The 101,869-nt window shown below is 35.6% G+C and overlaps 2 protein-coding genes across 9 annotated transcripts; one reads left to right on the forward strand and one right to left on the reverse strand.

The window, feature by feature from the left end:
• Positions 1–1,260: 1,260 nt before the first annotated feature.
• RNF146 (ring finger protein 146) lies at positions 1,261–20,830 on the forward strand. 5 transcript variants are annotated; one of them, XM_045544318.1, is made up of 4 exons: positions 1,342–1,429; positions 2,660–2,774; positions 15,339–15,448; positions 19,071–20,830. In XM_045544318.1, coding segments are annotated over exons 3-4 (1,083 nt in total). In that variant the 5' UTR covers positions 1,342–1,429; positions 2,660–2,774; positions 15,339–15,446; the 3' UTR covers positions 20,152–20,830. The 5 variants fall into 5 exon arrangements, with proteins under 5 accessions (XP_045400275.1, XP_045400274.1, XP_045400273.1 ...); XM_045544320.1 differs by lacking the exon at positions 1,342–1,429 and adding an exon at positions 2,346–2,432; XM_045544319.1 differs by lacking the exon at positions 2,660–2,774 and having other exon boundaries at positions 1,261–1,598.
• A 5,187-nt stretch (positions 20,831–26,017) lies between these two features.
• Positions 26,018–64,057, reverse strand: ECHDC1 (ethylmalonyl-CoA decarboxylase 1). Of its 4 annotated transcripts, none has more exons than XM_045544324.1 (6): positions 63,960–64,057; positions 52,708–52,929; positions 48,935–49,077; positions 41,524–41,576; positions 39,911–39,991; positions 26,018–26,550 (listed from the first exon to the last, which is right to left on the reverse strand). In XM_045544324.1, the coding sequence occupies exons 2-6, from the start codon at positions 52,925–52,927 to the stop codon at positions 26,142–26,144; spliced, it is 906 nt and encodes a 301-aa protein (XP_045400280.1). In that variant the 5' UTR covers positions 52,928–52,929; positions 63,960–64,057; the 3' UTR covers positions 26,018–26,141. The 4 variants fall into 4 exon arrangements, with proteins under 4 accessions (XP_045400280.1, XP_045400282.1, XP_045400278.1 ...); XM_045544326.1 differs by having other exon boundaries at positions 64,008–64,030; XM_045544322.1 differs by lacking the exon at positions 63,960–64,057 and adding an exon at positions 63,585–63,878.
• Between the last annotated feature and the right edge of the window lie 37,812 nt (positions 64,058–101,869).

The following is a 101,869-nucleotide window of genomic DNA, read 5'->3' on the forward strand; positions in this document are numbered from 1 at the left end:
TATCTATTTTCTAATTGATGAAAATTAGGAAAATGAAGAATTGGACTAGGTGATCTCTTATAGTCTCTGCTTGGATTCAAATCACAGCTGTGTGTCTGTTTCTATAAAATGGGAATAACAATAGTGCCTACCTCATAGATTATGAGGATTAAATTAATATATATGTGTAAAACACTGAGAACAATGCCTGACACATTGTTAGTTAATATTAGTATTATCTCTTCAAGCTGGAATTTTTACGCATCGGATTTTTGCTATTATCTGTTCATGGGTTGGGTAGAAGGGTAAAACCGGGTTGCTAATAAAAGTAGGGAACTAAGGTTAAAGCAAAGCATGTTTACATTTATAGAAGTTATACGAAAAATCGTATTGCTTACATGAGTCAACATCACTGAACTAGATAGCACCTTTCTAGAGATTGGTTTATGTATTGATATATATGAATAAGAACCCGAAATACATTGAATTCAGGGAATACTACAAAACGTACACATTTCTACACATACAAGGACACTGAAAACTTCCAATCTCGAATGAAATAGTCAATGAAATCTCAAAATGCAACACCATTGCAAATCAGAATACTGTCATAGTGTTGAAATACATACTCTTTCCAAGATAAAAGGCATGCTCTTTCACCCTCTTCATTTTACTATAAATTAAGAACACTTAGTTCTGAAAAAGGCAATGCACATGCTAAAATGAAATTGAAGAATGCTAGAGTTTTGATGTTTAAAAACACACGCTTGCAATTAATCCCTTTGTTTAATTTTAGATTCTTATGCCGATTTCTTCCGCTAGCTTCTCATGCACTATTCCGTTCAAAAGGAAAATAATATCCATTTCTTTTCCATTAAATTTTTCAGCCATTCAGAAGGTGAATAAATTGGAACGTCCCAGTGTACTCTTCCTCCCTTGCCCCCCTTTTTTCATAAAAGAGAACACACAGTACTTTTGCTAAGGGGATCTTCAAACTGAAACTCAGCTAGGCACCCAAGCGCTTCTTTTCGGTTTCAGAGCTGGATTTTTGAGCATTACTACCTAATGGTCCTACACGCTTCTTTCTCCACTCCAAATCTCTTTCTGGCGGACTTGCATCAGCGCCTCTAGCGCCTAATGTAAATACAATAAAATACAAAGCAGTTAAAAGGACCCAGGCAGCGAAATCGCTGGTCCCCGGCAAATCGCAGGCACGCAGCGCCGCGACTCAAGGGCAGAGCGAAAAGAAAGAAATGCGGCGCGGAGCCGCCGGAGCCGCCGGAGCCGCCGGAGCCCGCTCGCGCGTGCGCGGAGCCGCTTCCGCCCCGCGCGGCCCCGCCCCCGAGACGCGCCGGGCGATCACGTGACGGCCGCGCGCGTTCCCGGCCGCTGCGGGCTCCGAGGCCGAAGAGAAAAAGACAGCGAGGTGGCCGCGGCTGTGGCCGGAGAGGTGGGAGTCGGGGCGAAGCCCTCGCGGGGGGCAGGGTGAAAGCCGGCCACTCCGGTATCCTAACTCGGGGAGAGGAGGCCCAGATGGCCGTGTCACCTCCAGCCGCGACGCGTTCCGGGTCGGCCCTGCGCTCGGGGCCTGAAAGGGGCGGCGGCGGGGTCAGGGGCCGGTACGTAGCTGGACGCCCTTGGGCTGGCGCGGCTCCGGTTGTCCGCGCGGAGGCGGGATGGGACAGCTCGGCCCTTTCCGCCACCCCCGCCTGGGCTGCTGTCGCAGGCAAGAAGACTGTGACGACCTCTGCGTTTCCCGCGGGTGCCGCAGCCCTGCCCTGGGCGCTGGCCGGAGCTGGGCTCGGTTGGGGTGCGAGAGGCGGAGCAGCGGCCATTACTGCGCAGCCTCTTCCGCCGGGGCCGCGTCGCCGCCTTTGGCTGCAGGCGGGTTCCTCTCCTTCCCCTCGGCGGTCGTGTCAGGCCTGTGCCCGGGGACCTTCTGGCCTCCAGGTTTAGGGGTGGCGGTGACTTGGGGAGTAACCTGCTCCCTGTTTTCCGTTAGAGTCAAACACTTTGGGCCTTGGGTCAGATCGAACCTAAGACGTACAGTTTGCATCTTGTCGTTTGCCGGAGTGTCTTTGGTTGCTTCTTTCTCTTCTCTCTTTCCTTCTGGTCTGTGTCAGGGTCTTGCCTCCTACCAAGTAGAGCAAGCCCTTCACCTTGTCTGGGTGAAACCCAGTGCTGCATATTCCTGCTTGTTTTGACGGCTGTTGAAGCGGCGGAACAGTTAGCTCTCTTGGAACATCCGTTGAGCCTCCCCAACCTCTGTGCGCCCTAAAAGCCCAGGCTGTTGCTTTGTTCTGGCTGCTGGGTGCGGAGTTCTCTTCTTACCCTCCATCCCGTCGGAAGGAGTGCGGGTCTTCCATTGTTGCCGCTGTTTATTTTCTGAAGGCTCCTAGGGAAAAGCTGTAAAACTGTTTGAGAGCGTGGCGATGGAATCGTTCTCTCCATAGGTAAAATCTGCAGGACTGTAAGTTTGCACACACGTTCTGGCAACTGGATTTTTTTTCTTGTGATTCATTTTGGTGTATGTTTTGATTTAAGTGCCATTTTAGTGAGCATTTATTTCTCAAGTTTTGAACATTTTGTTTTTTTAAATATTTTTGTAATACTGAAACTAGAACTGAGATGAGAAGAAAGCCAAGAGATGATAGAAAACGCTTTGTTCTTTGTATTTCAGGTACTGGGCTTATCGTCCGCCCCCCATTTATACTTTTCAAATGGGATGTGAACTTATAACGTTGGCATTGAAAGCGGTATATAATCACAGAATTTGGAAGACCTAGGACATTTTGGTAAATGGATCTATGTTTAGACTTTGAAAAGACGTGGCATATAAGGACACATGAATAACATGATCCACACAAATAACAGGCTTGTGATGTTGGCTTTGCTGTTTTTTTGACTAGCAAATATTTTGTGTGTTGAGTGTCTGGGTGCTCTAAAAACACATGAAAATAGGTCAAGGAAATCTCATTTTAAAGTGAAAGCCAGATGAGTGAATGCCACTCTAAAAATAGAATTTTGGATGTGTTTGTTTTGGCCTTGTATATCTTAAAGTGGAGGACGTTGTTAAGCCCAGCTTTTGATTGAGAATTTATGTCTCAAATGGGCGAACGTAGGTTGTGGGCAGAATGAAAATACATTTGAAGGTTTTTGTTAGTAGCTAGTTGTTCAGAACTGGGTGGAATTATAGTCATCAGGAAAACTTTCTCCAAATAGCCTGTCATTAGCACGGAGAAGAAAAAAAGAAATAACTTTTTTTTAGGAGACATGTCAACTGGTACAGTGTTTTGTTCCACCTACTTGAATTGTCAGAAGAAAGGAGCAGACTTTTTTTTTTCGTAAGGATCCAAAAATGATATCTTGACTTAGAAGGAAAAAAAAGTATTAATCTTTTCTTTTCACATTGCTCTGTTTAAAGAATATTATTTTATGTATTAGCTAGCTAGTAGTATGAAGTGCCTGACAACACTGTAAGTTAGGAATTTTAATGCTTATTTTTCTCCAGTCTTAGTATTAGAAGGTGCTAAGCTTTTTCCATTCTCTTGCCTGATTGCCTGTGCCTGAGGAATCTAAATTTATGAAAAAACAGGCTGGATTAGGAACAATCTTTGTTGGTATGGAAACCAGTTTATTAACACTTGGCTACAGCCACCTTACTTATGGACTCTTTAATTTTCATGGCCTATTACCTTTTGGGTTAATTAAAACCGAAAATGTTGTTAAATTAATGTTAATTAAAGCATTTAGAGCTTAGAATTACAGAATTATAGAGTAAGGTGAGATGACAAAGACGTGGGAGTTATGACTTGACTAAGGTCACACAGATAATTAGCAAGAGAGACTCTTGTTTATGAAATGGTTGTTGCCCATGAAACTTCTAAGTTTGGTATCATTAAAAGACAGTATTAGTTCATATTTAAAACTCATGGGGTTTATTTAAATAAAATGCAAAGCCTACATTTTGAAAAATTTTTTAGAGGACATTTAAAGGTTTAATGCTTAAGTATGAAGATTGTAAGGGCAGTAAGTAAATTGCTGTACAGTAATTGTTTTTTAAGGGAAGCGATATGGAATAAGGGAAGTAATTCTTTAAAATATAGTAGAATATTGAACCTCATTTAGTTGAAATGAATTTTGACTGAGACTTGTTTCCAAGTATAACCTGTGCTTTTTGTAAGCTGATTTTTAACAGGGGATGATGAGGGCTAAAAATGGAAACATTAGGACAAAAAGTTACATCTATCAATTTGGGACTCTTTCTTAAGAAATATTAAGATGTATCTGATAAATGCTAAATCACACCTGTTCTCTCTACTCCTTTTCTGGTCTTTATCTTTTTTTTGTTGTTTTAAGTTGTACACCAAAAGTTGGAATGTTTGAAGTATTTTTTTTCTGTCACTGAGAGAGAGCTTTTATATAGAACATTTTCTGTTTTGTGTATTTTTAATAAAGGGTAAAAACTATTAAACAGCTGTTAATTGGGAAAAAAACAGGAAATCTTCAAATATTTACAATTGGACATTTATGTTTTGATTTTTATGTATATGTATTTTATATTGATGTTACATACACATCTTTTTCTTTGATTAAAGATAACCATTTATTTGAATCTGAAAAAAAGTTGACTCTTTTGAGCTTGTGACTGACTTGAAAAGTGGAAGCATGAATTTGTTGAGTGGTCACAAATTATAAATAGTACAATATTACTTCACTTTTAGTTAGATTTATTTTGTACTTACTTGGTTGAGTGAGTAAAGCCTTACATTCACTGATAATCTCTAAACTCCTTCATATATTTTTACATTTCACTTGTCATTTTTTTTTAATCTCCAGAATTGTTAAGGAGCAAAGTATCTTATTTAGTTTCAAATCTATTCTCTTTTTATGTTATCTTATTGATAGAATATCATACTGAGTTTAGTGTATAATCTAGAAGTCATTTATTGTAGCAGGGATTATGTATGTTTGAATTATTTATGTTTGCCAAATTTATTCTGGCCTGTACTTAAAATTACACTGCTTTATGTTAAATTTTCCTTTTGGTTAAAATAAAAGCATCCCTTCTCGCCTCACTTTTTGGAAACCTTTGGTTTCAAGTCATATAGACGTTTTCTTAGGTCTTCACATTACTGTTCCGAGTATTACATGTGTGCTCTATTTTGTGCCCAATTGACATAATAGTTGACACTTCAACAGCTCAGGTTTGAACTGTGTGGGTCCATTATACAAGGATTTTTTTTCTGCACATGCCACCCCTGAGACAAGACCAGCCCCTCCTCTTCTTCCTCCTCCTCAGCCTTCTCAACGTGAAGACCATGAGGATGAAGACATTTATGATGATCATTTCCACTTAATGAACAGTAAATATATCTTCTCTTCCTTATGTTTTTCATAATAACATTTTCTTTTTTCTAGCTTACTTTATTGTAAGAGTATAGTGTATAATATGTGTAACATACAAAATGTATGTTAATCAACTGTTTATGTTATATATCTATCAGTAAGGCTTCCAGTCAACAGTAGGCTATCAGTAATAAAGTTTTGGGGTAGTCAGATGTTATACATGAATTTTCAACTGTGCAGGAAATGGGCACTGCTAACCTCCCAACTTTGTCCAAGGATCACCTGTGTAATTCTCAGACGTTATGGTTGATGGGTCAGCTTGACAAAACTGGGCACATCTAAACCTGTAATTTTTTATTACAATAGAATATGCAATTTTCTTTTTTATATATATTGAGTAAAGGTCTGGGTATATTGACATGGTGTTGATTTTCCCTATTCAACAATAACTTATCAGTTTTGTGTTAAAAAAAAGATGAATATGCAAGACATTCTAGACCTGCGTTGTTCAGTGGAGTGGCCACTAGTCACATGGAGCTATTGAGCACTTGATATGTTGCCAGTTTCAATTGAATTGTGGTATAAGAGTAAAATACACACTGAATTTCAAACAGTATACACACAATAATGTAAAATTTCACATTATTTATGTTGAATACACATTGAAGTGGTAATATTATAGATACATTGGGTTAAACAAAATATATTATTGAAATTAATTTTACCTTTATTATTCTGAATGTGGTTAATAGAAAATTTGAAATATGTGGCTTCAATCATATTTCTGTTAGATAATGCTTTTCTAGACCTTTTGCCTCAGAGATAATACATTGTAGAAAGGATTTTTTAAAGATATACTTGAGTTTGAATCCCATTTTCCAATGTTCATACCTTTGTGACTTTGGTAAGTTATTTAACTTTCTGAGCTTGAGTTTTCTCATTTGTAAACTGGGAAATTTCACAGCGTTGTTTTGAGGATTCAGTGATATAAGGGGTTTGATAGTGCTTCACTAACTTTAATATACAAATGAATCACTTGGAGATCTGATTCTGTAGATCTAGGGTAGAGCTTCAGATTTTCATTTGTGAGGAACTCCCAGGTAATGCTGATACTGCTGGTTAGGGACCACAATTTGCATAGGTAGGACCTAGATTCCTATCTAAGTTCTAGTCCATTTTCCTTCCCCAACCTTTATTATCTATTTAGTCTCTGCTTTGAAAATTATCCATGGAATATAGAAATTGAAAAAGTCACCATAGCTTGTAAGATTTACTAAAACTGTATGAGTTGTGCCCTCCTAGGGATACTGCAGTATTCCTGTTTACACCTTTAAAGTTTTTTGTCTGCTTTTAGCTGGAGTTACTTTTTTGGTAGGGTGGTATTGCTAAATCTTGATCTAGAAGAGCCAAATTATGTTTTTTTTACAAATGTATTTTTGAGATAATACATAATTAAAAGTGAAATAATTTTAAGAATGTTCTAAGATAATAGGATAGTACAGTGGACCCTTGAACAATGCATGGAGTTAGGGGTGCCAACCCCCTGCACAGTAGAAAATCCGAGTGTAAATGTTATTTGTTTGTTTGTCTTTTACTTAGAGAAAGGATCTCACCCTGTCATCACCCAGGCTGGAATGCAGTGGCTCAATCATAGCTCACCGTAATCTTAAACTCCTGGAGTTCAGTCTGATCTAAGGTGGGAGGTTTCTCCCACCTAATCCTCCCACCTTAGTCTCCTGAGGAGCTGAGTATATGGGACTATAGGCCAACACCACCATGCCTGGCTAATTTTTCTTGTTTTTTGTAGAGATGGTCCACTATGTTGCCCAGGCTGGTCTTGAACTTTTGGCCTCAGGTGATCCTCTGGCCTGGGCCTCCCAAGGTGATGGGATTACAGGCATGAGCCCTGCCAGAGTATAAATTTTGACTCCCTTGGAGCTTAACTACTGATAGCCTACTCTTGACCAGAAGTCTTACCAATATATAGTCAATTAACCCAGATTAGGTATGTTATATGTGTTATGTGCTTAAAATAAAGTAAGCTAGATAAAATATTAAGAAAATCATAAGAAAAAATACATTTACAGTACTGTATTTATCAGTCCCACAGTACTGTATTTATCAGTCCCGTAAATTTACATCATTTGTTTATAAGATGAATCATCTGAAATGGTAGGTAACTGCAGCTGTAGACCTCAGTGTATGGTACATATCAAGCAATTCAACTTTTTCTTGAAATGTCATAACTTTTCTCTGCTTTTGGGGAGCACTTCCAGCATCACTAGTGGCACTTCATATAGGTCCCATGGTGTTATCCAAGGTTTACACTAAACATGATGAAAAAATACTGAAGAACCTTGAGAGATCACTTTTTACTGGGATACATAATTTACTGGAGAGATGATTAGTGTCACATGGCATTTTAAGCAGAAACTCACTTTAGCTCACCGCAGTAGCAACAGGACATGGCTATGAAATTACAGTAGTACAGGATGTACTATAGTTAATTTTATGCAGTTATGATTTAATACTGCATCTTTACATTTGTTTACATTTCTCTCAACTGCTAATGGGACCCTATGCAGCCTGTGTTTGCATAAATTTTAACTTTTTATAGCTTGGTATATTTTATGGCAGTAATAGACCAATGTCTTCATATATTTTATGCGTTCATGGCTTAACTTTTTCTTATTTATTTATTTTTTGGATAATTCTAGGCTACACAGTTTGTGAGTTTTTCAAATCTCCAAAAAAATTTTCAATATACTTATTGAAAAAAGTTTACATATGTAGGATAGACCTGCACAGTTCCAAGCTATGTTCAAGGATCAGCTGTACGAGATTATTTTATTGTTAAAGATCTTTGGAAGAAGAAATGAAATCATGAAAATTTTGAAAATTAGAGGAAGGCATTCCTAAGAAAGTCCTAGAAATTACCTTAGACCAGAAAAATTGAAGAAATATCAGGCTAAAATAAATATTGTTTTGTTATTTTTTAAAAATGGCATTAATTAATATAAGGAAAGGTCATACTGGAATGTGAATATGGTCATTGATACAACCTTTGTTTACTGCTAAACATAGCTAGACGAGAGGGGTGTGATGAGGGTGAGGGTGCTCTTTGTATAAATGTTCATGTTGAAGAAAAGTATCTTTGTTCATGGATGCTTGGCTGTTATTTGAGTACTACTGACTAAATAGGTCCCTGTTCCATGGTTTATGTGTGCTTTTTTTTTTAATCTGTTAAGGGATTTTTCAAGGTATTATGCTATTTTATTGATAAATTACTTGAATTCAGTTATTAGTCTTCAAGTAAGGGAAGCAAAATGAGAAAACTGCATCCCCTTGGATTAACTAGAATTTTTTTTTTGCCACTTTTTTCTCCTAGCATATATGTAACGAAACTTTTACTTCAATATTTGTGGCTGTAGCTTTGACTGTGCGAAATAGCAGTTCACAACTTATTTGGGTGCCCAAATAGGGTTTTTTTTAAAAGAGGGTTTTTGTGCATTATTTTGAAGCTACTTTGCTTCAGCTAACTTAGATTCCTAAAGCATCAACTTTTGTTTCAGAGATAAAATATTTATGGATAAGACCTGAATAAAGTAAGGGAATAGAGGGGAAGAGATGAGGTATGTTAAAGAGAGAATATGTAAATAAATGTAACAGAGGAGGAGGATTAGAAATAAGAACAAGTATTTCCGTGTGTTTCATATAAAACAGCACCTTCTATACATCTGAATTACTAAATAAAGTATAAGCTGATCAACCAAGATTTTAGAAGAAATGTAATTAAATCTTTCTGATTAGAGGTTTTAACATTAAATCAAATATGTCCTGGGAGTAAGAGATTAAAATGATGGATTGATATGTCTTAAAATACTTGTAAGCTAGTGAATAAAATTCTTATAAGCTAGTGACCAGTAGCAACATCTAGCAGGAGTTTGTGGACCTAAAAACCCCATCTTAGAATTGTGGGTAAAGTAAGAGTAAATTGACTGGAATGGTGGTCCAGAAACCTTTGTGATAATAAAAGGGTAGAGCGTCTCTATATTTTCCAAACTGGAACATGTTAAGAAACAAAGGGGCAGACTGGACAGATTCTGGGCTGTCTTACATGGTCATCCTAGTGAAGAATCTTAACTTTTATTGTGGAAAGAGCTTTGTAAATCTGCTCTGGCTGTCTAGAAACGCATTTTGGTTTATGCTTGGATTTTTATCTGCATTCTGGAAAATTTGTTGCCACTGAACAATAGTTGGGTAAATGATGTGCTTACCAAAAGATACAAAGATGGCTTGAATCTTAAATTTGTAAATATAAGAACTCCTTTAGATTTTAAATTTTTAAAAAAGGATTAGAATTTAAATATCATTATATAGCTTGTAGCTTCCAGCTGGATGCCTTGTTTATGATTAAAACTCAAATGTTGTGTTATATGAGTAAATAAATTTAAGCCTTTGATATTCTGTTTCTCTCAATGGTTACTTTGGAAAGTTAATTTTTCAGTTATCCAACAAACACCAGTTCAAATCAACAGAAATTAATTGGCACTTTACTAGCCATTTGGAGATGTAAAAAGGGTTCCTATCTTCAGAGGGCTCATGTTTAATAGAAGAGTCAGACTTCACAAACAAATGATGTCAGTGCATGTGATAAGTTTAGTAATAGAAAAAAGTACAAAATATAGAGAAAGAAACAATTAACTTTTGGAGTTACTCAGAGAAAATGGTAGGGATGACCATTCCTGTGTGATACATTGAAGAACAAATAGACATTCATAATCTGTAAAAGAGAATAGGCTATACCAGACAGGATACAAAGGGAGGTTTGGAGGACTATGAGTAATTTCATATAACTGGAGTATTAATCTGTAAGGGTAGTTGTCAGGGATAAATAAGCCTAGAGAGTTATTTACAGTTCAGATTTTTATGGGTTTTGAATGTTGTCTTGAGGTGCCTGGTCTTTATTGTATAGGCTGGGGAGCCAATATTGGGCTTTAGAGATGGAAAGAACATGGTCCATTTTGCCTTTAAACATATCACTCAAGCTTAGTGAATGGATTTGAGGGTGATACTAAAGCAAGATAGTCAGTTAGGCTCAATAGTAGTGCAGGTGAGAGATGATATTGGTCTAAACTAGGGCACCATTAATGGGTAGAGAGTACAGGATATCCCAAAGGAATTAGGGATACAAGTTGACAGAATTTGGTGTGGTTTTTTGGTGGGGTATGGGGAGGAGGGTGGGCAGTGAGAAAAGATTTTCTCTTTTTCTCCATTAACACTAAGTTGTTCAAGCCTTGAAGCTGAGATGTCATACTTACTGCAAGAATCATGCCCAAATGGGGTTTTGTAGAGTGTGTGTTTAGATGAGAGACAAAGATACAAGGCAGCCAAGGGTTCTGTTAAGAAAGAAGTTAAAGTGATTAGCTTCTCGATTGGTCAGGAAGGGAAATGAGATCAGGCACTGGATAAAAAGAAAAGGAAATGGTTAAGAGACTGGAGGTCCCCATGAAATTAAAGAGCAGGTGTGGGAATGAGGGAGTGAGCTAGAAGGACCAGAGCTTGTGATCTGAGAGTGAGATTTAGATTTCATGGAAGCAGCAGTTTTAGGTGACAGTTCTAAATGTGGCCATGATATTTTGTTCCTGGAGAGATGAACTTCATTGAATTTAGGATTTTAGGAATTGAAAATTGAGGACAGTGTTTCTCAGATTGTATGTGATGGATTACTGCATCAGTATCACCTGGGGTGAGATTCCTGGGCTTAATTCTACTGTGGCCTAGAATCTCTAGGGGTGAGAACCTGAGAATGTGTATTTTTAACAAGCAGCTTCAGGGATTCTGATGAACAGACATTGGGGCAAGTTTGGGAACCTCTGAGATAGATGTTAGATGGTTCACTCTCAAGGATATTTAAATACGCTCATAGTGATGTCAGGAGTTAGGGTGAAGAGAATGAACAGTAGTGAAAAGATGAAGGCAATATAAAGGTTGAGTGAGAAGAGCTGTAGGGGATTGTGGAGTATGTTGTGGCCAATAGTAGAGATTACAAAGAATAAGTAATGATATTAGAACAGTAGAATGTCCCCTCTGTCTTGCAGATAGGAAGTGTATGGGTGTGTGGTTTCTGTGTTGAGTAGGCTGCAGGAAGGAAATGAATGAAGTCTTCTGTGACACCATTAAAGTAGTAGGAACCTAGAGGATAAAATGAAAAGGTTGGGAGGAAAGTCAGAAGAGGAGTCCATGTCATCTGAAGTCAGAGCTCTTAAAAAGCCAGGTTACTTAGAATCCTTCTTTAGTCAGTTATTGTTGAAAGTTCTCTGGTTTTGAAACAGATTATTATTCTGTTAAACATTTGGTGGGATAAGTCAGCTTGTATTTAGAGGCCACGTATGTCATTAAAAATATTTATCTTTAAACACTAGACTCTTAGATACCTTAGGGAGAAAGATGCCTACACTGTCAGAGGCACATGGAACTGAAAGAAGATTCAAGTCTCTCCTATCTTGTCTTTACTGTGAGGTCTGTCATCTCTTTAGTTATCATGTATGCTTGATTCCAAGTAAGTTCTGTGTAATATGGGGTGCCTCCTGGAGTGGGCATGGCAAAGTAGGAGGAGGAAATACTAAATGAGAAGAAAGAAGATTAATGACTGAAATGGTATTTTGGATGGTGCTTGATAAAATATAAGTAACATAAAATTTACCATTTTAATCATTTTTAAGTGTACTATACATTGTGATTAATTTTATTTACAATGTTGTACAACCATCACCACCATAGGTTATTAAATAGGAAGTGTCCACTTTTGAATCAAAATTTATTATACTCAAAACAAGAAGCAGTACAGTTAATCAAAGTATGTACTTAAACTATTGACACAATTTTGCCATCTTAATGGTAGCTTGTGTATGTCAGCAGCAAGAAGCCTGGAGAGCAAGTGATGATGAAATTGTGAAAGGCGTTTTCCATAGCTTGTTGAGAACTGAATATTTTTCCTTACAAGAAGGGGTCCAACACCTGGAAGAAGTGGTAGTCATTGGTGCAAGGTCTGGTGAACATGCTGGATGACAGAGAGTTTCCAAGTCCAGCCTCTGTAGTTTGAGCAGTGTTGCTTGTGTGAAATGTGCTTGAGCATTGTCTTGCAAGAGGATTTGCGTGTTTATGTTGACCAGTCGTGGCTGCTTAATCACAAGCATCCTCATCATTTCATCTGATTGGTTGAGGTAGACGTGCTGTAATTGATTGACCCGGTTTCATGAAGCTGTAGTGGAGAATATCAGCACTGGACCGCTAAACAGACACCATTAGCTTTTTTTGATGACTGTTCAGTTTTGGACTGTGTTTTGGCACTTCATCTTTATCCGACCATTGTGCCGAAAGCTTGCGATTGTCAAAAAGAATCCATTTCTCATCACACGTAATAATATGGTTTAGGGATGGTTCACCTTTATGTTGTGACAGCAAAGAAAGGCAAGCTTTGAGACAATTTCTCTTCTGATGCTCATTTAATTCATGCAGTACCCATCTATCCAGCTTCTTTACCTTGCCCATTTGTTTCCAATGGTCCAATATTGTTGGAATAGTAACACCAGACCTTGCTGCTAATTCATATGTAGGTTGAGGTGGATTTGCTTCCACTACAGCTTTCAGCTCGTCATCCACCTGGTCTCAGGTCGCACAAGTGGCTCATTTTCAAGATTCAAATCACCACAATGGAACTTCTCAAACCATCTGTGTAGTGTGTGTTCATTAGCCACATGCTTTCCAAACAGTTTGTTGATATTTTGATCTGTCTGCACAGCATTGGTTCCATGACAGAACTCATGTTTGAAAATAACATGAATTTTTGACTTATCTGTGATTTTCACAAAAATTACTCTAAAAAAAATTTGAAAGATGATCACAAGGCAAACCACGTGTTTGAAAGAATGAGGATGTACCTTCATGGTAAAAATACAACAAGAAATGTCAGAGATATCAATTGTCAAACGTAGTACTTAAGGAAATTGGACATTTCATACTTAATAACCTAATATTTCCACAACTTTTTCATCATTAGAAACTCTGTACCCATTAGGCAATAACACCCCATTTTCTTTTCCCAGCCCCTGATAACCTCTCATACTTTATGTTTCTGTGAATTCACCTTTTCTTGGTATTTCATCTAAGTAGAATCATACAGCACTTGTCTCTTTGTCTCTTTATGTCTGGCTTCTTTCACTTAGTGTACTGTTTTCATGGTTCATCCATGTTGTAGCACATACCAGAATTCATTCCTTGTTATTTCTGAATAACATGATGTTGTATTTATATACATTTTGTTTATCCATCTGTTGACTTGTGTCCACCTTTTGACTAATATTTCAGCAGTGAACATTGGTGTTTGAGTATCTGTTGAGTCCCTGTTTTCAATTCTATTAGTATATACCTAGGAATGGAACTGCTGGGTTATATGGTAATTATATGTTTAACTTTTGGGGGAACCACCAAATTGTTAACCACAGCAACTACACTATTTTACATCCTCACCAGCAGTGTTTGAGGGCCCAATTTCTCTGCATCCTTCTAACACTTTTTCTCTTTTTAAAAAAAATTATAGCCCTCCTAATAGATATATCTTTAGCACAGCATCTTTTTGTGTGCGTATTGGCCATTTATATATCTTCTTTGGAGAAATGTTTATTCGGGTTCTTTGCTCACTTTTTAATTGGGTTGTCTTTTTCTTGTTGAGTTGTACGAGTTCTTTATATGTACTGGATATTAAACCCTTACCAGATACATGATTTGCACACATTTTTTCCCATTCTGTAGGTTTTCTTTTTACTTTCTGGAAAATTGCTTTTGTTGCACAAAAGTTTTTAATTTTGATAAAGTCCAGTTTCCATTTGTTTTGTTTCTTGTGCTTTTGATGTCATATCTAGGAACCCATTGCCAAATCCAAGGTCATGAAGATTTGCCCCTGTGTTTTCTTCTGAAAGTTTTATGGTTTTACTTCTTACATTTAGGTCATTGATGATCTATTTTGAGTTAACGTTTTTTATATATGGTGTAAGGTAGAGGTCTGACTTTGTTCTTTTACATGTGGAAATCCAACTGTTTTAGCATTTGTTGGAGACTGATGTTTCCGCATTTAATGGACTTGACACCCTTTTTAAAACTCAGTTGGCTGTAGATATATGGGTTTATTTCTGGAGTCTCAACTTTATACCATTGGCGTATTTGTCTGTCATAATGCCATTACTACACTGTCTTGATTACTATAGCTTTTTAGTAAGTTTTGACATTGGGAAGTGTGAGTTCTTCAACTTTTTTCTTCTTTTTCAATATTGTTTGAGTTATTTGGCCCTTTGCAATTCCATAAGAATTTGAGGATTGGTGTTTCTATTTCTGTAAAAAAGGTTGTTGGAATTTTGATAGGAATTATATTGAATCTGTAGATCACTTTGGGTATTATTGTCATCTTAACATGTTAAGTCTTCCAATCCATGAACACCAGTTGTCTTTCTGTTTACTTAGCTCTGCTTTAGTTTCTTTCAGTAATGTTTTATAGTTTTCAGCATACAAGTCTTTCACCTCCTTGGTTAAGTTGATTCCCAGCTCTTTTATTCCTTTACATATGATTATAAATGGAATCGTTTTCTTGATTTCCTTTTTGGATTGTTAACTCTTAGTGTATCAAAACACAACTGATTTTTTTTGTGTGTTGAATTTATAACCTGCAACTCTGCTGAATTTATTATTAATAGCTTTTTTGAGATTTTTTTGTATAGAGACAGATAGTTTTACTTCTTCCTTACCGATTTGTAAACCTTTTATTTCTTTTTCCAGTCTAATCGCTCTGTTAGAACTTACAGTAGTGGTGAAAGCAGACACCTTTGTCTTGATTTTGTTGTCACTTCTAAGATAAAATTCGCCACTGAATTTTGTTAAAGGATTGAACATAATTGACTAATTCAGTTTATCTTACTTTGTAGAGAAGTTGATGTTGGAATTTTTTTCTTTTGCAGCAGTAAGAATGAACCAGCAGTGGAAGAGAAAATACTGCAAGCTGGCTGTCTGCTGGTGAAGAAGATGCTTTATTTTTGTGGCAGGCATCTGTGGGATCTGTAATAGAAATGTAAGTGTAGCACTATGGTTTTTCCAAAGCTTCAGTAAATTAAGTGCACTGGTATAAAATATGATAAATCAAGTATCTGTCATATTTAGTTTTATTTATACAAAATAAACATTTTCTGTTGACTTACAGATACTTTATTGAGTTAACAATTTCATTCACGTTAAATTTTTGTTAATGTAGATTTCCAAAAGTCTTCTTGAAGGGAAAAATCTCTGTAAGAAGTGAAACTGAAGACTGAGGAATTTACTTATAGAAAGCTAAAAAACTGGCGTAATCTTTAGGTCCTCTAGATTCTACCTTTTCTTTACATAGTAATTTACTTAAATAACCAAGCTAGGTAGATAGTATATCAGCTTTTATAAATAAGAGAGACTTCTGGGTTATAAAAACACTAGTTACTAAAAACTTACTGTCACTAAAATAAAGGACTTTCTTTATACTATAATTGAATTTTAAAAATTTAGTATGTCATTGCTTTTTATTCATATTTTTATTCATATTATCCTCAGTTTTACTAGTTGTGCTTTCCTGTCATTTAGTCTTTGTGTAATAATGCTTTAAACAGTTACACTACCTTGAACTTGCCCATATTGAACTTCATTCTATTATTGATGCAACATTTTCCCACAGTGAACATCATATTTCTATTTTCCAAAATAATTTGAACACTATGCAATTCGATGTCACTTATGAGAAATGCAGTGAATATTATACTGACTTATAAAGTCTCAGTGATTATAGTGTTTAAATTATTGGACCAAAGAATCACCCTGATAGATACTATTTTACATTTTCCCAGTTAGACATTAAACTTTTACTATCTACTTTTCCAATATGATACTCTGATTATATATTCCCATTAAAAGTATAACTGTATCATTCTTCTTCAGTGTTGAGAATTTGATTTAAAAAAAGATAACAGTAAGGATTTTTCTTTAAAATTGGGACAAATACATAGTATCTTTTATTCAATACCATCCATTTATTTATCTACATTTTTTTTAAATCTTATAGGTCAGATAGTCTAGGTGCTAGTAAGTGAGACACATTCGTAATTAACAAACAGCAAGACAGATGCTGTATTGATGTAACAATAAAACGCTGTTGGAACTGAGAGGACGAAGTGATTAATTCCATCTGATGGAATGAAGTGAACAGAAGAACTTTTAGCTTAGCCTTAAAAAATGAGTAGAATTTTAACAATTGAAGAAAACTAGGAAATATTTTTCACGCCAAGGGAATGAGGAGGGGAAGGTTATGGTTGCCTAGACACCAAGGCATTTTACAAGAGCCAGAGAATAATCCTATGTGGGAAAGTAGGGTGGGAGAAAGAGACTTCAAATTAAGTAAAGAGAATGAACGTTTATTTAGTACTTATGATATTATAATAACCAGTAAGGCTTACTGGTTGTTCTACTTGGATTATTGAATTTAATCACAAAATCAAATTTTATGTCAATGTTTAAGCTTGATATATCCAATTTGACAAATCTTGTCTTTTTTTCTCCCTCCTCTTCAGGACAGTTTTGATATTCATACCATTTTCTCCTTTCATCTTATGTGATTGTAACATTTATGGAGCTTTAGCAATTACAAAACATTTTTTTGCCATTTTTACCTGAACTTTGTAAACTCTGATTTGCAGATAAGGAAATTTAGATTAAGGGTTTAATGGAGTACATAAGAGCATGTAATTAATAAGAGGGCCCGAAACTCAGGTTTTTAGATTTCTTGTCCAACATTAGTTTTACTGTGTAACAGCTGCAGTAAGGCAAATTATCCTTTTTCCCTTGGCTCACTGCAGCTTTTCATTATGTAATTCTTCAGTGTGCTTCTACAAGGCTGATCTATAAGTGCACTGACAGAATTTTTTTACATTCCCAAGGTATGTACAAGTATATGCTTAATAAAAAGTTTTTATCAGTCAGATGGTCTAACTTCAAACTATTTAAAATAAAACTCAAATATGTATTATGTAATATCATGATGTACTGATGTTATTGTTTGAGAAAACACGTTCATTTTCTTGAGCGTTCTCTCTCTGCCAGGTCCTCTATGAAAATACAGAGATAAGTCAAAAATGACCTGTTCCCTGCCTTTGTAAAAGCACATTAACAGATTGACATCAACAAAATAATCACATAAATAAGTGTAACATTGCAATTCTAATAAGGAATGAGGAGCACATGATAATAAGTTAATAGCGTGATTTGATGTAGTCATGGTAGTAGTTTGCACATTGGGGGGCATGTGGAAGGCAGGAGGCAAGGAGGAAGTGTAACATACAGAGAAAAGCTATTATTGGAGCAGGCAGCCTGTGTGGCTAGAAGCTTGATCAAGGGGAAGTTTGATGTGCAATGAGGCTGGCATGGGAAGTAGGGTCCAGACCATGCAGGGTGTATAGATCCTGTTAGAGATTTTGGTTTTTATCCTAAAATCAACTTTTTAAGCAAGGGGTGTGGCTGACTATTTAAAAGGCATATGTAGTAATTTAATAAACAATGTTTGCTTAGTGGCTAGGGAAGGGTAGAGATGGATAGATGGACTCAGGAGATATTTAGGAGATAAAATTGATACTACTAGCTGATGTTTTGGATGGGGAGAGGTATGAGAACAGCTATTTCCAGTCTGGATTTCTAGATAGTGGTGTCACAGGGTCAGAGGTGGGTGGGTGGGAGGGTTAGGGAGCAACTAAGAAGGAAGCAGATCATGAGTTCAGTTTTTGTTATGTTCAAGACATCCTAGAAAAGATTTAAAATAGGCAATTTAGAAATAGGTCCATGACTGAAAAGAGAGGTCTGGGCTAGTTATACTAATTTGTATGTCACTTATTATATAGATAATATTGAAGCCATGAGAATAGATGAGATCATGTTGAAAGAGTATAGTGAAAAGAGCATATGGTTTAGGAAAATAGAAAAAGGCAACAGTAACAAAAAAGCCATAGAAGAGAGTTTTTTACACGATGGAAATGGTCAAGTATGACAGAAATGCCTGGTTGAACCAGTATTTTTAGTATACAGCAAAGATAGGGAACTTCTAGGATTTCAGCTTTAGTCTTAATTTCAGATGTTCTACTTGTCAAATACCAAAAGTATATTAATATATGGTAATATTTCTAAAATTACCATAGTAATATCCTAAAAGGCTGTAAAAATTGTTGCCTTCTTTAATTATAATCTGAATTATTTTTAGCTATTTTTTGTTTCCCAAACTACTTTCCAGACTGATTGTAAAGTCAGTCGAGAATGGATTGTACATTTTTAAATCTTTGTATTTAGTTCTGTCTTACAAATTCTATGTCTGAGTAGAGATGGTATATTTATTTAAAATCTATACCTTGGTTTTTTTGTTTTTGGCTTTTCTGCTTAACATTTGTGTGCTTCGTTGTCCCCTGCAAGTAAAAACTGATGACATACAAACACAGATGAAAAAGATTTCTACACACACACAGAAAGTTTTTTCCTCTGCTTTGATCTTTGGCTCCCTATGGTTTAGGGTGTGGCTTGCATTTAAAGCATATAATAGGTGTTTAATAAGTGTTTTCGGAATTGTTTAATAAGATATTAGAAGGATTAAAACATGATTTTAATATGATATATATTTTTTCTTATTTTCTTAGGATGGCTGGCTGTGGTGAAATTGATCACTCAATAAACATGCTTCCTACGAACAGGAAAGCAAATGAGTCCTGTTCTAATACTACACCTTCTTTAACCGTCCCTGAATGTGCCATTTGTTTGCAAACATGTGTTCACCCAGTCAGTCTGCCCTGTAAGCATGTTTTCTGCTATCTGTGTGTAAAGGGAGCTTCCTGGCTTGGAAAGCGATGTGCCCTTTGTCGACAAGAAATTCCTGAGGATTTTCTTGACAAGCCAACCTTGCTGTCACCAGAAGAACTCAAGGCAGCAAGTAGAGGAAATGGTGAATATGCATGGTATTATGAAGGAAGAAATGGGTGGTGGCAGTATGATGAGCGCACTAGTAGAGAGCTGGAAGATGCTTTTTCCAAAGGTAAAAAGAACACTGAAATGTTAATTGCTGGGTTTCTGTATGTTGCCGATCTTGAAAATATGGTTCAATATAGGAGAAATGAACATGGACGTCGCAGGAAGATTAAGCGAGATATAATAGATATACCAAAGAAGGGAGTAGCTGGACTTAGGCTAGACTGTGATGCTAATACTGTAAACCTAGCAAGAGAGAGCTCTGCTGATGGAGCGGACAGTATATCAGCACAGAGTGGAGCTTCTGTTCAGCCTCTAGTGTCTTCTTCTGTAAGGCCTCTAACGTCAGTAGACGGTCAGTTAACAAGCCCTGCAACCCCATCCCCTGATGCAAGCACTTCTCTGGAAGACTCTTTTGCTCATTTACAACTCAGTGGAGACAACATAGCTGAAAGGAGTCATAGGGGGGAAGGAGAAGAAGATCACGAATCACCATCTTCAGGCAGGGTACTGGCACCAGACACTTCCATTGAAGAAACCGAATCAGATGCCAGTAGTGATAGTGAGGATGTATCTGCGGTTGTTGCACAGCACTCCTTGACCCAACAGAGACTTCTGATTCCTAATGCAAATCAGACAGTACCTGATCGATCAGATCGATCAGGAACTGATCGATCAGTAGCAGGGGGTGGAACAGTGAGTGTCAGTGTCAGATCCAGAAGGCCTGATGGACAGTGCACAGTAACTGAAGTTTAAATAAAGTCTTCACCTCCATGCTTAATGTTGAAAGGGTTATCTGTAAATTTCCGCCCACATAACATTATACTCATCCCTAGTAGTGCATTTTGGGAATTGGGGTGGGAAGGGGTATGGGAAGGATAGACCTGTAATTAAAATGTCTAACATGTCTCTGTTGAGAGAAATTTATTTAATGTAAGGAATTTGTGTGTTAATAGTGAGAGCCATTTAGTAATAACCCAGTTTTCTTGAGGTCTTTTTACTTTATAGGTTTTTTTTTTGTTAATTTCTTTAGTTCTTTTGGCCAATGTGTGTGTATTATCTGTGCATTAATGGTCCTCATCTGACTTTTGCATTGTGTCTTATTTTTCTGCATGGATTGGTATAAAACCATTACTAAAATTTGGCGACTATGAGATGTTTGATATCATGAGCAGGAAGCTTAATTTAATGTGAGGATAGATGTGAATCTGGGATTTTAAAATAGATGAATAACAACTATTTTATAGTAAAGTTATTGAAATGGAAATGTAAAGAAAACAGCTAATAACTTATGTTTCAGAATCTTTGTAACACACTTCATGGCGTTCCCATAGGCTTTGCTGTCTAGTCTTTAGAGTCTGAGGTTTCTCTTTATCCACATTTTTCTTTTTGATTACAAAATTTATAATTTAATAAATACTAGAGTTTATCAAAATTAATTTGTCTCTTGTTTGAGTTGGAAGGGGATGGAAACATTTTGACATTTGTGGTCAAGGGTCTTTAAAAAAGTGGTGGTTTGAATTGGTTATATTCAGCTTAAATACTCACCTGCCCAGAAAAGTTTGATTTCTTCATAGAGAATATTTAAGCAGAATTTATAGGTAGTGTGTATGGAATAAATATGCACGGAAATAAACCTAAAGCCTGTGGTACTTAAATTTCTCAAATAGCTGATACCATTTTTATATTTTCCTTACCAATCTTCATTAGTGGTCTAACACTCTGGATTAAATGGCAGACATAAACAGTATTAGCAGACACAAACTTATTTTACACAAAATGCTGTAGACCATATAATCCACTTTTATTGTACAGTTTTTATACCTATGGCAAGGTAGGAAGTATTGAATTGACATGGTAATCTAGAATTTGTCTCTGAAAAAAAGTAATGTGAGGCCAGGCGCGGTGGCTCACGCCCGTAATCCTAGCACTCTGGGAGGCTGAGGCAGGAGGATCACTCAAGGTCAGGAGTTCGAGATCAGCCTGAGCGAGACCCTGTCTCTACTAAAAATAGAAATTATATGGACAGCTAAAAATATATAGAAAAAATTAGCCAGGCATGGTGGCACATGCCTGTAGTCCCAGCTACTCGGGAGGCTGAGGCAGTAGGATTGCTTGAACCCAGGAGTTTGAGGTTGCTGTGAGCTACGCTGACGCCATGGCACTCTAGCCTGGGCAACAGACTCTGTCTGAAAAAAAAAAAAGTAATGTGAGTTTGTCTTGCTATATTTTCCTAACTCAAAATAGTAGGATTATACTGATAAAGCATAATGCAAGTTATTTTTACTATGATACTCAAATGTGAATTGAATGTTTTAATAGCAAATAAAAACTGTCACTACGTTGAAATTTATCTTTTATCTCTTGTGATAGGTCAGAATTAGGACTTAACTGACTTACATGGTTTTTTAAAAGTATTACTGGGATGATCATAAAAGTTTTGAGTTGTGCATTTTTCTTAACGTTTACTTATTTCAAAACATTAATGGGGTATAAATATTTTTGTCACATGGATAGCTTTTGTAATGCTTGAGTCAGGGCCGTAAGTGTGCCCATCACCCGAATAGTGTTCAATGTACCCATTAGGTAGGTTTTTGCCCCTCTCCCCCCACTTGATAGCCAATGACTTTTCTCTCTGTGCACATGTATGCCCATCAGTTCCAATTTATTAGAGAGTACATATGTTTGTTTTCCCATTCTTCGGATACTTCAGCTTACATTTGCTTTTAAAGGATAGCTAGTTATAAAAGGTTAGCTGTTTATCAGGAAAAAAATAGAAATCTGATATAAAATGCAAATTTATGTTGCAGGATGCTTCATGAGTCCTTTTGAGTAGTTTCAATTTTAAAACTACATTAACAGTAGTAGTTATTACTAGTTTGGAAATTCCAGGTCACACAAATGGCTGGCCAATTTGTAGAATCAGTTGACTTTTTACATCATGTCTATTACTGTTTAGTAGATAATTTAAGATTGAAAATTAATTATCAAAAGATCAAATAAAGCTCCAAATTTGTAGAGTGTAGTGAGGTGCTTTCTGTTTCCAAGAAGGACAAAACAAAAATTTTATGAAAAATAACCCCAGGAAGAGGTTTTCTGTAGAAGCTTTCCCTTTTAAACAGTGACCTTTGGTTATAAGCTAAATACTATTACAGAAATATAGGCATTGATAGCAACAATTTTTAAGACAAAAGTTGCATATTTTAGCCAAATGTTCCAGATTACTTGGTAAATACCCAAGTGAGTATTTGGTTAAAAAAAAAAAAAACCTAGGCCAATGAGTTCAGATATTAAAAATATAATTTAATACAAATTTTTGTAGTACAAGTCTACTAATGAGAGAAACAGCATTCTTTGGAGGGAACATTTAACTTATTACAGTTCCCTATCATCAAATTTTCTGTTCATCTCTGCTGATCTGTAATGAGATTTTGCATTATATTACATATTTCATCTTTGAAAATTCTTCTTACACAGGTACTGCTAAATACTGCAGTTCATGAGCATATGATTTTAATTGAGCATATTCATTGCTTGAAAGGAATTTACAGAATTTTATTAGGTTCTTCTCTTGATATTTGCCTTTTAGCACATCATTACATTGCAGATTAATCATTTCCAATTGAAATTTAGGTGAAAACAACAACTCAATTGCATAGACAAATGTATTTTGAAATACAGAAATTTCTTGCATCTTGGTCTAAAATGTGCTCCTGAAACTAAGCTCAGAAAATTTACCCACTATTTGTGTGAGAATGGAGATCTCACTTGTTTTAATTTCTGACAGCGCAGGAAGTGTATAAAGCTTCTTAATATTATTTGTGGTTCAAACCTTAGCTGTCATTAAAATGACTTTCCCACAGTGTATGTTTCACATATAAGCACTATTTTGCCTTATAATTTTAGTTTTTCTTTATTTCAGAATATTACAGGGATATAAATAATATGGTTACATGGATTGCTTTTGTACTGCTTGAGACAAAGTTTAGGAGAAGTGTGCTAGTCTCCTAAATAAATGTACATTGTACCAGTTAGGTATGATTTCACCCATTCCCTTTCTCCTCCCTGCCACCTGTTTGATTTCCATTGAGTTTTATTTCCTATTGTGCACATGAGTGCTTTTTGGTTAGTTCCAATTTAATAGTGAGTAGATGGGGTGTTTATTTCTCCATTCTTGCAATACTTCACTTAGGAGAATGGTCTCCACTTCCATCCAGATTGTTACAAAACGTATCAATTCTTTCAATTCTTTTTTTTTTTTTTGTGACTGAGTAGTACTCCATGGTATACAGATAGCACATTTTATTAATCCACTCATGAATTGATGAGCACTTGGGTTGACTCCACATCTTCGCTATTGTGAATTGTGCTGCAATAAACATTCCTGTGCAACTGTCTTTTTGATAAAATGACTTACTTTCCTTGGATAAATACCCAGTAGTAGGATTGCTGGATCAAATCGCTGGTCTACTTTTAGTTCTTTAAGTTATTTCCATAAAGTTTTCCATAGAGGTTGTACTAGTTTGCAGGATTACCAACAGTGTATAAGTGTTCCTTTCTCTCCCTATCCACACCAGTATCTATTGTTTTGAGATTTTTTTATAAAAGCCATTCTAACTGGGGTTAGGTAATATCTCATTGTGGTTTTGATTTGCATTTCCCTGATGATTAGTGACGAGCATTTTTTCATATATTTATTGGTCATTTGTCTATCTTCTTATGAAAAGTTTCTGTTATATTTTTTGCCCACTTTTTAATGGGGTTGTTTGATTTTTTCCTTCCTGATTTGCTTGAGTTCTTTGTAGATTCTGGTTATTAGCCCTCTATCAGATGTACAATGTGCAAATATTTTCTCCCATTCTGTAGGTTATCTGTTCTGTTGATTGTTTCCTTGGCTGTGCAGAAGCCTTTTAATTTAAAAAGTCCTATGTATTTATTTTTGTTGTTGCTATGATTGCCATTGGGGGTCTTTGAAAATGTTGAGGAAATGGACAAATTCTTGAAAACACACAACCTCCCGAGCCTCAATCAGGAAGAAACAGAACTCCTGAACAGACCAATATCAAGCAATGAAATTGAAGCAGCAATAAAAAGTCTTCCAACAAAAAAACATCCTGGACCAGATGGCTTCACAGCAAAATTTGACTAGATCTACAGAGAAGAACTCATATCCATACTACAGAAATTATTTTATAACATTGAGAAGGAAGGAATCCTCTCCAGCTCATTCTATGAAGCCAGTATCACCTTAATACGAAAGCCAGGAAAGGACACAACAAAAAAGCAAAACTACAGACCAATATCCCTTATGAATATAGATGTGAAAATTCTCAGTAAAATTCTAACAAACCTAATTCAGCTGCACATCAAAGAAATAATCCTTCACGACCAAGTAGGCTTCATCCCAGGGATGCAAGGAGGGTTCAACATATGTAAGTCCACAAATGTGATTCACCACATAAACAGAAGCAAAAACAAAGACCATATGGTTATCTCAACAGATGCAGAAAAAGCATTTGACAAAATTCAGTACTCTTTTATGATAAGAACTCTAAACAAAATATGTATAGGTGGAACATACTTCCAAATTATAAAAGCCATACATGACAAACCCACAGCCAACATCATACTGAATGGGGAAAAACTGAAACCATTCCCACTTAGAACTGGAACTAGACAAGATTGCCCATTGTCACTACTGTTATTCAGCATAGTGCCAGAAGTCCTCGCCAGAGCAAGCAGGCAAGAGAAGGAAATCAAGGGTATCCAAATAGGATAGAGGAAAGAAGAGGTCAAACTATCATTCTTTGCTGATGATGTGATCTTATATCTAGAACACCTGAAAGACTGCCAAGAGACTCCTTGAAGTGATAAATTCAGCAAAGTCTCAGGTTACAAAATCAATGTGTACAAATCAGTAGCATTTCTATACACCAGCAACAATTAAGCTGGTAGTCAAATGGAGACACAATACCTTTCACAATAGCAAAAAAATAAAACATGTAGGAATATATTTAACCAAGGAGGTGACGACCTCTATAAGGGGAACTACAAATCACTGAGGAAGGAAATCACAGAGGATGTAAACAAATCGAAAAACACATGCTTGGGGATCGGCAGAATCAGCATTGTTAAAATGTCTGTACAAAACGATTTACACATTCAGTGCAATCCCCATCAAAATACCAACATCATTTTTTGCAGATCTAGAAAAAATAATTCTATGCTTCATTTGGAACCACAAAAGAGCCTGAATAGCCAAAGCAACCTTAAGCAGAAGGAATAAATCTGGAGGCATCACTCTTACCAGACTTTAAGCTATATATATTACAAGGCTATCATAACCAAAACAGCATGGTACTGGCATGAAAATAGAGACAGACCAATGAACAGATCAGAGAACACAGATATAAAATCATCTTTGGCAAAGCAGACAACAATATACACAGGGGAAAATAATCCCTATTCAATATTTGGTACCAGGAAAATTGTATAGCCACATGTAAAAGATTGAAAGAGGATCCTTATCTCTCACCACTCACTAAAATGAATTCAAGATGATTAGCAGACTTAAACCTAAGACATGAAACCATAAGAATTTTAGAAGAAAGTGTTGCAAAATATTATTAAAAACAAATCAGAATATTAGTAGTAGCCTTCAAAGTAATTCTGATGTTCACATTTAATATCATTTAACTTTACTACATATCATTGGAGCTTTATAGTTTGTCCACATTTTTAAAAAACTATTTATTAAATTTTCCTTTCTTAGCAATAGCCTCTAAATTTATAGGTCCACCCCAAAGTGTTCCTAAAAGATCTCTTTCATTCTGTAATGCATCCTCTAAATATAGCTCTTTGCCTGAACAAACAGATTTTTTCAAAGCTCTAATTACTTCTGGTGGCCCTTCGATAAATTGCTTTAGCCACTCTTGAGCCTCTTCTAGAGATTTAGTTTCATCTGAAGATTGCAAGACATCTTCGATCAATCCTATGTTTAGAGCTTTTTTTGGATCCAGTTTGAGGGCCCCACTTAACACTTTGAGTGCTTGTCTACTGCCAATTATTTCAACCAGTCGGGTAGTGCCACCCCAGCTTGGTATTATACCCCTCTCCTTATGGACAAATCTGATCTCACTCTCTGGTGTCATTAACCTGCAAAAGAAAAAAGAAAAACTTAATTGTATAATCATAAAGTAGTACCCATTCATCATTTAATATGAAATCACAGATCTTTATAAGTAGATGTGTTAAAAACTGAATGTTAGAAAAACATGGCTGTTTCATCTGGAATTTAGTTTACACAGTACTTAACACTTCCCTTTGAAAACAACATCAGCATTTTGTTGTGCTTGTTTATCCTTTACTTTGCATTAAGAACTTTATGTTTCTTTCTAAAAGTCCAATTTCATCCTTCTAAAGTGACTGGTGGCCTAATGAGAAAACCAGGATCAAGAAAGTAACATGGGCAATGTGAGTGCTTCCTGAGGTGGGCATCTCATATTCAGACTACAGGCACTACTTCCAAATCAAAAATGGAATCTGTTCTTTTAGGGATGTGTGTGTGTATGTGCATGCATTTATTTGTGTATGTCCAAGTTTGTGTACTGTGTATATATTTTGAATTTTATTCATTAAGCCAATATTTTAATAAAAGGGCTACCTACAGTAAGGTCCCTTGCGGAATGCATGATTACAGCTCCCTTTCTTTGTAATATGCTTTGAGCTAATGGGTAGCAGCTGGAAATGCTATTATCTGGGAATGAGGGTTATTTATATTCATGAAAACAGTAGAGATTGAAAACAAATTAGATAGACAGGTTCTAAATTGTATAGTTGAGAATTTTATTTCACTAGGGAGATGAAGGAATAAAAATGTGCTTTTCATCTGGTTATATAAACAACTCAATATCCCAAAGGAAAAATGGGAAAAGAAAATGCACAATTCTCTCTCTCTCTGTCTCACACACACACAGAGAAAAATCAATGAACATATGAAAATGTATGCCATAGCAAAAATCTCTAAAAATGCAAATTAAAAATTGAAGTATTATTTTTGATTATCAAAATTAGAAAAGATCTTTTAAAAGATCATACTTATTGTAAGAAATGATGATAGATACTCATTTACTGCTGGTGGTAGTATAAATTGGTAAAATCCTTCCTGGAGGACAACTGGCAATTACCAAAACCCTTGAACATTTTCATATCCTTTGATTAAGTTCTAATACTACTTACAGGACATATTTTCAGGAAATAATGTGAAATGTGGATAAAGCCTTATGTATAAGGAAGTTACCACAGCATTAATCATGATAGAGAAAAACTGGAAACAATGGAACAGAATAGAAAATCTATCAACAGACTCAACTATGTATCATGTACTAGGAAATCTAGTATGTGGTAAGGTGGTATCTCCAATCATTAGAACACAGAGGCCGTTTAAAATAGTGTTGGAACAAACAGCCATTTGGAAAAAAGATAACATAAGATCCATTAGTCACACCACACATAAAAATAAGCTCAAAATGGATTAGATACATAAATGTAAAACAGAACCATACAAGTACTATTATAGAAGAGAACAGAGGAATTCTTTTATAACCTGGGTTTATGTATAAAGACTTTTTAACTACCACTCAAAACCAGATGCAACAACAACAAAAAAAGTTTGATGCATACATTTTTTAAAAAAAAGGCCTGCATGGCAAAAATGAATAATAACAAAAAATAAGCAAAATCACAAGACATATGACAAGCTGGGCAAATATATACAGAATATATTGCAGACAATGACAAATATCTCTAATGTTCAAAGAACTTATAAAAATTGAGGGAAAAAGAAGACTTCTATCCAAAAGAAGACTTTAAAATGGTCCTTAGACATATGCAACTATGATCAACTTCACTTACTTTGAAAAATGCATATTAAAACTATGCTGAAATACTATTCTTCACCTATCAGATTGGCAAAAATTTAAAAGCTTAGCAATAGGCTATGTTGACAAGGCTAAGTCAGACAGGCTGGAGGGAATGCAAGACTGATCTTGCATTTCCTGTGGAGGAAAATTTGACAATAACTAACGAATATTCATTAATTTGTTAATATTCATTTAGCCTTTGATTCAGCAATCCTACTTCTAGAATTTATCCTTAAGATATATTACAATAATACCAGAAGGTATATATACAAAGTTATTCATTGCAATATTCCACATATTCAAAACAAAAAATTCAATAAGCCAGGATGGAAAAAAATAAAAAAATTAAAACTGAGTATAAAACCTAAATGAAGCAAGTATTTCAAATGAAATCAAATCAAAGGAAGACAAAAAGAACAGCGAAATAATCCAAGTAACTTTTGAACACAGTATACAATACTTTGATTATTTACCCTTAGTCTGGGAGAGAAAAATATACACACGATGCAGAAAGAACAAAATAGCAAAATTTTATTATAAAAACTGGTGGATCTGAGTGAATGGCATAGGGAAATTATTTGATTCATTCTTAAACCTTTTCTCAAAGTTTGTAATTATTTCAAAATAAAAACCAAAAAATATAATTCCAGTTTCTCTCTAGTACCAAATTCAACAGCAAAAAACTAAATATTAGGCATGTAATTGAAATGTTAACATGCTTTTGACTGCCAGAAGTTTATGCTAAAAGCCAAGCAGTCCAAGTCTGTCATTTTCTGTTTTCTAAGGTAGTTTTGCGAGATTGTTCTCCCTTTCCCCATACATGTTTAGAATGATTAGAATTAGATAGAGAGTAGAATCAAAGAGTGTTCTAAGTACTTCCTGAAGCACATTCTGGAATCTTGAGCTTGAAAGCAATCTAACAAATCATACTATAGGTATAATTACATTTAAAATAATGTCTGTATCATAAAACCCTTTCTAAATTAGTTATACAGTCATTCACTGAATAATGACATTTCAATCAAAGATGGACCACGTAAACAATGGTGGTCCTTTAAGATAATGGAGCTAAAAGTTTTCTATAAACCGGTGACATTGTAGCCATTGAATGTCGTAGAACATATGTGTTTGTGGTAATGCTGGTGTAAGCAAATCTACTGTCAGTTGTATAAAAGTATAGCACCTACAATTAGGTACAGTACATGATACTTGATAATAAATGAAACTGGGTTGTGTATTTACTATACTAATTGTTATTACAGAGTGTACACTTTCTACGTATAAAAAAAGTTAACTGTAAAATAGCCTCAGACAGGTTATTCAGGCAGTATTCCAGAAGAAGGCATTGTGACCATAGGAGATGACAGCTCCATGCATGCTGTTGCCCCTGAAGACATTCCAAGTGGGACAAGCTGTGGAGGTGGAAGACAGTGGCACTAATGGTCCTAACCCTCGTAGGCCTAGGCTAATGTGTATGTTTGTTTGTTAGCATTTAAAAAAAAAGTTTAAAAAGTTTAAAAATAATTTAAATAGAAAAAGAGCTTATAGAATAAGGATATAAAGAAAGAAAATATTTTTGTATGTTTATACAATGTATTTGTGTTTTAAGCTAAGTGTTATTTCAAGAGTCAAAAAGCTTAAAAAAATAAGTTGATAAAGTAAAAAGTTACAGTAAGCTAAAGTTAATTTATTATTGAATAAAGAATTTTTTATTAATTTAATTCAGTCTAAGTATACAGTGTTTATAAAGTCTACAGTAGTGTACAGTAATGTCCTACGCCTTCACATTCACTCACCACTCACACACTGACACCCAGAGCAACTTCCAGTCCTGCAAGCTCCATTCACAGTAACTGCCCTAATATGAGTGTACCATTTTTTTTATCTTTTATACCATATTTTTACTGTACCTTTTCTATGTTTAGGTATACAAATACTTACCATTGTGTTACAGTTACCTACAGTATTTAGTACAGTGCTATGCTTTACAAGTTTGTCGCCTAGGTGCAATAGGCTATACTGTATAGCCTAGGTGTGTATGTCGTAGGCTCTACCTTCTAGGTTTATGTAAGTACATTCTGTAATGTTCACACAGCATCAAATCACCTAATGATGCATTGCTCAAAATGTATCCCTGTCACTAAGCAGTGCATGACTGTATATGGTAACTATTACCAATGTTTTCTAAAAGTATCTAAACAAAAATTAAAAAAATAAAAATACAATTTACAAAATTAATTTAGAATAACAAAGTTACCTCTTTTCACTGGTAATCAAACAGAAATAGAAAAGTTAGCAACAAATAAGACAATTATATTCTCTGTACCAAACCCATATATGGTAGGTAGAATGACCCCAAAAAGATGTCCATGCTCTATGGAACCTGCGCTTATGTTACCTTACATGGCAAATGTGATGTAATTAAAGTTACATCCATCCTTAAAATAGGAAGATTATCCTGGATTATCTGAGTGGGCCCAATCTAATCATAAGAACACTTAAATGCAGATAATTTTCTCCAGCGGGAGTCAGAGAGATGCAGCAGAAAGGCAAGTAGATTGAAATGTGAGAGGAATTTGAATCACCACTGCTGGAGGGGGCCACGTGGAAAGCAAGAGAAGGAATGCAGGTAGCTTCTAGGGGCAAAGGCTCACTCCTTGCTGACAGTCAGCAAGGGAACAAGGACCTCAGTCCTACAAGAACTGAATTCTGCCAGTTGGAACTTGGATGAGCCTGGAAGTGGATCCTCCCCTGGAGTCTTCAGGGCCCAGTTCAACTGACACTGATTTTGGCCTTTAGAGAAATCAGTTGAGCCCGGGCAGACTCTGGATCTATGTATTTGTGAATAATAAAGATGTTTTAAGCCACCAAATTTGAGGTAATTTGTTATGGCATCTATAGAAAACTACTACACATACAAACATTTTCTTATTTTATATTTCATTCCAAATATTTTTAATCTGTCAAGGTGGATTAAAAAATTAGAAGCAAATTATTTTATTACATTTCTAGCTTTTAGTTTCCTCAATCAATTTTATCACTAAAATGGAAATATAATGCATGAGTGACTAGATTCCGAACATTGATGGATGCCCATTTTTAATTCATAAGTTAGTCTTTTGCTTTAAAAATATTTTTAAAAGGCCATTTTCTCTTGGAGTGTTTTACGTAAAAATTATGACTCAACTGAATGCAATTTAAAATGAAGGTCTATAATTGCCAAGTAGACCTCTGTGTTTCTGACATATGTATTCATTAGATCTACTATCAGCTAGTGCTTACAGGGTTTTGGGGACAAAGAGCAATGCTAGAATGCTCTATGAGCTCATTTCTTTTATATATTCATATTAAGTGTATCTCCATCTGCTATGGTACTTTCCACTGGTAGGGATGAAAATGTTAGTTGAGTGAATTCCAGGCAATCCTCCAAGGTTAAGAAAGCTCAACAAGCAAAAAGGGCCAACACATAAAGAAAGAACTTTCTATTTTTAGCAGAATGCTATGAAAACTTTTGGTGTTCTTTTGAAACAAGCAGATATTCCTAGAATATAACTACAGCAATTTGTCATAAAAGATAACTGACAAGGTACGGATAAAGCTGGGGAAAAACATCAGCTAGAGCAACTTGTATGGATTTATCACTTCCTTGTAACTGGGGCTACTAGTGTAGTTAATTTAGTAGGCAATTTATCTAATAACATCTTTTTTTTTATGGTAGAGATAGGGTCTCGCTATGTTGCTCAGGCTGGTCTTGAACACCTAGGCTCAAGTGACCCTCCCACGTTGGCCTCCCAAAGTGCTAGGATTACACGTGTGAGCTACTGTGCCAGCCAAACCTCTAACTTTTAAAAACTATAGTTGCCCTTGGTATGTGGGTTTTAAAAGGGCTGAGTAATCTAGGACAGTGCTTTTCACATTTCTATGGTCAAGGATCAATTTCTTCTACATTAAATTTTCTAATCAGTTGTAGACAAATAATTTTGTAAAATAACAAAAAAAATTACTGAAAAATGGAACAAAAAAGCAAGACATATTAATACACTTTTTTTTATGGCTGTGCCTGGCATACGTGGGTACTGAAATATGTTTGATGAACAAAGACACCACTTCCAGAAATTTGGTCCACAATGAATGTGTTTTCGTTGGAAGCTGGTCTGCAAATGCATGAGATATATTGCTGGATAAATCTGACAGAGAGTAGTATCCTCAGATATCTCATAACAAGTAAAATTAGGTATTTAACGAGGCTTTAGGATACACTATACTTTCTTCATTTAGAGAATAAAAGCAAGACAATTGCACAGTATTACAGGATATAATAGTCTCTGATTACTTTTTCTGCTATTTTGCCTTTTGTCTTAAACCCTAACTACACCCAAACACAGATGAGGAATGAATATGAAAGATGATACAGAAGTCTAATAAATACAAAAGTGTAATAACCAGAATCTATCTACATTAGAGGATTTTCACATTTTCCAAAGGACATCTAAAAAGTCTTAATCTGTACTTTTATGTAAAAGATTTTTAAGTGTAGTAATGCACACTTGCATATAGCTCAGAATCTTTAAATGTATTATATATTTAAATATATATTTCATGTTCATATATTATATATATTACATATATGTTGAAATTATATATTCCATAAGTACATGTATGTCAGGGTAAAGTAAATAATGGATTTAATTCTTTCACACTTATAGCATTTCCTGTTTAGTCTCCCATCATGCATAAAGCCAATGACTGCCTCCTCTTCACAGAATAAAATATAGCAGCATCCTAATGCAATCTGTACTGCTGACAGCAGAGGGCACTGTCATATAAAATGACCACTTGTGTACAAAGAATCCAGTCTGATTAGGAAGTACTAGTTTTCAAAGAGGCCAGGATTTCTGTAAATTATCTTATTATACACCAAAACCATTTGAAAATCTCTATGTGTGTACAAAGTGACATATTTTAACTGATAAATTGAAACCTGAGTAATAAATTATTTTAAAAAAGAAAAATCAATATAAAATTTTACTATTTTGCATGAATTAGCTTACTGAATCTTTTCTTATACTACATCTATTGCTACATAATGCCATTTATATGAAGTTGAAAAGAAAAAAATGGAATATATTTGTTACAGTTATACCATCTTAAACCATAAAGGAAGCAAAGAAGTAATTACCATAAAATTAAGGATAATATTAATAGTTAACGCTAAGTGGAAGTAAGGGGATTGTGACCAAGAAGGGGCAGGTGGGGGGCTTTGGGAGTGCTGGCAATGCTACCGTTCTTGACCTCTATCATGGTTATGAAGGTTCCACTTTGTAAGAAGTCATCCAACTGACAAAACCATACTATTAGAAGGCCTTATCAGAACTGTATCAATAGTCAAAAGAAATATCTTAAGACAAAAGATAATGATAAAGTATTATATATATAGAAATATCTACTTTAAAATCAGGGGTTCTAAACCATGGGTCCATGGAAGATATTTTATGTGAAGTTTCCTAATAGAGAATCCCTAGCTTTCATTGTATTCTCAAAAAACTAGAAGATCAATATAGAAATATCATCTAGGTATTAATTTAGGTCTAGCCATTTTAGAAGTGAGTGAGCTAAGTTCCAAAACTATTCAAAGAGCATAGAAAACAACACATCTAATACTAGAAGTGTTTTTGGTTAGGGAAATCATTGTCTTCATTCATGAAGTTAAACACTCAGATATGCTTAGACCCCCATATTCTTTCTGATAAAAAATATAAAGAAAATGGCATTCTATTCTCCTTATATTTATTTCTTTAGTAGATAATTGTTTAAGGAAAAAATATAATGATTATGGAGTTATATTAAGCAAAAGGTATGTCACCAATACACAAAGGAGAGGAGAAGGGAAATAAAAAAATAGTTGTAATGTCCATATATGTTTTGTGAAGTAATATATTATTTGAAGGTAGACTGTGACAACTTTAAAATGTCATTGTTAACCCTAAGCCAACTAGTAAAAAAATCTATATATCTGATACACATACACACATATACATATGTATATATACATCTGGAAGAGATATGGTCGATATTAGAGGTAAAATGGGATCACAAAATAATCTAGAATGAAGCAGGAAAAAAGAGTAAGAAGGAACAAACAACAGATGGGACAAACAGAAGACAAATACAGGTATACACTGTTTTACTGCGTTTCACTTTACTATGCTCCGTGGATAGGATTTTTTTTACAAACTGCAGGTTTGTGGCAACCCTGCATTAGGCAAATCTGTCGGTGCCATTTTCTAACAGCATGTGCTCACTTTGTATCTCTGTGTCACATTTTGGTAATTCTCTTAATGTTTCAAATTTTTTTATTATTTTATCTGGTATGATGATGTGTGATCAGTGATTTTTAATCTTACTATTTTAATTGTTTGGGTACACCACAAACCACCCCCCCCCATGTAAGACAGCAAACTTAATCAATAAATGTTGAGTGTGTTCTGACAGCTCCACTGACCAGCTGTTTCCCCATCTCTCTCCCTCTCCTCAGGTCTCCCCTACTCCCTGAGACACAACAATAGTCTCCCCTATTCCCTGAGACACAACAATATTGAAATTAGGCCAATTAATAACCCTACAATGGCCTTTAAGTGTTCAAGTAAAAGGAAGAGTCACGTCTCTCACTTTAAATCAAAAGCTAGAAGTGATTTTAAGTGTAATGAAGAAGGTGTGTTGAAAGCTGAGCTAGACCAAAGCTAGGCCTCTTGTACCAAATAGTTAGTCAAGTTGTCAAAGCAAAGGAAAAGTTCTCAATGAAAATTAAAAGTGCTAGTCTAGGCCAGGCATGGTGGCTCACACCTGTAATCCTAGCACTCTGGGAGGCCAAGGTGGGAGGACTGCTTGAGGCCAGGAGTTTGAGGTTGTAGTGAGCTATGATAAGGCCACCGCACTTTAGCCTGGGTGACAGAGTGAGACTGTCTGGAAAAAAAAATAAAGTGTCACTCCAGTGAACATTCAAATGATAAGAAAGCAAAACAGTCTTATTACTAATATAGAGAAAGTTTAGTTGTCTGGATAAAAGATCAGACAAGTCACAACATTACCTTAAGCCAAAGCCTAATCCAGAGCAAGGCCCTAACTCTCTTCAATTCCTTGAAGCTAAGAGAGGTGAGGAAATAGCAGAAGAAAAGTTTGAAGCTATCAGAGGTTAGTTCATGAGGTTTAATAAAAGAAACCCTCTCCATAACACAAAGGTGCAAAGTGAAGCAGCAAGTGGTAATGTAGAAGCTGCAGCAGGTTAATTAGAAGATCTAGCTAGAATAATTGATGAAGGTGGCTACACTAAACAACAGATTTTCAGTATAGACGAAACATCCTTCTATTGGAAGGAGAGGCCATGTAGAACTTTAATAACTAGAGAAGCGAAGCCAATACCTGGCTTTGAAGCTTTTAAGGATAGGTTGACTCTTGTTAGGGGCTAACGCAGCTGGTCACTTTAAGTTAGAGCCAATGCTCATCTACCATTCTGAAAATACTAGGGCCCTTAAGAATTATGCTAAATCTATTCTGCCTGTGCTCTACAAATGGAACAACAAAGCCTCAATGACAACACATCTGTTTATAGCATGGTTTACTGAATATTTTAAGACCATTTTTGAGACCTACCACTCAAAAAAAAAGAAAAAAATTCTCCCAAAAACTGTTGCTCGTTGACAGTAAGCCTAGTCAATGAAGAGCTCTGATGACAAGGAGATTCATGTTGCTTTCATGCCTGTCAACAACATCCATTCTGCAGCCCATTAATTAAGGAGTAATTCTGACTTTCAAGTCTTATTATTTAAGAAATACATTTTATAAGGCTATAGCCACTAAAGATAATGATTCCTCTGATGGATCTGCCTTCTGGAAAGGATTCACCATTCTAGATGCCATTAAGAACATTTATGATTCATTGGAAGAGGTCAAAATATCAACATTAACAAGAGTTTGGAAGAAGCTGACTCCAGCCCTCAGGGATGATGTTGAGGAGTTCAAGACTGCAGTGGAGGAAGTAACTGCAGATATGGTGGAAATAATAAGAGAACTAGAATTCAAAGTGGAACCTGAAGATTTGGCCTAATTGCTACAATCTCATGATAAAAGCTGAACAGATGAGTTGCTTTTTATAGATGACCAAACAAAGTGGTTTTTGAGAAGGAATCTACTCCTGGTGAAGATGTTATGAACATTATTGAAATGACAACAAAGGATTTAGAATATTTCACAAACTTAGTTGATAAAATAGTGGCAAGGCTTGAGAGGATTAACTCCCATTCTGAAAGAAGTTCTCCTGTGGATAAAATGCTATCAAATAGCAACACAGGCTAGAAATCATTCATGAAAAGAAGTCAATCAATGTGGCAAACTTCACTGTTGTCTTATTTAAGAAATTGCCACAGTCACTTCAAGCTTCAGCAACCACCATCCTGTCCTGATGAGTCAGCAGTCATCAACATTGAGGGACAACTTTCCACAAACAAAAAGATTACAACTCAATGAAGGCTCAGATGATTATTAGCATTTTTCAGCAACAAACTATGTTTTAATTAAAGTATGTACATCATTTTTTAGACATTATGCTACTATACAACTAATAGACTACAATATAGTATAAACATAACTTTTATATGCACCGGGAAACAAAAAATGTGTGTGACTTGCTTTATTGTGACATTTACTTTATTGTAGTGGTTTAAAACCAAACCTGCAATATCACTGAGGTATGCCTGTACTAAGATGGTAGATTTAAAACCCATCGTGTTAGTAACAACACTGAATATATACATGGAGCAAATACTCCAATTAAAAGGCAGAGAGGCAGAGATTGTCAGTCTGGGTAGAAAAGCAAGACCCTAATATATGTTGTCTACTAGAATATAATTTGAACAATAGAGACAGGTTTAAAATGAAAAGACAGAAAAAGAAATACCATAGAAATATTAATCACAATAAAACTGGGCTGGCTATATTTACATCAGACAAAATAGATTCTTGATTGGATACTGGATCAGGAAAAGATCATTAGTATGATAATTTAAAAAATCCGAATGAGGTCTGTAGATTATTTAAAAGTATTATATCAATGTTAATTTCCTGGTTTTGTGATTGTACTGTGGTTATATATGATATTAACATCTGCGGAAGCTGAGTGAAAGGTGGAATTATATGTATAATTTTTGTAAGTTTTTCAAAATGAGAAGTTGAAAACATTTTAAAAATTACAAATTTCTGCTCTTCAAAGACACTAACAATAAAACAAAAAAGCAAGCCATAAGCTGGGAATAAATATTCACAATACTTTTTTATGTTTGACCAAAAATATACTATATTTGACTTATATAAAGGAATTTTATTCAGAATATGTAAAGAACCCCTATAATTTCAATAAGAAGACAACTTAATTTTTAAAAAGGGGCAAAAGATTTGAAACAGCAAAAAAGAAGATGTATCAAATGGCCAATAAAAACATAGCAAGATGCTCAACAGCATCAGTCATCATGGAAATTCAAGTTAAAAATCACAATGAATTCCCACAATGGCTCCCATCCATCAAATGGCTAATCTAAAAAGCTTGACAATAGTATGCGTTGGCACATATATGGTACAGCTGGAGCTTTCATCCATTACTGACAGGAATGTAAAATTGTACAACCACCTAGGAAAAGCTTAAGAAACTAATTTGTTAGCTTCTTAAGTTAAATACACTTACCCCACATGACTCGACAATTCCACTCTTGGGTTTTCACCCAAAAGAAATGAAACTGCATGTCCACATAAACACTTCTACGTGAATATTCACAACAGCTTTATTTATAATAGCCCCAAACTAGAAACAGCTCATGTGTCCATCAATGTATGGTACCTACTGTGCTATATTGGCATAGAAAGGAATACTACTAAGCCATAAAATAAACAAATCACTGATACGCGCAAAAACACAAATGGATCTCAAAAGAAGGGGGGGGTATGTCCACACAATAAAATACTTTCTACTGTTAAAAAGGAATAAAGTATTGATACATAATACAACATACATGAATCTCAACATAATTAGACTGAATGAAAGAAGCCAGACATTAAAAAGTACCTACTTGTGTGAGTCTATTTATATAAAATTCTAAAAAAAAAATCTACTTTAGAGTGAGAAAGTGATGTGTTTGCCTTGGACTGGGGGTGGGAACTGACTGGGAAGGGGTATATGCAAACATACGGGAGAGATAAAATGTTCTAAATCTTGATTGTGGAGGTGGCTACATGGGTGTATACATTCAACAAAATTCACTTACATTATACAATTAAATTGGGTGCATTTTATTGAATGCAATTTGTACTTCAATAAATTTAATTTTAGAAATTGTTAAAATGTTGTACAACATGATGCTTTGAAATATCTAGAGCACTACATGCTAGAGCAGAGTGGCTCTTGCTTTACTGTCTGAAAGTGAGAGTCAAAAGTTTGCTGGAAGTTTCCTCTTAATACATGCTTCAACATTTTTCTTAGCCAGGATCAAGTGTATAACAAACAGAAAAAAAGTGGGCAAGGCCAGGTTTAGTCCTAAGGTTGAAAACATCCCAACTGAAAAGAAAATACGTTTAAAAGTACGCCAGAAGGTTACCTGATTAGCATTTCTGTAAAAGAGAGCAGTATAAAGTAATCTTAAGACTCTAAACAATATCATGTGTATATTGATGTGTTCTTTAGGTTAAACATTATGCTAAAATCTATATATTCACTAGTTCTTTTAAATATACCTAAACACATTTAACAGAGATACTGCCATTTTATAGATAAAGAAACAGAGAGGTGAAATAGATACTTGCACAAAGTTAAATAGATAAGTGTCAAGCTGAGATTGAACCTAAGCCTTTCTGACTCCAGTCCTCAGGCTCTTTACTGTCTGGCACTTTATCTCCAATTATGCCATGTATATTACCTTTTGCATTATAAAGAGGCTCAAGTGTGTGGGCCTGTACAGATTACAGAGCAATGGTATTCATCTCCTTATAGCTGTGCTCGTACGTCTTGGGAATGGCACTGAGAAAGCAGTTTAAAGCATGTAGAAAGCATTAGATTCTACAAAATGTCATTCCTATATAGTATAGGTATCAAATACTAAAAACAATTCCAGTGACTGAAGAGATGCTGGTCCCAAATAACTTCCTCTAACTTTATTCCCTAGTCTACCCAAAACCTCACAAAGTACTGTAAATCACAGTAGAATGAAGATAAGAAATAGATCTCAGAAAACCTCTTTTAATTTGGGAGAGGACAGCTATAGCAGTTTCTCTCATTCTATTTTCCTTTTTTATTTTTTTTCAGTTGTTTACTTTTCTTTGTATAATCCTTTTGAATTTTAAAGTTTCATATATTTCCTTAGCTTTCTTCACCAGGAACTTTGCTAATAATGGATGTGATTTATTCAGAATTATGTTTTATTAATATTTTGAAATATATAGTAATAAAGTAATAGTAGATTATGCTAAATTAAAATTATCTACTTTAAGACAAAAGGAAAATATTCACTAATTGAGTATCCTGTTTAAGAGTATATGAAATATTTTCATCCTACCTGAAATCACATGCTGTAGTAAATTCTGCTCCTCCACCCAATGCCCAACCTTGAACCAGTGCAACACTTATTAAAGGAAGTCTGTATATTGAAGGAAAAATTGATGTTAATATTTTTAATTTCAATATTAATTTACAAATGTTATATTTAAAAATATCTTAAAATGCAATGAAACAAAAGTATTGCATTGTCTTTATAGTAACAAACATTGTCTTTATAATAACAAACATACATCAGGGGACAATAGAACCTTGAACCTGTGTACCATGAGAGGAAGAACAGTATAATACTAAAGATATAATAATTCATACTAAATGCCATGTAAGTTTATCAAAAGACCTCCCTGAATAACTATATATTTTTAAAATATAGACATATTGTGACTTTCTTCCAAATAGGTGGATGCTTTTGTATAATATATAACTCCCGGAACTTCTCAGCAGCTGGCAATCAGGAATAGTTGAATGTGATGTTGTTTTAGTCCATTTTTATTGATATCAGGTTAAAGGTGGGAAAATTAAGGCTGTATCCAAAGGAAGGAACTGTGATACAGAAGATAGAGCCCCAAAAGTGTGTTATGAAGGTTTCTATCAAAAATCTTCTCATTACTGCCTGAAGTGATCCACAGACTAATCCTATATAAAGGCATGATTTGATGGTAAAAATAAATCTCTTACCATTCCTGTTTGCAAAGAACCACTTTGCAGGAGTGTCTGAATACTACCAGGTAAAATGTTTTGAAGGTATGAAATTTTTTGTAGGTTCTAACCAAAATCCAAACCTGCAAGTCTAAAGAAACTGAAAATTTCAAATAACTTCCCAGATTTATCTAAGAAAAAGTCAAATGTAATAGGGAAAGGGAGGTTAACAACAGCTAAGACAATAAAAATGGCATTTTAGAATAGTAATGGTATGATTCCATTAAATGTTACTCTTTCTAGACTCTCAAATATGATAAGTACCCAAAGTACAGTGATGACCAATAACTATGCTTAAATAAATATGAATATTAGTTTTCATAATTTTAAAATTATCTATATTCAGAATATGAAAATAGAAAACTAATGAGCCAAAACATGTCAGTTTGTAACCCCAAACATAGAAAAATAAACCAAGAAGAATTTTTTCCCTTTTCTTTCTTCATCTAGGTGCAAAGTGAATTCATCTTCCTCAGAAAGCTGTAAAAGCCTTCTCCAATCCATACTTCTTTTTCTCTCTCCTCTGGATACCAACCACTTCACTACACAGTCTACTAATTTTGAATATTAGGTAATCTTTGAGTGTCATCTCTTGATCAGTGTCTTTATTTTGCTGTAATATCAGTATTTAACTTTTCTCATGTCTATTCCTTAATATAGCTAGTTACATATGCTCTTTAGGGAAAGCGCTGTATCTTAAATTCTTTTTATTCCTCATTTCTCTTATTTTTAAAATACTTCTATATACTTCACTAACATATAATTAATTGTCCTCTATGGTACAAAGAAATAGTTCATCATTAGAATAAATATAATCTGAGAATCAGCTATTATTTTTTAACTGGTGCAAGTAATGGAATAGTAAGATATTTTGGGTGCTTTAGAAATTATATTTTAAAAAGAAAACTACATTACCTCATAAATCTTGTTAAGGTATTCTGCATGAACATACATAAGGCAATTCCATCCTTTAAAGAAAAATAAGCATAAACACTAAGGTATAATGTAAACATACAAGAAAATTTTTTTAAAATTCAGATTTCAGAAAGTAATAAAACCAAAAATATATCTAACGTTTTTAAAAATGAGGTTTCCATTTCAAACTCTTTGATGCTGTCTGAAATGCAAATGGTGCTGGTTTTGACTCTGCTGATATTCTAGGGCTCCTTGAGCTCAGATTTGAATGAGGTTTTAGCAAAGATATAGGCATGAGAGTCAGGTCACATACCCCAGAACAGTATGGAGTTCTGCGCAGGGGATGCGAGGGGGAGAGGCGTAAGATACACCCGCCTATTATCCCTGACAAGATAAACATATAAAAGAAGGAGGGGAAAAAGGGAAAAGTGATGTTAAACTTTGATTTTTTTGTACTTCTAAGACTTTTATCTTGGTATCTCCACAAATTACAATTTTCTTAAACAAATTTCTTAATTGCAGTCCAAACTCTTTACCCTCCCCCTTTTTTTTTTTATCTCACACACTTTCTTCAACCTGTGTAATCTGGCCTTCAGCTTTCTCCCAAAAGACCCTCCTCAAAACCTTCTAATAATTGCCTATTTGTCAAATTAAATGACTTTTTCTTATTTCTGTTTCTTCTCTCTCTCTTCCTTTGGCTAGTTTCTTTATTCTGATACTCCATTAGTTTCTAGCAACGCTATACACTCCTGATTCTCTTCCCATTTCTTTGATTGTAATTTCCAGTTTCCTTCGTTGGCTCTTTTTATTCAGTTAATCCCCTAAATGCATGTATTCCCAAAAATCCAAACCATGAGTTTATCTTCTCTATTTACAATTTCTTTTTTGGAAGTCTCATACACTCCCATTGCTTCAACTACTGAATTTTTGTGAAGTGCTAAAACCTACTAGACATTTTCACATCCTGCCAACACCTCAAACTCAGTATAGCAAAACCAACTAGGAGTAAAAGAGTCACTTTGAATCTTAGTACTACCACTTAATAACAACACGAACTTGAGCAAGTTATAACTATGAATTTCAATCTCCTCATCCATAAGTAATGAGAAATAAAAATAGTATCTGTTCTATTTGACTTAAAGGGTGGTGGAAAGATGAAAATATACCTAAGACACTCTCTGTAAAAAGATTACATAAATATAGGAGGTCTGTGTTAGTGGAAAAAGTTAGTGTAAGAGGTCTGAGCTAGTGGTCAACAAAGCTCAGAATTCTGGTACTAATTTTGACTCTTTCATTTCACAATTTTCCCACCCTCAATGAGCTAACAAGTAATTCTCCCCTCAGTTCTTCCTTTGACATATTTCCAATATATTAATACATCCATTCTTTTTATATTCTCACTGTTGCTGTACTGGGTCAGACCTATGTTACTGAAGACTAAATTATTACAATACAGTAGCTTTGCTTCCAAATCAAGGAGCTCAGGATATTTCATCCTAGAATATGACTCCTTGGTATAAAAAGTATTTTGAATTAATGGCCCTTAGAAATTAACAGGCCTTAGAATGCACTTTCCCTCTACCCGTATAAACCAGAATAACCAACTTCTCTTCCTTTCCCTGTTATCTCAATATATTGCAGGAAGAAGATCAAGAATGCAATCAGACCTTCTGAATATAATACTTTTCTCAGGTTAATTTAATTTGCAAACTGAAGCATTTACAAGTCAATCTGTTTCCCCCCATCCATTCACTCTCCCAAGTATCTATTCATCCTCCCTAATAATCATTTATTGCCACCCAACAGAATTACTTATATTCCTCCTCTCCCCCCCCACCTCTAAAATGAGGGTATATAAACTTCTGGACCCTATTTGGATATTAGGTAATTACTCTGTGATTCTCCCTGTGTGCATGGTAAATAAATTTGTAATCTATTTCTCATATTAATCTGCCTTATTGTGAGCTGACCTTTCAGTGAACCTTCCGGGGTGACGAGGTTTTCCTTCTCCCCCACAATACATAACATAGATAGTATGTTAGATAGAATCAATTACTATGGAAAAAAACAAAACAGGGAAGGAGACAGAAGGACCAGGAGGGATTGAGGTTATAATTAGAGATAGGGTGATCAGGGCAGGTTTCACTGAGAAGGTAACATCTTGCAAGTGAGGGAGTGATCTGCAAGAGAGGTGAGCAAAAAGCCTTCCAGGCAGGGACCCACATGGCTGAGGAACTGTGGCAAGGCCAGTGAGACTTGAACAAAGGGAGTGAGTTACCAAGAAATTAACATATACTATTTCTAGTTCTTATTAATTTTAAAATCATCATGTGATAAACATACTCCATACTTTAACTTACTACTATTTCTTAATATTATCCATAAAGAGAATTTTACTCAAATTGCTTATTTTTATACTATGTATTTCCTACACTATGATTAATCAAGATTTCATAAAAGTACAATAAAGAATTCATCTACCCTGGAAAATGCTTTGAATAAAATATTTCAATTCCAATCTGGGTTCTAAGCATACTCATTTTAAAGCAGACTCCCAATTCCAGATTTTCTTTGATGAGATGGGCAGGTATCTATAGCAACAAGTAATAGACACCTGCAGTGATATTCACAGCATTAAGGCCACACCATCCTAGTTCTCAGCTGTCAATCAAAAGATTTACTATAGGCATTGAAGAGAGATTACTTGGAGAATGTCTGTACTAGAAAGAATAAACTTTACTAAGTGATCCCTTATTTGAAATCTGAATAAAAACTCTGTGTTTCCTACATGGTTTATATCACACTAATAATGTATATATGAAACAATTAGTATGTTTCCACTTGTAGCTTTCACATATATAAGAAAAGAATCCTGGACACATGATATAAAGAGACAAAAACCTACCTTCTATCTAGAAGAAAACAGCAAAATAAAATATCCATTCATCTTTCTAGAGATGTTTTCCTACCCAACTTATATCAGACCCACAATAATCTATCTTATTCTATTGTTGCAATGTCTTTCATGAACTTAGTGCATAGTAATACAGTCATTCTAGAAGTGAAAAAAATATATATATAGGTTGAGCATCCCTAATACAAAAATTCAAAATTTGAGATGCTCCAAAATCTAAAACTTTTTGAGCTCTAACATGATGTAACAAGTGGAAAATAACATACCTGACCTCATGTACAAAGACAGTTTCATGCACAAAATTATTAAAAATATTGTAGAAAATTATCTCCAGGCCATGTGTATAATGTATATATGAAACATAAATGAATTTTGTATTCTGACTAGGGTCCCACCCCCAAGATATCTCATTATGTATATGCAAATGTTCTAAAATCTGAAAAAATCCAAAATCTCAAGCACCCTGGTCCCAAACATGGTGAATAAGGGATACTCAATCTGTATAATCAAATGCCTTGCAGGTCACATGGCTAATTATGAGATCTTGGGGAAAAAATCCCTATCTTCAGATTTCCAGCTTAGTGCTCTAACCTTTTGGATATATTACAAATTAAGATCTAGTAGTGGTGCTATAAATTATACATCATCTCATGTATAATAATGTATATTTCTCAAGATCTCTGAAATAAAAATAATAGCTATCTTTTTCAGACACAGTGTTAGTAGCCACTGTGTATATATTATCTTGAATCCTCGTAATAGTTATATGAAATATATATTAATATTATAATTTTCATTTATAGATTAAGAAAATAAGACAGAAAGATTTGCTCAACCACTTAGCCAAAATGTGTTGAAACTAGCATTCAAACCTAAACCTATCTAAGTTAGTGCTTTAATTTACCAAGAGATTTTTCTTCACCTATTTAAGCAAACAAATCATATACTACATACAGTGGTAGGAGATTTGTGGAATACCATGAAAACTTGATAACCTACATACAGTTCATATCTATAATTAAATGGCAACAAATACTACTTACTTTTTTACCTTTTCTATTTTCATTTCCTTGCTTCCTTCTTTTCTTTCTCTTTCTTTTTTTTTTTTGACCTAGAAAATGTTGTGGAGCAGGCGACTGAATTCAAGAAATACAAGTTCCTTGGAGGATTGATAATGGAAGATGATAGGGATTCCTACTCTATCAGGGTAATTCAAAAGCATACTTGCAAAATTGTTACTATCTGTTGAAGGTTACTATGTGTCAGAACTATGCTTAGTGTTTTATATACATACTTCATGTAAAATTTCTTATCATGAGATGCTAAGGGGCTTCCATTTAAAGGAATTCAAATTATTGCTGATTTTAACAATGACCTTTGTTCATTACTTATCTTTCTCCTTCATTTTTTGTCAACCCTTCACATTATTGCACCCTAATCGTTAAGAAGCAAATCAAACAACAAAAGAAGTATTTACTTCATGACTTCTAAAGGAAAGGTGATAATCTTGAATTCAATCTATCATCTTAATAATACCAATTTATATTAGTATTTGAAATCTTACAGTAGCTCTTCCTAGTTTATAAAATACTTTAGTATACATTAGCTAACTGTGAAATAGGTTTTATCAACCCCATGGAGTTAAGGCTAAGAGGAAGGTTGTGTACCTTTCTCTTTTTGTTAAGTGGCAGATTTGTGTCTAACCCAAGACTTCTCACTCTGGATTCAGAGCTTCTTTATGCTGTTACAGTTATGGGTAGACACAACTAATCTAGGAATTTGTTCTATCAATATAGGTGAAAGAGAGAGACGGACACCCAACCCTCAGAACTTGGTTTCTAACACAATTCTATACCATTTTCCCTAACCAGAACTCCTTGGAGAAATCACTGATTCTAGAATTAGGGAAAATACAAGGTTAACCTGGAGTATCTGATAGTATCAGAAAGTAAGGGAGTACTCAAAAAACTAAAAGGATAGGCGAGTGTCAAAGGGAGACAGGAAATATCCTGAAAGGACTCCCAATGGCCAAAGCTGGAACAATTTGAGCAACAAAATAAATAATACATGCAAAATAAATATTCATGAACACACACTGATATAAATAAATAACTGAATAAATAAATACATGAATAAATGGGGGAGAAGACAAAAATCTTCCTTACAGAAGAATTTCAAATAATTGACATAGATATGTCCCCTCCCCAGGAAATAGAATTTATTCTTTCTCCCCAGTTGAGTGTGGACTAACCTTACTGTCTTGCTTCCAAAGAGGAGGCTATAGAAAATAACTTTAAAGTAGAGAAACCATGCAAACACTACTTGGGCCATGTGACCAAGGTTAATATAAAGAGTAATAAGTCATGCTGACAGTGTGTTCCCTTGGTATGTGATGAAAATAGCACCTTACCTCTAGTCTTCCTCCTAGAAACCCATAACCCAGTCTAATATGAGAGAAACACCTGACAAATTCCAACTACAGAATAATCTACAAAATATCTGACTAGTACTCTTCAAAACAGTCAAGGTCATAAAAAGCAAGGAAAGTCTGAGAAACTGTCACAGACAAGAGGAATCTAAGGCGACATGATGACTGAATTTACCATAGTATCCTGGATGGAAAGTTGAAGCAGAAAAAGGACTCTAACAGAAAAACTAGTGAAAAACAAAGTTGTTGGGAAATAGGCTAAGAGACATGAAAGGTTTCAGGAGTTTTGCAGGGCTCTGCCTTGAAGGAATCTGTGGACATGTTAGTTCACAGAACAGAAGCTGCTTCCAACAAAGGAGGCATTGTCAGAGGACGTTTGCGCAAAGCAAACGTTTCTTTGCTGCCGGCCATCGCCTTGAGGTTGTTTGCAAAGCAGAAGCTCGGTTTGGGTCCTTGGCAGAGAAGCCGATTAAAATGCCTGCCCAGCAGATAACATGAAGCTGGAACTATCCTAGACTTCAAGGTTACTCCTGCTTCACTCCTGACTACATGTCTCTGTGTTTAGAAGTAGATTAGAGTAGTATACAGACTCAGTGTTCTCATTTTATACATTTTACCTTTAATTTGTACACTCAGCTACGTCTGTTTCTAACTTAGGGCTTAACATGCTTATCTTAGAAAAATTTTGGAACCATCTATTCTTGTAGATAGAATTAGATAAGGTTCCCCTGGAAACCTCAAAAAATGAGCTGTACATATAATTCTTTAACAAAAGACTATTATTTGCTGTAACAATAAATACTGATTTGGGATTTCAGTCAGGGCCTCACAGCTCAGGGAATGCTGGAGGACCCCTGACCCCCCCCATCACTTAAACTGCACTTTGTCTCCATCTCAATCATTTCTCTGTCTATATTATTTCTTTATTTCCTATTATTTCCAAATCCCTTGCGACAGTCCTGCCTTGGGGTCTGTTTTGCTGGGAGAGTAACTAACTCCCAGCACAAAGTGTAGAGTTTCTCTTTTCCTTTTTTAAAAGGACTTTATTGAAGCATGATTAACATGTAAAAAGATATACATACTGTAGATAAATATAAACCCATCCCATGCAACCATCATCACCATCAAGGCCATAGACATATCCACCATCTCCCTAAGCTTCCTCCTCCTTTTATTATTATTTTGTATGTACGTGTAATAAGAAAACGTAACCTAAGATCTACCTTCTTAGAAAATTTTAATTTTACACTACACTACCATTAGCTATAGGCACTATGCTGTATAGATCTCCAGAATTTATTTATCCTACATAACTGAAACCTTGTACCATTTAAGCTTCACCTCTCCATTCCCCCAAACCCCCTCCCAGCCCCTGGCAATTACCATTCTACTACTCTCTGCTTCTTTGAGTTTCACTATTTTAGATTCCACAAAGTGAGATCACACAGTGGAATTTCGTTAACAGTGAGGTACCAGTGTTGGTTCATTAGTTGTAATAAATCTATGTACCATAGTAATATATTAAAAACAGAATGGAGGAAAATGGATATCAGGTATATGGGAACTCTGCTATGTTTACAATTTTTCTGTAAATCTAAAATGATTCTAAAATTTTTAAAAATTGTTTTTAAAAAAAGAATCAATGGACCTGAGGAAAAAAGAGACAAAATGGGGGTTTGGGGAAAGCAGTAGGAGTAATATTGAGAGCAAGTGAAAAAGAGAGAGAATCCCACCCTCCAAAAAATCCCAAACAACTTAGAGTGCTCTGCGAAACCACAAAGAAAAGCAATGTCAAAGATTTTACTAAAGTGCCCTTTGCAGATACCCCATTGGTAAAACCTTAAGAATCATTTGTTTCCCCTATATATAATACCTACTATATGATTCCTCCTATATATTGTTTCCCCTATATAATTTCCCTATAACTCCACCAAAAACAAAACAACCCAAAAAACCCTCTGATCCTTGAAAGTTATTAAAGTCATCATAGTAATCATATAAGTAAAATATAAATATCTCAGCCATAGATGTCTGATAAACACATAGAATCTAATGCATAATTCACTTGCCTCTGGGGTTCCTAGTGCTTTCACTGCATTCAGATCAGATCCTGATGAGAAAGTATTTTTTGCCCCTTGGACAATGAGGCCTTTCCCCTCTGTCCAATTTTCTAATTCAATCACTTTTTCCAGAAGTTGCAGCATCATAACACCTGCCAGAGAGGGGAGGGGAAGTAATAAACACAGTTAATATACTGTAAAAATAGAAATAATTTATAAATCATAAGGTGTCAAGGAGTACTCTCACATGCTTTACTAATATTTGCTGAATGTCTGTCCAATGCCTATTGTGCTGGTACTATGGAGTAAATAAAAGAGGTATATATGACAGTCCCTGCTTTAAAAGTTTAAATTTATTAGTATATCAATAAATCTATCTAAGAAATCACACAAATATATGATTAGGTAGAAAAATAAGAATATATTCATATCATACGTGTACTAAGAATAAGAAAATTACAATGTACAATATGGGATATGGTTAATAAGAAAAAATTATTTCTTAGGGTAAAGATAGAACACAGACTTCTCAGCAATACATGTTAAGTGTCTCGGTCAATAAGCTGTATGGCTATAAAATAGGACTATGAGATCTTATGATCTATTGTACATATGGTACATAGAACAAAGTGAAATTCCTGTCCTACTCACATCACAGCTAGTACAACAGGATGTTAGTTCAGGAAAGGGGTAGGAATTATCTTGTTCCATGGTTGAAAAACCATGCTCTGAGGATGCCGAGGCACACTATGGAAGTGTTTCACATGCCACCAACCATGGATTCTATAACTTATAGATTAGATTGTTACTTTGGTATCGCTCCAAAATTCTATTGGAGCTTCTTTATAACGAAGATGTTTAAAATAGAAACAGCAAGGATTGTCATTTTAAGATCTAATCAGTAACTTTAAGATATGCTTATCTTTGGTGATCTTCCAACTTCAAAAAAGTTCACTGTTCTCAATATGATTAATTTTTTTTTCTGTTTAGGAAATGCTTTAGAATCTAATATAAAGGTCATAATAGAGGGTTAAAACTGACAAAGAATCTGTACCACAAGGTCCCAAAACTTACTATATAGGCCCCATTAAACTATGTATACTTCTTTGGAATATAAATCCCATAATGTCAAGAACTATTATTTTCTTTGCCATTTTCTGAAGTAAATGGTAGAGAAGTGGTCCTACAATAAATGTTAAACTAGTGTTACTAACTCACAAATGACTAAGCAACTATCCTTTCTAATTGCTAACAACGGACTGCATATACAATGGTGATCCTGTAACATTATAATGGAGCTGAAAAGTTCTTATTGCCTAGTGATGTCAAAGCCATTGTCCTGTTGTAGTGCAATACAACACATTACACACGTGTGTGTTACAACTGCCTATGGTATTCATATAGTAACATGCTGTAAAGGTGTGTAGCCTACGAGCAATAGGGCATACCATGTAGCCTAGGTATGTAGTAAGCTATATCATCTAGTTTTGTGTAAGTGACTCTATGATATTCGTTTGTTTACACAATGAAGAAATCACCTAATGACACATTTCTCAGAACACAGGCCCATTATTAAGCAATGCACGACTGTATTTAAAACTGTAACCCTTCCTAAGGATGTCCTAGATGCTTTAGAAATATAGTTCTTGCTCTCAAATGATTTACAGTCTAGTAAAGGAAACAAAAAAACCCCACATATTTAGGGTAAGAATAAATCTCTATAGGTAATTATGGACCTTTAATCATTATTCATAATATTTAAGCTTCTAAATAATAATGCTATCCTTAAGTATAAAAAAATTTATACCAGTGATTAATTTTAAACTCTTATTTTTTCCTTGTAAAATAAACCTTAAGAGTTGGAAGAGACCCTAAAGAGTATCTAGTTAGATGATTTTTAAACGAGAGCCTTGAGGGCTCACTCATCCTCTGCCAACCCAACTGAAACAAACACCATTACCCAAATCAAAGCAGCTCTACTTTTATTAGTTTTATATGTTATACATCAAACTAATGTCTCCACTTGAATAAAAAAATATTTGTAACTAATGAGAAGCAAATTAACACTATTAATCTAATTTAACCTTCTAAAGCAGCCTAACCTTTCTATTTTTATTTTTCCTGGGATAATATTAAAATTGGCTTTTATTTCCCAAACCAATTGAAGGTGTGGAGCTGCACAGTCTAATAAAGTAGCCACTCGCCATATGTAGCTATTGAGCACCTGATATGTGGCTAGTCCAAGTTGAGATGTGCAGAAAGTATTAAAAAAAATACCAGATTTCAAATATTTAGTAAGAAAATAAAAAGGAAAATATTCATAATTTTTTACATCTGTTACATGTTGAAATAATATTTTAAATATACTGAGTTAAAATAATTCTTAAAATTAATTTTACCTATTTCTTTTTACTTTTTTAAGTATTGCTACTAGAATATTTAAAATTACATATGTTGCTCACATTTGTGTCTTGCATTATATTTCTATTGGTCAGCACATTATATCTCTGAATTCTGATAAGTGGAAAAAAAAGTTATCTTGGGTTTAAAGACCCACAATTGGTAATTTACAAAGTTTACAGTATATTGATTTATGTCTCTAGGGGTGATCATATATAAAGTAGACACATGAGAATTTATTGAGATATTTTTGAGCCCAATATTTCAAATGCTACTAACAAATATACTTATCCCCCATGGAATGTATAACTAACAAATAGATATTACCAAATGAGTGGTAAGTGTTCATTCAGAAAGGCTACTCATTAGCTCTTGTTTAATATTATGGCAGCATAATTCAAACTTGAGTTTCCACAAAAATCTTAAATTATCATATGTCCTGGATCTTCAGGTCTCTTAAATGTAAAATTAATATATGCTATAAGTGTTAACTAGCAAATAGAACACATTCACCAGTATTTTAACAGTTAAGAAAGAGTCAATGGATAGGCAAGTGCAGTGTTTCCACTGTAACCATGAAATTACAAGGTTAAAAACTAACAATAACAGCCTCATTTTAATTCATAGAAAAAAATTTAAGCTAAATAATTCTTTTCATTTATAGGCTTTTCTCTTTAATTTCAGAAAATCTTTTAAAACTCCTTCCCCTTGTTTCCCAGTGGCACTAGCTGAAAACAAATGAAGTTATTAAACGGTTAATGAATTTCAATGGAAAAATACAATCAATATGAAGTCCCTTTTATCAACATTTGTATTAATGAATTTTCTGAAAACATTAAAATATTCATAAATAGTAAAAATGTTCCTGATTCATGTTATGGAGATTTTGTTGTCTTTATTTTTGTGTTCTACAAGGAGTACCATGACTTTAAAGAATTCTGTGACAAGAGAAATGATTACATGTGCTAGCAGGTTAGATACAGTATTATTCTTTTTGTTTTTTTGTTTTTTTTTTTTGAGACAGAGTCTCACTCTGTTGCCCAGGCTAGAGTGAGTGCCGTGGCGTCAGCCTAGCTCACAGCAACCTCAAACTCCTGGGCTCAAGCGATCCTTCTGCCTCAGCCTCCCGAGTAGCTGGGACTACAGGCATGCGCCACCATGCCTGGCTAATTTTTTCTATATATATATTTAGTTATCCATATAATTTCTTTCTATTTTTAGTAGAGATGGGGTCTCGCTCTTGCTCAGGCTGGTGTCGAACTCCTGAGCTCAAATGATCCACCCGCCTCGGCCTCCCAAGTGCTAGGATTATAAGCGTGAGCCACCGCGCCCGGCCCAGTATGATTCTTTATCTAGGAAAAAAAGAAAAAGATCTCTAATACCTGAGAAGGCATTCATTTTACTTGGATTGTTCAGAGTAAGAATGCCAATGCCATCGTCTTGCTTCTGAAGGTCGATGGATCCACCAGGAAACTGCTGAAGTTTTTGTTTTACTTTTTCCTCATGGAAGCCATGGGATGTATTATATAGTGATACTCCCACTTGATTTAGCAATTTTGTCCTTACGGACAGAGATGACGTCTTCAAAAGACTTTTTGCCATTCCTGGAAAAGAGAGATAAATGTGCACTTTTCAAGATGAACAGACATTCATTTTTCTAATAATATGTGTTAACAGGCTGCAATAATGGACCTTTCTGTTGAATTGGGAATATCTGCTCACTTCTAAAAGCACTCTTTCAGGAGATGGTCAATATGGAATTTCTTTCATTTTACCCTTCTTCTCAAACCAAATAATTCACAAAATATATCATTTCACTATATCATGGAGAAATGTTGACGTAATTACAGTACATTTACTGGGATCCAATACACTAGGAAAATTTAGAAAAAATGGTGCCATTCTGTATTTAGCACCATCTCCTGCCTCCAGGTGGTCTCTCTCATCACAGTATTTCTTCATTCTCCAACCCTTAAATTTTCAAAATCTAAGAATAAATTCAGTCCAAGTATCCCCTTGGAAACAGTCTCTATGCAGAAATGCTGTAAGAGCAATCCCACTCTCTAACAGAAATTTTACTTTTAGCATTATCCTTACCTTCTGCAATGCTTTCATACAAAAAGCTGAAAGAGGCCCCAAGGAAAATGAGGAAGGGAATAGGAATGTGCATGTGGTTTTTGTGCCCCAGGTTTTTGTCACTCTTGTTTTCCTACTTTATATATACCTCTTGGGTAATCCCATCTCTGCCCATAGGCTTTTTCTTTCCCTCCATGTAAACATTTTTGTTGATATAAAACATACATTCAGAAAAGTATACAAAACATAAGTTACAGCTCAATAAATTTGCACAAGATACATTCTAGTAAATGGCAGCCAAATCAAGAAACAGGACATAACCTGAATCTCAGAAAGTCCTTTGTGCCACCTTTTGGTCATGACCCCTCAAATAAGGATAACAACTATCTTGACTTCTAACAGCCAAGACTAGTATACTTGCTCTTGAACTCTACATAAATTGAATAGCATATATTCTTTTGTGTCTGGTTTCAATTTTATATTTTTACCACCATTACTCTTATTATGTGAGTCTAAATAATCCATTATTCTCATTGCTGTATTTCTATTATATAAATACCCCATAATTTATATATTCTAATGTTTATAGACATTTGGGTTGTTTTTGACACCACAGAGTTGCTGTGAACACTTCAGCATATGTCTTTTGGTCAATATGTACGCATTTCTGATGGCTATATATCTGGGAATGAAACTGATGGGTTGGTGTGCTAAAGCCCAGTTTATGCTGATTATTTAACACTGAAGAATTTTGCAAGTTGCTTTTTTAAACCACTGGTAGCTTGAAATTGACCATGGTGGGAATATCAGTAAACACTACTCTCTCTCTCCCTCTCTCACACACAAAGACAGTTTACCAGTATATTGCCAATTATAATATATCTATTTGTTCATTTATTTGTTCAACTTTAGAAGATACTGCCAAAGAGTTTTTCAAAATGGTTGTGCCAATGTATATTCCCAGAGATAATGTTCCAGTTGCTCTACAACTTTGTTATCACTTACCATCTTTTTCTCCCCCATTTTAGGTATTCTAGCAAATGGTATTTCATTATGGTTTCATTTTGTATTTCTATGATGTCTAATGAAGGCAAGTCATTTTCTTACGCTTATTTGTCATTTACATATACCATTTTGTGAAGTGCCTTGCAAGCTTTTTGACCATTTTTCCTATTTATTTTCCTTTTTATTATTGTTCATTTGTTAGAGATCTTTTATTCTTCTACTCACAACTTTCCTAAAACACATAAGACAACAAATCTTACATTTCTATCTCCAATTCAGACCTTATGATGCTTGTACTCCTAACTCATAGTATTGCCTACCGGAAATTAACTTTCCTTGCCCCTCTCAGCTCTAGGTATGTCATAGGTTTCTCAAAATCATTGTCTAAACCTGAACTCATATTTCACCTAAAACTTGCTGCTCTTTCTTTTTTCCCTCTCTTAACTATTCATTGTATCAACAACTCAGTGGTTCATGCCCGAAAACTTCTAGGGCAACCCAATCTCCTCTCCTCCCCCACCTCCCACATGTAGTGTACCTCTTAAACAGTTTCTTCTTTCTTATCTTTCCCATTCTCTATTCCTTCTATTACTAACATAGTTCAAACCTGATTACATATCATCTAGACTAATACAATGGTCACCAATTAGTTTCACTATTATTCCTTGTATTAGTGTGGATATCTTTGTAATCCAATCAGGATGTTTTAAACTTAAAATTTTTAAACAGTTCTCTACTACTGAAAGAATCAAGCCCAGTGCTCTCTTTGATCTGATCCTTACTTAAATCTTGAATCTCTTCTCTCATGATATGTCTATACAATCTACATTGGACACCAAATAACCACAGTCCCACAAATTTACCATGACATTTTATATTATTACTTCCCCTCATACTGTTCTTTCCTCCCTCATTGATATGGTCAATTCCCAATCATCTTTAAAAACCGAATTCCTAACTTTCCACCTAAAAGTGATTTCCTAAGTAGAGATAATCACTCCTTTTATTTATCCCAGTCCAGAATATTATAATAACATTATTCCATTTTAACATATTATTCACATTATCTTATTTTTCATTTGTCTTCCTCAGTAGGAAGGATGCTTCCTGAGAGCAGTGCTCTGAGGTACATGCTCTGTGTCACTGCCTAGTACAGTCCTCACTACATAAAACCTACTTTATAAATGGTTAATGAAGGAAAATATTGGCAGTGAAAAATTATCAGGTAGCTAAAAGAAATGCCACAAACTTGTTTCATAGCTTTAAAAATGTCTCTATGAGTTATAAAATTATACAAGAAACCAATAAACAACATCCAACATAAAGAAGGTTACAATGCAATATTCCCTCTTTCCACTTTAAATTGCTTCACCTTCAAGTGACATTTTTGTGGAAGTGTCTCAGCAGAATACTTGGCATTGTATAAGTATCTAAAAAGAGTACACAGTGGGATGTAATCCCCCAAACAGACATACTTCAAGAACTTGGGAAGAGTCTTTCAAAATTTTACCCACTAAGGTGACTTATCAGTACAATATTGAAGAGACCAATATGTTTCTTAAATCTCTTCAGGGAGACTAAATAAATTGTAACTCTTATTAGATTGTGACCTAATACATTATATTTTAGAGGATTTAACAAAAAAGGTAGTGAGGGGCTTGCCTCAGAGAATGATATCTAAGAATAAAAAGCTTGTTGTTATTTTTCCAAGAAAAAGGATGCTCTAACTTGCATCACAAGTCCTGTGATGGGACCTGTTTCAACAGCCATGACTTTATTCTTTCCCTTTATGTCAAACTCCTCATGTGCTTACTCTGTACCCACTCTCCCTCCAAAAAATTCAACAGCTGCCTGTAGGTATGGTTATTGAGTAAAGAGTGATGAAAGCAGTGGGTGACTCACTTTATGGATTGTGATTAATAAGGTCTGGGTCAACGTGACAAACAGAATAAGTAACCATGGCAAGTAGTCAAATGTCGTAAGCTGCAAAATAAAGTATCTCCATCTGTTGCCAATTCCATACTCCTTTTTCCAAAACTCATGAACTATATTCATTTGTGTAACATCCTCCCATCTCATTACCAGCTCTAGCTATCAAATTAGAAAACGATAAGGTATTAACTGATTCTATGGTGTTAACTGATTTTAAGGTATCTAAGGCCTCTTGAAGACCTAGGAAGCTAGAAGAAACAATTATCAAACATGATTTGCAACATTCTAGTATATTTTCAGTTAACTCAAGGGACATTGCAAGATTTTTAAAAATAAATTTCCAAATAAACATAAGAATCTAATTAGAACACGAAAATGTATAATACAATGAAGGTAGAATAAAAAATAGTTTATATTATAGGTGTTCCTATGACCTAAATTAGTACAATAGGTACTTTACTGGTACTACATAAAATTATTGTGCACATGGAAGAATCAGAGGATATCGTAAAAATAAAGAATAAAATTAAAGAAATTATTTAATTTTAAACAAACGATTCATTTAAAATAATTTTCTCACAAATATTATTTTCATTCATTGAATATTATTCCCTATGTTTATCTTATCTCTGTCCCTTGTATAGCCCCAGTTTCCAAAACTGCACCCTGCTTCAAAGACCTATTTCTCTGCTTTCTCTGAGAGGAGTAAAAGTTCTGTCTATGGAAAGAAAGCATTCCTGAAATTATGGTCATTAGATATCCACTATCATTAGAAAATGAGCTATTCTGGTCAAATAAACTGTCTATTTAACTGAGAACAAAACTGCCCAGGGCAAGGACAAATCCTTTTGTTGAGAGCTTTCTTGCTCTCAGGCACACAGAACTGTATTGTTAAATATTTCAATTAAGTTTAAGGTATTTCAGTTTATTTTTAGATACTGCATATTTATAACCATATGCCTCTAATGTATACCCCTAGGAGTACAAATCTTTGTACACGATCTCAAAGAAAATGAAAAGATTTATTAATAAAGTAAGGGGGCCTCTCAAAACTTGAACATGAACCTAAAGAATGAAACTGAAGGAGAAATAAAGTGATAAAAGTAGAAAATTCAGGTCTATGGGAAATTGAAGGGGAGAAACATTTCAAATATAAAATGTTATTACCAATTAAGGAGTATAAAGTAGTTATGGAAAAAAAAGGATTTTGGAGGCTTCTTAAGTTATCACTCAAATGTAAATATCAAGTTGCCTGAAGTTCTTAGTGGAAGAAACCTAAACTAAAAATTTCAGAGGTTACTGAGAATGGACAAAGCAATCGGGCTTGAAACAAATTAGTCAACTAAACCTATATGCTCATGACAGGATGTATTTATTATGAAGTTTATGTTTACAGGCTCCATTCACGTTCATAACCGTCTCATCCCCAACCCACTATTCTTCCTTTTTCACCTCCCCTTTCACTACCCCTAAGTTCAGTGGTCAAAGTCTGTGGGAAAAAATAGGGAAATATCCCAAACTATAGCATTCTAAATGAGTTCTGAAGCCTTCTTTGCTTCATGAAGACAAGTTTCAAAAAATATACTTAATAACTAGATTAGCAATTAAGACAAATATTTTAAAACAGGATGGTTTTCTCTATTGGATTATTTAAAGTAAATTATAGCTACAAGTTTAGCTGCATTCTAAGAAATAATTTTTAAAACTTGATTCATTTCTTGGCATATGGGCCATTAAGGAAACTCCACTTATGTATAGGTTGTTATGGCCAAGAAATTAATAGAATGTGATTCAAGTACATAGACACACACACATACGGTAATGCATTTGGTAAGAAGTAATTTTGTAGCAATTGAATGGGTATTTATTGACTTTCTACCAGTGATCTTCCCTTTGCTAGCTATTTCAGAAAAAAAAAAAAAAAAAAAAAAAAACCAAAGCATCTTCATGATCAAAAAGTTTTCAGTTTCATCAGGGAAACAAAATATATACACATAAACCAAAAATAATTCAAATATGTAATTGAAAATAGAGCAAAGTCTTTTTCATGAGCTCTATTAGAGAATTGCATTAAATTTAAAATACAGTCTGAATTTCATAAAAGGATATCTTTTTTTTCACCAGTAAACTTTTACCATGTAGTCTAAGAATGTTCTATAGGCACAAATTGATCCAATAACATTAAATCAGTGTATGGGCTTATAATACTATATTTCCCTTCATTCTTTCTAATTTTTGAACTTTTAAGGAGAAGTACAACAAAAAATCAAGTGACACACCAGCAAGGCTGAGGAGCAACTAAAGGAAAACAAGCTCAGATCAGCTTTATTTTTGTAGCCCCTTGTGGCCAAGCTATTGACAGAGGAGATATCCTTAAAATACTCTTATTTTACATGTTTTCAAGGTATCATTTCTTCAAAAGATTACGTTAGAGCTAATCTATTACAACATGAAAATTATATAATCCCATTCCCCTTCCCAAAACAAATTTACAAAATAAACAGAAATAAGGTTCTGTTATTTTAATGTTTTTATCCCTTCTAAAATTCATACTGAATGCAACAGTCTTGGCAGGTGTGGCCTTTGTGAGGTGTCCTTATAAAAGGGCTTAATGGTGGTAGTTTGTTACTCTTGCCCTTCTGTCTTCCTCCACGTAAGAACACAGCATCCCCCCACCCTGCCCCACCATGGAGGGCTTAGTGTTCAAAGCACCATCTTGGAAACAGAGAGATGCCCTCACCAGATACCGGTGACTCGATCTTGGACTTCCCAGCCTCCAGAACTGTGAGAAATAAATTTCTCTTCTTTATAAATTACACAGTCTCACATATTTTGTTGTAGCAGCACAAAATAGACTAAGACAGGCCTACATTTCCATTTTACAATTAATTAAAACTTACCTTTGTATGTAGCTTTCCTCTAGAGAGTAGCCTATTTACTGTCAAATTTAGAAAAAATACAAAAGCACTCAACCAAAGTCCTCATTCTCAGCTTTTCCTCCAAATAAATATATACATTTAAAAAAAAAAACTATCAGTGTATCAAAAACCTTTAGTTTATATACAGACTATTTGATTAAATAAAAATATGGTTATGAAACAGTGTAATACCAGTGTTACACAATTACAGGTTTCCTATAAAAGATGACTTTTGTTCATTGATTTGCAATTTATGTTGCATTACACTTCGCCAGAAAAAAAATGAAACACAGATGTGAAGAATGAAGAAAAATGTTGGCTGAGTCACCTAAAAAGTGCTAAAAAAAAGTTAGGTTTCAAAATGTAGGTATGTTTATTTCTTAACCTAGGTAATGGATACATAGGTATTTATTTTGTTGTTGTTCTTTAAACTCTTATACATTTTACATTCTGTGTACAGGTGCTACATTTACTTCTCAACAAACTTTTTAACTGAAGAATATCATTGCAAATTTTGGAGGATGTCTCTGTCTTTCCCAGTAATTTCTCCCAATATTCTAAATTGCCAATTTCAAAACTAGTTTAAATACTCTATTTTTTTACTTAGAAGAAATAAAGAACACAATATTCCATCAGTAGCCACCAATAATAATACAGCCTATAGATGTCTGAAGTCTCTTAGTTGGCAAGTCTGGCAACTAAGCAAGAGTCCATACTAAAGGTAATATTTCTTAAAAACCTGATGCACAACTAGATAATAGAGAATTAGAGATGAGAGTGGTAACATTTTGAGGGTGAGCTCCTGTCTCCACTAAAAAATTCTTAAGGACATGTACTACACCTTATTAGTTCTTAGCACACAGAGTTTTACGTTAAATCTTTGTGGAATCAAAGGACACCCAATGTGGTTATTATTGTACAGGTATTACAATACCTAACCATCATTTCCTAAACTAAAGATAAGCTCTATATGCGCAAAATAGAAAAAAAAATATTTCATTGTTGGGTTTCTAAGGAATGCAAGCCCTGGATGTGCAGCTACAAGTGAGCGACAGTATCATAGATGGCCAGAGAAATAAACTCTCTTTTCACTGTCTTCTGGTCAGCTTGCCACAGGGCCTCTACTTCTCCATCAGTCCTAGTTGAAGAATTTCTGTTCCCCCTCAGAAAAGGGTGGCAAGAGCTCCATGACTGGTTTTATTCATGTTTACAAAATGGGTTGTATGATCTCTATTGGATCCTTAATCAAAATATTAACACTTTTAAAGAAAGGAGGTTAAATAATAAAACAAAATCACTATGTATCTACAATATCTGTAATACATATTTTATAAGGACCTGATTAGTAGTATTCTTTCTACTTTAACTATTAATATTTGAACAGAAGGCTATTAGGAGTTACAGGTTAGGGCTCTCAGAATAAGAGGCAATTTACCCAACAGGTACTGAGGTAAATACCTAGTAACTGTTATTATCAAACTTAAATGAGGAACCCGAGACTTGACCCACTGTGTCCTCTCCCCTTCCTCACTCCCCTTTCCAGAGGAAGCCACTGGTTTTGAGGTAAAGACAAGTAATTCAGTCAAAGTACTAGATAGAGCTTTCAGTGGGAAGCTACAAACTCAACCTGCTGTTTTCAATTCTCTTAGTTCTGTTCTCCCTTCTTTGCTTCTCTACTAGATTCTCTTTCTCATTCTCTCTGCCTCTCTATCTCTGTCTCGCTCTCTCTACGACTCCAATAGTAAAAGGAACCTGAGGCAGCCTTCAATTTGGTAAGTGTCCCATTCTATGAAGGCCAAATAGGGTAGGATTCAGAGTTCCTTAGGACTGTTTGTAGTCTAGGAAAATAAAGCCATTTACTATCTCAACTCACAATGCTGGGAAGTCTACATATTCAGAACCAAGCATAACATGTCCAGGAACTTGCTTTTTCCTGGAATGTGTTCTGTACATATTTTGCCCCTGGAGATATAAAGAGAAAATTCAACAAAGAAAATTCAGTTGGGGCAGAGGTCCTGATCTTCTCCACACTGATTATAGCTTCAGAATCATGGTGCTAAAGAAACTTGATAAGGATTTAGATAACTATTTTCAAAAAATAAGTTTGCCTATGTTTTCTGAAATACTCTGTTTAGAGTAAAGAACAAGGAATTAAACTAGAAAATAAGGAGTAAGGACTTCTAAAAGCATTAGTATTTTTATTACTGTAGAATCAGAAAACAACATATTTTCTGCTCGCATTATAAGAAGTATGTCTGCTCTGTCTTGATTACCCCTACCTGCAACACCCAATAACACCAGGAAATTAGTATAAATGCCACAAGATCTATATACCCTTATCCTTAAATCATGAAAAATTTAAATATTTTTGTAACAGTAATATTTTGCCTCATTAGACATCTTTGATCTATCTTTGAAATGCTGACTTTTTCCAAGGAAATCTTATAATACTTCATGGATCCTTTTCTCTGTTCCATATTTCTTTCTCCCCTCATTCTGTCCCACTCCCACTACTAATTGTCCCTTCTTTTCTCTCCGCCTTTCATATTCTTTTGCCTGTGCCAGAAAAACTTGGGCACTGCTAAAGCCTGCTAGGTTCAATGATCTCAAGTTTAGGAATCCAATTCTAAAAATTTGATAATATGATACATTATGTATACTTTCATTCCAATACTAAATTCAGAGACTATATTAGAGCTCAGTGGTGAGGAAATGACAAAGTGGTAGCCATTATAAAGCTATTATAGACTCTGAAAATACAAGTGAACATAGCTTAAGATTCAGGTTCTGTATAACCATGTAGTAAAACAATTGGTATTTTCGACTTATTTCACAATAACAAGGCAATGAAAAGGTTCTGAGGCATTTACAATTTTATAAACTCTCTTTTTCAGGACAAAACTGGTCATGTGGGATTGTCTTGCTGTCTTGCCACAAAGCAGATTCAGTCTAGCTGAGTAAGCTCGCTGTCAAACCACTGGAAAAGGAGAAGAGAGGGCGATCTCCTGTAGCCATCTGAGATCAAGGGGTTCACTGGCCAGTAAAGGGTTCATTCACCAGTTGTTTTCCAAGTTCTGCAAAGGTGATCGAATACAGTTCCCCTCAGTGCACAGGAATTTAGCAAGCTGTTCTCTTAAATGCTCTGTTTTACCTTATGTTAGAACCACTAAATTAAAAAAAACTAACACAAACCTATACTTAAAAAGAAAACAATTGGCCTACAGTAACAAACAGGGAAAAATTCGAAGTATTTGATTTTAGATTAACATACAGCTGGTTTTTAAAGATTCAATTTGGTTTTAGTCTGTCATCATATAAACTACCTTGCAAGTTTCATTACCTGTCACACCACATATGGTAGAATGCAGATCACTTCCAGTGCCCCAAATGATTATTATACACTCACCTTTCAGGTCAAAACCCAATAAGGTGTTAAGAAAAGATCAGCATACTTTACTGTAATTACTTTTTTAATCAGCTCTCCCTACTAGATTTAGCTCAAGAAAGCATGTGCAGTGCCTAACAAACGGTAATTGCCAACAATAATTTTCTTAAATACTAAAATACACACAGGGGCTGAAGAATCTGGCCACAAACCAACTCTCCTGCTATCCTGTTTATTATTCTCTGAATTCACCCTGTTTCAACTCCCTGCCTCTTCACAAGAAGTCCTGGAATGCGGAGAACACTGACTACTGCCAGTACCCAAATGATTATTCTCTGCTCAAATGTCAGGTAAGAACCCACTAAGATGTCAAGAAAAGATGAGCTGTTTAATTACTATGCTCCTCCCTTCCCCAGGAGATTTCACAATTATATTTCCCACCCAAGCTTGTTTCTTCCAAGGGAGTACTAGTTCTCCAAACCAAAGGGTCCTTTACTACTCCTGCCCACGTCCAGTTTCTACACCTCGAGCACCTACAGCAAAAACTGGTACACGGTAGGCTTTTGTCTGTGGAAGTGAGGAAAGAAAAGAGAGAGTGCTGACTTAGATGCTGCCTCCAGCCCTTATCAGCCTTTTCAGCCTGTAACTTATGATTTTCCCTGCCTATATTTGTGATCCTTGTGTGTAGCCTTAAAAGGGTTATTTCAGCTCACACAAATTCTGGAAAGCACCCACACCAAAACTGACTTGCTCATTTTGTTGTTGTTGAAAAGTTGGCTGCACGACACAAGCAATATAAGAAATAAAGTTTTAGTTAAGCAAGACAATTTAACACATAAGTAAAAAGACAACTTCAGAGGTCCCAGGAACATTACCTAACTTCGCACGGGGCCTCGAAAGTATTCAGAAATTAAATTAGCGCGCTGAAAGGAAACCTCCTTACCCTCGTGAAAATGTTAACGCCGGCGCTTCCCGGCGTTTTCCAGAAAGTTCTTTCCTCCGCCCGGCGCTGCCCACGCGGCACCGTCGGCCCGCGGCGCTCGGCACTGCGCCCCACGCCCAGCAGAGGGCAGGTCTGCGCGGCAGCCTCGCAGGAGACAAGCCGCGGATCTAGGGAGGCGGCTGCTGGGGAATGGCTCGGAGGAGCGCTAGGGCCCACTCCACAGCGACGTTCCAGGATGCCTCCCCGCACCGCACTTGCAGCGCAGCCCCACGCCCAGCCCCTCCCGCCACAGCCCTGGATGGCGCGGCGACTTCCCCTTCCGCTGTACCGCGACCCCTTTCCGCTCCCCTGCAGCCGCACTTCCGCTCTGCCTACCCTTTTCGCTGCTCCCTGGAGACCCTTTTCTTCCGCTCCTGCGCGTACCTTCCGTTCCTCCGCGTCCGCCTTCGTCTCCTAGCCTCTCCTCCGGGGCTCCCGTGAACCCAGAAATTCCACCCCCGCCGCGACACGGTCCTTTCCCCGCCCTTGTTGAGAGCGAGCCCAAGACGGCAAAGCTCTTATTGTGCTTGCTTGGAATTTTCCATTCTGCCACGCAGGTTAGGGCTGGGGAAGGGAGGTTGCCGACCCCCGCTTCCTTGCATGCTCCACTGTGAAGGTGGGAGGCGTAAGGAAGGAAGCCAGTGTAAGGAAATAGCGAAAAGGGAGGGGCTGTCCCTTTTTTGATATCTTATCTCAGTTGAAGAGGTATGGGTACTTTGTCATTTTTTTTTAATTTAAAAATACTAAGGAGATAAAAAATGTTTTAGGTTACAAGGATCATTTTTGTAATGCTTGAGTCTTGGCTATAGATGTGTCTGTCACCCAAATCCTGTTCATAGTACTCATTGGGTTGATTTATTACCGTCCCCCCACGCACTCCTCCGCCATGGTTGTTCTCACTGAGTTTTACTTCCTTCTGTGCACCTGTGTGCTCATCAATTAGTTCCAATTTAATAGTGAGTACATGTGGTGTTTGTGTTTCCATCTTGAGATACTTTGCTTAGGAGTATGGTCTCCAGTTCCATCCAGATTGTTGCAAAAGGTATAAATCCATCCTTTTTTATGACTGAGTAGTGGTCCATGGTATACCTATACCACATTTTATTAATCCACTCATGAATTGATGGAAAGTTGGGGTGGTTCCACATCTTTGCAATTGTGAACTATGCTGCAATAAACATTCAAGTGCAGGTGTCTTTTTGATAAAATGACTTCTTTTCCTTTGAGCGCATACCCAGTGGGGGACTTGCTGGATCTGATGATAGCTCTATTTTTAGCTCTTTGAGGAATCTCCGTACTGTTTTCCATAGAGATTGTATTAAATTGCAGTCCCACTAACAGTGCATAAACATTTTATTCTCTCTGCATCCACACCAGCGTCTATTGTTTTTGGATATTTTAATAAAAGCCATTTAACTGGGGTAAGGTGATATCTCATTGTCATTTTAGTTGTCATTTCACTAATGATTGAAGACATTGAGCATTTTTTTCATATGTTCCTTGGCCATTTGTCTTTCTTCTTTTGAGAAGCATCTGTTCATGTCTTTTGCCCACTTTTTAATGGAGTTATTTGTTTCATGGTGATTTGGTTGAGTTCTTTGTAAATTCTGGTTATCAGCCGTTTATCAGATGTGTAGCTTGCAAATATTTTCTCCTACTGTGTACGTTGCCTATTTGCTGTGTTGATTGTTCCCTTAGCTGTACAGAAGCTTTCTAGTTTAATCAAATCCCATTTATTAATTTTTGTTGTTGCCATAATTGCCATTGAGGTCTTTTTCATAAATTCCTTAAGTAGTTTTTCCTACATTTTCCTCTAGAATTCTTATGGTTTTATGCCTTAAATCTAAGTCTTTTATGCACCTTGAATTATTTTTTGTGAATGGAGAGAAGTAGAGGTCCTGTTTTATTCTTCTGCATGTGACTATCCAATTTTTCCAGCACCATTTATTGAATAGGAATTCTTTTCCCCAGTGTACATTGTTGTCTTCTTTGTCAAAGATAAGTTACTTGTAGGCACATGGTTTTATGTGTAGGTTCTCTGTTCTGTTCCATTGGTCTACATCTCTATTTTTTTGTACCAATGCCATGCTGTTTTGGTTACTATAGCCTCATATTAGGTTGCTTGAGCCTGGAAGGCTTTACAAAAACTCAGCAGATCTTAAAGTTTGCTTTCCCGGTCTCTAGGGGGAGCCACTGGGAGGAGGGTCAGGGAAGGCTCTCCAGACCTGGAGGGCTGTTCATGGGGGAGGGTCTAAATGCTTGGTTGCTATGGCACCAGGCTGGGATCTTTCCTGCTGGAGGACCTGCCCTAATCCAATAGCACAGCTTTCCTGTGAGAAGGGATGGGTGCTAATCCAGATCACCATATCTCAGAACCATGCAGTATTCTCCCATCAGTTCTGTTCACTTGGGCTCTCTCACCATCTGAGTCCAACTCTCAAACCTCTCCCTGGCCTGTGTATCTGACCTACTGGAGTGTGTCTCAGCGAAATGCTGGCAGTCAGGGAGCTCCTAATTTGGCACCCTGAATCCACTGCAGATCCATCAGGGAGGAGGCATGGGCCCCACTCTCTGTGGAGACCTCAGCCTGGAGTGCATACCCACTGGAGAGAGGCGGCCACTTGCCAAATTCTTAGCCCAAACTACTCTCCCAGGTGCAATGGTTGGAAGAGGGGTTGCAGTTCCCTGTCAGCCTGAGTGCCTGAATGTGCCACACTTGATATCTATGGCTCCCAGGGCTGGGCTCTTCCTTGCTCAAGGACCCACCCTAATCCAACAGGGCAGTTTTCTGGTGGGGGGTGGATGGACACTCCCAGATCACCTTATCTCAAAACCCCACAGTATTCTCCCATCAGTTCTGTCCATGTGGGCTTCTCACCACCTGAGTCCAGCTCCCAGACCTTCCCCTTATATCCCCCAGCATCTCACTCAAGTCTGGGGGCACAGGGTCTGGCTTCTTTGTCTGACCTGCTGGTGTGCAACTTTGTGAAACAGCAGCAGGCCGGGAGCTCCCATGTTGGGCATCCTGGATGCACTTCAGGTCTCCAAGGGAAAACCATGGGTTTCACTCCCTGTGGAAACCTCAGCCCGTAGTAAACACCCACTTGGGAGAGGCAGCACCTGGCCAAATTCTCAGCTCAAACTGCATTCTAGGTTTTAGTGAATGGCAGGTGACAGATAAGGAAAAGCATCTGAATGGAAGACAGCCAGTTCTCCACCCTCTTGGGTCACTCTCCTTGGAGAGAAAGCTTGCACAGAATGTCCAAGCTCAGGGATCATGCGAGTTCTCCCCCATTCCATGTTTGCCACTGTGCCTGGGCTCATGGGGGTGGAAAAGCCTCCAAGAAACTTGGTAGCCTACTGATCCCTGAAGGTATGAGGGAGGGAGAGGGGGATCTCCCCTTGCCCTTGCACAGGGCTCTGAGCCTCTCTGTCCTTGATCCTTGCTGATATCTTTTTTTCCTTTATCTTCTTCCTTCTCTGCTTTGCCATTTTCCTCCATGATGTCCCTGGCAGGTTCCAGCACCTCTCTCCATGATCTACATCTGAGCTGTGTCTCCTCTTCCCCTCTCCTTCATCTGAATCCAACCTTCCCTCTAGGATGGTCTGTCTCTAGTCAGCCACCTTCCTGCCTCTCTTTCATTTTTTTTTTAAACCAAATACTCAGTATATGTCCTGAGTGTGGTGTGGTCTTTATAAAGCTCATTAAACTTAAAATTCTATGCCATTACCTATTGTATGCCACAGACAAGAAGGGCTTTGTAAGACAGCTGAAAGGGGTGGTCATTTTACACCACGATTGGGATTGTTTTGTCGAAGTTGAAGGACTAAGGGTAGATCTTAGGTAGTTGATGTCAAACATAAACATAGCTGGACATTAAAGAGGTGAAAGATGATTTTATTCAGTAACTACTGACAATAGGAGAAAGCTAAGCTCCATTGTGATTTGTGCAGAGGTGATTTGGGCATTTTAAAGGGAGAAAGAGGGGAGTGCAAGTGCTCAGTAGAGTCAGAGAAACTACGTACAAATTTTTGTTGGTCAGTGTAAATATGATTAGGCCAGCTTTGTTTGTTAGCTGGCAGTTATTTAAGGATTCTATTTTCCCACAGAGAATGGGAGGCAGTTTTTATGCTTCTTGATGATTATATTTCAAAGAATTCGTTCTCAGGTCCTTGAAAGAGGGCTTCTGAGTTCTAAGAGATACATATTTATAACTGTAAGACCCTTTTATTAAATACTCCAACAAAGGGAGGTCAAGGGTCTGTCGTAAGTTGTGTGTTGGCTAGAACTAATTCCACTTTCTCAGGCAGGCACTTTAGGGATGCCTGAGGTCATTCTAGGCACAGGACCCTGTGTACCTGCAAGCTCTGCAGTTGTCATAGATAAGATTTGAATAGGTAAAGGGAATATTCTAGTGGCAGGAACTGAATGTGCCAAGGAACCGAAGCAGGGATGATAACCAAGTTTTAGCGTACAGAGACATTGTGTATGATAGGAAAGAAGCCCAGTTTGTACTGGTAGGAAGAAGTCATTGTTAAAAGCACTGTATTTAATTCCAGTTTATTATGAAGTAGGCAACTTAAGTCATTATACTCTGATGAACAGGAAAGTCACTTGATTAAATGGTGATTTGGGAGAATTAGTCTATCAGTTTGCAGAATGAAAGGGGGTGACTAGATGTATTATTTGTGCCATAAGTTTCTGTATGGACACATGGTCTTACAACCTTCCAAGGTTGGCAGCTGTGGGTAAGACCTTTGCACACTTTTGCATAGTTCCGTGATAGTATCTTCCTTAAGTAAATAGAAAGTAGAAGCAAAAGTACATTGCCAAGAAAGGGAGTAGGCAGGTTCCAAAAGGGCAACTGGGCCAAACTCCAAGTGGTATCTTTTTATTTATTGAAGACAAAGAAGGCTGGGTGATCAGCGTTTATTCTGTTCTTACTCATATAAAATGGTAAAATGCGGGAAAAGTCACTTTGTACCTGTGCAATGCTGGGAAATAAATGGTTCCTTTCTTCTCTTCAAGTCTGTTCAAGAACTGTTTCTTTAAGGCAGTTGACTAAGCTTTCTGTTCCCTCCTCCGTTGTGCATATCTAACTGACTACCTACTCTAACACCCCCATACCCATATATACACATTAGTATTAGCCCTGATAAATTGAAATAGATTTTGAGACTAAAGCACAAAACAAATTTATTTAAGTGTCCTGAGAAGACAGGAAGGTGGGAGCTAATAAGACTGAACAAAGATATCTGGTACTTATTGCCCACATACCTTGGAAAAAGCGGGAAAGTTTGCTATCCTAAGACCTAATCTTTCTCATTTTTTCCCCTTTTCCTTCAGTTTTCTGATTGCTTATCTATATGTATAGAATTTCAGTGAACCTGCACATACAACTTAGCATAAAAACACCTTCACTGCAATAATCAATGTGCTAAACTACAAACTAAAAGTTAATGTACTGTAGTATTAGCATATCAATACCACCCTTTAACGTCTAGGTCAATCTAAAAATATTGGATGACCATTTCTTTAATTATTTGCATTTTCATAAAATACAGATAGAATTATAATATTCTGTTCCTTCTTCAATTGACTCACTGTCACACTGTTCTCCCCCCTCTTATCCATAACATGTTCTACACTCAGGGCTTTTCAATATCCGCTCCTCTTAGCTTTCAATCTTGTTGCACATAAAATTTTCTTTCCTGCATTTCATTTAGTTATGTTTTTGCATTTTTATAATAATTCAAAATGATTTTGTGAACCTTAAAAAGTATTTTGACCTAACTTAACATCTACACAGATCACTACTTCATCCCTCCAAAAAAACCCAATTGAAAGGCGAATGTGGTATTTTTATCAAATACTAAATGTATCAAGTGGCTACAACTTCTGTAACTTTGGGATTTTTTCCTCTCTTGTTTCTCTCATCCTCTCCACCCCCTCCCTCAGCCTTTCTCTCTTTCTGACCCTTCCTTATTTTCTTTATAGTAAAAGACATTCTCTGGTATTCTCCTAGCTATTTTTTTAAACAGTATAATTCTCTACTGGCATTAAAAAATATAAATTTTCTCTTTTTAGAAATATAAGGTTCTTGTGCACATACAGAAAAGTTAATAAAGGAACAAAAATCTTTCATAATCCCATCACATAGAAATAACAACCAATACTTGAGAATGTTTAAAAATAGATTGATATGGTTTGTCTATAGCCACATCTGTATACATATAAACATTTATAAAAATCTATATATTACTTAGCAAAATGAAGTATTATAAATACTTTTCCACATTGATAAATACTTTTAAAATTGTTATTTAATGATTTGTTCATATTCCCTTATTTTTTTTAGCTATGTCACTTACAAGCAGCATTTTGCTTAACTCAATCTGAGAGTCTTTATCTTTTAGGGGAGATTAAAGTATTTACATTTGTTTAATTGAAGCTTAAGGTTTATGCTTAATGATATTCTATTTTGTCTGAAGGGATAGTATTTTAAAATTGTTTATATATACATATATATGTATTTTTCTAAATGATTCCCTCCCACTTAAATACATATCTCAATGCTCATTATCTCATGGGAGTGATATGGATGAGAGGAAATCTGAAATAACCTGTGAAGCTCCTTGGATTTATTTTCTAAAAGCCTGAATTTTTAGGAGAAGCTACACGATTGCTAAATAAATACAAGAGAGAAGATTTGAAATCGTAAACAAGATGCCTTGGCCAGTACTAGGTAACTAGGGAAGGGGTTCTTCATAGACTAAAAAAATTTTACTTGGCTGAGAGAAAGAGTACAGTGTCTGAGGATGGGAATTTTCTTGCACAGGCTCTGAGAAGAGCCATAGGATCTGAGGGCGGTGAACCTGGGCCATGGGCACCCAGAAAATTGCAGAAAAATTCCTGTGCCCTAAGTGAAGTGTGGAATCAGAAAGCTACAAGAATTGAAGAGGCAATGCAAACTATGGTCGTGTGATTTCAGCAGTAATCTATCCATTTGTTTTTTCCTGTGTTAATTCAACTTTTTTTTGGTTTAGTTAATTTTTTTTTTTTTTTTAGAATATTACAGGGGTACAAACGCTTTGGTTACATATATTGCCTTTGCACTGCCTGAATCAGAGCTACAAGCGTGCCCATCTCCCACACAGCACTCATCATACCCATTAGGTGAGAATTTACCCATTTCCTCCTTCCCTCCCAGCCTGCCCGGTTCCCGATGAATGTTACTTCATATGTGCACCTAAGTGTTGATCGGTTAGAACCAATTTAATGTTGAGTACATGTGGTGCTTGTTTTTCCATTTTTGTGATACTTCACTTAGAAGAATGGATTCCAGCACCATCCAGGAGAATACAAGAGATAGTTCACCATTTTTTTATGGCTGAGTAGTACTCCATGGTATACATATACCACATTTTATTAATCCACTCATGTATTGATGAGCACTTGGGTTTTTCCATATCTTTGCAACTGTGAATTGTGCTGCTATAAACATTCCAGTGCAGATGTCTTTTTTATATTAATAGAATGTCTTTTTTTCATTTGGGTAAATACTCAGTAATGGGATTGCTGGGTCAAATGGTAATTCTACTTTTAGCTCTTTGAGATATCTCCATACTACTTTCTGTAGAGGTTGCACTAGTTTGCAGTCCCACCAGCAGTGTGTGAGTGTTCCTGTCTCTCTGCATCATGCCAACATTTGTTGTTTTGGGACTTTTTGGTAAAAACCATACTCACTGGAGTTAAATGATATCTCATTGTGGTTTTGATTTGCATTTCCCTGATGATTAGAGATGTTGAACATTTTTTCATATGTTTCTTGGCCATTCTCTCTTCTTTTGAAAAGTTTCTGTTCATGTCTTTTGCCCACTTTTTGATAGGGTTGTTTGATTTTTTCTTGCTGATTTTCCTGAGTTCTATATAGATTCTAGTTATCAGCCCTTTATTGGATGTGTGACATGTGATTATTTTCTCCCATTCTATAGGTTGTCTATTCATTTTGTTGATTATTTCTTTATGCAGAAGCTTTTTAATTTGATCAGACCCCATTTATTTATTTTTATTGTTGCTATAATTGCTTTTGGGATCTTCTTCATAAATTCTTTGCCTAGGCCGATGTCTATAAGAGTTTTTCCAACATTTTCTTCTAAAATTCTTATGGTTTCATGCCTTAGGTTTAAGTCTATTATCCATCATGAGTTCATTTTTGTGAGAAGTGAGAGGTGCAGATCCTATTTCAGTCTTCTACATGTGGCTATCCAATTTTCCCAGCACCATTTATTGAGTAGGGATTCTTCTCCCCAGTGTATGCTTTTGTCTGCATTGTCAAAGAGTAGGTGGCAATATGAGAATAGTTTTATATCTGGGTTCTCTGTTCTGTTCCATTGGTCTGTGTCTCTGTTCTTGTGCAAGTACCATGCTGTTTTGATTACTATAGCCTTGTGGTACAGTGTGAAGTATGGTAAACTGATGCCTCCCAATTTATACGGGATCTTCTCTGGTTCCATACGATCTCAGGGATTACATTGCCTACCTTTGCATGATTATATAAACCTCAGAATGTTGCTGTAACACCAGGGCAAACAGGAACAACCCTTAAAATCTGAGATTAAAATTGTTCACTGTCCAGGCACAACTGAGGCATTAGAAACTAAATTGAGCCAAAGTAAAAGAAAATTAAATTCCTTGCATACTCCAGTTTACGGTTTGAGATTTGTAGCTGTGATATATGCTTCTTTGTGTTTCTTTATGTGTGTGTGCATGTGCATATGTATTTTGTAGTTTGTTATGTAAACCATTTCATCTTTGTTGATTTTATTGCTTTAGAAGTTAAACATTCTGATTTTAATTCTATTATGGTTATTTACATTTTCCTAGAATCTCTAACTGTTGAAACAGTGTATAAAGTTTTTGTTTACTCCTTTCTTTGTAAAACTAGAGAATTTAGTATTTTTACTTTTATTTCATCTTCCTTTCTCTTTTCCAGTCTTTGTTATATAATCTGGTGTTTAAGACCTAATTTACATTACAAAATTGTGTTTTGTACATTGTGTATCTTCTCTTTGAATAATTTTTCAAAGTTCCATCTAGTGTTCTAGACCATATTTAAAAGAATGTAGACTTAATCCTGTATTTAAAACCTTTAATTGTTTTATACCCTTACTTCAAACTTTCACTTTGATTCACCTCTTACTTGATTACAAAGGGGCTTAAAATGTTTTTTGTTTATTTTGATTTTTTAATTTATCCAAAGATGTACTTTGTTTATTTTTACATTTTTCCCAATGAGGTACATTGTATTGCCTATTTTCTGAGTCCATGGATATCTGAAGCTGTATTTTCTTTTGTTGCCACAGGAACTTCAACTTGGCTGGTGATCAATTCTTGGGTCTCACCTTTTTCTTTTCTCTGTAGACCATGCTCTCTTTTCTTTTGATAGAGGAGAAATATGTGGCCAACCTGATATTTGTACTTTTATATGAAATTCTTTTTCCCTCACCTATATGTTGGTAGGACTTTTATACTGTCCTTATAATGTTATCTATTGCTGCCCAAATGTTGCCTATGCTTAGATCCCTTTTTAGTGATTATATGTGGGTTGCAGTGAACAATCTATGTATGTGCCGCTTTTTTTCCTCCCTGAGGAAAGGATTCTTCAGTTATTTATTTTCAGTAATAACTTTTATTCTTACTTCTTTCTCAGTAATAACTAATACTAAGTGAGCTTTATTTCTGGCTTCCATTTTCCATCTATCTTTTTCATACTTCAGGAAAGCATTCAAGTTAAACTCTATATTACAGATTTGGTAATGGGGGAGGTGGACAATGAAAAGACAAGCAAATAAATATGTAATATAAACAATCAATAGAGTTAAAAGGCAACCTACAGAATGGGAGGAAATATTTGTAAACTATGCATCTGACAAGAGCTTAATATCCAGAATACATAAAGAACTCAAACAATTCAATAGCAAAAAAAACCTTATTTAAAAATAAGCAAAAGACCTGAATAGACATTTCTCAAAAGAAGACATACAAATGACCAATGTATAAATGCTCAACATCACTAATCATCAGAGAAATGCAAATCAAAACCACAATGAGATATTGCCTTACATCAGTTAGAATGGCTATCATCAAAAAGACAAAAAAATTGACAAATGCTGGTGCAGCTGTGGAGAGAAGGGAACTCTTAAACACTGTTGGCAGGAATGTAAATTAGTTCACCCATTATAGAAAATAGTATGGAGGTTCCTAAAAAAATTAGAAAGAGAACTATCATAAGTTCTAGCAATCCTACTATTGGGCATATATCTGACAGAAGTGAAATTAGTATGTTGAGATATATATGCCTGCGCTACCTTGTTTATTGAAGCACTATTCACAATAGCCAACATGTAAAATAAACCTAAGTGTTCAACCATAGATGAATGGATAAAGAAAATATGGTATATGCACATAATGGGATACTATTCAACCATAAAAAATTATGAAATCCTGTCATTTGTGGCAACACGGATGGACCTGGAGATATTATGTTAAGTGAAATAAGCCAGGCACAGAGAGACAAATACCACATGATATCACTTATATGTGGACTCTAAAGTAGTTCATCTCATAGAAGTAGAGAGTAGACTAGTGGTTACCAGAGGCTAGTCAGGGGAAGGGGAAGGGGAGATAGAGAAAGATCGGTTATTCGGTACAAAGATGAAATTCAATAGGACAATTAAGTTCTGGTGTTCTATTGCACAGTAGGGGACCATGATTAAGGATATCATATTCTTCAAATTAGCTAGATGAGAGGATTTTTAATGTTTTTGCCACAAAGAAATGATAAATGTATGAAGTGATGGATATGCTAAATACACTGATTTGATGTTTACACAACATACACATACATTAAAACATCACACTGTACTCCAAAAATATGTATAATTATTATGTGTCAATAAAAATAGAAACAAACAAAAAATATATAATACAATGTCAGGTGGTATTAAGTGCTATAAAGGCAAAGCATGTTCAGCATAATGTCAGGAGTTGGTATTTTCGGTTGAGGGAAGTCCTGTTACTTTTGTTGTATTTAGGAATTCCTAATTCCTGACAAACACTGAACAAGCATTGGCGTACATACTGACACATTAGGTAAATATGCAAGTTCTTGGCCCCACTTCCAGATATTTGATTTTGAGCAAGTGATCCTTAAATCGAATGTTGAGAAACAATGCTTAGTAATAGTTTTTACACCTCAAGTATCTCTTCATTCTGAATAAAGAAGCACATAGTTGGGTCTTGCTTCTTTACCCAATCAGCCTCTCTATATCTTCTTATTTGGAAATTTAATCCATTTATAATCAAGTTTATTATTGATAGGTAAGGGCTTACTCCTGCCATTTTGTTAATTGTTTTCTAGTTGTTTTACAGATCCTTTGTTCCTTTCTTCCTCTCTTTTTATCCACTGTGGTTTGGTGGTATTTGTGGTGCTAAGGTTTGATTCTTTTCTCTTTCTTATTTGTATATCTGCTGCAATGCCTTTCTTTATGATTGCCATTGAGCTAACATTAAGAATCTTGCAGATATAATAGACTATTTTAGGTTGATAACAATTCAAATTGGGTCATGTGAAAACACTCTAGACTTTTACCCTCCCCTTACATTTCTATTTGTGTTGCCTTAATTTTTATCTTTATATAGTGTGTGCATCTTAACAACTAATTTTACCTGTAATTATTTTGAATATTTTGATTTTAACTTTCACACTAGAGGTTTGAGAGATTTACACAGAAGCATTACAGTACTGTAGCATTCTGAGTTTGATTATGAATTTACCACTAGCAGTGAGTTTTATACTTTCATGTGTTTTCATAATAAAAATTATTATCTTGTCTCTTACTCTTGTAGCACTTCCTTATGCATTTCTTTTAAGGTCAGTCTAGTACTGGTGATGAAGTCCCTCTGCTTTTGTTTATCTGGGTAGAACTTTATTTCTTATTCATTTGAAGGATATTTCTTGAGTATAGAAGTTCTGGCTAGAAGATTTTTTTTTCTTTCAGCATTGTGAATATATTATCTCAATCTCTCCTGGCCTGCAAGTTTACTCCTAAGAAATCTGCTGACACTTTAATCGGGATTCCTGTATATGTAATTTGATCCTTTTCTCCTGCAGTTTTTAAAATTCCATCTTTCTCTTTGACTTTTGACAGTTTGATTACTATGTGCCTCTGAGGGACCTTTTTGGTTGAATTTATTTGGAAATATTTGAGCTTTCTGAAACTGGATGTCCATATTTCACCCAAGACTTGGGTAATTTTTAGCTATTATTTCATGAAATATGTTTTTCATGACTTTCTCCTTCTCTTCTCCCCTCTTTTCATACCTGTAAATGCAAACATTGTTCACTTAATGGTGTCCCATAGGTCTTGTAAGCTTTCTTCATTTTTTTCATTCTTATTTCTTTTTTTCTCCTCTGATTGGATTATTTCAAAAAACCTGTCTTTTAAGCTCAGAAATTCTTTCTTGTGCTTAACCTAGTCTGTTGTTGAAGCTCTCAATTGTATTTTTTATTTCATTTACTGAATTCTTCAACTCCAATATTTCTGTTTGGTTCCTTTTTATGATATCTATCTCTTTGTTGAATTTCTCTTTTAGATTATGAATCATTTTCCTGATTTTGTGGAATTATTTATATGTATTCTCTTGTATGTCACTTAATTTTCTTAAGATCATTATTTGAGTTACTTTTCAAGCATTTCATAAATTCCTTTCTCTGTGGGGCTTGTTACTAGAGAATTATTGTGTTCTTTTGAAAACATCATGTTTCCTTGCTTTTTCATGTTTCTTGTTTTTCAACGTTGATATCTGTGCATCTGATAGAATAGACACATATTCCACTTTTATGGAGTATATTTTATAGGAATAGATGACATTTTTCTAAAGATAGATTCTAGGATGTTGGTTGAGTAGGGTGAATTGACTTGGGTTCTGGGTGGATGCAATAGTATAGTCTTTTTGCAGTTTCTGCATCTGAAATTTACATTAGTAATGTCTGTGAGTGCCTCAGTTGCCTAGGCTGTGGGAGTGTGTGGCAGCAGTGGTGTGGCTTTTCTGAGGATTAGCACTGGACTGCTACTGAGTCTGGTGGCATGTGCATGCAGCAGGTCAGCTGGCACAGGTGCAGGCTCACTTAGTGTTGGGGCTGCCAGGCTGCATCTCAGGCTAGGAACATGGGTGCATGGTAGACAGAACCATTTTTTTGGAAAGACTATTTATTACCCCATTTAATAGATTTGGCTCCACTGTTTAAAATAAATTGACCATTCCTTTATGGATTTTTTTCTTGAACTCTCGTTTCTATCCTGTTATTCACTATGTATATTCTTGGATCATTACCACACTGTCTTAATTAATTTAGCATTGTAGTAACTTTTGAAATTGGGAAGTGTCAGTCCTCTAAATTTGTTATGCTACTGAAGATTAATTTGGCTATCTTGGGCCCCTGGCATTTGCATATGAATTTTTTAATCAGCAATCAATTTCTGCAAAAAAGACAACTGTATTTTGATGGAGATTGCATTGAATCTTTTGATCCATTTGAAAGAGATGTCCTTTAAAACATTTAGACCTTGAATTTCTTCCAACAATATTTTGTATTTTCAGATTATGAATTTTATCTCTCTTTGGTTAAATTAATCTCTTTTTGGTATTTTTGGTGCTATTGTAAATGGAATTGCTTTTCTAATTTCCCTCTCCCATCATTCCTTGTTAGCATATGATATACAATTAATTATTGTATGTCAAAATCATACATTTTGTTGTTTTTTATTCACAGCATTTCTGAACTTGTATATTAGTTTTAAAAGTTTTTTTTAGTGGATTCTTTAGAATCCAGGTGGCAAGGTGGTTGGGGTTGGGGGAGGTGAGGGCTTAAAGTCACATTTTTGTGAACTTTTTGGAGGATTTTCTCTCCTTTTCCTTCTTCATGGAAACAGCAGGAATGACTCATGGTAGGGCAAGAGAGGGAGGTTCAGTTTGGGTTTTTGCTCACCAGAATTATGAAAAAGTAACTCAGTTCCTGTCAAAAAGAACTGGGATAATGGGATGCAATACTCAAAGTAGGTGAAAGTCTTTTAGTCAGCATCAAAAAATAACGAAGTGACAAAAACCAATCTCACTGTGTAGCAAAACTGTACAACAATTTTGAAATCAGAATCCAAATTCTTTTATGTAACATTTCAGTAACATATTATGAAATGTTACTCTGGAGTGTTCTTATGATCACCTTAGGATACAGCACAGAGAACTTCCAGTTGTTGCCTTGATTTAAAATATTCACAAAAAATTAAAATAGGTAAGCTACATACTAGCCTAGAAAATAGCATATCCCTGGTGTATAGCTAAAGTGATTCCATTTAGACCAGGAAGGATGACGCAATTGAAGGGCTGTAAAAAATAAACTCTTTAATATTATATTTTGTTGCCATTTTAAAGAAGTATCTACTATGCATTTATCATAATATAACTCAACTACACAGACATGAACAGTTTTAAAGAAAGGTTTGAAATAATATAGCAACTACTGGCTCTGCTTTAACTCCCAAAGCAATCAAACAACTTTTCAATAGCAAACAGTGGCAATTCAAATTCTTTCTAGCCAGCATGTCTGCGTGTGTGTGTGTGTGTGTGTGTGTGTGTGTGTGTGTGTGTGTGTCACAAAGAGGAGAGGTTTAGAAGATCAGTATCTTCAGATCAAGCTTGGGTCAGTAAGTTACAGTCTAAATTCCCACCATTGGATTCATAAAGCAAAATTACAGCATAATCAGAGATGTTGGGATCTTTGTGACACCGTTTCCCTTTAAGCCTTCCTCATAGGGTGATTGTGAAGATCAGCAGAAAATGCAAAAATGCCTTGTGAACAGAAAGCTTCTTTCCAGGTGTTATGAATGATCAGTTCAAGTCCTGAGAGATGAGGGAAGTTCAGGACACACACTATGTCCATCAAAAAGGATGCCCCTTGCCCTTCAGAATTTGATGTTATTTAAACTGTTTAACTTTTGTGTACTTCAAGCCAAGAGAGGAAAGACGTGTGACATGTTTGTGGATGGGTGGTGGTAGTGGGGTAGATAGAGAGTAAAAAGGAGAAGAAAAACAAGATTTTATTTTTAAATGGTAATTTATATCTTTCCCTGACCTGCTAGGCAGTAGGATGTTCTCTGCTGTACTCGGGCAACATTTTTTCCACCCTTCTTTTCAAGTGCATACAGTATGCAAATGTCTATTTTTCCCACTAGATCTGAGAACCTTGAGAGCTAAATAAATATTTGTCACATATATGAAAAGGCTGTTTCAAAATTCAGTTGTTTCAGGACTGACTTTGGCACATAGAGCCAAAGTGAATACCAGGATAAAATGAACATGTAATTATTTCAAAAACTCTGGTTAAACATTTTGTCACTGTCGTTATTTTTACAGATACCTTGTTACAAGCAACAACAGGATTTACACGGTACAGTCCTTGTTTTGGAGGAACTACAAATATAGTAAGGGAAGCAGATTTGTCATGACACAATGATGCCAACGTAGGAAAACACAGAAGACTTAAAACTAGGTGTCACATGAACTGAGTCTTGAAAGATTAGCGGTATTTTACTAAGCAAAAGAATGGAGAGAAAGGCACCTCATATAGTAAACAGCATGTGCAAAGATATGGAAGTACACAACAACGTGGTTCATTCAGAGAACCAGAAGCATAACTGTGTAGCGGAAGTGGAGAAAATAACACAGACATCTCAAATGACTACTAAGCTGCCTGCATTTCTCTATTTTTCTTGATTATAATTACTGGAGATTTTAGAGTGTGGTGGATTCAATTATTGGCCCTATTCTTCATCTCTCCCTGTATTCACCCGTTTGCCATGTGACTGTATGTTTCCTCTCTGTAATGCAGGGTCTATCTCAGCTACTTTACTTTGATCAATGGAATGTGAGCAGATGTGAGGCAGACATGAACTTGAAATGTACTTGCCCTCTTGCACCTCTGCTCTTCTGCTTTTGCAATGCAAAAAGCTTCCCTCCGGTAGCTGCTGCTGCTTTTGCAGAGACCCCAGAATGAACACACATGGAGCAGAGCCTTACCGTGTAACTCACAGATCCAAGAATGCAATGAATATTTATTGTTCCATGCCACTAAGATTTTGTGTTTTTTTTTTTTTTTTATGCAGTGTTGTTGCAGTAGTATTTTGGAGGATGAGGCTTAGGTTTATTTGACAATTGGCTTTATAATACTGACCCCTGAAATCACACAGCTCTCCTGACTCAGTTATAGCAGATTTGGCATACAGAGGCTGAGCCTTTTCCCTGGAAATGGGAGAAGAGCAGAAGGACTGTATTTGGCAGGCTGATCCCAAAGGCAGGGCAAGCCATGGGAAAAGGGGAGATATCTGGTTCCCTCTCTCGGCTTTAGCCATAAGATAACCTTCATCTATAAAACTGAGTAATCAATGGCCTGCTTTTCAGAGTTCTATGATGGTTAACTTAAATATATAAATAAAGCACCAATGTAGTGCCTGATACAGACTGTGTTTGACACATATCATTCCTCTCATTTGTTCCCCATCCTATCCTGCCTCTGTTTTGTGTCTTTAGCTATTGTCCTTTCCTTCTCTACTCTTCCTTTTACTTTTCTTCCTATCCCTCCATCTTTCTTATTCAACTCTAAATTAATGGTACTATATACTGTGTTATATTTTACCAACTTTGTACTCCTTTTCTTAATTTATAAGTTCAAGACATGAAACATGTACGCCCTTCTATAAACATAAAGCAAGCTGAATTGAATTCCTTTCTTAAAAAAATTTATTTATTTATTTATTTTTATTCTTGAGGTTACATATATTGCCCTTGCCTCTACACCCCCCCAACCCCCCCCCCCGCCGCCCGAGGCAGAGCTTCAAACATGTTTTTGTTTTTTTTTTTTTTTTTTTTTAGGACAGAGTCTTGCTCTGTTGCCCAGGCTAGACTGTCATGGCGTCAGCCTAGCTCACAGCAACCTCAAGCTCCTGGGCTTAAGCGATCCTCCTGCCTCAGCCTCCAGAGTAGCTGGGACTACAGGCATGCGCCACCATGCCCGGCTAATTTTTTTATATATATTTTCAGTTGTCCAGCTAATTTCTTTCTATTTTTTTAGCAGAGATGGAGTCTCGCTCTTGCTCAGGCTGGTCTTGAACTCCTGAGCTCAACCGATCCTCCCGCCTCGGCCTCCCAGAGTGCTAGGATTACAGGTGTGAGCCACCTTGCCCAGCCTAATGATTACATTTTTTATTTCTACAACTTTTATTTGCTTACTTTTCAAATCTGCCTGTATTTGGAAGCATAATTATTTGATTAATTTCTTAGTATTTATTTCTCTCTACTTGTGCAACAATTTACAACTTTTTAACTTTGTGAATTGTGAAATTTTGAGGTCATATTTGTCCTGATTTTATCTGCATGACTGTTGGACTTCCGACAGGTGGATTAAAACTATTGCCTTTAGAGTGAATGTTCTACCAGACACCCAGTGTTCTGCCCAGGAGAAGCCACTACAAGTGAGTGTATTTCTTAGGTTGGCACTTCCCAGGCCACTCAGGCAGTTTAAATTAAACTGAATCATGCCTGTGTTTACAAATTCTCAAGGGAGATTTTTTTTTTTTTATGACTCGTAGCTCAAGTTAAGACAGATATATTTTCTTATATATAGATTTTGCCTCATTCATCATTTTGCTGAAGACATATCCCTTCAGGGATTACCACTTTGTGCAAGCTGAGATGGCAGAATTTAATATTGATTAACTCTCCACCTGGAATTGTCCCAAGGCTTTGTTTCTTGTTTTCTGTCCTGTCCTTAAAACACAAACCTCTAGATAACCCAGATTGGTAAATACTCTGAAGGCTAGTTTAATTCAGCATTATAAAGTGTGTATAGTACACAGAGCTGTAACTGGCACAAAGAAAGCATTATGTATAAATACTCATTAAATAAATAAGTAGAAAATAGAACATGACACCTAGAAAATAGTTGATGGAAGTGAGGTGTTTAACTTGGAGAATTTAATGACATTTTGTTTGTGTTCGGGGTGGATAAAAAGATCATCTGGTAGCTCTGTCTACCTAGTTTTCAAATATTTAAAAAGTGAAGACGTTAAAATAGATTTGCTCTGCATGGACTAAATGGAACAATTAAGATCCACTTATCAATAAACGTAGTAGCCATTGTTGTCTGGCAATGAAAAGTATCAAAAACTGAAGTCTCATCATTTGATTTCTTTTCTTTTCTTCTTTAATAAATTTTTGTGGTCATATTTATGCAATATTTTACCCATATTTCAAAAACTTACCATTAATCATAAACCTTTAAAAATAATATTGTGTTTTCAAAACATGGGTCATTAGCTTCATGATATTTTCTACTATGAAAATAGTATGATTTGTTTAACCATTCCCTTGTTGGAGAGTTAATTCTCACTTTTATGAATAGTATTGTGAAAAACATCAGTATGATCTTTTTTAAAACTCTAATAAAATCCATAGATAGATTGCCAGAAATGTCTAAAGGTCATGAATAAGTTTTAAAGGCATTTGATATTTGTTTCCAATTTGTTTTCTGGAAAGATTAGACCAATTTACACTCCACTAGCTGTACATGATTGTGTTTATTTCATTCTTGTAATTTTTTATCTGGGTGTATGTACTAAAATTTTAAAAACATGAACTCATGTTTGCAATTTGTAATACTTAAGTAAACTATAGATTTTGCTCCTAAAATATACGTTAAATTTGTTTTATAAAGATAGATACTTAGATAGTTGCCAAATTGATGGACATCCACCTGTCATTGTTACACTAAATTTGTCATGTTCTCCTTCTGCTCTGCTTCTGTTGAACTTTCCCGTTTTTTCCCTGAAAGAGACTCCTTGCAGTTCCATTTGGAATCTATTTGAAAACTGTGTTGTTTTAGATGCCAACTGTAACTGCCTTGTGTAACAATAGACATAGAATCTGTAAGTAAATCCATTTTAGATCCTTTTTCATATGACATTTTATCTTCCTACAGTAATATGGAATCCTTCCTACCTATGAAATGGTGCTTATTAGAAGTTAGAGATTATACTTTTTAGAATTGGGAATTTTTAATTTTTTAAATTTTGAAGGTATTGAGGTTTTAATTTAAATTTTACTCAAGACATAAATTGTTATAGGTGGAAGGAAAATCTGAAGTTTTGTTGCACAAAGTATTTTTATTTTTATTTCATTCTCTGTTTAGAGAGAATGAAATCCTTCTTCCTCTATAAAGTCTACATATAGGGGTGTTGTTTTGAGTGGTAAGTAGCCTTCCTTATCCCCGAAGGAACCTCACTTGGGAGCCACTAACTCCATATTCAAGTAAGGCTGGCTTTGATCTCATGACCTGTTGATCTCGTGGTCTTACCATATTTGGACATAGAAGCCATATGCAACTGGAACTTATTTGCTTTTAGGGTTGAGCTCAGTAATCGATATGATGAAGCACAAGGTGCTTTTCCCTCTACTGTAGTCATCATTTATATTTTAGTAATGCTTCCCTTTAAATGATTAAGCATTAAATTTTAAGAAACAAAATGTCATAACTGAAAAAAACATACTTGTATGGGAAAATGTGTCTGTGCCATCTGTCTTTAATCACCGACTGTTTTTTATTTAGGTGAATGTAGCAATTTATGTTTTAAAAGACAGCAAGACACAAACAAAATATACCTGCCACTTTCTTTGACAATTAGGTGAAATATTGTCTTTTATTATCTTTTACAAGTGTCAGCCTGAAGTTTTAGGTCTTCTGTTCATTGGCCTCCAAGACTTTTATGCAAGTTATGGGGCTGCAGAATTGGTGATTTTAACCACTGTGCTAGGCAGTTGTCTACTCTCCCTCCTCTTGCCTGGTTTACTATGGCTCTGATTCCTGTTCCCTGATATATTTCTTAAGGAGACCACTCTCTTTCTTCACTCTCCTCTGCACATTCCCTGTGCATGTCATTCTCTCACCCAGAGAAACCTCACCTCTCTCACTATCTGTTAAAAAGCTATACTGTCTAATGCCAAGTTACACATTGACATTTTACTTAACATGGGTATAGAAATGCACCTGTCTAGCTTGCATGTATCACATAACTGCACCTTTAGAATTGTTTTCAGGTTGTTTATTTTTGTCTACTTTTTGTCTTTCCTGTTTTGAATTTATGTCTTTAATTTTCTTTAAATTTTGTAACATCTAATACAAATCTGAATATCTTAAGAAAGACTTGTTAACTAGAAAGAAATAATTTTAGTTCATTCTACAAGATGTACATTTTGCTATGATGAAAAAGTTGAAACATTATTGTGATAGAAGTTTACAAATAGGATAACAATGACACCAAAAATAGAAAACATTATTTTCTCTTTTGGCTGTTGGCAACCTTTCAGAATACTTTTTCAACAAAGAACAAATAAAAGATGGGAATGCACACTCTTCGAATCTAATTTTCCCTGGGGCAGATAAGTGTGGTACTACAAGCTCAAAATTAGAATAGTGAGGGTTATGTGGTATGGGTATAGTGGGAATGATAGGTGGTGAAAGGCAAGTTCTTTGCTAGCTGTAATGTTTAATGAATGTGCCTAAGAAAGACACAACAGACCAGACCTCCAGTGGGGAGCAGGTTGACTGTATCTGCAAACTCCTCAGAGATGGAGCCTGTGTCATTGTCAACTTTGCATTTCCAGGGGGAAATCTCCTGAAACAACCAAATAATTAATTTTGGTTGAACTAAAGTGAACCAGCAATTAATATTGAAGCAATAAATTGTTTGCCTAGGCTGATATCTGTAAGAGTTTTTCCAACCTCTTCTTCTAGAATTTTTATAATTTCATGCCTTAGATTTAAGTCTATTACCCATTATGAATTAATTGTTGTGACTGGTGACAGGTGAGGATCCTGTTTCAGTCTTCTCCATGTGGCTATCCAATTTTCCCAGCACCATTTATTGAATATGGATTTTTTTCCCAAGTGTATGTTTTTGTCTGCTTTGTCAAAGATCAGATGGCGGTATGAGATATTTTTATATCTGGGTTCTCTGTTCTGATCCGTTGGTCTGTGTTTCTGTTCTTGTGCCAGTACCATGCTGTTTTGGTTACTATAGCCTTTTAGTATAGATTGAAGTCTGGTAAAATGATGACTATTGATTTGTTCTTTTTGCTTAAGTTTACTTTGGCTATTTGGGATTCTTTCTGGTTCCATACATAGTGTAGGATAATTTTTTGTAGATCTGCAAAAAATGACATTGGTATTTTAGTGGGGATTGCATTGAATCTGTAAATCACTTTGGGTAGTATAGACATTTTAACAATGTTGATTCTGCCAATTCAAGAGCATGATATGTTTTTCCATTTGTTTACATACTCTACAATTTCTTTCTTCAGTATTTCATAGTTTTCCTTGTAGAGATCTTTCACCTCCTTGGTTAAATATAGTCCTAGATATTTTATTTACTTTATTGCTATTGTGAAAAGTATTGAATTTTTGAATAGATTATTAGCTTGACCATTGTTGGTGTATAAGAATGTTACTGATTTGTATATACTTATTTTGTAACCTGAGACTTTGCTGAATTGATTTGTTAATTCCAGGAGTGTCTTGGCAGAATCTTTGCAGTTTTCTGGATATAAGATCATATTGTCAGCAATGAGCAATGGTTTGAACTCTTCTTTCTCCATTTGGATACTCTTGATTTCTTTCTGTTGCCTGATTGCTCTGGCTAGGACTTTAAGCACTATTTTGAACAGAAGTGGTGACAGTGGGCAACCTTGTCTAGTTCCAGTTCTAAGTGGGAATGCTTTTGATTTTTCCACATTCAGTATGATGTTGGCTGTGGGTTTGTCATATATGGCTTTTATAACATTGAAGTATGTTCCATTTATGCCTATTTTGTTAAGAGTTCTTTTCATAAAAAGGTGCTTAATTTTGTCAAATGCTTTTTCTGCATCTATTGAGAAGATCATATGGTCTTTGTTTCTGCTTCTGTAAACGCTTATAGATACCAGTCTAGGCAAAGAATTTATGAAGAAGACCCCAAAGGCAATCACTACAACAACAAAAATAAATAAATGAGACCTGATCAAATTAAAAAGCTTCTGCACAGCCAAGGAAATAATCAATAGAACAAATAGACAACCTACAGAATGGGAGAAAATATTTGCATGCTATACATTTGATAAAGGGCTAATAACCAGAATCTACAAAGAACTCAAGCAAATCAGAAAGAAAAATCAAACAACCCCATTAAAAGGTGGGCAAAAGACATGAAGAGAAACTTTTCAAAAGAAGATGGACTAATGACCAATAAACATATGAAAAAATGTTTAACATCTCTAATCATCAGGGACATGCAAATCAAAACCATAATGACATATCACTTATCCCAGTGAGAATGGCTTTTATCAAAAAGTCAAGAGATGATGGTGTGAATACAGAGAGAAAGGAACACTTATACACTGTAGGTGGGACTGCAAAATAATACAACCTCTATGGAAAGTAGTATGGAGGAACCTCAAAGAACTAAAAGTAGACCTACCATTTGATCCAGCAATCCCACTACTGGCTATTTACCCAAAGGAAAAAAGACATTTTATAAAAAAGACATTTGCACTCAAATATTTATAGCAGCACAATTCGCAATCATAAAGATGTGGAAACAACCCAATTGCCCATCAATACATCAGTGGATTAATAAAATGTGGTATATGTATACCACGGAGTATTACACAGCAATAAAAAATGGTGAACTAATACCTTTTGTAACAATCTGGATGGAACTGGAGACCATCCTTCTAAGTGAAGTATCACAAGAATGGAAAAACAAACACCACATGTACTCACTATTAAATTGGAACCAAATGATCACACTCATGTACATATGGTAGTAAAATTTAATGGAAATCAAGCATGATGGGAGAGGAAGAAATGGGTAAATTCACACCTAACGGATACAATGCTCACTATCGGGGTGATGGACACTCTTATAACTTTGACTGAAAGTGCACAAAAATAATTCATGTAACCAAAACATTTGTATCCCCATAATATTCTGAAATAAATAAAAAAAATAAACAAGCAAAATACTTGGAGATTCCAGGGATAACAAGAGTCATCTGTCTGGATAGATTAGTTTCAGCTTGAAAAGAGGTCAAGGAGGAGGACAAACATTGAGCCATTGTCTTGGTTTCTGAGACTTGGATACCACTGGTGTATAAAGCAGATCCTTCAGAAAATTTATTGTACATTGTGTGCTGTATACTCCTTACCACTAAATTTTAAAGAAAACTTCAATAAATTTCTATAATAATTTTTGAAAAAAAGTTAAAGTGATGAAAATTTCTCATACCTAGCACATTAATTTGAATTTTTAAGACATGTTTTACCTACTTTATAAAAATATTTGAAACTCTTCAAATATTAAAGGAAATATATTAATAATATAAAAGTTTAAAAAAAAGGCAGAACAAAACACTTAACAAAATCAAATTGGTAATTCTTACCAGGCATTTGTGAATCATATGAGATGTTATACTTCTCATGATCTTATAGCAGAAAGCAAATAATTTGGAGTACAGTAGTAATCTTTTTCTTACAGTGCATTTAAATAGGAATTTTTCACCTCTATCCTTATGTAATGTATGTTAGGTAGCATTTTGGTAAAATACTTCATGCTATTTTTCAAACTGTTTTGAAATTTGGAATTGAACTCTGAATTTGAATGCTGGGTCCTACTAGTTTTATAACTGTTGCACACATTTTTTAAGTAAATGTTGCAAGAGTCCGCTTGTGATTTTTATGATATCCTTCAAATGTTAGTATTTCACATTTCTAATAATAAAGACACAATCTCTTAGTTAGCTGAAGAGAAAGGACAGACCACTATCCATAATCACAAAGACTCAAATTGCCAAACAGACTAACATAAAACACTGAAGTGTATTCAACATCAATATGCCGGAGGCCTGAAACTGTCAAACCCCATTTCCAGATTCCCTTTGCCTTATCAGTATGTGTTTAGAGTCTTCAGAGCTGAGTACACGCCAAGTTTGCATATGAAAGCAACTGCTCATACCTTCCACTTTTCAGTGCAACTACAGTACATAAATTTGAAGGGTTTTTCTACAACCGATCAATCTTGAGAAAATAGATACATCATGCTAAAAGCATCCCTAGCTCTGTAATCAGCACGAAAAACTCTTGCATGACCCATATGTATTTCTTAGCCAGTAAATTCCACCAGTCAATATATTCAAGGAGTTCTGCTCAGGGTCAAGCTTTCCTTTCGTAATCCTGTGGAGAGAAAAATGGCTTATAAACTTGTTCTTTCCATTCCAAACTACAGAGTACCAGCAACAATAGAACTATAACAGACTTCTCAACAACAACAATGAAAGCTAGAAAAGAGTGGAATAAAATTCAAAGTATTAAGAGAAAATAACTCTCAACTTAGATTCACATGCTTAGCAAAACCTTTTAAGAAGGGAAAAGATAAAAGTGTTTACAAACAAAAAACTGAGTTTCCTACCAACATCCAGCATAAAGCAGCATTTAAAGACATACTTCAGAAGAAATAAAATGATCTCAAATGGTCTGAGATGCAAAAGGATTGCTGAACAAATAAAGTAATAGATTTTATTATGTAAAATGAAAATTATATAAATTATTAATAAGGCAACATATTTCAAAAGGCAAAGAAGACATTCAGACAGAAAGGCTGTTCAAGTGTGCCTCTATTCAAAAAATTACACGGAAATATTCAGTACCACTTGATTCTGGGAAAGGAAAGCCCAAGTTTTAGTGGTAGGGAATAGGCATTTTAGAGGAGCTCCAAGATGCTCAGTTAGACTGGAATGTAGATTGCATGGTATAGCAGAAGAGTCTGGAGAGGCATGATGGGCCCTTATGACTGGAAGTCTTGTGAGCTTTGCTAAGCAGTGTGGATTTTATGCTTTTTATGTGCCATCATTCTTTCTGAGATCTACTTCTATGATTACGTTTATACTAGATTGCGATCTCATCTTTCCTGTGAAGACCTCAATAGAAGTATCTCATTTGCCTTTGTGTTATCAAATACTTAGCAGTTCCTGGAATATAGTAGTAGTCACAAAAGCATGCTCATTAAATAACTAAATTGTTAATGCTATGTTCCTTGACCACCTCAGATAGATTTGTGTACTTTCGTGTTTGTGCTCCCATATAGCTTGTACATACCTCTAATACTGCATGTGCTTGTTCAAAAGTTTGTCTCTTTTAGACTATTAACCTTAATCATTTTCTCTCCCATTCATGTCACTAGGCACTTCATAAATATCAGTTTAGTGAATGAATATAAATGTGTACATAAGTAAATGAAACCAAGCTCCATGGTGGGCTGAGGTATGTGATAAGCACTCCCCCAGCTGGAGAATCAGTGGTGTGCTGGAGTTTACTTGTACCAGCTCATGAGAACCAACTGATAAACTTTCAGGAATTTTGTGAACTGATTGACATCACATTGGTAGTTGGAAATTGGCATGATAGAAACAATGTATACCTTGAAAATCGGTAAATGCTACAAACAGGTTTTTTGGTTTTGGTTTTGGTTTTGCTTTTCGTTCCCAGAAAGTCAGTTGTAGAACTTTACCAGTACCCCACAGTCAGAACCCTTGTCTTCAGGTCAGATATTTATGCATGTTATATCTTAGAAGGGAGAAAAAAATTGTGAATCATCAAGGCAAGATCCGGCTGCTCCATAGCTGTTTTAGTACAGACCCAGATCACTCACCATACAAAAACCTCCTTCACTCCTTCCTGCCCAGCTCAGGATGTGAGATTACAGATTTTAATGCTTTGCAAACTTTGTTAGCTACACTAGATGCCTAACAACAGATGACTGATTTTCCACTGACTCAGTGGTTCAGATAGGGAGTGTTCTCCCCCTTTCTCACATGGAAGAAAGAACCAGAAAGAATAATTTGTTGGGTCAACTGCTTGTAGTTCCTTGCAAGTTGCTTTATTTGGTTTTTTTTTTTTTCACTATACACTTCATTTTCTTCATTTTTCATGTTTGAAACTCAGTTTCTGAGTAAAATCACGATCTTATGATCATAAAGTGGGTTCAGAATGAATTTACCTCTTCAAAAGAAAGGAATTAACTTAGACTCAAGATTTAGTAGAAGAAGAAAATTATAAGGCAATCTAAATGGAAACCAGAAATAAACAAAAAGAGTACTATTAGTTATGTTGTGAAAATACAAAATGAGCTTAGCCTATTTTGTCAAATGTACCATGGTAAATGGATTCAATGTTATTCATTAATTTATTAATTCTTTTATTCAACAATATTGGCACACCTACTAAATTCCCAGACCTGTCTCAAGTGCATAGAATTCACTGGTATGCAAACCAGTAATGTTGCCTTCCTCCAAAGAGCTTGCAGTCTAGTCAGGGGTCTGGCAGGGAAACATGTTCTGATGGGACAGTACATAATCACTGGTTTAAACTTCCACCAAAAACCAGAAAAGGCTAATTCTGCCATGCAATCTCCAAGGAGTGTACCTTTCTTTAACTTTAAGTCATCTCAAGTGTGAGAGTATTCATTAAATTCTTTTAGTTGGGAGCAGTGTGAATCAATTCTGACTTGTCCAAACAAAATCAGGGTATTTGTTAGAAGACTATAGACATAACATATTTCACAAAATCAGAAGAAAAATCAGCACATGAGATGGGATGGAACAAGGCAGATCTAGGAACCCAGTCATATGAGAATATGAACATTTTTATCCAGATTGTCCTTGCCATTAAAGGAACTCAGCTCAACTAACTCCAAGGCTCCCTGTCCCCTCTTCTGATCGACCAGTATGGGTCTTGAATTCATTGTTGGATCAAATAGCTGTGGCTGTATAAACAAGGACATTTCCTACAGATATGGCCCTTAGGTACCCTTACTTTCCTGAGTTGGCTCCCAGGAAAAAGGAGATTTGTGAGTCTGGTGACAAGGAATTTTTGCTTAGCCAAACTTTAGTCAGGCCCCTGAACCTTCCTCTAGGCCCATCTGTGTACCTCCTCGTAAAATACAGTTTTAGCAAAGACCCCTGTTAAGTCAGTTTAGCAAGTATTTCCCATCTTTCATATGTGATCACTCTTGAAATATGATCAGGTTCTTCATCCTCCACCATCCCCTAGATTATGTCTGGTCACCCTGGCCTATCCTCAGCAAAAATTCTACTGGGTCAGTTTAGCCAGAGTCCCCCTTACCCCTCATGTTTCCTCTTAGTAACTTCCATTCACTGACCCCTACCCTGATCCTTGCCTATAAATTCCCACTTACCCATGCTGTATTCAGAGTTGAGCCTGATTGCTCTTCCTCATTGCAATATCCCATTGCAGTGATCCCTATATTTAATGCATGGTCCTGAATAAGTTCTTCATTACCATGCTTTAACAAGTGGCATTAATAATGTTTTTAACACTAGTAATCACCTCAGAGGATCCCAAAAGTACCAACATCACTAAAAATGCATGTAGATGCACATAGCAAAGAGGCAGATAAGATACAATAAGCAGATAAGAGGGCTCCCTGGCCAGCACTATCACTCCTGATCCACCCAGAAGAATCTCTCAATTAGTCACAGTCAAGGACTTTGTCAATCAGGCCTCACTTTCCAAAGCCATTTTTCTGCAGCGGAAAGCAGCACAAGCTCATGGAGTTTATTCCATGTCCTCTCCTCAATAGTAGTTGCATTTTTTAGACCAATTCTACTAATTTGGTCAAGTCTTTTACACACACTGGTGTACTTCACACCAAAAACAAAAACAAAAACAAACAAAACTTGAAGAGAAGAAAATAATAAAGATACTAACCTTTAGAAGACCACAGGACTCATGTTTGTTAACAGTATAAAGCCCAACAGACCCTGGGGTGTGAACTTAGAATCTGCTGTATAGCTCTTTGCACTGGGCTGTTGATCTATATAGGGGAGTGTGTCTGCTAGCAATCACTCACCCAGTACCCAACCCCCTTCTCCTGCATTGCGCTAAGTGTCAGAAAAGTTCTCTAGACACTCAGCAGTAATGTCAAACATTATCTCTTCTTTCTTTCAGAACTTCTAACCTTCTAATATTCCTTATATTATCCCAATGGAAATTGGCTTCCATTCTTACCTCTCCATTGAAACTGTCCTTGCCAAATTTCCTTAGGGACTTTCTCTTCTGTTGCTTGCCACTAAAAAGTTAGTGTTCCCCAAGGCTCCATTATCAGCTTTTTTGGTAAACATTATCAGTTTCTTTTTTTATTGCATTACAATTTTTAAATTAAATTTTTAATTAACAAACAAAAATTGTATATATTTGTCATATATAACATGATGTTTTGAAATATGTATACATTGTGGAATAGGTCAATTGCGCTAATCAACATATGCATTGCCTCATACACTTAAGATTTTTTGTGGTGAGGGCACTTAAAATCTACCCTAAGCGATTTTCAAGAATACAATATATATTATTATTAACTGTACTCATCATGTTATATAATAGTTCTCTTAAACTTATTTCTTCTATCTAATTGAAAATTTGTGTCCATCTCCCTACTCCTTTACCCCTGAGCCTCTAGTAACCACCATCTTACTCTCTGCTTCTGTGAGTTCAACTTCTTTAGATTCTACATATAAGTGAGATCATACAGTATTTGTCTTTTTGTGCCTGGCTTATTTCATTTAACATAATGTCCTCCAGTTTTATCCATGTTGTTTCAAGTGACAGGATTTCCTTAATTTTAAGGCTGAATATCATTATGTACATACATTATATTTTCTTTATCCATGCATCCATTGATTGATACTTAGGTAGACACCATATTTTGGCTATTGTGAATAGTGCTGCAATAAACATGGAAGTGCAGATATTTCTTTCAAATACTGGTTTCATTTCCTTTGGATATATACCTAGTAGTGGGATTGCTGGATTATACATCAATTCTTTTTTCAGTTTTTTGAGTAAAAACACCATCACTTAGCTATCAGCATCAACATTGATGGATTACTTATAGATATCCTAAACCTCTATGCTTGTATTAATAATTCAGACATCTTACCTTAACTCCAAAAAGCGTATTAAATATGTCTCCCTGTCTATTCCTCCTAGGACTTAAATTCAATATTTTCAGATGAAATTTTACCTTGCCTTAAAAATCCACTTCTGTTTTTGCTATGGAGTGGACATTTGTTGTCTGTGGTGGTCAAGATCTTTCAATATTTCTCTTTATTTTTGTAAGTCCCCTTACTATGAGTCTTGCCTTACTAAAATAGAAATCAGAAAACTCACTTCCACAAACTCCTTTGCATTTATAGTACAGGCATATAAATTAGCTTTGACCAACAAGAATTATGCATTACATATAATAATAACAGAAATTTTAGGATCTTATAAAGCACTGATTATTTCTTGTTAAAGTAGTACTGGCCTGTGGTGTTAGATCTACACTGTGACATTTCATTATGTCTCCAAACACTCTCCATTTCCTTCAAAATAATGTGCACTATCATTAACATGCTCCTCAATAATCCAGTTCCTACTAGTCCACAAAACTTCGTATTGCATCAGTCCTCTTTCCTATATTATCTTGATCTAATGCTCACATTAAAAAAACAGCTCAAAGTATGTCACTTAAAAGCAAGCAATCTTAATTTATTTGTATTTATGCTGACTTGTTAGTATGCCTTGTTCCTTGGGCACATGTTAGCTATAATTTGACAGAAAACTGTGAAATAATCAAGTTTCCCTATGTTTTTTACCATATGTACACATTTTTGGATTCATAGAATTATATTTTCTATGCTTATTAAATTGGTATAAATATATTTTAAGAAGAATTTAATTAAGAGTCTAGTTAGAGTTCTCCCTGTTATGGGAGGCAATCGAAAAGTTGGGAGTTTAATTGTTGTGAAGTTAGTGAGGGAGCTCTCGCTTTCTGAATTTACTTGAATTACCACATCAGCTGGGCCTGTCTTGCTCTCTAATTTGCATAAAGAATAGTGAGAACAGCAGAAGGAGTAGTAATAGTATCTCTTCCTATTGCTATCACTACATATTGTCTAAATGGTTACTACTGAACTTTCCCTGTAGAGTTGGGTATATCAGTTTGGATAAAAACAACATATCCTTCACATTCTTTCTTCTCAAGATCAAAGCTGGATTACAGGCAAACTTACATAAAGAGCATATTGTAAGGAAAGCTGAATGAATAGGTTTTTAAAGAGATTCACACTTAATAAGGTAATTAAGTAATGAAAAACTGGCTTTGCTGAATTCTTGGCCAGAAACCAGAATAACAACAATGTTTTCAGAGAAAACCTCTGAGAATTTTCCCAGTGGAGAGACTCTAACTCACTTTCATTCTTCTTATTGTACAGCTACACATCAGTACTGTGCAAGTATGAGAATCCCACAGCCTCAGTTCCATTTGTGAACTGGTCCAACATAGGTTCTTGACAGGATAGTGACCCACTGTTCTCTGGGCTCAACTGCTTGCACCTTGCTCTAAACCAGCTTCTTTTGTGAGGACTTGGAACGGAACAAATAATGGGTAAAGCCTAGAAACAGTTATTATTCTACTTGATGTAGAAATAAAAAGGGGCAGAAGGAAGATTTAGCAAAATCTAAGGCTACAAAGAACCAGGCATGGTGGCACACTCCTGTAATCCCAGCTACTCAGGAGGCTGTGGCAAGAAGATTGCTTGAGCCCAGGAGTTCAAGGCTATAGTGAGCTATGATCATGCCACTGCCCTCCAGTGTGGGCAACAGAGTGAGACCCTGCCTCTAAAATCATCATCATCATCATCACCATCATCAGGCTACAAAGAAGGAGGATGCTGGAGTAGATGGGGAAACTGATGTTTACCGATGCCCAGTTTGTGGCTCACAGAGCATAGTCGTGCTAGCAGCTTTACATGTAATCACATTCAGTCTTCAAAAAGATGTTTTCCCATTATGAGTATTTTTCTATTTCAAAGACGAGAAAAACATTTATAGAAATGAGTCATTCTCATTGCACAGAGGTACTAAGTAGCAACATGAGGATCAAAGCTAAAGATGTCTGACTTTAAAAATCATACTTTTTCTACGATGTGCATTTCTTACAAGGTTTCTGTCTTAGTTTTGAAAAAAAACTAAGAAAACTCACTTAAAATTAATCATCAGCGTTCATAAGTTACCAATTAACTAGTAATCCCCTGTATGAGGCAAATGAAAATTAATAAAGCAATTATTTATAAGAACTGCATTCAGAAGTCATCAGTAGCATAAATCATTAAAAATGGGGAGAAAAGCTTGAACATGTCACTTTTAAAAGATGTTGAAGAAAGAGTGAAGCTAATTAAATATATATATGTATGGCAGAACATATTCCTAACTTATGTAATATTTCCATTATATAGAAATCTATATTAACAATACTTTCCCTAGAGTTTCATTCAACATATCAGATGGATTTTTATATGCTGTTCTCCACTAGAACTAACAAAATAATAGATTAAAATACCTTTTGTGAAATAAGGAAAGAGACAAGCCAGAAATTGCCTTTGAATGAGAACATAAACTTTCTAGGGTCAAGAAATCTCTGGACACTTTAACGTGACTGAATACGGAACAGAGGCACTAACTAGAGTGTGGGGTAGAGAGTATCACACAGGTTTGCAATGCTGCAGCTATTTCCATGACTAAGAATATAAAGTCTCGGAACGCCTCACTTAGAGGCTAATTGTCAGGACAAGTGTGTGATACATTGCAGTGACCGCATGCTAGCAAGAGAGATGGAAACTTCACAGCAACAGAGTAAGGACAATGTAACCCAGCTCACAGGACACTTATTTACCTCCCTGCCTCCCAAAGCTCATAATTTCCCATTAGTGGTTCACCTCTGAGGCCACATCTGTGTAATGTCAAGAGTAATCTATGTGCATGTGTAAACTTCAGTCAAATATATAGCTTTCTTGCCTGCATAACATCAAGCCAATAGGCATTGTTTTATAGCAAAGCTTTTTTCCTCTCATTCGAATGCTTAACGTCACTTAAATATGATCCAGGACTTACTCAGAAATTAAAAACCACTTCTTTATAGTTCAAATTACCAGCATGATATCACCACCTGCCTATAAATAAATAATGATTATATCAGTTATCTTGCTGCCTCCCTCACACAAAGCGGATGACAACCTCCTACTTCTTCTCTCCAGAGGAAGCTCATGTTTTGGCATTTCCAGTGTATGGTTCATGACAGACCTAATACACGGTGTTCTTCTATTTTTACATCTGCAAGAACTGAGATTAAGAAACATAGAAGCTATTTAGGGTATTTCAGCTCTGCCTGCTGTTTTGACTCAAGGACATTTTCAAGGCCCAGTCCCCTGCAGTCAAGCCCGGCACACTGACACGGCTGCCACCTTAAGCAGGCGACTCCCTAGGACTGTAGCTTCTCTGAGCTTAACCACAGCAAAAGTCACCTTGTCTTACTGTGTCACTGTCAACCTGAGAGACCATCCATGGTACAGTGATGGATGAAAGTGTGATTTTAGCTGGCCAGATAATCTATCATTTATCATTACCATTATTAACATTAGAATCACAAAATCTTAGAGTTAGAAGGAAACTTCTGGGTCATTGGAGTTCCTCTCCCTTATTTTTTATAGGAAGAAACAGGGGCCAGGCCAGGGGTTGGTGGAGATATAGGTTCTCCCACGAACCAAGGGGAGATATACTTTCAAATCAGGCAATGTCAACCTCAGATAGTTTGAAACTTGGGTAAATGAGAGTTGCAGGGTTTTATACAGAACAAGGCCAGGTAATCCTTAAGTACATGATTCAAGGAAGTAGGGAAGGAATTATAAAAGACAGAGAAAGGTAGTCTATACTATAAAAATGCATAATAACAGAAGGATTGCCACGGGCCAAAAGATAGCTGACTTTGGCCTTGCTGCACAAAAGAGGTGTCATCTTTGAGAGGAAGACGTTTTCTGCAGTACCTAGCTTGCTGGTTTCCGCTGGTAAAGCAAGGCTTTCAGACCTTCTTTCTGTCATTGATTTATTTCCAAGTGTAATTTAAGAACTCTTATTTGGATTTAGAGACTTTTCTTCTAAAAAAATGACAGTATGTGTATGTGTGTGTGCGCATGTGTGTGTGTGCCTGCATATAGACTTCAAATGGGTAAAAATTCTCATATCCTAGCTCCTAAAAATTCCTACCCCTCCTCCCATAGTGTTAGCTCTTTAATTTCATCCTATTGCTATTCATTCATTTACTTGTTTTTTCTTCACTCATTCATTCATTTATTTCACCTTTCTTGAATATTTGCTTTATATCATGCACATTCCACATGCTGGATGAGATATAAAAATGTATAAGATACGCTGCATGTTCTGAAGGATTTCATAGTCTAGCATGCCAGACAGGCATATAAACAAATAAATTCCACAATACCACGAGAATGACAGAGTTGCTATTAGGGCATAGGACAGAGTGCTGCCTACTATATTTGGAGGAGTCTAACATCAGAGAGGAAACTTGAAGGATGTGAGAAGTTGATCAGACATAAAGAAAAAAGATCCTTCCTTGAAAGTAATAGCATGTACAAATGCACAAAGTCTTAAAAGGAACCCGCCAGGTTTGGAAAATAATGAGTGAGTTCATGTGGGAAGAATAAAGAGATGGGTCTAATGGCCCCACTAGAAGTTGTTTGACAGGTTTGATGCTGGAAAAAGAAAATCCAAGATTTCTAGTTTGGGGAACAGAATAAATAGTGGATATAGTAGAAATTCTTTGACCAAATCCAAAAATATAGCATAAAGTTTAGTGTAGGACATTTGAGAATTTAAAAACTCTAAGGTCACTTGTAGAGGTCAATTATTGTTCTACTTTTTCAGTGGTTAAAAAAATAGTTTTTAACATTGTAGGTGGTCTTCCTTTGTACTCTTAACAACCAGGAGAAATAAGAATTGGTAAATACGATGACAGATACTAACTTTAAAAAAAATAATGATTATATTTCACCCTATTGATAGATGATACTGGAAAGCTGGACCACACTTCTACTGCAATTCTACTGCACTTAGTTTATTAAACCAGGGCTTAATTAGAAGCATAGTCTGGCTCTCCAGCATTATCCATTTTTTCAAGTAACTGAAACAGTTACAGAACATAACTTGAAATATTAGTTATTAAAATAATTGACATCAGAGTAGATGCAGAGAGAGGGGCCCTAAACAAGGTTGAAAGACACTAATGTTAAAAAAAAATGAAATCATGAATAGGGGGAAATAAAGCCATTATTTAATACAGTTCACATATTTACATCAGTAAATATGGTTTTTGGCTAATTTGGTGCAAATAGGCAAAGAATTTATGAAGAAGACCACAAAAGCAACCATAGCAACAACAGAAATAAACAAATGGGACCTGATCAAATAAAAAAGCTTCTGCACAGCCAAGGAAACTATCACTAGAGCGAATAGACAACCTACAGAATGAGAGAAAGTATTTACATGCTATATATCCGATAAAGGGCTGATAACTAAAATATTTATAGAATTCAGGAAAATCAGCAAGAAAAAGTCAAACAACCCTATTAAAAAGTGGGCAAAGGACATGAACAGAAACATTCAAAAGATGATAGACTAATAGCCGGTAAACATGTGAAAAAATGCTCAACATCTCTAATCATCAGGGAAATGCAAATCAAAACCACAATGAGATATCACTTATCTCCAGTGAGAATGGCCTTTATCAAAAAGTCTCAAAACAAGAAATGTTGGTGTGGATGCAGAGAGATAGGAACACTCATACACTGCTGGTGGGACTGCAAACTAGTACAACCTCTGTGGAAAGCAATATGAAGATACCTCAAAGAACTAAAAGTAGAACTACCATTTGATCCAGCAATCCCACTACTGTCTTTTCATCACATGTTCCAATAATGGCTTTCTCCTTCTCAAAATGAAATATTGTATATTTTTCAATCAAAAGTATCTTAGTTAAGTTATATTATAATACAAAGATGGGTAAGTATGGAAATAGATTAATAGACCCTTTTTCTAACGCAAGCTACTATGCAATGAAGTGAAATTGCAGTGTGACCAACGTCCTTAGCAGGATCGCCAAGATCTAGTCCCGGCACGCCTACATACCTTTCTTCTTTAGCCTTTCTCCTTGATGTATTCCAGACCCACAGATCCACTTTCAGTTCTTAAGCTTAACTAGCTTCCTGCCAACGTCAACACTGGGTTTGATGATTGCTTTTGCTGGAAGACTTTTTCTTCATCACTTTGCTTAATTAACTCCTACTTATCCTCTACCTTGCAATTGAATGACATTTTCTCAGGGAAGCCTTTCCTGTTGCCCAAGATTAGGCAAGATCCCCTGTTACATACTCTCAAGATCCTATATTTTTCCTTCATGAAGTTTAATACAGTGTAATTAAATAATTATCTATGTAATTACTGGTTTAATATGTGTCTTCCCACTTGGTTTGTAAAAAATTTTGAGGACACTCAACATTTGTGAAATAGGTGAATGAGAAACATGAAGGTGTTACACCTACCGATACCCATTCAGGCTCTAATGAATGTTTACTGTAGGGACTTCCCATGTCTGGAAACAAATGACACTAGATATCTTCATGGTGAGATTTGTCAACAAAGGACTTGACAGCAAAGAGTAAAACATCTTCAGTCTCCTTTAAGACTAGGTTAGAGATTAGGAAAGAAATTTCTTTCTCGGAGTGCCAGTGAAAATTCTCTTTTTATCTGTCTCTTACCATGGGAAGAATAGCATGTTTCCACCCCTGCTGTCCCTTTCACCCCCAAGTTGAATGTTAGCTGAGTTGCAGGAGCTACTGTACCATCCTGTGCCTCCAGAGCGCAGAGAAATATTTTTAGGGTAAGTTGTCTAGTGAATATATATATATATGGGACAATAAAAGATCAAAAACTTGAATAAAGATGTTAATTAATCAAAGCAAAAGTAGTGAATGAGATTTCTTGATACAAGAAGAGAGAGGACTGAAAACTGTACACCATTTTGTTTAAGGGAAGATAAGGGCAAGACAAAAAGCATACTGAGTGGGGGCAGCTAAAGTAGGGCAAGGTGTCTTGGAGGCCAAGAGAAGAGAATCTTTCAAGGTTCAAAGTCAATGCTTTTTCCATGCTGCAGAAGTTGATGATTTAATAACTTTCAAGTTTATTTCCAAAAAGGAGATCATTGATGAACCTGGGGTAGGAAATAGTATAGGCTTAATGTGGGTACACATGAGAATGCGGTGAATCAAGGAATGGCTGTGAGGTAGACAACTCCACAGGAATCATGCCTGTGAGAAGAGAAAAGGGAAATGGCTTCGAGTTTGGTGGCCACATCAGCTGGGGACAGCTATATGTTTTAAGGACAACATACTTAAAGACTCATGGGAAAGAGATCATACAGAGGGACAGATTTAGGATACAGAAACAAGGGAGGGGATGTTTGATGGAGAGAAAGTTCTTAAGCAAGTAGGAGGCCATAACATCTGGGGCACAGGAGAAGAGTCAGCCTTTGGGAGCAGAAGGGAATCAAGGTAGCTTGGCATGCGGCCAGGGGAGAAAGATTACATTGTTCTTGCGGTGTTTTGTTCCTAGTTCAAAACGAACTGTAAGGTAAAGGTAAAGTGTTGTAAATGAGGAGGCGGTGAGGAGAAAGTGTGAAGTAAAGGGATTAGGAAAAGCTGATGAATGAAATGTCACAGGGCCCAGGGTCATCACTGCCTCTTGTGGCGACACACTTCTCTGTGGAGATGCAGGATTTTTCTACAGCTTCTTAGCAGTCCTTATAGGTAAAAGGAATTATTGGATTGATATAAATCTGCAATTTTTCCAGGTTAAAGAGATGGGTAGGTATATATACTTTCCTCTTGTCCTAATATTTATTGTTTAAATAACAGAAGAATTTTTAAAATTTAGAAAACAGAGGAAAGAGGGAAAAACACACTTCATCATATAAAGACATACACCAATAGCAAATTGATATAATCATTTGCATCTTTTTAATGCATGTCTTTAATTTTTATTTAATGAAAATCAATGACTATATGATGAGGTGTATTTTCTTCACATTTAAAATAATCCTTTATAATTATAAAGTTGTATCTCAGTCAGGTGGAAAGTTCAGATTCAAAATACTTTACCGACAATAAGTACAAGATGTCCCTGAACTCTAACCTTCTGGTGATGGGCTTGATGACCTGAATTCTCAATCTCAAACCTCTCACAACTAGTTTGACAATTATGAAGCAACATTTGGCTGAAATATGAACTTGAAAATGCTTTTAGCACAGTTCTCCAAATTGCTCCATTCGATTGGATGGAAAAAACCAAAAACGAAATATACATTCTCCATATACAAAGGTTATTAGCTCATGCAAATGCCATCTCTTTTAGAGATATTTAATTAGATGAATTATTTTTATACTATATGATAAAAAGAGAGGAATTCAAAGATTAGAAAGTCCTTTGTTTTAATTTTTCATTGTGATCTATCTAGAACAAAAAGGCCAATGGACATTTGTTAAGTAATAAAAAAGGCAAATATCAACATATTACAGCAATATTTGCCCTACAGAAAGAAGAGTAATGAACAGGCTAATTTTATTACAGACAGTATAACACAAATTTAAGAATATGAAATATTCAGGGAGGAGGACTGCCCTGCCTTTCTTTAAGTTAGTATCTATTTATGTTAATGTTTTTGTTACATTTAACCTCAATCGGGATGAGATTCTTGAGAGCTTCCCAATCTGATTCTTTTCTTCTCAATCTTCTCTCTACCTGTCTAGAGCTACAAATCAAATATAGTAGGTAAGACAGAGGAGTCCTGTATCCCACCTACTAGAAGACCAATTATATTATTAATATTTTTTCACTTATCCCCATTTGGGCAAACAACATTCTCTTATAAAATTGGGCTTTTCCCCTGTATATCTGTTCTATCTTTGGCTGCTTGGCTCATGGCCTCTGACTGGGCCTATTAATGGTCCATGCCTGTCCCTGACTCTGCTTTCAGTGTTTTCAGTTGTCCTTTGTGAGGGTGTTTGTGCACTCTACCATGAACTCTTCTTTCGAGTACCTCACTATCACTTTCTTAAGGACAACCGGGTTCCT

Source organism: Lemur catta, chromosome 2 (genome assembly GCF_020740605.2).
Source record: "Lemur catta isolate mLemCat1 chromosome 2, mLemCat1.pri, whole genome shotgun sequence".
Taxonomy (NCBI): domain Eukaryota; kingdom Metazoa; phylum Chordata; class Mammalia; order Primates; family Lemuridae; genus Lemur; species Lemur catta.

Bases quoted from the DNA above. Each gene is read 5' to 3' on its own strand.
- ECHDC1 (XM_045544324.1), bottom strand. From the start codon at position 52,927: ATGGCAAAAAGTCTTTTGAAGACGTCATCTCTGTCCGTAAGGACAAAA. The intron at 41,577-48,934 runs GCAAGTGAATTA...TTTTCTTTAAAG, and splicing joins AAGCACTAGGAACCCCAGAG to GATGGAATTGCCTTATGTAT. The intron at 26,551-39,910 runs GTAGGATGAAAA...TTTCTTTTGCAG, and splicing joins ACTACAGCATGTGATTTCAG to GTTAATGACACCAGAGAGTG.